Raw genomic sequence first — 144179 nt, forward strand, 5'->3', positions numbered from 1 at the left:
GCAGCTCACTTTTAGGTTTCATTAGCGCTTTAATCGCTTATTTAATTTAAACCTAATTAATTAACATTCAGTGAAGAAGTTACACATGAAAATGCAATGATATACGAGTATATATTTTATTTATTTATTTATTTATTTATTGTTTGTTTGTAAATATTACATAATAAAATTAATGAACTTAAAATGTCCAACTAGGCGATTGCCCGTTTTAGGACATTCCAATATGATAATGTTTTTACATGTAAATTATGGTACATTATAGTGTTGACTATTCTGTTGTTAAAAAAAAATACATATGTATATTCATATTCTAGAATACTTCCAGTTATATCACGACATATTTTACTATTATTTAGCTGACATAATAACTGAATTAACATAACATAAGCTGAATTAATAGATAAAAACAAGAAAATGAATTTGAAAATGAAACTGAATTGAAGAAATTCTGTTGGTAAAGTAATACAAATGTATGTTCTTTTTTTTTTTTTTACTATTGTTTAGCTGATATATTAAAATAAAGAAATATTAATATATAAAAAAAGGAAATGAAAAATAACAAAAAATAAAAAATGAAAGTAAAGAAGGAACTTTTCCTTTAAGGAAGTTTCCTTTAAGGAACAGTTTTTTCTTAAATATATTCATTCTATTTACTGATGTCAAGCTATTGGGAAGGAGATTGTATATCTGTACACCCTCGTGTCCTATGTTTCTTTTACCACTTTCAGTATTTGCTGAATGTGTGTATGGTTTATTATGTTGTCTTTGTAGTATTCATGTACTTGTGATGTTTTTTTTAATAAATGTTGTATTCCTAATGTCTATCAGACAACAGATAAAGAAGATAGGTACTATACCTATACTTAGAGAAAATTATTTAAGTTGTATTTGTCAAAATTAGAACTGATTTGTCGAGAATACAGACTACCCCCTGTAAACAATTCTGCAATGCATTTGTAATTATTATTATATATCTATATGTGGCAACTCAGTGTGAAGAAACAGAAAAGATGTACCAATCAGGAAACATATATAACAAAATCACGAAGAATTGAACAATTTTCGAACTTTCTTTATGTAAAAATACAGTTCCTGTAATGCTAATATAATACCAATATAAGTTAAAATGTAAAGAAGAATAGAATTAAAATTAAAAAAAAAAAAAAACTTTTTCACTTTGTTCCACTTATTTATTATTACCAGGACCGGTTTCATCCTACTACGGACATTTTCAGACTGGTAGTTGAAACTCTTATGCTACTGATTTTATACAAACTTAGGCAGGGGTATACAACATTGTTTATATATAATGAATGATTCTATTTTGTTAATTTGAGGTAGGTATTATGAGTTATTTTTTTAATTTAGGGTACATTACTATTTACAATCAAAAGGGTTGGCCATGGGCAGTCCTATCTCACCAATATTAGCAGAGTTCATGATGGACCACTTAGAAGAAACCATCGAAAAGTTAAAATCATTTAAAAATGTTATTTTCTATCGGAGATATGTAGACGACATTTTGATCATATGGACCGGTACGCAGAGACAACTAGATATCTTCATCAAAGAAATAAATCAAATCAATAAGTCAATTCAATTCACGATGGAGATAGGAGGAGATAAAATCAACTTTTTAGATATAGGAATGAATATAGTTAATAACAAATTAGAATTTTCGATATACAGTATAATTTTAATTCTATTACAATGGAATTCCACCACGAATTAACAGTGCAAAAACTAGACTCAGTAAAGAAGAATGTAAAGAAAAACAAAATTTACAATTTAATTACTGTTTTTTAGCATATTCTCGCATTCAACTCTCCCCAAGACCAGAAGCCAATTGTTTACCTGCATACGCAGAATATTAGTACTCTTTGCCTTCCATGCATCAGGTATGAGATTGAGCAGTTTAGGGCCTAAGTATGAGAATTGTCTCTGTGCTAAAGATGAGGAAGTGGTGGGCGGAACTGTTGGGTTTTTTTTTGCATGTCTTGTATTATGACAGTGGTTTACGGAAGCTAAGTAGTGCCTCTGTTTTTGAGTATGTAAAATGATTTTCCTCATGTATAATTGTCTTACATCAAGAACACGAAACTCTGCGAACAATGAATCGCTGGGGTACCTGAAAGGTTTTTTCAGTATGACTCTTATTAGCGATTTCTGGGATTTAGCTAAGGGATCGAGTATGGTTTTAGCACAACCTCCCCAACCTAAGGAAGCATAGTCTAGTATGGAATTGCACATTGCAAAGTAAATTCGTTTCAAATCATTTAGACATAGAATATTTCTTATTGCTATAAACAGATGTGTAAGTTTCCTGACCTTTGTGGAAGTAAAGGCTATGTGTTTGTCCCATCTCAGAAATTTATCAATGATAATTCCTAGGTATCTTATATTGTCCACACATTCTAAGGTATTGCATTTACATGTAATAGTGTCGTAACAATGGTGTATTCTAATGTTAATAATTTCTTGTGGTTGACCCGCTTGAGTTGAACTGAAGCAGATGAATTTCGTTTTATCCGAATTTAGAGTGAGGAGATTACTATCTAGCAATAATATATATATATAAATATATAAAAATATATATAAAAACACGATATGCATTTTAAGGTAGGTGACTGTGTTTTATCAAAACTAAATTAAATATTTACTCAAACAAAGTGGGAGGAAACATTTATTGGATAACCAACACCTCTGCCATGGGTCACCTCAAGTGGTTCGTTACGTTTGGTAATTTAGCAGGGGTGCTCGGGTTCATGGGTTGAGTGTGTTCAGGATGCGCCAGCTGCGTGGCGAGCTAGATCGGGAGAGGCTGGTTTGAAAAGATCCTTTGACTTCTTAAACTGATTCATCTTGACCCATCGTCTTGCGCCACAGTGGGAGGGATTGATTCATACGCTCGTCACTCCTGGATACATAGATCACTAGATTCCTGCCCATCCTTCATACCTTTTCCCTTCGCAGAACTTACTCCAGGAGAAGACCTTCCACACAGCTTCTCCAAGGATTACATAGACCGCGAGGGAAATAATAAAGTTAAAAAACCTATTTATTGCACTACAGGTTATTTATGAAGTTACACTACAGGGTTGATTATTTTGATATTCTTACCATATGGGAAGATAATAATAATAGTAACAAAAAAAAAAGGTTATTTAAGGAGTAATTAAATATACGTATTTACTAAATTTCTTAACGATAATGCAATCCTTTTTGTCATGCTACGCTATTCTAGAACATCTGTTCTGCTGTATGGTATCTTGAACACATCGTGGTGACGACTACGGCTGAATCAGGCACGAACAAATCGTATCATTCCAAGAGAAATGGGCTATCAACAGTTATGAGTTATGCACCATATTAAAACTAAATATCTATTCCAAGATTTGCATAATGTCTGATATACAGGCTAAATCTATTCGTTGTCAAGTAAGTCCACATTATGTTGCATGAACCTTTAATAAGTTCCAAGCATGGGGTAATATTCAGGCTGTGTTCACGAGGAGTCTATTCACCACTAACATAATCAAGCTTGATGAATTTATTCGTTGCCTCAAGTAAGTCTACGTAAATCCATTAACCTTGAATAAGTTCCAAGCACGGGATTTTATTGAGGATTTGTTTCAACATTTTATTATATTTAATTTCATGTTGAGTCCATTCACCACTAGCATAATCCAGCTTATTTCTAGCTTAATGGCTTCTAGGATGAATCTATTCGTTGCCTCAAGTAAGTCCACGTAAATCCATGAACCTTGAATAAGTTCCAAGCACGGGTTTTTTTCAGGATTTGTCCCAGCGTATTATTATATTTAATTTCGTGTGGAATCCAGCTTATTTCTAGCTTACTGGTTTCTAGGTTGAATCTATTGGTTGCCTCAAGTAAGTCCACAATATGGTGCCTGAACTTCGTATAAGTTTCAAACGCCTGTGTACAACCAGGGGATTTTTTTCTGGATTTGTTCCAGCTTTTTTTATATTTAGTGCTCTTTAGAGTCCATAAAACATTATCACTTACTCCTAGCTTACTGGTTTCTAGACAAAATCAATTCGTTGCCTCAAGGAAGTCCACATAGTGCGTGCACCTCGGATAAGTTTATTTTGCCCAGCAGCGCAACTTTTGGGAATGTTCGATGTTGCTACAACCCCATTTGCTCTGCGTAGTTGTAAATCGTCTACGGTATGACATAATTATCAAATTTCAGTGGCCCCACCTTTTTATTGTTATTATTTTTTATTTCATTGCGGAATAATGTGTTTGTATTTATGTTGTGAGTGAGTGCAATGTGTCAATCACTCGCCACGGAAATATTTTTTGGGAAATTATTCACTGGCCTATTTAGTGATGTAACATAATTGTTCAATAATTTCTCAAGTTGTAAATCACTGATCTAAGACAAACGCAGTCTTGTTTTAACCCACCGTATGCCTGGTAGGGGTCTCACATACCCTTCCTTTCTTTTCCAAGGTAGGGTAGGGTCTCAAAGCAGTGTTGATTGTTTTCTTAGGTTGTAATTGCTTTTAAAGATTTGCACTATCAACAGTGTCTTTGTGACTAACCGCACAGGATATTGAAGAAAACCATAATTCCGAATAATTTTTGATGTTTAATTGACTTGCATTCCGATACGATGTTTTACATACCGTCATAATGATTCTCAACCATATAAAGCATAGTGTACAAGATGTCCTATCACATAATATCGCAAGATGTGTGTACGTATGTATTTATATGTGTATATGCATGTGTATGTATATATATGTATGTATGTGTTCATACGTGTATATATATATATATACACGTATGAACACATACATACATATATATACATACACATGCATATATATATATATATATATATATATATATATATATATATATATATATATATATATATATATATACATTTTCTCTTATTATTTCCTTGTTTTTAACATTTCTTTGTTTTTAACCTTTCTTTGTTTTCTTTGTTTGTTTATTGCTTTTTAACCTTCTTTATCTTTATTGCATGATGTGAACATTGGTTATTGGGTTGTAACCTAATTCTTTTACTTATTTTTTCTCTCTCTCTATGCATGTTATGTTATAAACCTGTTAATGTTCCTAATAAAATAAAATAATAATAAAATAATGAAGTGCGTATGCCAATTTTTTAAGTATTTCATTTGTTCAAAACATTCAATTTTCTTCTGCTAAAAATGTGCCTTTTTTTTTTTTTTTTTTTTTTTTATTAAGGAGAAAAAACAGATACAGATATCAATTGACAAAAATATATACGAAACATCAACTAGAGAATTCACCTGCATCCAAACTATTTCTCACGAATTAACAATATTTTCCAAATAAAAAATTCTAACGAAGCTTAATCACGAATATTATTTTCCAAAATTAAATATTTGAAAAAATGGTTCCCGTGCCAAACAAAATGCGTCATTTTGTTTATGATTGTATTATATATAAAATTTTTCGCGATTATTAAAAAAGCGTTAGAAGAGTTAGAATTAGAGGGTTTTTCTTTGGCATGTAGTGAATAAAAGAGTTGTAATTTCTGAAATTTTAAATATGTATTCATTAGAATATAAAAACGAAAAGATAAAAGAGATATTAGTGAATACAAATATTTATAAATCTTTTGAGTTTTACAGACCCTACCAGGCATAACTAGTGGTTCGATTTCACCGGGCATGCGGAGGGTTAAACGAAATTTTTGATGAAATCCCTTTAACTATAATAATTAATGACCCTTAGAAAGTTGCAAAACTAGACTAGGTTAGTGGTTACTACTGAGTGGGACGATAGACCGGAAAATTCCTCAACCAACTCAATATAGCATATATGCGCCTCGTTAGGAAGAATTAACCCCAATACCAAAGGAATAAAGCCTCGATGCGCCTCGTTAGGAGTGATTAACCCCAATACCAAAGGAATACTCAAGGAATGTAGCATAGATGCGCCTCGTTAGGAAAGATCAACCCCAATACCAAAGGAATACTCTAGGAATATAGCGTAAATGCACCTCGTTAAGAAGGATTAACCCCAATACTAAAGGAATATTCAAGGAATATAGCATAGATACGCCTTGTTAGGAAGGATTAACCCCAATACCAAAGGAATACTCAAGGAATATAGCATATATGCGCCCCTTTAGGAAGGATTAACCCCAATACTAAAGGAATACTCAAGAAATATAGCATATATGCGCCTCGTTAGGAAGAATTAACCCCAATACCAAGGGAATAAAGCATATATGCGCCTCGTTAGGAAGGATTAACCCCAATACCAAAGGAATACTCAAGGAATGTAGCATAGATGCGCCTCGTTAGGAAAGATCAACCCCAATACCAAAGGAATACTCTAGGAATATAGCGTAAATGCACCTCGTTAAGAAGGATTAACCCCAATACTAAAGGAATATTCAAGGAATATAGCATAGATACGCCTTGTTAGGAAGGATTAACCCCAATACCAAAGGAATACTCAAGGAATATAGCATATATGCGCCCCTTTAGGAAGGATTAACCCCAATACTAAAGGAATACTCAAGAAATATAGCATATATGCGCCTCGTTAGGAAGAATTAACCCCAATACCAAGGGAATAAAGCATATATGCGCCTCGTTAGGAAGGATTAACCCCAATACCAAAGGAATACTCAAGGAATGTAGCATAGATGCGCCTCGTTAGGAAAGATCAACCCCAATACCAAAGGAATACTCTAGGAATATAGCGTAAATGCACCTCGTTAAGAAGGATTAACCCCAATACTAAAGGAATATTCAAGGAATATAGCATAGATACGCCTTGTTAGGAAGGATTAACCCCAATACCAAAGGAATACTCAAGGAATATAGCATATATGCGCCTCGTTAGGAAGGATTAACCCCAATACCAAAGGAATACTCAAGGAATATAGCATATATGCGCCTCGTTAGGAAGGATTAACCTCAATACCATAGGAATACTCAAGGAATATAGCATATATGCGCCTCGTTAGGAAGGATTAACCCCAATACCAAAGGAATACTCAAGGAATATAGCATATATGCGCCTCGTTAGGAAGGATTAACCCCAATACCAAAGGAATACTCAAGGAATATAGCATATATGCGCCTCGTTAGGAAGGATTAACCCCAATACCAAAGGAATACTCAAGGAATATAGCATATATGCGCCTCGTTAGGAAGGATTAACCCCAATACCAAAGGAATACTCAAGGAATATAGCATATATGCGCCTCGTTAGGAAGGATTAGCCCCAATACCAAAGGAATACTCAAGAACTAATAAAGAGTTTCTTCAAATAACTTTTTTTCATAAAGGAAGGAATACTTTTTTTCCCAATATTTTTTTACGCAGAAATTACAAATATATTTTCCGAATAAAAAAATACATAGTATAAATTTCTATAACAGCTAAGTTAAGGAAACTAACAAAGGCACTCACTGTGCGTTATATAAACTAATGAAATAAGAATAAAAATAAACTTTTTAAACAAAATAAAACACTAAAACGAATTTAAATGTACTAAATTTCAAAATTAGCTTTAGTGACTAGATATGAGAAGCCAGGTTGGTACCTACTTAGTAACCTTCCTTTCCCTAAGAAAATAATACTAATACTAATCTAACCTAACCCAACCTAACGTAAATTCCAGGATTTTGTAAGACACAATTCGATTTTCCCCAGGTAGTAAGTTTGAACTAATAATTTTTAACAAAAATGGGGGTCCATAAATTAATTTGTAACGATTACAACGTTTTTTAAATAGATAAGATTTCTAAAAATTTTAATATTAAAGGTAATTTTATTATTACAGGTTTTGACAAAATTTGCCCTTGCAACAAAGACGGAAGTGACCATCACTCTTCCCTATAATTTATTTAGCCCATCTAATAGCAAAACAAAAAAGTTTTCTGTAAAAAATCGAGAATAATACAACAAAATACTGCAAGATTTGTTAAAAATATTCATGACACTTCCTTAACATAAGTAAATGCGCTTAGATAAGGGAAAATAACTGTCGTGACAGTGTTTATATTTACTCAAAATAAATACTGGTTGTTTTGGTGAGTAGACAGGCTAACACTTACTATATTTAGTGTTTGATGACACTAATAAATTATTGGACATTTCGTCGTATTTTGATAATTATATATGTTTGGCGGCTAGATCTGGGGTGCCAGATAATTCTCAATTTTCCTTTTCATATCTCCTTTCCTCCCCCTCCACTCTTCATCAGAACATACCCCAATTAAGGATGCCATAATCCCATGGCATCAAGCAGTTAGGAATCTTGTGTGGTATGTTAATGACGAAGATACTAGATAGTATACATAATATTGCAGAGATTGGTTCAACAAACATATAAACTATAGTTAGGGATAGTAATAATAATATTTTTATGTAGCCGTTTTTGTGCAAAATCACCTCAAGGGCGCTGTACAAATATATAATACATTTCTACAATGATCTATGTTATTACTAACAATATATGGAGATAATATACAGTACAATACTTACCTGGTAGGTCACTTGAGATTCACCCTTAATTAAAATCAACTAATTGTTTATTAGCGAAATTTAGATACAGGATTAAGGCCGTAATTGGAAAATTGAATATAACTGGACTTTCTCTCGGGAAAGGTATATTTAATTTAAGGGTATGACAGCTTACAAAGGTAAGTTTTTGGTTTAGACCTGAATTCTGTTGGACTTGTTGTGGATCTTAGTTCCGGAGGGAGTTTATTCCAAGCCTTCGGCCCAGATATTCCGAAAGCGCGATCACCAAGCTTATTATTTGGCTTGCGCTTAGGTTCCATCAGTCTGCCTATAGCTGCTGATGTTGCTGATCTAAGAGTTGACCAGTGTTTTCCGGGACGCATAGTTCAGAGATATAGGGTGGGGCCATTTCATTGATGGATTTAAACACCATCCAGCACAATTTGTACTGGATTTTTTCAGGGCACTTAAAGGTTACGAAGGTGTTCTGAAATGTGCGATTATTTTGAAACCCCGGTTATGAGCCGTGCTGCTGCCTTAAACACTGATTGAAGTTTATCAATTTGATATTTTGGAAGGCTGGTATAAAAATGGTTTCAGTGGTTCCCATCACTTGGGACTCTTATGCGTTGTTCACATAATTTAACATAAAAATTATTTCAATCAAGACACTGTAGAGTTCGTCAGATGATGACAAAAATTTCACATTATTTCTATCGGTCTTCAACATCAACTCTTTACAGAATGTAATTAGTTTATGTCGTGGAAATCATGAAAGTCGTGAAAATATTTTAATTGTTTTGTTAGGGTGTCAGTTGTGCGTGACATTAAAAACATAATAACCTTTGTTTAAGCTAAAAAAAGAAGCAAGTTGTAGGTTTATATACAAATAATAATTGGATATTTTTTTCGTGAAAAATCACCTTAATGACGCTATGTAATAAAATATTAAACTAATGGGATATTTTCACAATTATGAATACTATTAAAAAATTCGTGTGAAAGATTTGAAGTTTATTTTTCTGTCCCAACTGGCTATCTGGTAAGACAGCTGTCACCAGTCACCCGGTGTGACGTCAGTGCCGCCGAATCTAAGAATAAAAATGAACATGTCGTTTTGGCGGCAAATCGAAAATGGCACATTTTAAATGGTTATAGAAAATGATTTCGTCAACAAACAAATGCCTCCAGAATTGTAATTTTTTTCGAGAATGAAAAAAAAGTGATAGACAGATATAAAAGTAAGCATTATTTCGCGATTTGTCTCGATATATAAACATTCTTTATTCAACTCGTATGTAATTTCGCAATTTCGACTGCACCAATTTGTGATGGCCTGAATCCAGTGTACAATACTTTAGTTTGGTACTTCTGGTAGAGATCTAGTGAGTTATTTTAGAGTGATATTAGGGATGGCTAGTTCAACAGAAGTCGGGGATGCCCGAGGAAGACATGCCACGATCAAGCGAATCAGATACTTGAGTGGGGCCATGTCAAGAGCCAAAATAAAAGAAGAGTAAGGTGAATGAGGCAAGGAGTGTGTGTCAAGACCGAGTTGTTTGGCGTTCCGTCCTATCTGCCTACCCCTGCGGGGAAACGGTGTGATGATTAGTTAGTTAGTTAGTTAGAGTGTGGTTACACTATTTACACTGTATATTGACGCACTATTTGTACAACTTACTTGAAGGAAGCTTACTGGTATAAATACATAACACAAAATAGTAATAATAAAATAGGGGCATAACTGTGGTTAAAAGATGGTTAAACAATAATACACTAACAATGAATTTGACCAAAACTAAATACATTGAATTTAGTATTAATCCTTCCTTAAGAAACCCAGAAAATCAAATTAAAATTTGTGCTTGCAACCTGACAAATCCGATAATATGTGATTGCCCTTATTTAGAACAGGTAACTAAAATTAAATACTTAGGTATTATTTTTGATAGCAATTTAAAGTGGAAAGAACATATAACCTCTACAGCAAACAAACTTAGAAAATTCATTTATTTTTTTAGACAAACTCGCAACTTTCTCAACCTAAGCCAGCTCAAAACAATCTACTATGCACTTTATCAATCTTTAATAGAGTATGGTATCATAGCATGGGGAGGAGCAAACGCTGCCGCCATTGATCCAATATCTAAAGCTCAGAAACTTATAATAAAGATTATCCTCAAACTACCAATCACAAGCAGTTCGGATGAAATCTTTAGGAAAATCTGTGTTATGGACATTAGGCAAATTTATGCCAAAAACATACTAACATACCTCTTCAAACACAAAACTACTTTTGACAATATCCAAACTGCTCGTGATACTAGAACAAAAGGACATAATTTCTTACAAATCCCTTTCGCTAAAACAACTTTTGGCCAGAGAAATTTTAGATATTTTGCAACAAGGCTATATAATGCTCTCCCACTAGCCATTAGACTGAACGATTTTTTTCTGAAATATAAAACAGACATCAAATCTTGGATCATCAGCCAAGACAGATCCATGATAAATTTTTTTATAAAAATCCCTACATAAGTATGTACTCCAACTAGATGCTGATTAACAAATGTATCATTTATTATTATTATTTATTATTTTCTATCTTTTTCACAATGTCATTTAATGTAGTGAAATATTTAATGTATCAAAAAATATGTAAACATTTTTAATGTATCAAATACGTCTGTCTCGACACAGGTTTATCCTAGTGAGACAGACATCGAAAAAAAAAACCTGTAAAAGAAACTTTATATTGATAATAAAAAAAAAAAAAAAGCAGTTATAGATAAAAGAGATATATTATATCTCTTTCATATATTTAGACATACGTTCATTAAATTTCATAAGATTACTCCACACCTGAAGAAATCTATCTGCCTAATCTTTTTTGTTTTCATATATATATATATAGTTTATATAAATAAGTTTTAGATATAATTATTGGAAATGATTTTTTAAGGTTTTAATAGCTCACCGCTATCAATGCTGTCTAAAAGAAATATTTTCAGCTCAATTTTTGCCCTAACGATAAATTACCAGGACTTATTAAAAGATTTTTCTTTATTGATTTGCCACGTCATAAAGATACAAAAATTTTTCGTTTAAATACAAAAATAATCGGATTTTCGTGAACACATGTTCTGAAACCATGATAATATTTTTGTAATTTTAAAAAGCTTTTAGGGAAACCTGTTATTTAATTCGAAAGGCCTGCAATCCCGTTTTTAACCGGAATTATCAATAATTTGAATAGATTCTTAATACATTAGCAATAGTAATTTTTTTTATTTATCTCCGTGAAGATAAAGTCTTCAATGTCCGTTAGAACCAAAAAAATGTGAGTTTAAATTCAATTATGCTTAACTGCACTTCTTAGTATATAAATCAAGCACAACCGTAATTATCTAGGTAATCATGATTTGTGTCTGTTATCTGAACAGTAAATTCATCTAAATCATAATTCCGTTTAACCGCTTAATTAAGTGATCTCTTTTTAACGGAATATCATTGCTCATAGAGTGTTTACAAATAAAAATAAGAATATTTATATTGTTGAATGAGAAGATAATACTAACAAATCTAAATGAATCATGAAAAATAAAAAGTCACTGTATAAAGAGGTAACGGTCTTATCAATTTCCAGTATCCTTCCAATCACAGTCCTTCCCAAACATGAAATCACGACCAGCATCCTACAAATTACCCAACAATCAATCCACACTAACATCAAGCTACTTTACAATCAAGACATCCACAGCCACACTACTCGGAATAACAATAAAATCCGCATTCCTCTAATACACACTATGAAATATGGAATAAAATCTCTTACCTACATTGCCTACACACTCTATAACTCTATTCCAGATATGTATGAAAATAGCCAGCGTATGTAAAACATTCAAAGTAAGGCTGTAAAATATATAAAAATCTAAATAAGTAATTCTTGTCGTGTTGTATTTTGTCTTGTTTCTTTCTCTCTCCTTTCCTATTCCCTGTATTTGTAAGTAACTTCTTCTAAATTCCCACCTTGGCTCTGTGCTTATGTGTATATCCCTGTCTGTTTCCTTTTTTGTTTCTTCTTGTTTGTTCTACTTATCCTCCCCTTTTTTATTTGTGTACTGTTTCGTCCGTGATTCTTATAATTTTGATATCACAATACCAATATAAAATTGTACCTATTAATTCCCATCTATGTATTGTAAGTTCTTCCCATCCTACAATGAGTTTTATAACTGATCGAGGTTGCTCTAACAAGAAATAAAAAAAATAAAAAAAACATGGAATCCAACGCAAGTCTTACCGGGAGACTAACTCTAACCAGTCAGCCATTGTGACCTAATTATTACACTATCGAAGTTACAAACATATTATTTAGAATTGTTATAATGCAAAAAGATAGCAGCCAAAATCAAGGGAAGATTAGATGAAAATAATAATGTTAATTCTAAATTTTAAATATGAGATCGATCAAAATAAAATGAAATAATTAGGTCCCAATAACCGAGTGGTTAGATGCTTTTCCCGTTAAGACAGATCTTAGGTTCGATTACCTGTTGAGACCGTTACCTATTTATTACTTTTCTGTGTTTTGTTCTGTTTCATCTTTCGTTAGTATTTTCTTCTTATTCAATGATATATTATATTGATGGGTATAACCTTCAATAAAATGAAAGTTATTGTAGTATAATTTTAAAAGTTATTCCAATACAATCTCCTTACCATCCCCATTACTTTCACCCTTAAAACACACCCCAATTAATGGGAATGTCATAGTCTCACTGGCTCCTGACGGTTGGGAGCAGTTAGGACTCTTGTACATAGTGTAGATTTGACACCAATCTTGATGTACAGCGGTGAGGATATAGCCTGGTGATCAAGAGGATCACATCCCAGCGTGCGCAAGTAAATTTTATTTCATCTTTATTTGTGATGTTTCACAAATAATTCGTATTTGCGGTACGTTTCAGAGTGGAAGATACTCTCAGTATTGCCCTGGTGAAAGACCACCAATGTAAACTTTGCTTTACGTTCATTTTTAAACATTAATCTATTAAATAATTTTTTTTTTTTTCAATAAATAAGAATTAATAATTAACTAATTTTCCTTATACAAATTAATAATATTCCTTTAATACTCTATTCAAAGAAAAACAGCGATCTTACAATACAATATAAAAACCAATTCATTCCATAATGACATTTATTCATAAAGGAACATCATGTATTATATTATTGTTACGGTGCATACACTGTACCGCATGCCGTATGTATCCAGGCAAAGCTAAATAAACAATCGAGCAACGATAAACTTTACAATAAAGTCATAATATATTGCTTTATGCTGGTATTTTATCAGTTAAACTCGTTTGTATTTCTGATGTGAAAGCGAATTTTCCCCGCTGACAGACCGCCATCTTGAATACTTGGGTATCTGTCATAAAAAGGCGCGCATCCAGGCGACCAATCGCAGTCGAGCGTTGAAGTTTGCGCCTAACGGTCCAGCGAATCACACCTCATTCCATTTCCAAAAGTCTCCGGCGGCTAACGTCAGTTCAGTTCGAGTTTTCACAATCAAAAGGTGGTTATTAAGAAATCTTCTCAGCTTTCTCGAGTGCTCGAAAATATATTATTTCCTGTCTTGTATTTGCTTTGTTCTGTGGTTTCCTGCTTTATTTTGTTTTGTGATTTTTATTGTTTTTCTTGTGACTCAGGTAAGTGGAAAGTAAAGATTTCGAAATGTTGTAAACAGGTACCTAAATAGTTGCCTTTCTAAGTGTGGAAAGAAAGAAAAAGAAATTAATGTTTTTTCAATTTTATTTTGACAATGATTGGCAGCTTTTTAAATCATCTATTTGTAATGTTTTACCTCAATGAATTGAATATAACTGTATTTAACTTTCATTTATCTGAATTTTTTAAATGGTTACCAAAATTCACTTGTATTAAGTAGGGTGACCACGTAATACCTAAGATTTTGTTGAATACTTTCATATGTCATATGAGTTTGTCTGATTTGGGAAACGTTTTGTTATTAACGTGTTTATTTGTTTGTATCTACGTAGCGACAAGAAAATTTTGCATTTTTTGTGAAATTCTCGTTTTTTGGCAAAATATCAGTTTTTTTTAAATTGTGTTATTTTGTGAAAAGCTACGGTATTTTTCATCAAAAGCTCGTCAAAACTATTAAACAAAAAATATTTAGGAAATAGCATATGGTATTACTATCATTTTAAAATACCAGAGTACCGCGCGAAAAATCGCGTTATTTTCCCGGAAATTGCGAATTTCGTGATATTTTCGTAAATATGACGAAATTTTTTGGAAAAATTCTTACATGTTGATACTGACCTGTAAGATTTTCTGCTTTAAAAGGTAAATTAATGCCGAACATCTATAAACTCGTCAATTATAACGTACTTTACGTTTACCCTTAAATCAGCCTTGCATTCTTTTCGAATTGACCAGAAGATTAAGAAAGCGATACTTAGATGATTTGGGCATGTAGAGCGGATGAACAATGAAAGGAGTGTAAGGAGAATATAATATGATGCGAATGTGCATGCTAGAAGAAATCGGGATCGTCCAAGGAAGACATTGCACTATCAAGTAAACCAATTACTTGAGTTGGGCCTTTTAAAGAGTCATGATAACTGTATGGTATATATATAAAACAATGTATGAATTAGAATGAAGCAAGGAATGTGTATTAAGACCAAGTGGTTTGACGGTCCATCTTCTCTGCTTACCTCTGCGTGATGGTAAGTCTGCAAGTTAGTTGGTTTTCAGAAACATAAGCAATTTCTTTACATTGTTACAGGACTGCATTAAATTTAATATACAATTATTTTAATGAAACAAAAAATAAAAAAAACCATAAAAAATATCTCTTGTATTTGTAACGATGTAAGAAAGTGAGATAGAATTGAAGAGGGAAATAGTCGAGGGCGTCCAAGGAATATTTGACAGAATTAGGTGAACCACATTATCCAATGTCGACCAGTTCTAAAAAAATTACGAACTAACGAATGTATGCAGATTTAAGATTCGTTATTATTTCTATTTGAATAAAGTATTCAATATAATAATCATAAAAAGGGTAAAAACATTACTGGAGCGGTGTGCTCTGGCGTCATGAAACTCGCCATGATTTGGCATAAAACGTATATTGCGTGAGCTGAAGAGTGAAATATCAATATTTATGAAACAGAAAAAAATATCGATAAAGAGTGTTGGAACTCTGGCAAAACCGATTTGTAACTGCTAGTAATTAATATTTCTGTAAAATCTAGTTTTTCATCGTTGGTATTGAATATTTTATTTTGCGTAAGATTAACTATTCTGGTTTAATTCCTAAACGGAACCTTAGAAGGAACCTACGGCATTTTGTATTAATAATGAATACTTAGAATTATGAAAAGAGATTGTGTAATAAGATGATAATTAGTATTCTTAGTACCTACACTCTTTGTTTTGCACAGAGTTCACGGGTACACGAGAAAAACCCACATGATCGTCCAATTATTGTAAACCATTGTTTGTTGCTTAGTAGAGATGTACGTAATCTGTATGATAATATTATTGACATATTAATCTTAATATTATATAATACATGCATAGTACTTTATTAATATTTAAAATCCACCGAGACACGTGGTACTATATCTGTCACTAAAATACATCTCCTCCAAAAACTCATTGTACTCAGTCAGACATATAAAACAAATAGATTTAGACAGATAACACCAAGCTTTCTCTTTGCATTTAAAAGTTTACCATAGACGTAACGTATAATTTGAAAAATCAAACGGAGAACTGCCAAACAGCTCACCCGTCAAGGTATGTAAATTAAAAAAAATATATTACTACTTAAATTGAAAAAAATGAAGTGACAATAACTTTTACAAAACGTTTGTCAAATAAAGTGTGTTTTTTAGTTAAGGCGATGCCATACGTAATAATGCAAAATCATGTGTTTTTGGTTTGAAAATTTGGTCGCCTAGAAATGTTTCAGATGCTTTAATTAAATACTGCGAGTAGACTACATTTTGGCCTTTGAAATAATCTAGCATTTTTTAGATTACGTTTACCCTTAAGGCGATGCCATACGTAGTAATGCAAAAGCATGTGTTTTTGGTTTGAAAATTTGGTGAAATGTAGAAATGTTTTAGATGCCTTAATTAATTACTGCGAGTAGAATACATCTTGGCCTTTGAAATAATCGAATATTTTTTAGATAAGTCTTTTTATAAGCCTAGAAAAAAATAATGTAAAGGCCTATGAAAACTGCTTTAAAGTTCAAAATCTCCTACTTACGAACCCATTTTCGGTTATGATTTTATTGTACAATGTGGCAAATTAAGTTATTTATAAAATGATCGGAAAACATTTAAATATTTTGCCTGAACATCCACAAAATAAAATAAAAGGCACTTTTTGGCCATGTTTTTTAAGCGGGAATTTAAACCTTATCGCCATCTACGATAAGGGTTGTTATTGATAGCGGCTCAATTTAAAATATTACACGACGTAGTGCATCGCCTTAAGTATAAAGTTCTAAAAAAATATCGGTAAGCGATTTTAAAAACGTTACCCATGTTTGCGTTCAAAAATTTTATGTTTTTAATTGCAACTTTCCGTTTGTAAAATCAACAACATAAACAAAAATTGATTTTAATTAAATTTATTTTCGCACTCCTGGATTTGAACCGGATTCACGGACCTCAGCCACAAAGGTCGTTGATTCGAATAGCAGGCACTTCCCAATCTCGATTTTTCCAATCTCTTTCGCCTTTCCACTCCTTGAAGCCTTACAACATACCCCTATTTCGGATGCCATAGTCCCACTGGCTCTGGACAACTGTACTCTTATGAAGTATTCACACGAAAAAAGAAAACCGTTACTAATTGTTGACACTCATCGTTTAATACATTGAATTAATCTGGGAGTAACCATCCATAAACTATCTAATTAATTACACCTATATTCATAACCGTAGCGTGTAAATTAAAGAATGTTTGTGCAGTGCGATCCATAAACATAAAACTGTGCTAATTAATTCTAGAATCGGATTAAAGTTTCCAACATTTTCCGGCAATGTTTCTCAATTAGAAATTGTACAATCATAATTGGAGTTTCTCCTAAAATATTCATCTTAATCGAGCGGATTTCGAACCTGAGACAGTAATATTGCGTGATGAGCAAACACGCTGACCACTCGACCACGGAGCAATTTCGTGATGTGCTCTAATGTATTCTACAAAACATTAATTAAGAATGGATTAATTTTCGACCGCGTTTTATTGGCAATACACGACAATTTTGAAAATTGGAAAATAAAATCTGTTTGAATGGGAAAGTTTCAGAATAATAATAATAATAATTATTATTTTTTTTTTCATATATTCAATAATATTGTTATTGGGTTTATAAAAACAGTTTATTTTTAAACAAGTTCTGCTGTGTAATTATTATTACGCGTGACAGCTGTTTCGCCCTCTGAAGGCATTATCAAACTGTGGGTAGCCCACTTACAGACGATACATTTCTGTCGAGATGTAAAAATTATCTTGTACCGATATGTGCAACTTTTTAAATTTGCGTTTATAATTATAAGCCATTAAAGAAATCGAATTTTCACAATTTTTGGGACAACTTTGCTACTTATTTATTTGTAAGTTGATGATAACTATTAAAAAATATTTTTGCAATACCTACTTTGTAAATATAATGTAATATAAAATCAATAAAAAAACATAAAAGTAATATTTAATTTACAAACTTTCAGGAGATATCGAGATTTCGGTAATGATTTTATTGTATAATTTGGCAAATTAAGTTATTTATAAAATGATCGTAAAAAAATTAAATATTTATGCCTGAACATCCACAAAATAAAATAAAATGCACTTTTTGGCCATGTTTTTTTCTTGCATAAATCAAAACAGGCGGATGGTGTTAAGCGGGAATTTAAACTAAATACAAAAATTTAAGAAAAACTACAGGCCGCCTCAGAACAGGAAACCCTAGTGAGGAGGACTGAAAAAAATACAAAAAATATACTTATATTATACTTTAAACCTACATAATGTACAAATTTACTATTGATATTAATAAAAAAAAAAAAAAAAAAACCTAATCGCCATCTACGTAAGGGTTGTTATTGATAGCGGCTCAATTTAAAATATAACACGACGTAGTGCATCGCCTTAACTCTAAAGGCATTTTTGCTATGTTCTGTGGGCTAAACAATCGACTAGACTTCAACCGATCTGATTTTGGGCATTGAAGTAAAATGATATAAAATTAACAGCTGTAAGAACTTGCCGATCTCATTAACACAAAATAAACTACATTTATGACAATCTCTCTCTCTCTCTTTCCTCTCTCTTTATAATTATTGGAGTTTTAAATTGTTATATCCAGCTTAGAATAAAAGTATGCGAGATTACTGTAATTATTTTAATCAATTTACGTATCAGTCTGTGCTCCGCATTTTATATGGCGGTGAATAAACTCAATTCCGTTAAGAAATAATAATGCACCAGATGGTACTTACTTTGAAGCAGTAAAATTTTCAATAATTGTTGAAAGATATGTAAAAACAAAGTAACTGGGAGTTTATTATATGCCCGCATACTGATTTGTGTTTAATTCGATCTGGCTTTCAAATTGCAAGCGGTTCTTTACCGTTGTGAAATTATCCACACATTTTGCTTTATCAATGTTAATAATACCCGAGTTTGTAATTATTGCAATGGCAATGCGTCTATTTTCAAACGAAAGCCACGGGAATACGGTACAAAGATCTCTCAGAAACATACAGGTTCTGTAGTGGTCCTTTTAATTATGCCACTTCTGCCACCCAATCTCACCACTAAAGTTTTAGTAGTGGCCCTTCAAATTATCGAAATTCTGCCAACCTTACTACTATACCGACCATAAAAGTGAAAAACGTTTCAAAAGCAATGAATAATAAACAATAAAGTTAATTATTGGTTTTATTTGACATACATAATTACTTCCATATTGTTATCCCATCGCAGTATGCGGGTCTCAAAGAATCTCTCTGTATTTAACGAGCGAGTGGAGTCTTGTATGAGAATGAGACAACTGTTGGTTTATAAACAGTATGCTTGGTTGTTCGGTCTCTTTTTATTACCATCCTGTCATCTAAGATAGTACTTTGCAATTAAGTATAGTCTATTGACTGTATTTGAAGGCGAAACTATAATATCGTTAAAATACATTTGTACTTCAGGGAAGTGTCGTGACTGACTCAGTTCGTATACGAAAAACAAACACCTCGTTGTGGACCCAACCATCAAACTGCCATGAATCTCTCTCCCTCGAAAAACATACCTTATTGCCAGGTGGAGGTCAGAGGGACCTTATCAATATCCTTATCAGTCGAATGGCTAGATAACCTCAGCATCTTACTTTGACCATCTTACTGAGAATCTTAGTAACATCTTGCTAGCGTAAGGTTTATCTAACACCATATTTATCAATGGTAAAACCTCATTACATTGGCCAACGCTTCTGCATGGATGAATAGCTGAAGATTGCTGTATACAACCCACTCGTACTAGCCTAGAAATAGTAGGGCAGCGCGCGATATGTATTTCAGAACACTTCCGCGGTCTCGTTTGGCAATACTACGTGAAATATGATTTGCAATCAATAAATTATTAACGTGAGTCACTGATCATTTTATGTTCTTGGTAAAACGAACATCAATTCAGAGGAGATAAAATTGCATATTTAACAAAATTGCATAATTGTTTTTGTTCAGTTATTCTCTTAGTATGGAATTCCCTTAAGTTCAGGAGTATTCAATAAATGCTTTAGCTAGTCAAAGATAACGAGTACTTTATTACAATGAATCTCTAGCAGGATTCTCTACGTCCATTCTATCAGAGGCTATGAGCAACGAGGGCAACGTGGAAGTGAGCTCCATCCCTAGGGATCGGCTAGCATCGGCTGTCCTCGTAACTATTAGGGTACAACCGACATGCCATCTCTGTCAGATGGTGCAAGTACCGCCATAAATGGAAATCCTTAAAACTACATTAAATGAATAATAATAACACAACTATACAATCTTCGGTCACTAGTGGGCGGTATCTAAACTACAACCAAACAACAACACTGAAATAATATTACAATTAATGCGAGTTTTTAACAACTTCCATTTGCATTACCTTACACTATTTTCGTAATAATTTACGTGTTTTTTGGAAGGTTTGTATGGTTTTTTGCATGTTTTTTTGTAAATTGTACCGTCTTGCCCTATAACGTATTTACGTATTTATAAATATTGCTTAGAATATTTATCCCATGTAGTTTCCCCAAAAGACCTACTTATATTAAAAGAAATATTTTCTTCCTCTCAAATGTTGTAAGAAAATACAATTAAACAACGAAGGCATACGTACATATTCTTATCAATAAAAATCATTCATCTGAGGCTTTCCTGCAAAAAAATATGGTTACAAAAAATTTGATGTTTGACACGGAATTTCGCGACGCGCTTTTTCACAGATAAAATAAACATGTTTACAAGTGACAAAACGACAAACTAGAATAAAATTGAGATACATTATTTCCTTGCTAAGCGAATTTTAGTATTTTAGGAGACTTTTATAAGGTTAAAAGACCATACAATGGAGGCGTACGGTGTACGGTGAGCTACTAGAAAATCTAGCGGATTCCTGAGCACTCTCAGAGATAAATACCAAAAATTCTCTCTCGTCTTATGCGTTACGTGTCTTTCGTTACGAGATCCACGTCACACTATTAAGTAAAGAAAAAAACATTTTTTTAATCAAAATCGTACGTATTAATCAAACAACTGTGAACAAAAATTTTCAAAGAAAAAAAGCATAACGTTTTTTTATCCCGCCAGTCCGTAACCAGTTTTTCGTTTAAAATTTTACTAATTGACGTTCTTTAAAAAACTGAGTGTCTACTATCGTAAATATCATCGAATTGGTGTCAAATCAAATATGAGTAATCGAAACCACTTCATCAAAAATAGTCTTATTGATACCAGCAGATTTTTTTATTGCTAACAAATGACTTAACCTTTCTTGTGAGTTCACTTCTGCTTAATAGACTACGGCAAAGTAGTTGAAAATCACGTCGAGACATGTCATCTAAATGGGATTTTTAAGTCAGAAAATTTCATACTAACAACCATTTTTCCTCTGTGGCAGTCGGCACGCTTTCGTGCCATATCTCTTCTTGTTTCTGTTATCAATGGCATATGGCAATACTTGCGATCTTTGGTGCACAGGCGTCAGGTGGGAATGCTGTTCTCGTTTTTCCGGTATTTCAATCGAAGATGTTTCGAGGAACTACCGTTACTGATCCCTAAACACGCCAAATGCGCTCTCAACATTGTACGTAGTTGACATAAAATTTTTCACACTACACGGAGAAAATGAGTTTTTTAAATTTATTAAGAATTTTCAAGTTATAGGTAATCCGGTTAAAAACGGGATTTCAGGCCGTTTCCTGATATTTTTTTAGTAAATTCGTGATAATATCGGAACACGTGTTCAAACACCTGCGTTAGTATTGATAATATATAATGACACACTTCGAAAATGTTTAGATTTTTATGAAACCTATAAACTCATTCGTTTAGGGCCTGCAATCCCGTTTTTAACCGGATTACGAATAATGAATGAAGAATATTTTTTTCCGTGCAGAAAGGGTCGTTTTTACGACTAGTTCTTGAGCTCGGTTGTAGAAAGATTAGCCAGCCTAATCGAAATATGACATAGGCCCTGAGGGAAAGGGCCCCAGGGCCTTCTGTACCTAGTTGTTGTAAAAATTATAATAATAGAAATACCCATTTCACCTGTGCCTATTATCGATCCAGCACTGTTTCTGACAGCAAATATAATGATGTAAGAACCGCAAGACTATTTTTAGTTTCGCAATAATTGCTTCTTACGAGGAATCAGGTTCGAGTCTCCTAAGAGAAAGTTATTCTTTGTGACCTTGGCTTTATTGTGGTTTTTTTTTTCATAGCCAATGCCAGCTTCTCACTCTCAAACCAGGTCAAACCAAAATGTATCTTTTGTGATAATTTCCAGTTTGGTGGCCATGCACTGGCTTAAAAATCATTAAAATTTGAGCACTCAGACGTTACACGGCCTCCGTGATCAATCGAAGGTCGCAGGTTCAGTTCCCGGCGTGCGCAAGTAAATTTTATTTGATAAATTTGTGATATTGCACAATTTATTAATTAAAAATAATATATAGTTCCAGAATAGAAAATACTATCAGTATCGTCTTGGTTGAATGATAACTTTAGCAGTGTTTCTGACCAGATCGGCACGTTTTATTCTAGGGTTAGCTGTTTTTTCTCGTATTTATTGCAATATTTTTGAACAAGCATATCTTCATTCTTTGTGAATCTAGTGTTGTGTTCATGTTTCAATTGCTTTTTACATTCAGAATCAGATATATGCTGAATCAATAGTTTGTCCCATAGAAGGCCTGCACAGGCAAGATATTTAAGTAAGATTAATTCCATTGATTTGTATAATAGTGTTTTGGATTTACACTAAATCATTTGTTGGCATCGTCTTAGGCTGGCCGCATACATACGTTTTTCGTATTCGATTTCCGAATTCGTTTTCCGTATTCGGACATCCGAATGCACGGAATCAGTAGAAAATACATTAACTGCCGCACACGTTCGTTTTAGTTCCGAACGGAACAAATTCCTTACGCACGTTCCGAATGCGAGCCGGCGCGTTCGGAGAAACCGAATGGAAAAAACCTAATGACGTCATGTGGAACGCAGCTATTGCATACAGTTTGTTTGTGCCGACGCAAACGTACGGAAATTTTCGTTCGTAATTCAGTGTTGCCAACGGATCTTGACCTAATATCGCCGTTTCTCATACATAAGGTAGCGTAAAGTAGCCGAATTTGCTGTTAGGTGGGACATGTTTAAAATTGAAGTTTTTACGTGAACATAAAAATTTCGTGAGGGGGGGGGGGGTGGCTAGAGAATTTCAAAAAAAAAAAAAATTTGTCCCCAGAAAATAAAAAAAATTCATGGGGAGGGTGGCTAGAGAATTTCAAAATTTCATGGGGGGGGGGGGGGTGGCTAGAGAATTTCGGGGGGACATGTTTAAAATTGATGTTTTTGAAGCAGCTTAATTGGCGACCAGTCGCCTTTTAGATTTTTTCGGCGCCGATTCTCGCTCTGAGTAGCCTAAATGGCGATATATCGCCCTTGTTGGCAACACTGGTACTGACGTTTATACATTCCAAATGAAGAAAAACGAACGTTTACGCTAGTCTCACGGAATTCCGAATACGGAAAACGAATTCGGAAATCGAATACGGAAAACGTATGTATGCGGCCAGCCTTAAAACCTTTTAATAATATTTTTTGTTTATTTTTTCTCAATTTAATCTTAAGAGTTCAATGAGCTACCATGCAGGTATAAATGATTCACCTTTGTGATGTTTTTATTTGAGAGGGTATAATATTTACGCTATTTAACAATATAAGAATTTAAGAACATGTAAAGCTTTGTGAAAGTGGGAAAATAATATTCCTATTTCATTAAGAATCTCTAAAAATTATTCGTAATTTGGGTAAAAATGGGATTGCAGGCCCTTAACGAATGCATTGATAGGTTTCCTGATAAACTTTCAGTAAAATACGAATACACGTAAGTCAAAAGCAGGTGCATGAACGCATGTTTCGATATATAAGCAATTTACCAAATTTTTATCAGAAAACGGCCTGCAATCCCGTTTTTAACCGAAATACCAAAAATTTTTAAGAATTTAAAAAAAAATTAGCAATTCTGATTTTTCTTCTTGTTAAATTATTTTTTATCCACTAAGTATAATTTATATAAAAAAAATGATAATTTTTATTTCAATTAGGTACCTTAAAATATACGTCAAACGGGTAGGTTCGTACCCGCCGAACAGATGTTTTCTTCTATGACCTACCTAATTTTGTAAAATCATCTAATTTTTTGGATTGGCAGCAATAATTACACAATGAGTATACATCGCTCACATTTCGAAAAAAATTTATTATTAGATAATTTCGTGGCAGCCTCCGAAGGCATTCGAAATTGGTACAAGGACTCTATTAAAATTCTGTAACCGTTTAATTCTAGATTTTATGCGTATTGCAAAAAAAAACTACACAAAAAGCTAGTTATATTGATTTAATTTATAATATTATCTAAAATGTCGCTTTATGATAATTTTTTTAACAATAAAACAAACATCAAAGTGATATTGGTCGACTACTTTTCGAGTTTTACGATCGCAAACATATGAAGACTGAATTTATATTGAGATTATGGTATTTAAGAGGGTAGAGTATGGAATGTATGGGTTTTATGATTGAGATGTATTGCAGATGTAAGGATCCATAGTGTTATTTGTATGGCAGATGTAAGAATTCGTAGAATTATTTGTATGGCAGATTTAAGGATCCATAGTGTTATTTATATCGCAGATGAAAGGATCTGTAGTGTTATTTGTATGGCAGATGTAAGGATCCGTAGTGTTATTTTTATGGCAGATGTAAGGATCCGTAGTGTTATTTGTATTGCAGATGTAAGGATCCACAGTGTTATTCTTATTGCAGATATAATGATCCATTGTGTTATTTATTTTTTAAGGTATGGAGTTGGATATCGGTTTTTAAGTTATCAGGAAAAAAAATGAAGATTTTAGGAGCTAAGTAGATGAATTGTCTTTGAGTTGAAGTAGTATATAGTTTGAGTATATCTTAGTGTCTGTTATAGCTTTCTTAAAGTGAAATGACACTAAGCTGCCCTACATAAATGCTATATTGTTGTTGTTGTTAGTCTTGGTAAGTTGTATCTATTGTGTTGTAAGAGAGTTTTTTTGTATTTTTACAAGAAATGTGTTAGCATAAATGTACAAATGGAGTTGACGTATTTAATTCTTCAGGCCTCAGGCATATTCTGTCAGAAGATCGGAGTATTTCCGCTTTCCAATAAAATCTAAATAACTTAAATACATGTAAATTGAAAACTGTTTTTGATAGATGATAAAATACGCTTTCAAATTATATTGATAGAAATAAACATATGTTTTTTGAAATGTGTTTAAATGTTAAGTGCTTACCAATGCATAGACCAAAATATTTCTCCTTTATCAGAATTTTTAGTATTTTTAACAACGTTTAGAACGCATTTCTCACCATAAAACACTAAGGGAGATAAAACGATTCCCGTGAGATCATTTGAGTTGTTCTCAAAAGCGAACAATTAGAGGGATTAAGACAATATACTCGATGAAAAGTCAAATGGTGGAGAATCTTGTTATACTCGATAAAGAGTCAAATGGAGGAGTATCTTGTTATACTCGATGAAGAGTCAAATGAAGGAGTATCTTGTTGGTGTTATTAATCTTATTGTAAACTTTTTTCTTCCGGTTAACCAAGACATACAATCTAAAAAAGTACTAATCAAAATACGAATTAAGACGATTATAATTCCAATGTAATTATTTCTTCTTTGAACCAATATTTACTTGTTTCACGTGTTTACTGGAGTAAAAGTTACATAAATTAGATCTTGAATAATAATTGCAATTTCCTGGACATTCTCTTTTACGAAATAATAAGCCAATTAGACAATGGTTCTACCTTAAATTAACTGTATTTTAAAATGTTTTTATATCAGTATTACTCCCTAGATATATTTTAAAGGTGTCTTACTTATTTTTATTGCAATGAAAAAATAAAAAAATCGATAAAAAGTAACTTACTTACTTACTAATATTAAATTATTACTTACTAATAATAAATAATTAACGTAAACAGTATTCATATTTCATAGAAACCATAAAAACGCATCAATAATTCGTGTGTCCGCGTTGATTCTGAGTTAGGTCAGACTGACGAATGACTCTTGGCCGGCATTGGCCTAACTACTGCACAATCATTGTATCTTTGAACGATTCCTTCTAATTCCCCTTTCCGAAATGATGTTTAACTAACTTAAATTACCTACAATTAGTACAAAATTCTATGATTAAATTACTAGTTCCAAAACAGATATTTTTTCACAGACGCGAAACATATCATTATTGTATCGGAACTTGACTGTCTTGCCGGTACAGGCCTTATTATGGCACAAAATATTGATTCAGCATATATCTAACTCTGAATATAAGAGGAAAGTCGAACATGAACATAATACTAGGTTCACAAAAAATGAAGGAATGCTTGTACCAAAACATAACAATAAATACGGACAGCGAACCCTGGAATACAACGTGCCCAAAATATTCAACATGTTACCAAGCAATATAAAAAGATGCGAATTACCTCAGAGATTCAGATATATGCTGAAAACATGGCTACTAAGCAGAGATACTCTGTATTAGTAATACTTTTGATTATGGCAGTGGTTGGTGGTAAATGTGATGGATAAGTTGTATTGTAATAAGTAATAATATTATGAAAATATGTTATATTGTAATTGAACATGAAAATCCTGTTGACAAACTGTTTAATGGGATTGTACTTTGAAGAACAATAAAAAAAATGTTTTTGTTATCACAAACAGTTCTCCAACTCGTCGTAGGAGGAGATTATGAAGAAAAAGTCCTTTGTGTGAAATCAGGGATTTGTTATATACTCCGCTTACTACAATGGTGACTCGATGTATAAGTTTTCTAACAAATAATTATAAGCAATAATTAGTCATCCGAAATACTAATAGATACAAATTGAAAATATCTCCCGAGTAAAAATAAATGCCGCCAACGGGAATTGAACCGTTGCCTTCTGATGTCCGGTCAGGTGCTCTGTATCCACTGAGCTATGTCGGCTTATTTCCAACACGCCAAATGATTCAATATGTACTAGTACCTCAATCAACAATTACTGCTTATTACATTTTTTCACCTGTAAACAACCAAATTTATTTTTGTAGGAAAGGCTTTGTTAGTGCTAAATTTCTCACTAGATGGCGTCGAGCCATATGATATCATTATTTATTGGTGAAATGTTTTTGACTTGTCATTTGTCGGCATTTATTTTTACTCGGGAGATATTTTCAATTTGTATTAGTATTTCGGATGACTAATTATTGCTTATAATTATTTGTTATCCTTTATGCTATGCATAAACCTCGTCTTATAATGGTTAGTTTATCATTATAAAAAAATAATATAAGTTTTTTGTTAAATTTTTTAAGTCAAATCTCTGAGAACGGGTTGTTTCGAAAAATTTGAAGAATTCATTAAATTTCAACGTTCATTTTCGGGTTTTGTGAAAATCCTATTCGAGTTCTGTTATTATATAAATATAGGCTAGCTGCTTGACAGAACTGAAATAATAACAGAACTTGATAAAATCTTTCACAGAACTTGAAAATTAACAAAATTTGAAGATAAGAGATGCTTACTCATTTGATACCAGGTCGCAGTTTGTGAATAAGATATTTAATATTTTATTTTGGTTGACCACGCAAAAACAGGTTTTCCCTATGGAGGACAGTATAATGTGGCAACTTCAGTCTCGAACAAGTTGATTATTCTTTAATTTGGCAATATTATAAGGTCGGTATGTGTCGGATGAGAATTGTGATTTTGATACTTAAATCAGTATAATCAAGGAGTGTCAGTATGCTACATTCTTATGGGAAATAGGTATTACATCGTCTGAAAATTATTTTACACCACAGTATTTTTAACTCGATGATAAAAGGCGAAATTTCATAGCAGCTGTCATGTAGACATAATTGTACCGAAACCGGTCAAAACTAAATTTCAATACCCGAGGTGTACAAAAGTTATGCGAAGTTTTTAATTTGATTATTGATTGTTCATTTAATATTAGATTAACATAAGAAACGGTATTGAGTATTATTAGGGACGTGCAGATTTTGCAATATTTTTTTTTATCAGTAGTACTTTACAACAAAGTGATGTTATTTGACTTTTTATATTTAACACCAAAAAAATTACACTTTTTTTACATAATCAAAAACCATGGAATAAATAATAATACTGGAAGTGCCTTCGATACAAATTTGAATGGATACAATTGATGTTCAATTTAGTCCATTAGCCCAGAGTTACGTCTCACTTACACTCTCCTGACATCGTAGATCTCCATCCTATCTGAGTTTCGAGAACACAGTTTTGTATTGAAAATTCAAGCTTCGATTAGGTAAATATTTGATTTACGAAATACGCCTACAAGGCGCGGTATTATCGAAATTTATTATTAAAAATCGAAACAGTTTCATAGTAACCGTCATCGTAATGTTACATTCAATTCAAAATAACGTTAGATGAAACTGTTACCATGAAAATACTTGTACTGAAAAAGCAATCAAGCTTCCACATAACTCACATAATGCTTGACTCCTTTCGTTGTCTGCGCTCCGTGGACCTGTCTCAGTCTACCTGCGAACTGAGAACCCGTTCAACAGCTCAACAGATCGTGTACAATGTGCCCACAGACCTAACCACTGAAGATATACTCCGGTAGAAGTGTGTCATGTGCCTGTGAGTGTATCCGAAACGAACTCAATTTAATAGAGATGACGAGGCTAAGCTTAATTATTTTTGGTATCCGATACTTGATGGCTACATTGAAGATAAACGCCGAAAACCACACTAATTTAAATAATTATTTTCACGGTATACATAATGCTTTGTTTCGCTTCCCATATGGTCATTGTTTCGAACGGCGTTATGGTGTCCATCATCTAACAGATCAAAAGAATCTCAGAACATTGTCGAGCGTGTAAACTCGGCCATCCGGATAAATCGGCAATTGCCGAGCGCTTAATAATTGAAACCAACCATTACTTTGTATTTGTTCCTGAAATCCTGGCAAGACCCAACATGCAATTGAAATCCACAAAAATATTAATATTAATAGAGACGACAGGGTCAGGAAAAAATGTTTTAGTGAAACACTGGCCCTAAGAGGAGGGCACGATACGGTATCACTTCCATATACTTAAACACACACTTCACCTCATATCTGCTCTAGTGAAGAACACTGTAACGCTATCCAAAACGCTAAAGGAAGAAGAAGCATCACGGCATAATAACCTTAAAAATAATCACAATAATACGGCCGTGCAAATCCTTAATTATATCAAAACATTTCAAGTGTAGATCGAAGTTATTTCATAAAAAGTAAATCTTCTATTGGCTTGTCTGGGGCACAATTTTTGTATCCAAACTGAACAAAATGGTGGTAAATGATTTTCCAGCAATGAAGAGAGTCTCTGGTTAATGGTTATTTTCAGGAGCTTGACGATTCTCAGTATAAACAGGGTATCAAAGATATTAAACGGTGACCGGATAAATCATCACAATGATAATTCATCACATCTTTAAAAAGTTAAATAAAGTCATGGAAAGTGATGAAACAAAAACTTTATTAACTGGGTTAAGTAGGTTAGGTTAGGTTAAGTAAGACATCGCTGGGAAAAGTGTATCGAGCTAAATCGAGACTATGTTGAGAAATAAAGATAGTTTTCTCAAATTTTTGTGTTTTTTTTATTAGGTCGGGTACTTCTGGGACAACCCTTGAAGTTGTCAGTTTTGTTTCAAATAAAAAAAAATATTACATTTCTATGGATTTTTCAGTTCAGTGGATCTAACCAATAATCTCTCCCATACCTACTGAGTAAAGAAGACAGTGCGATACGATTGAAAGTGGACCCAGCTGTCCGGAATTGTGTGAACTTTGAACACGCCGTTTAAAGCATTTTTTTCTGATAATTTTAGACTGTAACTAAGGACCGAAGATTTTGCATGGAACAAACACTTTTATAAGCTGCAGTCATTTTACAGGAAAAAAATGTCACTTAAACTCATATTAGCGAATCATAAAAAAATGTTATAAAATACTAAAAGATACATGAAACACAGAAAATAAAAAGGTAACTCTGATGATCTCTGTCTTACCGAGACAACGACTCTAACCACTCGGCCATTTGTTCATCTCATAATATTTCAAATACAAAATGATTACAAAGCTCTCTTAGAATTTATTTATAACCTAGATAGTGTCTCTGATATGTAACCTATTTTTAAATATATATATGGGACACCTATTGACCTTTTCTGCAAGTCTAGAATAAATACTTAAATTTTAATGCATTAACTTTTGAAGAATTGAGTTGAATTGAAGAAGGAGTTTGATTCGTCTATGGTTAACTGTAGTGCTAAGATCTGAAATTTCCGCGTCCCTTATAAACTAGCCGAAAAATTAATAGGAGTTGTTTAAAGCCACAATAAATAGATTTAAATTAAAGTTTAAACCTTCTACGTTTTGTGGGATCAAAAGTTTTAGTTAAGATTTCAAAGTGTGAGTGATTTTTGCGCAAAAACTAATTAAAGTAAAAAAATATTAAATGTCAAGTTGAGTGACTTTGTCTATGCAATAAAACAAATATTAAATAGTGATTGCCACCATCAATTTTTCATCAAGCATAATTAAAGAGGGGCATTTGTGAACTTACTAAAATAGTGATGTCTAGCACACGTAGCAAAACCCCAATAATTTCGGAAGATAAATTGAACATGGATAAGATTATTGAATACATTGATAAAAAATTTGAAACCCTGAAAAAAGATATATTTACAAAAATTGATTTACAAACTACAGAAACTACAAAAAGTATTGATTTTATCAGTGCTCAATACGATGAGATGTTAAAAAAAATTGAGGTCTCAAATAATTTAAATCGAGCGATTCAAACAGATTTTGAAAATATAAAAAAAGACCAAATGGAAAAAAATATGATTATTAAAAAACTTGAAATCCGACTTTCTGATTTGGAAACGTTATCAAAATCTAATAGTTTGGAAATAGCAGGAATTCCACAACAAAACCGCGAACAACCTGTGGAAATTGTTAAAAAAGTTGCTGCCGCAGCAGGAATCCACCTCTTACACACTGATATAACTGACGTCACGAGAGTCTCAGACAGACGAAATGAAGCCCCTCCTAAACTTCTTGTGACCTTTTCCGATAAAAGAAAAAGAGATTCCCTCCTTGATAAGAAAAAGGAAATAAATTATAATGAAATCAAGGATCTGGCGACATCTCGAATCTTCATCGGGGAAGAATTAAGCCCGTATCATAAAGAAATCCTATGGAAAACAAAACAATTATCAAAAGAAAAAAATTACCAATATGTATGGTACAAACAGGGTAAAGTTATGATACGCAAAAAACAAGATGATAAAATTATCTACATTAAGCACCTTGATGATATGGTGAAAATAATTTAGTGAATAATATGAACAACATTACTTAATCCACTTAATAATTTAAATTGAGAAAATGAATAACGCACTAACAACAAACATACCAAACATATCATCCATAAACAATAATTTTAACATAATGCACCAGAATATTAGAAGTATCAATAAAAACTTTGATGAACTACAAATATTGATGAAAAGCTTAAATTTAAAATGGGATATTATTATTCTTACTGAATGTTGGCTAACTGATAAATACTACCCCCTACAAATTGGGAATTATGTCCCTTACTCTACAATAATGAACAACACAAAAAATGATGGTGTCATCGTATATATTAAAGAAGATATAGAAGCTGATGTCAGAGAGATCTGTATCAATAATGCAAACTGTCTAAGTATATCAATCGGTAATAACACAACAATACTCGCAATTTATAGATCTCCTTCTACACAAAATCTAGAACCATTCCTCAACTCCTTATCTAATCAACTAAGTCTACTAAAAAGAACTAAAGATGTATTTATCATCGGTGATATAAATATTGATATTCTTGAAAATGGCCATCCAAAAAAATTTGATTATATGCAAACACTAGCATACCATGGATATAAAAGCCTAATTGATGAACCAACACGTGTATATAATGAAAGCAAAACTTGCATTGATCATATCTTTTGTAAAACTAATAGAAAAACTCAAGCCATTATTTGTACTACCACACTGACAGACCATTATACAATAATTCTATCTATTACAAAAAAAAATACATATGTAAACCAAAAAAAGAAATCACTCCTAACGAAATCTGAAACAAATTGGGAAAACGTCAAATGCGAGTTAACAGTGAATGACTGGACAAGCCTTCTGGAAAAAGATGATACTGATACTGCTTGGAGTTATTTTATAGAAGTTTTACAGAACATTATCCTATCAAACACCAAAACCATAGAAAAAAAGTTATCTCATAAAAATTTACACATTAAACCTTGGATTAGTCAGAATATTATAAACTCAATCAGAAAAAGAGATGAACTGCACAAAAAAGTCAAAAACAACCCTTATGATATCCTAACACTTCGATTCTACAAAAGATATCGTAATACATGTAAAAATGTAATACGTTATGCTAAAGAAACATTCTATAAAAACAAGATTGATGAATGTAATAATGATTCACGTAAACTCTGGCAGATCATAAATGAAATAACTAATGCTAAAGCCTCACATAATGACAATAGCATTAAGGAATTAAACATTGATGAGATTCCCACATCTTTTACAGAACACCCAGACAAACTTCTTGACTTTATAAACAACTATTTTTGCAATATAGGCTCAAACTAAGCAAATAAAATTAAACAAAATTCAATTAGTACTATCGAAAATACAGTGAGGATTGACGATGTAAATCAAGAAAACAGCCTCAATATTGTCAAGATAACAAGTGATGAAATAAGAAATATTATAGCCTCCCTAAATATAAATACTTCATCGGGAAATGAACTGATATCAAGCAAATCAATTAAATATCTACAAAATGAGTTAATCCACCCACTGACGTATCTTATAAATCTGTCAATATCAAATGGTATTTTTCCTGCTTGTCTTAAAATTGCTACGATCATTCCAATATATAAAAACGGTCCCAAAAATGATGTATCAAACTATCGACCAATTAGTATTTTAACTACACTATCAAAAATATTAGAAAAAGTTATAAAAAAACAAATGCTTACATTTTTGGATTCTAATAAAATATTATCATCTACGCAGTATGGTTTTAGGGAAAACCTGGGTACTGGTGACGCTATAGCTAATGTAACAAATACAATTATTAGAAAATTGGATGAAGGCAAAAAATGCCTAGCAGTTTTCATTGATCTTCAAAAAGCTTTCGATACCATTGACCACGAAATACTGTATTTAAAACTAAAAAAAAATGGAATAACCGAAACAACCCTAAACCTACTTAGAAGTTACTTAACGGGAAGAGAACAATTTGTACAAATTGGTAGAAGAAGGAGCAAAACTCTACCAATTAAGTACGGTGTCCCCCAGGGAAGCGTATTAGGACCTATACTATTTCTAATTTACATAAATGACCTTATGAATCTTCCCATCAAAGGAAACATAATGAGCTTTGCAGATGACACTGTAATTTTATTCCATGAACAAGATTGGACAAGCACATATAAGGAGGCTGAACATGGCCTAACTGTTCTTCAAAACTGGCTTAAAGCAAACTCCCTTACATTAAATGTGAATAAAACCAAATATTTAATTTTCTCCAAAAACAAAAGAGGACAACCAATGAATGAGCATATACTCAAACTACATGAATGTCAAAAAAAATTTCCTCAATGTTCCTGCTCGATTATAACTCAAACCAAAAGCATAAAATATCTTGGTATTGAAATTGACGATAAACTACACTGGGATTCACACATTGATCGAACTTCAAAAAAGTTAACTAAACTCATCTACTTCTTCAAAAAATTACGGAACATTTTGTCAGCTAGGGATTTAAAGAGAGTTTACTATGCTTTATGCCACTCCAAATTGGAATATGGAATAATAGGATGGGGCTCAGCAGTATCAAAACATATAAAACAGCTGAAGGTAACTCAGAATTGCATCATAAAGACCATACTAAAGGTTCCCATAAGGACATCAACAACAGAAATTTTTAAACAATTTGACGTTCCAAGCATACAGAAAATCTATGCCAAAAACATTTTGGTACAACACCTCAAAAATAATTCTCAGGAAAACACCTCACATACTCATAATACCAGAGCCAAACAAACAGAGATACTAACTATACCAAAGTGTAACTCTACCTTTGGACAAAGAAGCTCTGAATTTTTAGCAGTAAAGGTATATAACAAACTCCCACTTAGTATCAAACAAATCAAAACAAAAAACAACTGCATTAAGAACATTAAATCTTGGCTTAAGGAATTACCGGAAAAAGAACTTACTAGCATATTTAAAACATCGTCGTAGAAGTTTCTGGAAACCCTTACCCAAAACATGAAGTCGAACCATAGAAGTCGCTGAAAAATTATTCAAAACCTAGTCCCCCTCAGCACAGGATCTCCTAGTGAGGAGGACTATAAAAATCTATATCAATTAATCATATAAATATATATAATTCTTATAAAAATGTTTAAAAAAATGTAATATAGTAACTAAATAAAAAAAAAAAAAAAAAAAAAAAAGTTAATATCACTAAATTTAAACGAAACGCCAAACAGAACAAGACACAGAAAAATGGTATTAAAAAAATTTAAATCTTTTTATCTGTATGTATAAAATGATTAATTAGTGTTTCTGACTTATTTTCTGTAGCATAAAACTGATATACGATTCAGTAATATTTACTAAAATTTTCACTTTCCTTAAATTGTTAAACAAATATGTTTTATAACCAATTTTTACGAGACTCGATTGGACAATTAATTTAAAAAAATACTGCAATTGACAAATGGGAATAATGATGACATCTGTATTGGTATTGATATTGTTACTATACAATAATGTTACATCTTCTCTATCTATTCTATGGTTTTAAAATAGATTCAAGAGATCTGTCCTAATACAGTCCTTTTCCTTACTTAACATTATAAATTCAAATGTGTGTTTATTGGAGCAATGGAGCAACCGATTAACGTGATTTATATGATTAGATATACTTTAAAGACTACGAAGTGACATAGGCTACTTTTCATCCCGGAAAAACATTTCACTTCCATGGGAAATTTGTCTATCCAGTAATTTTTCCCTAATACCTGGCGTGCAAAGCCGCATAGCACAAATACATTTTAAAAACCTTTGATTTTTTTACTGTAAATTAATGACACACTTTAATAAATATATTTAAATTATATAATATTCTTTACTACATACATTTGCTATGTTTAGTGACCAGATCTAGATAGCCAGACCCTTACTTGTCCACCTCCTCTTCCCAATCTCTTTCCATTCCCCACTACCTTCAGCCCCACAAAATACCTCAATCAGGGATGCCATAGTCACACTGGCTCCAGACGTCTGAGAGCAGTTGGGACTCCTGTGCGGTATTCACATAATTTTTAAATAAATCAAAGACTTATGACCCAAGTTTTAAAGGGGAGTCTAATTTGATTTATTTTCCTCGTTTTATGGGTGTGCTTATGTTACAGTTTTCAATTCTTCTCAGAAATTCAGTTGATGTAAGAAAGTAAATAATTTGTTAAATTGACAAGATATCTAGCATTTTCTTCACTTAAGTCTATCTATTTTTCATCGGTATAGTGCTCTATTTCGTAGTATTGTTCACTGAAAGTTAGCCAGCAAGATGTCAGGCTTCAAATACACAACAGTTTTTTTTTTTATTTCACAAATCTCACTACCTTTCGTGTCGACTTCTAAAAAAGTTTAGACTCTTTGATAAGACCGCCATGTTACTAAACATAGCCAAAGTTAATAGCTGCAACGTTTTCAGTGCTCTATATACATAATTATATATGAAATATCGATCCTTTTAATTCTGCGTAAATACTCTCTCCATTGTCTACGTTCGTAAATGGTTGCCTTAGAATTTCTACAACCTTTTAAGGATAATTAAAAACAAAACGAAGGAATATTCAAGTCACGGTAAATCATATAATTCACGATGAGTTCATTCGTTGCCATATAACAATAATACTTCGACAATACTATGTCGTTGAGTGGTTACTTTACTTGGCTACGAATCCGTAGATCGAGGGTACGAATCCCAATTAAATTATATTTGTTCAATTTGTGTTTGTTACAAAATGTATTAATTTAAATCATATTTACAAAATATGCGGCACGTTCCGGAAACGTAGATAATTTCAATATTACCCTGCTAAAAGACCACCATTCGTAATCAAAACGTTGTTTGAAATGACTTTAGCTGTGTTTGGCGACCAGATCTGAACAGCCAAGCACTTCCCCACCTTCCTCTTACTAGTCTTCTTCCCACTACCTTCAGCCTCTTAAAATAACATAATAATAATAATGATTGGATTATTTGTATAGCGCCGTTTATGTGAGAAAATCAATTGGAGATGCCATAGTCTCACTGGTTCCAGACGGTTGGGAGTAGGGACTTTCGTGCAGTACCTGCTCACATAATGCATAAGATAAATATATTATGCAAAATAAATACTGATTTCTTGTATTTGCACAGATTTGCCTTCAGACTGATTAATAAGGAATTAGTATTCATGGATTACCTATAAGACTTGTCGAACTAACAACAAGTACCTCAAAAGACCCCTACAGTCATATAATAAAAAAATAATACGAACCATGCACCGTGGACGTGTTTGTTGATAACATTCTTGCAAATCAGGCCTTAAAGTTTAAATACAGAACTGTGTTAAATGTGTCATCAGCATTATATGACATTTAAATTCATCCCCACATTCCTTTTCCATATCTCCTCCCCCTCCCCACTACATTACTACTACTACAGGATTTTCCAATAAGAGGTGTTATTTTGAATAGCCCGCTATTTCGGTACATGTTACTTTTGAAGCTGTCATTTTTAACATTTGACAAGTAAAAACTACGCCATTAATAAAAATGGAACGATACACGCTTCGACAACGCATTAAAATTATTAAAATTCACTTGAGTGAATAAAATGCAAATCATCTTGAGTGATGAGGCCCATTCCACCTCGGTGGCTTCGTCAAAAAGCAAAATTATCACATTTAGGGCTCGTAAAACCCAAGAGTTATTGTTGAAAAGCCTCTTTATCTTCAACGTGTGACTGTTTGGTGCGGTTTATGGTCTGGCGGAGTTATTGGACCTTACTTTTTTGAAAATGAGGCTGAAGCAACAGTTACGGCGAATATATTGCACTATCGAGAGATGATTAATAATTTTTTTATGGCTGGAATTGGATGGTATTGATATGAACAACGTTTACTTTCAACAAGACGGCGCTACGTGCCACACAAGCAACGAAACCATTGATCTTTTACGATTGAATATCAAAATAACACCTCTTATTGGAAAACCTTGTACATACGGTTGGAAACAGTTTCACGAAAAAAAAGGATGGCGATATACGATATCAGGCAAGTGTATAAGACAGAGCGCGTGCTGATTGGCTAGAACAAAAAGGTATTATGTCAGTAGCGACATTTTTTTCGGTTCAAATCTGCATGGCAGGTATTTCTAGTATGAATTATCTATACAGTGACTCCAGTCTCCACTAGAATAGGAGAACTATAAGTATAACAGTTGGATGATATTGTGAGGCGGATTAAAGTTTGCTGAAAGGACTTCTCTAATACGTCTCTTGTCCAAAGAAAACCATGCCAATAGTTTATATTACACTTGCAACATTTTCAGAAAATAAATCCGGTTAAACTCGTTAACATACCGCCGATATCTACTGTTGACTGGGTGTTTTATTCAGCTAGGTAAAGGGTGTAGTATATTTATTTAATTACGAATAATATCAACAAATAATCGGCTTATATATAAGGCATTAACTTTCATAAAATATCAAGTTTTGGGTGTTAAGATATAATATCTATAACGCAAACTGTTCCGCTTTCTGACCTTAGCACCAATATTTATTTTATATCTGACTGATAAGTGACTGAGTTGGCATCGCGTTTGGGTCCTACCCTGGCGTCGTGCGTTTAATTAGTCGGTTTGCAAAGTTCTACATCATGACACGAGCAAAATTTCCCGCTTATTGTGGTGGTAGTAGGAGATTTGCAAATATTATTAGGTTATTCGTTTATGTTCGTCTTTCTTTTTTAAAAGAATATCGCTACAAATCCTTCCATCCTTTGTTAAGAAATTAAGTATTTTAAACGAGCAGTCAAATTTAAGGTTTGCGTAAACCGATCTTACAAGATATAACAAAATTAGTAATAAATGTGAATAAAGCAAGGAGCAAGTCAAAACAGAGTTGTGTTGCGTTTTCTCGGCTCATGTCCGATAGTGATGATAGCTTAATTTTCATCGAAAAATATCAATGCTCGGTCAACACCGAAACCTATTATAAGAAATTTCTTAATACTTGGAGAGTTTTAAATTAATTTCTGAAACAGAGACTGCCATGACCTTCCAGTACACTAAATTCAAATTCTGTAAGGTCTTTGCAATAAAATTCGATAAATGGAATATTTCCGAACGTATCCAAAAACTAAAAACTGTTTTTAAAATGTGATGAAATACACTATCAAATTTTAATATTTGCGATCCCCGTGGTCGAGGGGTAAGGCACTCGACTAGCAAGCTTGAGGTCACAGGTTCAAATCCCAGCATGCGCGATTAAAGTTTATTTGATTTATTTGTGTTATTTCGTAATTTATTTATTTAAAATAATATTTAGTATATTTTCGGCAGGTTCCAGAGTGGAAGATACTCTCAGTATCGCTCTGGTGTAAAAATACCATTCTGAATTGAAACATTATTTGACATGGCTTTGGCCGTGTTAGGTGACAAGATCTGAATAGCAAGGTACTTCCCCACCTTTCACCTCCCCATTTCCTCTCCCTACTATCTTTAGTCTCTCAACATACCCCAATTGGGGATGACATAGCCTCACTGGCTCCAGATGGTTGGGAGCAGTTGGGACTCTTATGCGTTTAAACACAAATACAAAAAAAAAATTGAAATTTTTTATTTTTTATTTAAATATAAAAATAAAAAAATGGCTCACGTTACCATTTTCAGCGTAAATAATGAATTAAAAATACTGATAACGAAAAAACACACATTGTATTAGACAAATGTATTATAAACATGGCGTTCACCTCACTTTTTGTAGTTACATATAAAAATAATGAATAAAAAATTCATGAAGTTCACAACAATTTCTATGCGACCATATGAGCTGTTCCCGAAAGCGAAAAAATTAGCCTGACATAAAGCTAACATATATAAAATATTACGAATTTGATTTTTTTGTATAATAATATCCATGTTGGCTCTGATGAACAGACTCGCCCAGAGACGGGAAATTTTTGCGTCACAGCTTTAAATACAAGTTTTATTAAATTAACGAGACAATTAATCTTTATTGACAATGAAATGTTAAATAATTATATGCAAGATGAACTTGTCTTAACTTGTGTATTATTATTATGAGTGCATAATTAATTATGCATTATAATCATCAGATTCTCGTAGGAAATATTCAACAAAATAACTAGCCATATTAGGTAGGTAAACATTTCTCATTGTTACGTTATAAAAGTTGTTAAAAGTATTTTAATAATATTATGTTTTCAACTTGGTCAGTTTCAATATCTCAAAAACCCAAGCGTGTCTGATTTTGGCAAAGAGAGAGATCAATGACTGTCTGGTGCGATTTGATGGGAGCACTCTCCCCAATAAAGACTCCATTGAAATGATTGGAGTCAGTATATCAGACCGGCTCTATAGAAGCCAGTTATTGAATTTGGGAGCCACCTTTGGCTGGAGCCCTACATTCTTGATAAATCTACATGATTCTGTGTAAAGGAGGGCCGTCTGATTGACAATCCAATGTTAAAAAACCGATTTCCATCTCTAATGCACAGACGCACTGTGGGCATGCTGAGTCTGTTCTACAGTTATTTTAATGGAGCCTGCTCTAATGAGTTATCAGCATTGATCCACGGTGCACTTGTGCATGTGTGCGAAACTCGACCTACGCGAGCGGAACACCTGTTCACAGTTGATTTTCACTTCGTGAGAACGGGCGCTTCTTCGACTAGTTTTTGCCTAAGACAGCTCGTACGCGGAACTATCGGCTTCTGTTTTCCTCTTAAATAAATTTCTTTCTACAGCATCTGCCTTAATCCGCCTGACAACACTGCCCAACCGGGTGGCAATGTATGTGTGTGTGTTATAAGGCTATTTTAATGGAGTCTGCTCTAAGATACCTGGTAAACGTGCGTAAAATTTAACGTATATGAACTGAACACCCGTTCAAGTTGATATTAGCTTCATGAGAACGGGTCGCATCTTCGACTCGTTTTTGAGTGAGACGGGTCAAATACCGGCTTCTCTTTTCCTTCTTCATATAATTTGAGACTTTTCAAAGCTTGCATTAATAAATCCATTTCTATAGCCCCTACCATAGCCCGGCTCACACCGGTGCCAAACCGGGTGGCGACATAGATCGCGTGCCTTTACACTGTACAGACAGGGGCGTTCTTGTGAGGTGTCATACAAAAAAATTAAAGACACTTTTTTGTGGTCGTATCTCTCATAATAAAATGATATAATGACAATGAATAACAAATTAAGTCAACGTCTCAAATATCAGATGATTATGATTGAATAATAAACGTTGTAAAAAATGTTAATAGACTCAACGACGTCACAGGTCACAGGTGCGAGGTTTTTTTTATGAAGATGAAACTACAATTTACACAAAACTTATTTCATAATATTCAACTTGGTGACCGCCTCCATAGCGCGACGGTAATATATGTATTTTACTACGAGTCAGAAGATATTGGTTCGATTCCAACGCTTTTTATTGTAATTTTACCGGAAAAACTTTTTCTTTTAACCTTTCAGGCTAATTTGTTCGCTTTTGGAAACAAATCACATGGTCTCATAGAAATTGTTGTATTTCCTTTACTGTCATGGTGAGAAATATGATATAAACGGTGTTAGAAAGATTAAATACACTGTTTATGAAATCAAAGATTTGAAAAAAAAAAAACTTCGTGAACTTTTTATTAATTACTAGCTGTACCCCACCACGCATTGCTGTGACTCTATAATGTATATGTAGATAGAAAAAAAATAGCGCATGTTGTTTACAGTCCAACAGATGGTGCTGAACATACGCGAATTCAAATGTGATATTGTGTCAAAGTTTCATAGCAGTCGAAGAACTTTCAGAGTCTTAAGATTTTGAACAAACGAACATATAAATTTGGATTTGTAAGTGAAACGTTTGTAATTTGTCTAATAATGCGTGTGTTTTAATATTTTATTTCGTAATCAGTAATTTTGGAGGCGGGATTGGGTATCGCCGCCCCGGGAACCATTTATTGGATAACAACATCTCTGCCATTGTTCATTCCATGTTTTGAATGAAAATGAAAATTAAATTCAAAGAAAATTTGGGTTCATTGAACAAGATTAACAAGAACAGGACTAATGCACATCACAGACAACCGAAATTAATACATCATGTATGATTTCATATTTTACGTGACAATTTTTATGGAATTCGCAAGTTTACACAAATTTTTTCGAAAACCTACTACGTTATTATACCTAATTCATCAAAATTAAATGACACAAATAAAAATCTCTTAACTCTTGACAGTCCAAGATAGCGAACAAAACGTCTGTAACCAAGTGGGTCTTCCGACGACCCCATGCATTTTTCTGTCTAATGGGCTTTTAAACTATACAAATCCCAATTATTCAGTCAATTATTAATGGTAACTTATGTATTTGCGCAGAAATACGTAAACTATCAAAATGATATGTCAAATATTTAAGGGGATAGTAATTTTGGGTAGGTACTACCTACTCCCCCACTTGGCTGCGGGATAGTTAATTATTACTATGAATAGAGCAGAAGTCTGTAATTTATATATTTTTTATGAATTATGATTGTTGTCTGGTGTGGTCTGTCTGGGAAAACGTGAAGTTCCAAGTTCCAAAGATCACGACAATTATTTGGACGTAAAAACTACGAAAAACAAGTTACTTATGTGGTTTTATTAACACTTTATTATAAGGCGTAATCATTCAGCACAATCATACATAAACAAAAAATAAGCAAAAAGTATATCGTGTAAATTGTGTTATTTTATGAACACCGACCAGATGCAACGTTCACCTTTAAAATAAATATGAAAATAAATTATTGATGGAATTATAGACAGTCCTGATTTACTCTAATCAACTTCATCATACCATCTAGAACTACTGGGTCCTAAATTCTTTTTAATTGCAACAACAATATCAGGACTGAGTCAGATAGATACTCCCTTGTACCTAGATTGCACTCAGTTGGCAATACTTTGGCAGATATGTTGGATGTGTTCAACTGCACAGAATATAGTTACAAGAAGGTTATAATAACACACCTCAATAATAATGATTGATGTTGTCTTCTGCATGGGTTCTATATAATTGTAAAAGCCCGTATATGTGTATAATTTATATAAATAAATAAAATGTATAACCTAATGAAAAAAACCTTTCTTGGCACCCTGTAGGGTTTCGAACCTGTGACCTAGGTGCCCAATGAAGATGATGCATATCTTAGTACTAATAACAGATAATCGTTATTTCAATCATTACTTGTACCTCTTTACATTGTATCATTAACACCACGTCATACTACAAATGACGCGTCAACGAAACATATCAACTTACGTACTGTGCGAGAAGAATAATGGTACAACGCAAAAATAATAATTGATCATTCACAATAAAAAATTGACACTTTTCTATTTAAAAAAATAGCACGATATCTTTGCACCTTACAGTATTATTGTACATTTCCTTATTGTATTCATTTGTAGGTTTCAAAGTCCATTAAAAATTATAACTTGCGGAAATTAATGTAAAACTGATAATTCAAATCTGCGGTTATTGCCAGATAGAGACCTTGAACTTGCCATGTCTCGTTTTAGTACAAAAACGTTTATTTTTTTAGTTTGGCAAATCTCTGATCACGGTCCATCCATCCTGTTCAATAATGTTTTCACAAGTTTTACGTGAATATGCTATTGGACTACTATTTCATCCTGTACAGTCAGAAAAATTAAAGAAAGAAACATGACCTTTCTTATGATTTTTACATTTCATGCATATATCAGAGTTCCTTAACATTTTCGTGATGGAAATAACTTTTAGGGCAAAAAGTAATAGCGTTGACCTGGAATTTTCAATCACAAATATCCACGCATGTTTCGTGTATATAGATATAAATAGTATCGATGATTTATTAAAAATCTCTTAAAATTATTCGTAATCCGGTTAAAAACGGGATTGCAGGACGTTTATTTCGTGAAATGTGAAAATGTTACGATTTTTATGAACACGTATTCCAACATCGCGATATTACATTCTTCTTTTACTAAAAGTATAACAGTTAATCAATTAATTTGTTAAGGGCCTGTAATCCTGTTTTTAACCGCATTGCAAATAATTTGAAGATATTTTTAATAAATTAGAAATATTAGAATTCGAGATAGTTTTTTCAGCAAAATATTGATTTTTTGCTTTCGAATGATTAAAATCGAAGGTGTTTTTATATTTTTTATTATGTTCATTTGTTATAACAGAATTATGTCATGTATTAACTTCTATGAAAATTTACAAATAATATATTTTGTATTATATTCAAATGAGTTTATACAGAGCGAGGAAGATTTTGCAGGTGTTAAAAATGTCGCCAGAAATTTAAATAAATTAACTTCAACATTGTCAAAAGAATGTTGGTTTTTGTCAGAAAATGCGAATATTTTATCAAACTTAAGAGGAAATACAATTTTACATTCAATTCACGAACTCCAAAACAGGTTCAGATCAAACTGCTGTTTACTAAATTTTAAGAAATCATTAGGAATATTACGGATTCTTTTTTTACTTGGCGTAAATTGACGAATTGAAAACACTCTTCGTCGTATTCTAGAATGTGTTGGGAAAAAGCGAAGGTTATAAATGTTGCAACAATAAACATGAAACAGAAAATCAACAGATAACGTTAGCAACAAGGAATGGAACCCAGGATATCTTTCTTACCGAGACAACCTTATAACCTTTAAAAGTTATACCGATGAAGTAAATACAATGTTTTTATTTTTATTATTCCCAGGTTATAAAACAGGCCAAAGATGACTCTAGTTCAGCCCTCAACCGAGATGTCCTCGATGATCCAGAAGGAGTTGAATGAGAATGTCTCTACCAGGGAATCAGATCTGGCGCACATCAAGGAGTGGCTGGAGAAGCAACCACATCTGCCCAACACCTGGGGTAAGACCAAACCTTACCTTCTCTGCATTCTGTGCTCCTGGTACATCGTAATTTCAGTCATCGCTGCTTACGGTCACGACCATATCGCGAACCGTAGATTTATGTTCGAGTTAAATAAACCACACGAAGTTTCGCAGAATTATCGTGAAAAACGACGTTTATGGTAAATTAATATTAAGTCATGTACGAGTATATACCAAAAAAATCCTAATCACAAGACTTGAACAATTCATCAAATTTCAAAGTTAATATTCAATTTCTGCGAAAGTTCTATTCAAGTTCTGTTATCGTTTAAGTACTGTGAAACAACTGGCCTACTATGGACTAATAAAGAGATCTTGAATAGAACTTTCACAGAACTTGAATAATAACTTTGAAATTTGATGAATTATTCGATTTTTGTGAACGATTGCCCTTAAATTACTGTTATTGCGAACATAACAGTTACAACATTAAGGACGGGTTGTTTCACAAAATTTGAACAATTCATAAATTTCAAAGTCGATTTTCAAGTTTTGTGAAGGTTCTATCCAATTCCTGTTATTATTTCAGTTTGTGAAGCAACTGGCCAATGACGATATAATAATAAAACATGAATAGATCCTTCACAGAACTTAAAAGTCAACTTTGAAATTTCATACCACAAAAGTGCCCAAACAGGCACACCATTTAAGACGCATTATTGCTTTTTTTAGTGAAGTCACTGATTTCCAAAAAAGCGTACCTACTTACATTTATATTTGTCTTGAATTTGTAATTATTTACCTGAAATAATTTTTCTTACTGTCACCAAATAACACAATATCGTTTGCATTTCTGTCCTGATATTTCGTAGAATTCTCTCTGTCGTTTTTTTCGTGTCCAAAAACTAAATTTAAACCAATTGAGACTTTAGACCCATCATTGTGTCTAATATATGTGTATCTTAAAAAATGCTTTTTTTAAGCGTATCACCAAAAAAGACCGAAATATCTGCGTTATGCGAACACAACTAGTTGATTGGCGTTTAGATGGGACGTCGTCTCCAAGATCTATCCAATCCTTTCCATTCTTAGCTTTTCTCACAAACCGAAATGGAGAGAATTAATGTATAGATTGACATTCCACCTTACCTGTGGGTAAACATTGTTTCTCTTTCCCAACTAGAGACGCCACATGATGATATTAAAATTTCAATGATCATCTCACGTTAGTCACGCACCGGGTCTAGCGTAATCCCACTTAAGAGTAAATACTATTGCAGTAAAAAAAACTACATCTGTTTGCTTCTAATGTGCCTTCTAATTATTCTTTCTTTCTTGCAAAGATGATTTTATGGCTCTTTGGAATCAAAGAAAACCTTTGATACCAAAGATCTATAAAATCACTGTAAAACAAAGAATTTTAGGACATGAATTTGTCAGACTATGTTCGTGGCTCCGTACTTTGCTGAAAAATTATGCCAACGTCAGTAGCATGCTTGCTACCGTGTCAACCTTTTCGAAGCATAGAGAACTGAAAACTCATAGGTTACGTAGTATGCATTTTTTATGAAACACATTTTCCCACTCTTCAACTGATGAGGAATGCCTCTATTGAACTCCGTGAAGATTGTCTCAGCAACAATAGAATAAGGTTCCATCGCCCTCTGTTGAGCTCGATCATTTCGTCAGCGGTCTTGGAAAATTCCTCCATCAGTCGTGGTTCGTCAACAAGGTGATTTCCATGAATCCGATTATTTATAGACATCGACTTCAGTACAGAGGACCTTCAGTACCGCATGTAGGACTCGTGCACTGGTATTGGTTTTTTGACCCCCTCAGAATGATTAAAGAAACCAAAGTTTTGAATTATGTGTTGTGTATTGCAGATGATGCCCGCCTGATGACCTTCCTGCGCGGCTGCAAGTTCTCGCTGGAGAAGTGCAAGAGGAAGCTGGACATGTACTTCACCATGAGGACGGCGGTACCCGAGTTCTTCGCAGACAGGGATATGGCTAGGCCCGAGCTGCAGGAAGTCTTCACCGTTCTGTAAGTACATAGACACTTTATTGATTAAGTTGAACATTATATATTAATTAAGGCGTGCTTTCTGTTGCACAGAGACTTCAAAATAATCAAGGAAAAGCAACTATTAACGAAAACATTAGCGGAAGAAGATTTCAGCTTGTCAATGAGCACCATTGGGAATGTGAGAAAATTTGTGACTTTTGCTTAAGTACCACTACAGCAATTTTGCTATTCATAACTTTGATTTTGACTTTTTGAACCTCTCTCTACTCGTATCGTAAAATCTAAAAGAAAATCGCAATAATTGTGTGATGCTAATAAAACAACTGCCATGTCTTTGATGCCTGATCATTGTGTATTAAAATATCAGTTTAAATTACAAGAACGGGCTAGGCTCCTAGCCCCACCCCTACCACAAAACTAAGTAGTAAATTGTACCCTCCCACTGTTTTATGATTGTCAAGTCAATATATGTTTGCCCTGAGGAAGGAACGGTTGTTCCGAAACCGGTCAGCGTTAATAAAATATATTAGTGGTTCTAACAAAGTAATATTGTTTTATTTAAATATAATGGATAGCCACAAAGTTATAACTACTTTCAAAAGTATAAATTACAGTTATTTTTGTTTTGCAGGAACATGCCTCCACTACCCGGTCTAACCCCAGAAGGTCGCAGAGTTGTGATGATGAGAGGTAATTACATGTTGGTATTACTGTATTTAAATGATATCATGTTGTGTGTTAAGTGAGCACTGAGAGCAGAAACACAAGGGTACAATTTTGATCTTTTAGATTATCAAACTTCCAAACTATCTGTTTCCAGGGGCAAACAAAGACGTAGTAACCCCTAACGTGCCCGAAGCCCTGAAGGCAGCCCTCATGATCGGGGACATACGTCTGGCCGAGGAGTCCATCGGTGTGGCAGGAGATGTTTACATTTTGGATGCGTCCGTGGCCACACCCAACCACTTCGCCAAGTTCACGCCAACCATCGTGAAGAAGTTCCTCATCTGCGTACAGGTCAGTCGACTATAGGCAGGAAGATGTTAGTAATCTCACAAAAAACAGAACAAAGACCAAACCACACAGACCGCAGTAACCCTTATTACTGCTTACCAAGCAAATGAACAAATTTGATAAGTTATGGCGTTCCTCGGGAACAATACTGGATCATTTAAAAAAAAAATATATATAATATTTTAAAACAACTCAAATTTTGTGTTTATGACATGAAAATGTTGTTTACCCCACAACAGACAAAAATAAGAAAATATCACACAGATAACAGAAACCCTCTATTCCTACTCTCTAAGCAAACACATTCAATAGTTTTGTCGTGTTGCTCAGGGATAACCGGTTAATTTAAAAAATAATTACTCATAAATAGACAACAGATGAATATGTTGTCAATCTAACAAAGTGCAGAAAGATTACCAAACCGCATGAACCACATAATCCTTTATTCTTATTCACCAAGCAAATTAAATTTCGGCATTCCTCAGGGATGCTAATTGGGTAATTTCTAATTTTATAATTTTAAAAGCAAGTAAAATCTTTACCACGTTATCGATTCTTATCTTAAATTAAATTTAGTATCGTTTTACAGTAAGGACGGGTTGTTTCGGAAAATTTGAACAATTCTTCAAATTTCAACGTTAATTTGCGAGTTCTGTGAAAGATATTTTCTAGTTCTGTTATTATTTCAGTTCTGTCAAGCAACTAGCCTATAGTGATATAATATCAGAACTTGAATAGGACTTTCACAGAACTCGCAAATTAACGTTGAAATTTGATGAATTGTTCAAATTCTCCGAAACAACCGGTCCTAAGTGTAGAGTAAAAATTTTTACAAAATTGTCTTTTTGCAACTTTCACGTTACCAAATTGTTAGGATTGGTTTTTTTCACCAACAATAAAATAATTGGAGAGTTGAAAATGTTGAAGAGTTATATTTGCAAGACTATTTAAAAAAAATGCATATATTTTCTTAGTAAATTATTTGTATTTTAGACAAATTTTATAGGTTAGTGGTGTAACTGGGCGTTAACAGGTTTGACGGGGGATTCTTTTTATTGGTTAGGTCTTGTCCAGACTTTTTAAGTATTTTATAATCCATTATAAAACGCCAGGCCACTCCCGATTTTGAAATAATTTTTGACAAGTGGATCGCCTTAAGTACTAAACGCTATTATTTATTTGCAACCGTTAACAATTTTTGATTTTTTTGTGATAAATGTGTTTCTTTCTTTGTAGGAAGCCTACCCTGTAAAACTGAAGGAGGTGCACGTCATCAACGTGTCTCCTCTCGTAGACACCATCGTCAACTTTGTCAAGCCCTTCATCAAGGAAAAGATCAGGGAAAGGGTAAGCATCATAAAAAAATTAAAAAAATTAACCAATATTCTATTTTCCTAGTTATACTGATATTTAATCGTAGATCCACATTCTGAAATTTTCTTGTATCTACATAATCACATTTGCACGCTGTTAACTTTATATTATTATCTATAAACAGGGACAACTATATAGCGCATATACAAAAAAATCATACCAAACTCCAGAATCTTGATTTAAAAAAGATATTTGTCTACACATTTTTATTTCATTTAAAAGCAATTTAGTTTCTTATTGACAAATATGTATATTTTGTATTCTGCTGTTATCGAAGCCTGCCCTTTTTGCTGACCTATAGACGTCATAGTTCTGTCCAATATTTACTATTTTTAGGCCCCATAGTAGGCGTTCAAAGATGATTTGAAAGGGAGATATGTAAATACCAAGGTTAGATGGAGCGCGCTAATATAATGGTGAAAATATTTAATAATACACGATTCGTTTGAAATAGAGCGAAAATCTCCCGACAAATGCTTTAGTTTTATTAAATAAGAGAACAAAACATGTTTTTCATAATTTTCCGAGCTTAATTTGCGATTTTTTTATATCGGGGGAATTTCATATAATTAACGTTTCGGCATAACAAATGTTTATATATTTTCTTCAAAAATAAAATATATATATTTTTTGAACTTTAAAACTTGAAGATTTAACGAGAAACTTGTTATAAATCTGTAGAAATTGGGTATGCAGAGGCTTAACCCAAATATTTTGGTTAACAGATACGTATTTAGTTCCACAAACTGTTTGACACTAAGTAAAGGTAGAAGTATTTAATATAATTTTGTGTAATTTGTTTCAGATTTTCATCCACAGTGATATTGAAACACTCTACAAGCATGTTCCTAAAGAAATGATGCCTGAGGAATACGGTGGCAATGCCGGATCCATCGTCGATATAAATAGTAAGTTTTCTTTCAAATTTCATATCTATTTACTTTAATTCCCAAGTTCCGAACCTTGGAAACTGTAATACAATCGATTCATGATGCAAACCAAAACAAAACCTTAACCGGGTATGATTTTCCACCGCTAGGTGGCAATAACGCACCTTCAGTTGGTTGTAGTTTACAACCTGACTATAGAATTTTTTACTGTTTCACACAGGTAAATCATTTTTAAAAGACCTTTTGTTTGTACCCTTGTACCTATTAAAGTTATTAGAGCATTGTGGAATAAAATTTAATCGGAATTGATTAACGTCGCTACGCAGCCAGTGTTTTTGGGAATTTTCTTGGCAAAATGGGACTGCGGCCGGGTGCTCCAAACTAGTTCGAAAAACTCTGTTGAATCTTTTGATACTGTCGGTGTGTACAAATACATTTAACAGTGTCCTTTTTAAAATTACATGTAGTAATAACTGTCTGTGTTATTTATTCAGCAACCAACGTTTAAAATAAATTCTTAATCATTGCGCATAATTACTTAGTACGAACGTCTAACGAATGACGGATCGACCGAAAATAATGCTTGGTTAAAGTAAGCATAAGGAACAACATTAATAATAAGTTTTATTCCAGGATGTGGGGAGGCTAGTGCAATCCCACACGTCCCATACAGACTTACGCATCGATTGTACTATAGATATGTGAATATAACGATTATTTTAAATATAAGTAGTAAGTCTGAAAATTCATAAAAATCAACAGTAATTATGTGAATAAAGCAATGTTTAAGACATACAAAGGATCTAAAAATAAACACTAATTACGTGAATACAATGAACTTTACGGGAAACAAGAAAATAGATAAAATAGGGGTAGGTTGATATAGGTACGCTTGGGTTATGGAGTGGTTGGACAGAGAATGAGTGCCAGGTGAACGTGAATGAAAGAAGATGTCAGAGACACATTTAGAAGACATCAATCAGGTGAAAAAAAACTTGAGTCGGAGTCATCCTAAGAATCGGATTAATAGAAAAAGTAGGAATGTGGGCGAAGTAATGAGAAATGTGTTGTTCCAACCCCTAGTGGTTAATAAGTTTTGCTTGATTTAATAAAACACCAAAATCGTTCTATTATCAATTTTATTATTTTTGAGAAGTTGGTTGACTTCAAATTTCATAGTTCCCGTGAGCACTCAGACCATGGGCTCATTGTGTTATTTCCATAGACATATGAATATTAGTAGACCTGCCCTAAGTGATTAAAAGCGTATTATCCCCACTCCCCATACCGGTTCCATTGGAACCGGCTGGGCTGGCGTATGGCCTCAAGTGAAATTTGAAAACGTGACGTCATCATTCTTGTGCGAACTATGGTCGAGGCATCATCGGTTCATTTTACGAAATAACACGGCAAAATGTTGACTTGTACTATGAAAACTTGTAAAAATATATGTGAAAAAGAGAATAAACCCAATTGTCGTATTACATTCCATATATTAGCATTATTTTACTTCATTTTAAGCATATTCACATCGTATAATATAGATCAGTTTTAGAAACATATTATACTATCATATCGAGAAACGTCTGGACGCGAAACACAAAGCTGGTTGGTTGCTGGGAAGTAAATTATGAACATTTATAAAAGTGTCTTAACTAAATACTTAAACGAAATATTCGACTCTGAAAATACAACCGAATTTTTTTGGCGAATTTGGACTTCGCAAATTTGTTCATAACGTGGCGAGTAATTTGCGCTCCCATGTAAAAATGTCTATTCATTCCAAAGCAGATTTTACTTTTAAGAAGTAAATGGTGATATTATAATGCGAGATGCCTATTTACTGTCAGATTGATTTATTGACGAATCACAGTCAGCCTTACGCCCTTCGTTCTTCAACAGTTGATTTTACCCCTCGCCATTATCTTCTCGTCTATTAATTCCTATGTCTGTGGTTATTTCCCATTTCATCTCATTCCTACAGTAACCTGATCCCTTTGTCAAAGTTCACCAGGGTTGTCATTGGATATTTGTTTGACAATGCGTCTTCCCAGGAATCTGAGCCTTGTTACCATCAGGGCGGGGTGTTGACAACATAAGCGAATTAGAGTTTCTTCATCCTATCCACAATTCTTGCATCTATTGGTGATTTCTACTTCCAACAACTACGGTTTCTCTGAGATGGCAGTGTCCCTTTAGTAGTCCTACAAGTTTCCTCAATGAGTTTCTGTCAATCTTGAGTGGTTGCTTGGTTGGTCTACGGTTTGGTCTATTTATGAGTACTTTGAATTGTCTCACTGTCGTGAGTGCTGGAATTTGTTCCATCTTTCAATATGTAGTATGGTGTAGAAAACTGCCACTCCTATGGCTGGCTCGGATCCGCAAGTGGTGCTTCCACCCTTTCCTCGCTAGTCCATTAGCCCGCTCGTTGTCTCCAATACAATGAATCGCCCTAAAAATGCTCTCTTATTTTCCAGATGAATGGAAGAAAAAGCTGGAAAGCTACAGCACCTGGTTCAAGGAGCAGGAAAACGTCAAGGCTGATGAGGCCAGACGTCCAGGAAAGCCCAAGACATACGACGATCTCTTCGGCATGGATGGAAGCTTCAGGCAGCTGGTCATCGACTAGATGTCAACAACCGTCGTCATCTCAGGGATTATAATGCTGAATCTACTGTTGCCTTAAAAAATTATCATACTTTCAAACTTTTCGAAAATTTCAAATTTTTCGAAAATTTGAATCATATTTAACCTTTTTGGGCTTAAAAAATTCTACAAGTAAATAGATTATTTCGGCAAAATTCATCTTCGAAATTAAATTCGAATTTATAGGCTAAGTTGCATTTGCAGCATTATTTGTATCCATTTCATGAGGTGGCGCTGTTAAAGAAATCAATCTCTAGGAAACCAATGAACTCAGCGACATAATAAACATATTATCATTTTCAGACTTGAACAAAAATACTTTTTTGATTTCGAATTTTTTACAGATAACAGATTTCGAAAGCCTACTATATTAACATCTAATTGAGAAAGTATTATCATTGAATTAAGTCATATTATCATCTTCATTTTACGTTTCCTTTTTAAATAAATACCTTATGATGATTGCATGATGCACTTATTGTGATCTTATAAACGATTGTATCTCTAATTTTAATTGTTATTTGTTTATTATTTCTTTAAATAATTTTATATTATTTTAATTCGCACTTTTATATCGTAACGTCTATCGGTAATATCAAATTGTTTGCCTCGTTTTTAAGTTTTGAGTTAGATTGCAAGTCGATTTTTATACGTTAATATCCACTTTTTACTTCAAAATATGTTACACACAAAAATTTCTTTTTTTTTAGGCATAAATTTCAATTTTATTTTAAGTAAATGTTATCGAATTTTGTTTTAGATTTTTTTCTACCTTTCGAATGTCTTGTAAATAAACATATTCTAAACTTATTCTGTGTGTATTATTTTCTCTTTTCATCATATTTTAAATAAACGTTACTGAAGCACTGTTGAATGAGGTTTCATATTTTTTAACCGACACTTTGGTTGTTTCCTACTACCATCATTGTGAGCGGAAAATTTTGATTGTGCATTTATGAAGGACTTGTAGAGGACCTGAACCCAACGCCTTAGACGACTCCGAGCTTCATCAACTAATCGACCACGCATTGCTTAACTTCTATGTCGAATCAATAGCTGATAAGTAATAGTTTTTTCTATTATATCTGGCTTTCACCCTTCAAGGGTGTTCTTAGCCATTATTTAAACTTATGGAGAAATGAAAGGTGAATTTAAATATTAATTTTATTTAAATAGGCAAATTTCAAAATTATAATGAAGTCGAGTTCAGACTTAAAAGATATGAGCTGTTGAATGGAGGGGAGGCAATTTTAGATAAGGCATTGATAGAAGAGAGGATATTTTTTTAGAGAGGGACAGCCAAAAAATATGTGATCCAAAGTTCCCACTTCTACACCACAGAATTTACAATCTGGGGAGTCAAGGACGTGAATTTTATAAAGGTGGGAAGGAACGGAACAATGTTCGATCTTAGTTCAAATAAGTGGATAGATTTCTTTTTTGGAAAAATGGGGGAATTGGGGAGACTAAGTAATAGTTCGAAAAATTTGGTTAAAAAAAAAAAAAAATATATATATATATATATCTAGTAGAACAAATTCAAATTATTATGTGAGGTTTTCTTTCATTAACCATTTTGAGACGTTTATGCAATTTGCTCAGCAAATTTCAAATATCTGCGAACTGTAAAAGAAAAATTAGATGTGAATATAATTTCCTAAAACCCGCAGAAGGTTCTTCATAACATACATCGTTCTTAATAAAATGATTATGGCTAAACTTTTGTTTTTCTTCACGATTTTGAATTCAACCAAATGGTTTTTGATGAGATAAATAGTTAATCACAACCTTTGTTCTTCACGTCTACAGAAACCCTTTATGGTAAACGCTGCCAGTGAATAATTTCTTTATAAAAGATTTTTGGACGTCTTTCCAAGTACGAGTACCTACCTAGTGCGTCAAATGGTTTTATTTGTTTCGATTATTTAAGATGTTCGAAAGATGATTAAATCTGATAAACAATAATTCTTTACGCTTCTGAAAGGGCCAATTACATTTTTTTACGAGGACTATGTAAGGTTTTCATTCTGAGGAAAGCGAATTTCTACTGTAAAATTATCCCCAGAAAGTCTAAAAATCCTTCCTAGAAATCGAGAGTTTTTTTATAATTCAGAGGATTTTGAGGCAAAGTTGCAAAAAATATATATTTGCACTTTTAGAGACAAGCCCAAGAATTAGCAAAATAATATTTCCTCTTTTAGAGACAAGTCTAAAATTAACAAAATAATGTTGGTTCTTTTGGAGACAAGTCTAAGAACTAAAAAAATAATATTTGCTCATATAGAGACAAGTCTAAGAATGAACAAAATAATATTGGCTCTTATAGAGACAAGTATAAGAATTAACAAACTAATATTGGCTCTTATAGAGACAAGTCGAAGAATTAACAAAATAATATTGGCTCTTATAGAGAAGGGTCTAAGAATTAACAAAATCAAATTGAGTTAAATTTAAAAAAAAAGTTAGGAATGAAAACTATAACTCATATTATTTTGTATGAAATATTTGTTTTTATGCCGGTGCTATCTCTATCGAGTTGCTATTCACCCTGGTGCAAAACAACCATTCAAAATAGAAAAGTTGCTTGAAATGGCTATAGCCATGTTTAGTCACCAGATCTGGATAGTCAGGTACTTTCCAATCTTATTGCTTTCTATCTTCTTCACACTTTAGTCTTCTTCTCACCCTCCCACTGCCTTCAGTCTCACCATACTCTAAATGTGGATGCCACAGTATCACTGCCCGGAGGCAGTTTGAACTCTTGTAAGGTGTTCACGAAAATAAACTGTACAATTATACGAAATCTCTAAATACGCTTCTGTCTGTTTGTGCGCTTAGTTCTTCTAAGCTAGCGGATTTTGATAGGACCTACCCTATCATTTATAAAATTTCTTCCGGTAGGTTTATATATATTTAACATACACATTATGTAATGTAGAAAGTAGAGAAAAAATCATTTTTGTAATCAAGTCGTAAAAAAATATTTTCGGCGCTTACATTGCTAACGCTGGCTAAACCTTATGAGGTACATTAAAATAATGTACTACGCAATTTTACATCATTTGTATAGGCAGCTAGTTAAATTATAATGTGAAGAATTATCCTCTTGACTTTCTTCCTTAGACATTTCCTACAACAATACAATCTTTTCCTAACTCTCTCGTCCATCAATGCAAACATATGTTTGTCCTTGTACTTGAAGAGTAGTTTTTGGGGTTCCTCAAGATTCGCTTCCAGTACCACATTTAAAAACAAGTTTAAAAAAAATACAATCATACCTCCTTATTTACCGAGCAAAGAAAGAGAAGTCCCTTTTCAATATTTTGATTTATTGACCCCCTAATCATCAATTTGATAGGAGGCTGTGTTTCAATAAAACTGGATACCGAAATCAATCAAAATCTGCGGTCTGCTTATTATGTAATTATGTTTCGATAGACCCCTGGTTTTTCTTCAAAATAAACAATACAAAATAATTATACCAGTGAATTTCTGAGAACTTGGCTTAGAATAAAAGTTCCCTCAATGTATTTTTGTTTTGTTTTGTAATGAGACAAATTACGCACAAATTACGGAACAAAATACCACAAATTCACATTCTAGTTATATTAGTTAATATTGTACATACATGAATGATTAAAGTGTTTTTTTATAACTTGTTTAAATATTTTTTCCTGCTTACCGTACAAGAGTCCCAAATGCTCCCAACCATCTGGAGTCAGTGAGACTATGACATCGTCAAATACGTATTGTTGTGAAACTGAAGGTTCAAACACGGCTTAAGTCATTTCAAGCTACGTTTGAATAGTAGTCTTACCTAAGGCGATACTGAGAGTATCTTCCACTCTTATTGCAAATATTGGATATTTTTGTAACGGTTTTTGATTTTATCGAACTATTTCTTTTTAGTATATGTATTATTTTTTTTCATTTACGGCATAACGTGCGATATAAATCCAACCACAAATTACCGATTAAAATGATAAATGATATTTGTATTCTTATGGTTACCAATGTATCGATAATCCTTTATTATAAATAAATTTTAGTTTTTATTTTTTTTTTCCCCTTTATTTTTGTTGTATTATTTTGTTCTATTATTTTATACAATTCTTTTATTTTATATAATTATAACTTCACATTTCTCATAAATTTAATTATTTCTTCTAATGCTGTCTTACGTAAAGTCACAAGGAGGAAATCCGTAATTGGTTTTATTTTGGCTATTTCACTTATGTACAATCTGTAAAAATGTAAACTGTTGATTTCCCAAAAAAAAAAAAAAAAAAATAATAAAATGTGCCAAAAAGATAAAATATTTAAAATATTTTTATCAACATAGGACCTATCGTATAATATAAAATTAACTAACTAACTAACCATCACGCCGTTTCCTCGCAGGGGTAGGCAGAGAGGACGGACCGCCAAACAACTCGCTCTTGGCACACACTCCTTGCCTCATTAAATAAAATTAAATGAAATTAAATAAACTAAATTGCTTTAAATACAAAGAAATAAAAATACATTTAAAAAAATTATTCGATAATTATCGAATAATTATAATTCTCCAAAATCGTCGACTACAGAATTACGGCAAAGGAACGAACCACGAATTACAGAAAAGGAACGAATCAACCGCAAGCCGCTTTTCCCGCCATTTGCGGTTGCTTCATTTTTTTTCATTAGTTAAGGTTCAGTTCGGCAGTTCGGTTCGCGGATGTATACGTAGCATAATGTTGTGTAAAATGGTGCATTGCACAAAAATATAGTAGAAGATGGCTAAAGTGTGCTAAAATATCTGTAAAAATATAATACTCCATATTATCGTAGGCTAAAATACTACAAGCGCCATTTGGTTTTACTAAATTGATGAAACAATGAAGAAAATTAAAAAAAAATTACTTTAAAACAATATAATAAACCCAATAACAGTTAATTTAAATAGCGCAGTTTTTTATAGTTGACTTCAAGTGCGTATTACTTACAGTTTGGGAACCATCACTAGAAACAAGTGTTTTCCTCATCAAAAAAAAAACGTCACTTAGCTACCTGTAAATAAACATTAACGATTGGTGAATCGGCCTCACTCCGCGACCACTTCGGTTGACTGTATAAACACGAGCTGCAAAACTCCGCTCATTCGATATTCAAACTCGATACCGGACAGTTGTCGACAAGAACACGAGAAATTAATCGACATTCTGATAAATTGTGTTCGCATTCGTGTTTTATCAGATCAGATGATATTTATGTGTATCTGTCAATTAGTGACAAAACAAACATCAAACAGAAATTTGTACCACCAACATTAAAATAACATTGTAAATATTTGCGATCTTAATTAGTATTCGTAAGTTTTTGTGATTTGTTAATATGAATTATTGACACAATATTGATATTTGTTTATAATATATTAACTCAATATGTTACTAAAATATAATATGCCAATCAAAGTGTTTGTGATATTTTTGTTTAGATAATCAAAACAATTATAAAAAAATACATTTCTTAAGAATATCAGTATTAAAATCTATATACATTAAAATTATTGTATATTCTACAATTTGTATAAATCTTACACAAAAAAATGATTTTATAATCATTTAGTGATACGTTTAAATAAAGTGATTTATATTTAAAAAAAAAAAAAAAAAACAAAATTAAAAAAGCGTAATTTTATTGATTGACAAAAAATAAAACAAAATTCTAACGATTCAAATAATATTAAAATTATTATTATTTTTTGATAGTTTTTAGAAGGTATTGTGACAGTGTAAAATGTGCGGTTGTTGACATAACTTTATTGCTACAAATCCATCAGGAACTGTCAGTGTGACAGTTGAGGGAAAAAACGTGCTGTTCGACGTTCTTTGTTGTTTTGGGTATTTACGTGGATTTTCCCGAGAATACAAGGTAAGAAAAACTAACACAGATCACTCACAGTAACTAATGCTAATTTTGGTCATTTACATAATTTACTAGAAGTATATTCAGAATCTAAAAAAAGGTACGTTACGCTCTCTTCTACAGGTTTTCCAATAAGACGTGATATTTTGATATTCAATCGTAAAAGATCAATGGTTTCGTTGCTTTTGTGGCACGTAGCGCCGTTTTGTTCAAAGTAAACGTTGTTCAGATCAATACCATCCAATTCCGGCCATAAAAAATCATTAATCATCTCTCGATAGCGCAATCCATTCACCATAACTGTTGCTCCTGCATCATTTTCGAAAAAGTACGGTCCAATGACTCTGCCGGACCATAAACCGCACCAAACAGTCACACGTTGAGGATAGAGAGGTTTTTCAACAATAATTCTTGGGTTTTTCAAGCCCCAGATGCGACAATTTTGCTTGTTGACGAAGCCACCGAGGTGGGAATGGGCCTCATCACTCAAGATGATTTGCATTTGATTCACTCAAATGAATTTTAATAATTTCAATGCGTTGTTGAAGCGCGTATTGTTCCATTTTTATTAATGGCTTAGTTTCTACTTGTCAAATGTCAAAAAATGACAGCTTTAAAAGTAACATCTACCGAAATAGCGGAACAAAATAACACCTCTTATTGGAAATCCCTGTAGAATGTGGAGACCGTATATTAATAATTGTAATAAAATAAACCACACACGGTCAGTAAAATAAATACCTACTTATATTTTTGGTAAATATTTACTATTTATACACACTCTAAATACGCATATTTTCCTAAAACAATACACCGTTTTAACAATTACTTTAAGAAAAAAAAAATACCAAAGATAATTTTTTTATATAAATGGCAAACAATCAATTATTACCATTGACGTATATTGATTTAACCAGGAAAAATTGTGTTTATTTTATTTTAATATTTAATTTTTACCGATATTTTTCAAAAAACTTAATTTACCACATTTTACAGTAAAACCATAACCGAAAAATGTATCATAAGTAGGATATTTTGAATTTTAAAGCAGTTTTCATACACATTTTTCTGCGCTCAAAGACTCAAAAAATGGTCGATTGTTTCGAAAGCCAAGATGTTTCCTACTCGCAATCAATCAAATAATCCAAAATATTTCTAAGGCATCAAAATTTCAAACAAAAACACATGATTTTGCATTACTTCGTGGTGATTTGTCTTTAACTTAAAGGGATGCACTACGTAGTAATACAAAATCATGTGTTTTTGGTTTGAAAATTTGGTCGCTTAGAAAAGTTTCAGATGCTTTAATTAAATTCTGCGAGTAGAATACATCTTGGCCTTTGAAATAATCGAGTATTTTTTAGATAAGTCTTTTTATAAGCCCAGAAAAAATAATGTATAAGGCCTATGAAAAGTGTTTTAAAGTTCGAAATCTCCTACTTACGAACCCATTTTCGGTTATGATTTTATAGTATAATGTGGCAAATTAAGTTATTTATAAAATGATCGGAAAAAATTTAAATATTTATGCCTGAACATCCACAAAATAAAATAAAGGGCGCTTTTTGGCCATGTTTTTTTCTTGCATAAATCAAAACAGGCGGATGGTGTTAAGCGGGAATTTAAACCTTATCGCCATCTACGTAAGGGGAGTTTTTGATAACGGCTCGATTTAAAATATTACACGGCGCAGTGCATCGCCTTAATAAATGCCATAAGTCAAAATGACTTAAATTGAAATGTGTTTTCAACTCAAATATTTTATTTTTTTAAATGTATTATTTTGTCATTACATTTGAAGAAGGCTTGGTTTTTTCTGAATCTGGTTTAGTGAAAGCTTTAAAAATAATGCAATACTTACTATATAATATCGAAACAGAATAAATACTATATCGTGTTGTAGACACTTACATTGTATACAAAACTATATCGTATTGTTCAAAGCTATCTACACGAAATTTTTTCATGAAAAAATTATCATAAAATGTTGACTTTTTTTCATTATTGCTCAAATAAAAAAGGTATTATATATTTAATTTTTATGCGGTTTTGAAAATGTTTGTTTAATAAACACACTTTTACAATAATTATTATTTCTCCGCGCTCGGTCAACTGTTCTTTAAATTACATTGATTTTGAATTTAATTTGTATTTGTTAATCTTTAAATAAATAATTGGAACACCTTTCCAAATGAATAACTACTGTTACCAGGCATATACTCTTACTTAGCGATTAGCAAAAGTGCTACGATTACAATCGACAATTTTTATTATTTTTTTTGGTAATTAGGAATTCCTTGTTAAATATATTGTTTTGATTAGATTTTTATCTTAGATTATTACAACAACCCCCCCCCCCCTAAGTTTCGCGGTTTCGCGGCTCAATTTTACAAATGCAAATAATGAAAATAATAAAAAATCTGAACAAAAATTATGAGTCAACATCAAGGAATGAGTTCAGCTTATAAATTCCTGGAATTTGTAGAGGAAATTAAACTGTATATATTATGTAAGAAAAAATAAAGAATTTTGACCTGAATAATTATGCAGTGTAGCAATACATTCCGCAAATGCATATTGTATGCGTTAGTTATATCGGGGTCAGGATGAAATTCGAAGACGGAATTATTACACTTGGACAAATTACGCACGGAGAAAATTACTGCCCGATGGAATTACAAACATAAAAAAGAGTTTTTAATTGGTAGGTTTTAAAATATAGAGTCTTCGGTGGGTATGTGCTAAAAACCATGTATTTATTTACATAATACTAGATGAATAACGTGTATCTAGCGAGGCTGGAGGTTATCCACGGGAAATATACATACCATGGCAGGGTTTTCTATGGGCCTTTTTAAGGAATAAAATTCCATAGTACATTATTTTGATGTATCTCACAAGGTTTTAGCCAGCGTTAGTAATGTAAGCGCCCGAAAATATTTTTTTATGACTTGATTACAAAACATTGACTTTTCTCTACTTTCTGTCGATATAATATTATGTGTTATTAATGAATACACCTTTCGGAAAAAATTCTCTAAATTATCCGTTGCGTGGTTTAGAAGAACTAAGCACATAAACAGACAGACTCAAATAGCTACTTTATTTTAGTATTATAGAGAAGATGTTACGTAAGACAAAAAATCTAATTTTCAATGAAACAATTATGAACATAAAAGTAACAAGATAAAATTAAGAATATTTGTTATTAGCGAAGAAATAATAGCATCTTTGGTAGGTAGACACAAAATTTTGAACTGATGAAAAGAGGAAAAAAAACATTGAAAAAAAAATAGGTTAGGTTAGGTTTTTGGAAAGGTGTAATTATATAATCCGCACACCATCGAGATAGTACATAATATATTCGGGTGAACGAATTTGCGATCACACCAAAAGATGATAATTTTTAATTGTAATGTTGAAAATTCAAATGATATTGAAAAAAATGACAAAATATAATGCGCAGTGGCGGCTCGTGTTTTATTCATGTTGTTTAGTCCAAATTTTTTTTTTAAAATTATATTTTTCGTTTGAAGATTTTTAGGAAATTTCAGTTTGGCTGGATATCCTAAAAATCTTCATAAAACAAAAACGATTTTTCAAAAGAGAAAATAAGCCGCTTTCTGCTACAACAATATCAATAAAGCCATTGTGTTTAATATAAGCATTCTAGTACACCCAATAGTGAAGAGCCGCTAATGATAATGAGGTGGCATTAGATCAATTGGTAGTGTACCAGTACAGGTAAGACTACATGATCTGGGTTCGAGTCCCAGTTGCGAACGTTACTTTTGTTTTATTTTCTGTGTCTGTCAAATATTTTCATTTCAGAATTATTTTTGTTTGACTACAAAAAACGTCTATCGGCCACTTTCCCAGTTAGTACCTTATTCAGTGTTTCGCGAATTGCAACACATCATCGCTTATGATTTATTTGAGAGTTACATTCCGGGCACGTCCCCTGGACATAGCTGCCAGCACCGACGAGATAAATCGATAGAACCTTAATGTGGGCGTGTCCGGGTGCCGTAATATATGTATATATATATATAAATAATTAAGTCATTTTTTCTTTACTTCCTTTTAAACTTTTGAAAATATTTACAAATATCGATATCTTTCTTGATCATATAATCAAGTTTTTTTAAAAATATTTATTGGACGAAATTCTAAGGTCTGTTGACTGGCGGCCACGGTCAAAGCTTAAAGAATAATGTAGCAGATTCATTCACCGCCAAGAGCCAGATAAACGTCACCCCATGAACCCGGGCACCCCTTCTAAGTCAACTAATGAAGCAATCCACTTGGAGTGACCTATGGCAGAGGTGTTGGCTATCCAAAAAATAGTTCCAGGGTGGCTGTACCCATACACGCCTCCCAAATAAGAATATTATTTAACCAAAAATACTGTCTGATAAAATAAACAAATAAAAACTGAATCGGTTATGATAAAATAATCGTTTAAGTTAGGTTAGATTAGAGTAGGTTTTGTTATGATTATGTATTTAATGAATTTTAACCAACTCTTCAACTTCTTGGCTTTTGTGTGTAAGGAGATTTTATCAAAAGGAAACTGTGTATAAACCCGTAGAACGGGTAAGACGTCCTTCCAATTATTGCACCGGAGATGCGGAAGTTTTGTTTGTTTTGTAATGATTTGTGCATGAAAAAAAATACTAAATACATACATTTTTTACAAATAAAACATCACTAAATGACTAAAAATTGACTTACACATATTACGTGTTAATAAGGTTTCCTGTTTTTTTAATGATTATAAATGCATTAAAACACATCTCAAAAAGATTAAATGCAGGTTTTAAATAAAAAAAAACTGTGTAATTATATTATCAGTAATCTCTAAAGTTTGAGAATTATAGGCTGTTTACAAAAGTTGTTGAGTTGTCAAAAAAAACTCCGGCAATATGCGACCACCAGTTGAAAAGGGTTTTAGCAAGAGTGCGGAAGCGTCAACGGAACAATATCTTTCCGGGCACTTCCTACCTATTGCAGAGTAGATGAGGTGAAATGAGGTTTGGTTAGGTTAGATTTAGTTTGTTGTTTGGATGTGCTTTTCTTCACTTTTCATCATGTTCTGTATTGTCACTGTTCTGTTTTGTCATGTACTAAGATCGCACTTCTAGGGATTGTCTGTTCAGTGGCTTAAAATATATTACCTTTAGCTTGTTACCTTGTTGTATATCCTATTGTTAGTGGCTATCTGCGCACGTTGGTCGTGTTCACTGAACTCTGTTCTTCTCGAAAATACGCCATGCGCAATCGCTTCTAAGATCTACAAACATTGCGCAGGTATTACCTCATTACCTGCATTAAAAAAAAAACAAATTCGCCAAATATCAACTAACTATAATCATTACTTAACACCTTTGATGTTATTGCTTTTCTGATAAGTCATGCCTAGCGAGCTTATAATAGTAATAATATATTATGTTATTATTACATTAAGAGGGTTCAAACTGTTCTGTCCCCCTAGCAGGAGTACTTAGATAAAGATTTTATCGACAACGTCGGTAATTTATCATCTTTCTCAAGCTAGACTGCATACACGCCAACGTAGAAGCAATAGTTCCCATCAACTAAAACTACTTAATTATGTTTATTAAAAAAAAGTTTCCACAGAAAATCAAGACGTAAGAACAACGTTTTTTACTATAATACATCTATTTAAAAGGTTTTTTAAACTTGAATTGATTGAAACTTCCTACCCAGGAACTGGAGTCAACACGTTCTTGTGTCCTGTTCAGGGTTGATCTAAGCAAAACGAACTCTAAACAGAATTCTTGCCTGAACAAACTATGCAATTATTACAATAGCGTATTATCGAAGGTTGATATTTTCAGTTGCGAACTTACCAAATACAAGAGGTGACATAAAAGAATATTTATATAATGCTTTTGTCTCTATTGTTTATATCTCTATTATGATTTGATTTATATCTACAACCTCTCTCCATGGCTATAAATGTATTGGTTTGTAAATTTTTCGTTTTATATAATCTTTTGTTTTATATATTTTTTTTAATTAATATTCTTTTCTCACAAATTTAATGTACTTATTCCATATTATGCTGTCTCAATAGAGGTAAAGTCACAAGCAGGAAATCCATAATTGGTTTTATTTTAGCTATACAATACTTACGAAAATGAATATATTAACCCTGTCAAATGCCAATCGGAAAGACCAACATTAATTTCGTATATTACCTGCTGTAATGTCATCAGATTTCAGAGAAATGCGTATATATCCGCTTGTATGTACGTGATTACCACCAAAGTTGTCGATAGAATGCATTGTCGTCGACAACAAGTATATCTGCCGAGTTTCAGTTCGACCGTATGTCGGAAAGTGATTTTATTTCCACTTTCAAAATTTGCATTCATTCATTCATTTATTGACGAAAATAAAAGTGAAATTCAAAAAAATGCAATGTAAACGGATGTTTTTTCGCTATAACGGCTCTCCGCATTAGCAATATTTTTTTTGTAAAAATATTACTCAAATCAAGATTCAACGAATGCCAAAAAAAAAGAAAAACCAAAAATACAATTCTGCTAAACATATCAAAAATGCAAATTTCTTTTTTTTTACATTTTATAATATTTTTTCACTTAATTCCAATAGTTTAAATATTTCGTAATTAAAAACACTGAAATGATTTTAAACGAAATATGCTTATTAGTAACACTAGGCACTTCAGCCTTTGTGCAAATACTTATGAAATGATTGTTAAGACAAATATGCAAATGGCCAAATGTTTAAAAGAAATTCTCGGAATGTTATTAAACGGAATGACGTTCGTGGAATTATTGTCAGTTTGTTGATTATTTACATAATGACAGATGCCACGCGTGAAGGTATATTTACTTTGGATATTAATAGAAAAAATGATAATTATTTTTGATATTCGATACAGTGGAAGATACTCTCAGTATCGCCCAGGTGTCAGAACACCATTCGGAATTGAAACGTCGCTTGAAATAGCTTTAACCATATTTTTTGTAAACAATAAATATATACTAATACAAATGGAAAATATCTCCCGAGTAAAAATAAATGCCGCCAACGTGAATTGAAACTGTGCCTTCTGATGTTCGGTCAGGAGCTCTGTAACCATTGAGCTATGTCGGCTTATTTCCAACCCGCCAAATGATTCAATATGTACTAGTAACTCAATCAATAATTACTGCTTATTATATTTTTTCCACCTGTAAACAACATTTTTGTAGGAAAGGCTTTGTTAGTGCTAAATTTCTCACTAGATGGCGTCAAGACATATTATATCTTCATTTATTGGTGAAAAATTTTTGACTTGTCAAATATTATTATTTTTTAATGATAAACTAATGTTTATAAGACAAGGTATTATGCATAGCATAAAGGATAATAAATAATTATAAGCAATAATTAGTCGCCCAATTGTCTAATAAACATTAGTTTATCGTTAAAAAATAACTTTTTTATTTGTGACCATATCTGAATAACAATGTATTTTCTCACCTTTTTCTTTCTTACATCCTTCCCTTCTACACTACCTTCAGCCTCATAATATACCCTAATTAAGGATACCATAGTGTCACTGGCTCCAGATGGTTAGGAACAGTTGGAAATACATTTTCATAGCAGTATTCACATAAATTTAAAAAAGAAAAAAACGTCTTTTGAGCAGGTCGAATGAATGAACGAAGAAATAAGGAGAATACATGACGCATTTGTGAATGGTAGAATGAGTCGGGGACGCCCGAGAAAGACACGGCACGATCAACTTTACCAAACAAAAATACATTGAAAAATTAGAACAGATTCAAAAAAAAATTTTGGGATACCTACATGTATTTGAGAATGCACGGAGAGTACCCGCGATTCATGCATCACAAAGATTTGCTTGCCGAAACGCGCTACCAAAGTCTCCACTCGAGGAGGAGTGGGGCCCTTGCAGTAGCGGCGTACAAAATTCTTAATAATTTAATAGATAGCCCATACCTTCTGGAATGCTATAAGTTGTTCGTACCGAACAACTACAGCCAGGGACGGCACCATGATCTGCTATGTATCCCACGTGGCAGAACGGACGTACTGGCTCGGCATAGCATGACACGAGGTATGGCGCTGTTAAACAACGCCTCCAAGACTATCGATATTTTTAATAGTAGCGTTGAAGAATTCAAGAGGCATGTCAATGCCAAAAATCACTATTTATAACTTGTTATTTCTATTCTTTTTTCTTTCATTGTTTCGTATCATCTATATGTAGTTAATGTTCCATGTGTATTGTAAATGGACACACAGTCTGTAATACACAAAAAAATAATAATTAAAAAAAAATACTTGAATTCGGCCATGTCAATAGTCAAAATAACATATATAAAAATAAGAAGTGTGTGTATGAGACTAATGAATCGATCCGTCCTCTCTTCTTACCCCTGCAGCGAAATGGCGTGATGGTTAGTTAGTTCTTCTTGTACTCATTGGATTTCTGACGCCTGTCTGTTTTCCGTTCAGTGTCATCAAACATACTAATTTCGGTTATCTATGCTGTGTGTTAGTCCTGCGTGATTTGTTGTTCGATGAACTCAAATTATATTTGAATTTAAATGTCATTTTCAAAATAGCAACTGATTGTTTGAAGAATTCAGACAAAGGAATTTTTACAGAAAAGTTTTTGCTACGTTTAGCAGGGGTGCATGGGTTCATAGGGTGAGGTTTCTCTAGGTCTTGAAGGTTCACGTCGACGCAAAAGAGACTGGCTGAGGGAGACCGTTTGGCTTCTCTAACCGAATTCTCTCGACCAGTGGGAGGAAGGGATGGATTCATACGTACGTCACTCCTGGACAAACTGACCACTAGATTTCCACCAACCCTCATACCTACTTCCTTCCCAGAAAATTCTCTCCTTCCTTTCCCTACAAAGACCCTCCACACAGCATCCTCATATCAGACATAGACCCTGAGGCATTTTTTTCCTCACGGCCTCCTGTATGAGCTAATGTAAAACAAGTGCCAAAAATGTTTTACTAAGATAGTTTTAAATTAAAGAGAAAACACGCATGGCACATACGACTCGTTCGTTATTGACAAATACTTCGTTATTGGTGGCACTTAAGTCTTTATTTAAGATATCTGATTGATTTATTTATTGAATCCATTTATAGAATTAACCATAATGTATACCAACACTTTGTCGAATCCTACAAATTAGAGTAGCGTTGGTAAATTAGTTCCAATGATTTGTCTTATATGTAGTGTTGTGGTAATTTCTTTTTTACTTTATCTTACGTTTTACTAATATTACTTCATATTTAGTTTTTTTAAAATTTTATTTAGTTTTTTTTTTTAAATTATTTCTTAATATTTTCTCATTATACTTGTAATCACAATTTTACAATTGTGTATTTTGTACCTTCTTTACAATGGATTACATCTATTTACTGTCAGTATCTCCTGTATAATACAGATATTCTTATATGTACACTGCATCATGTATCACTTTTATGTAAAAGCCTTTTTAGGCGTATATATAAATAATTATATTTCTATGGGAAATTTCACAATTTTTACGCATTTATTTGATTTTTTTTTGCACGTAGTGCTTTATTTGATTATGGTATTCATTTTTGCAATTTTAACTATCTAATCATACATCTTTCAATGTTTTGGTTCGTGTGACAACATAGAATTACCATATGTTTCACAAGGTAACTAATAACTACGTGTCTGGCATGTGTTATAACCAGGGTATAAATTATTTGTTCCACTAAAAGTCTAGTGGTGAGAGGGATTGTGTATTAGGCAAGTGTTGGTGAATTTTAAATTGATTTGATTAAGTAGAAAAATATCTCAGGCGATTAAAACCTCCCCAGGGCGTTGCATGAATATAAATTGACTCCTAAAAAACTGCAATCGGAATGTTTGTACAGATACCTACTATGTATAGGGTGACTAGAACACGGTGAGAAATATTGAAAATAACTTTATAGAGAAAATCTTCCAGGCAAAATTTATTCAAGTTTTATTTATTCTTATAAATTGGGAACGGTAGCTCCGGAAGAGGCCCGAAAAATGGTAAAAAAATATTACATTTACAAATAGTACATTTTATTGCGTTCGGGTACATTTGATTGCGTTTAGGTACATTTTATTACGTTTGGAAACATTTTATTTCATTTTATTACGTTATGATACATTTTATTACGTTTGGAAACATTTTATTACATTTTGATACATTTTAATACGTTATGATACATTTTATTACGTTTGAATACATTTAATTTCGTTTGTATACATTTTAGTTGACTTGAGTACACATAACCGACCGGTCAGTGACAACGGTAAAGGCGTCGTGAGTTCAATTCCTCTTCTGGCTAAGTCCTCCACAAGATCATGACACAAGCAACATTTTACGTTTAATGTAGTAGTAGGGGGATATTTTAAAATATAGTCAGGTTATTCGTCTTTCTTTTTAAATAAAAAGTGCATTTGAGTACAATAAAGTACATTTGAGTAAATTTGATTACATTTGAGTATGTTTGAGTATATTTTAGTAGATTTGAATACATTTATTTACATTTAAGTTCATATAAGTACGTTTAAGTTCATATATATCATAAATATTTAAGCGCATAAACTATTTTTAAGTACATTTGAGTACGTTGAAGTATATTTTAAGTGCCTTTAAATATTAAATTGAATGTTAGTACATTGAAAGTCAATAGAATAATTTGTAATTTAGCATCATTTACTAGTCATCCTGTATATAAATCCGGGTCTGTACCGCGGTACTCAGATTTGAATATGCGATAGCGATATTTGGTTTTATCGCAGATGATTTTTTACATTTAATTATTCTAGTTCCTTATCGATAAATGACAATTGCGAGAAATCTCTGTCTAATTTTTTATAAATTCGAATTATTAGTATCGATTTTATTTTATTGATTTTGCTCTAACCGTGTTCAGTGATCAGATCTGAATTACCAGGTACTCTCCAACCTTCCTCTTTCCAATCTCCAATTCCTACAATTAAAATCAGTGCAACATTATTTAAGTCAATATAATTTCAGTCACGGTTACAACTGTATTAACGAATCGTTTTTGTGAATTCATTTACGAAGTCCAAAATTAATTTTTTTAGAAATACATTGCATTACATTAATTATTAAATTGGATTTTTAGAAATACATTAAATTACATTAATTATTAAACTGGATTTTTAGAAATACATTACATTACATTTATTATTAAACTGGATTTTTAGAAATACATTAAATTACATTAATTATTAAACTGGATTTTTAGAAATTCATTACATTACATTTATTATTAAACTGGATTTTTAGAAATACATTACATTACATTAATTATTAAACTGGATTTTTAGAAATCCATTACATTACATTAATTATTAAACTGGATTTTTAGAAATCCATTACATTACATTAATTATTAAACTGGATTTTTAGAAATACATTAAATTACATTAATTATTAAACTGGATTTTTAAAGTAATATTAGCAGACACGCAACGAAAAAAAATCCCATGGCGATTATTTCCTTGAATGAGACTATTAAAATTGAATTTTTGTTAACTAACTAACAAACTAACCATCACGCCGTTTCTCCACAGGAGTAGGCAGAGAGGACGGACCGCCAAACAACTCGCTCTTGGACACACTTCTTACCTCATTCACATTCATACATCGTCTCATACATACTCTTCTATTATTCTGACTCTTAACATGGCCCGACTCGAGTATCTGATTCACTTGATCGTGCCATGTCTTCCCCGGTCCTCCCCGACTTCTGCTACCATTCGCATTTGCATCATATATCCTCCTTACACTCCTATCTTTTCTCATTCGCTCTACATGCCCAAACAATCTAAGCGTCCCTTTCTTAATCTTACTCATACGTCAGCATTGCACTCTTTGCGGATCTCCACATTTCTTACACGATCAAACATGGTTTTACCACACATACGCCTCAGGGATCTCATGTCAACAGCATTTAATCTACTTTCATCCTTTCTTTGCCAGTTCCATGCCTCACTTCCATACATCAAGGTAGGTACCAACACTCCGTTGTGGACTGCTAACTTCGCTTCTTTGGACAATTTTTTTGCTGGCGCCAACTGCGTTCAGTCCTCCATTAACGGAATTACCTGCATTTACCGTTTGATTCGTCCATCGATACAATTATTATACGTCAACCGATTCGTCCATCCATAAAATTATTGATTGTAGGCTTAGTATGTAATAGTAAGTCTATAAATCATCCAAAATCAGGTTGCGTCAAAGGGTTTGAATGACGTTTTGAAACGGCAAGTACTGCCCACGCAATAAGTCATTATTATTTCTAAGGAAATCGTTGTTGGATGCGTTTCGTAGAACGCATGTTAATTATTCGCCACTATCTAATTGTAAGTCATTTCCAACGGGAATACCACTTTGCTCTGTGGTTGAGCGTTGTGCCCAACTATTATAATGTCAACCTTATAAAGACAGAAGGGAGTAACACGGTGATTTACCTAAAATCAATTTTAATATTATTCAAACAATTTAAAAAAAAATTATGTGACTATCCCAACTGCTCCCAACAATCTGGAGCAGTGAGATAACAACATTCGCAATTTTAGTATGTTGTCAGACTAAAGACAGTTGGAGGGGAAGAAGATGGAGTATAGGAAGGTAAAGAAACACTAGACTATTCAGATCTGGTCACCAAACACAGTTAAACCATGTTAAGCAACTTTTCTATTCGGAATGGTAATATTTAAGTTACCAGGGCGATACTGAAAGTTTATACCACTCTGGAACGTGCTGAAAATATACTATATCCAATGAATCAATTATGATAATAATACACTTTAATAATTTACTAAAGGTAAATAAATTAGAGGTTAACAATTCGGCCCCTTAGAGTCAAAAAAACGTAACTCAATTTTTTATCGATTCTGAGTTATGGATGGTAAAATGAATTACTATTTTATATTTAAAAGATGGTTCAGAAGCACAAAATACCATCCTTTAACTAAATGAGAAGACATTATTAATATGTTTCGTTTGTTTAAAAGTATACAACACTGATTAATTGAGAACTATGTTTTCTTGCTCTCCTGTAAAGTAGAGAAAAATGAGGTACGTTTTTTTGACCCTAAGGGGCCGAATTATAATATGCATATTATAAACAATTTTTTATTATTTGAATCGTAACTTAACCACGTAGGCTGTAACTCCTACACAAATTGATTAACAAAATCGTAATGCGAATATTGAACCAAAAATTTAAACGTGGGATTGAAAAAAAACAAATGTAATATGAAATACGAACAATTATTGAAATATGAACAATTACCAAAGAGGAAAATGTAATTTGAAATAAGAATAATTATTAAAGTAGAAAATATAATTAGAAATACGAACAATTATTGAAGAAGAAAACATAATTTGAAATACGAACATTGTAAAAGAAAATATTATTTGAAATACAAACAATTATTAGTTTGGTTTTTTTAATTACTTATTACAAATGGATGTCGGTTATTCCCCCGGCCTCTTAACCGATGTGTAATTAAATAAAATAACTTAAACGAAATGACATAATTATGACGGAAGTCGGCGGTTTTCTTAATTGATAAACCAATTAAAGTAACCGCTGATCCGGCTTCCGCATACTAGTTACAGGTCTCTTCGAGACTGGTTAAAACATAAACCTGTACTTAATTTGTAGAAGTACACAAACAAAACTTTAACTAAAACACCTCAGTATTAGTTCTCCTAGTGAGGTGTTCACAAAACACTATATACAACATTTATAATGTAAACTTACAGCCCTACGTGGTGAATATTGTATACAATTGATAAACAACTGTGTATGAAAAAACCTTACTACTCGAAACTGCCAAAAAATAGTTCAAGGAAATATATACACATTGATTATACATCCAAAGGGAATTGTTCATATGTTATTTGTCTTTTAAATCTGTGTATTTCAAATGTGCTCTATGTTTATTCTTTTAGAAGATGTCGTAAAAATAAATGCAATTTTATTAACTAGATAAAATAACCATTTGGATTTTTGTATTTGAAATAAATATCGACATTAATATTTATAAATAGAAATATTTTAATTTCAAACACGAAAAATGTTGACAAATCGTTTTACTTAAACCGTAGAAACAAAAACAGATCACAAAACAAAAAAAAACATATAGCTATATTTAAGGAATTTACAATAAAAAAGTTAATTCACTATATATCTCGTTCACACAAACACAAACATTGAAATTGATTTTAATTCCCAGAAAAACAGCAAAAAAACTGACATTTTTAACACATTGTTTGCACATCTTAAAACGTTCATTTCTTGGTTACGTGGAAAAACGTCGCTTTCATGAAATTTTTATAATATTTATACTGTAAAATTCATTTTGGAATTTACATGTTAGTGGTCACCGCATAATCCCACTTTTTGATTTAACGAAACTACAATTTACAACACGCCAATATTGTATATGTATACGAAAATCACGGGATATTTCAATTCCAACTTCGAAAAATACACTTTAAATATTTTTCTGTGAAAATATTATATCGTAAGTAGATATAATATCATAGATAGGTTCCTACTTTATAGTTTGTTTTAATCCTTCACACAATCAGTTCTAATTTTGAAAATGACAATTTGAAACCATTGAACCAGATTTCACGGGGACAAATTTCACATGGACAAACAACCTGAATTAGTATGTTTGATAACTAGCGCAGACCCGTGAAAAATCACGGGATATTTTAATTCCAAATTTTAAAAAGTTAATTTAAAAAAAAAATCATAATTCTTTAGGTTCCAATTTTGAAATTTACCAGATTTCACGCAAGAGATTTTAGGCAGGACTCACTAACGCACATCACAGACAACTGAAATTATTATTATTTTTCATGATTATCATTATTATGTAAAGATTATACTGGTATGTAGTATACTGCAGAAACGCGCACAGTGAAACGAAAGTTTTTCTCGGAAATGCGCTAAAATTGTTTAGAACATCTTGCTGCTGCATTTAACAGATTGTTAAATTTATTTAAATTATTTAATACATAAACATTTATCGTAATTTTATGTCCGGCCTTGTGTATGTTTTGTTTGTTAGTAGTGTGATGTACTTGGAAGCTGTTGAGATTTTGTGACGGTGTAATACAATGTGATGAACATTGTGGATATTATGAGTAAATCAACCGTTAATGATATCTAGGAAGATGAAAAGTCCGCGTTTTTTTTTCGGCGAAATTCGCGTTATTTTTGGCGAAAATCGCCTTGTTTTTTTTTGCGATATTCGAGTATATATTTTTGAGAAAACCGCTGTTATTTTTCACTGTATTTCGAAAAAAGATGATTTTTATTACCTTTTGGGTGTATTTGTAGAAGAAAAAGTGGTTGATTTTTTATTTTTTAATTAAATTCGCGAAAAAATCGCGTTATTGCAAACGCGAAATTTTCAGGTCTCTAGTAATATCATAGTATTTTTAATACTATTCCAAAGAGGTATACATTTTCTGATATATTTAATAAAATTATATAATCGTTAATGCAGCAATTTGCATTATTTTTTTCCACGTGGATTTGAATGGAAACCGATGTCGCTACTGTACATTCTGGTTCTATCCCATTTAGTACGCCCTCTGATTCTTTTACACTACCTATGTTGTAAAATTGAGTTTTTTTGTATTTTTCTTTATTAGGTACATGCATCTGGAATTCATTTAATGTAGTAAAGTCACTTTTAAACCACATCAACATAGCTAAAGCTACTTCCAGCAACACGTTTATTATAAACGGTGGTCAGTCACCGGAGGGATAGATTATGAAAGAATGCGCTATTTCCGATCATTAAATGCAATTATAGTAATGTACAAGCAATTAAATCGAAGCGGTCACATGTCCAAGGATCAACGGTAACAAATTATTATAAGCATTAATTACTCGCCTGAAATATCTATACAAATTGAAAATATCTCCCGATTAAAAATAAATGTCGCCGACGGGAATTGAACCCAAACCTTCTGATGTCCGGTCAGGTGCTCTGAACCACTGAGCTACGTTGGCTCGTTCCCAACCCTTGTACTATGTACAAGTACTTCAATCGACAATTTTCTGCTTATTATATTTTTTTCACCTGTAAGCAACCAAATTTATTTGAATCAAATAAATTTTAACAAATTTTACTGAAAGTTGTAGAATTTTTATGATAAATCCAAGATTGTCATTTAATTGAATTGTTTTGTGACAATTTGTTGCATGAGTGCGAAATGGTAGATACTATTTGTTGTATCTCCGGGCTTTTGTCACACACTCTCTTTATCAAAAAAAACTCCGGCTTCAATAAAACTGTTTGGTATTGAAACAGTTTTGGATAATATCTACCATTTTTCACATCATATACCTAATATCCATTTCCTTAATTAAAAACAGCCTTACCCACATTTGAAAAGAAAAAGATGATTTGTTGCATTGTAAATTGTCGCAAATACAACATTCGAATTCGTGTCGTGTAGCAAGAAGGTGCAAGTTCATCGAGAACCCTACTGCCCGGATTCATGGGAATTCAAGGTAGGCTGTTTCCTTCATTCCACTCTTTCCCGTTATTTTTCAAAACCAATTGAATAAGCTTTACATTGTCGTGTTTTTTGTGGATTTGTTTTACAGTTCAGTTACGTGTAATAGAGCAATTGTACTTTTAATGTGATAGATCGACAATGGCTCCGATATTTTAATTATCAGGCAGTTGGAATAATCTGGATCTCGACCTTGAGTTTCTCACCTTATTTATTATACTATTATTCTAGACAGCTAAAGCCATCTTTCAGTAACCTAATAGACTGATCTGTTGTCATCAATGGGTGAGATCATACACTAATAACAATGATATTAAACTCTTATTTTCCGATTTTTTTGGCAGATTCCCCCTTTTGAACTCGGTTGACATTTGGGGGTTATTTTACAACAGGTTCGCGAGATCGATTGTCGGCCTCTGTGTTTCATCCCTCCTACAGCACGGGTCTCTTCAAGGCCAATGTTTACTCGTTCCTCTCCTAAAAAAACCCTCCACACAGCATCCCCAAAGATGACATAGGCTCAGAGGGAAATTATTTTCCTCAGGGTCGCCTGTATGAAGTTAATGTAAAGAAAAACAGTTTTCAAATTAACAGTCAAAAAATAACAGTATCGAAAAAAGTGTAACATGTATCTTATTATAAGATGTTAACTGTTTCATTTAGACATTTATAGATGTGGTAATATATGTTGGCCTCCGTGGTCGAGGGGTAAGGCTCTCGACTAGCATACCGGAGGTCGCGGTTTCAAATCCCGGCGTGCGTAGGTAAATTTTCCCTGATTAATTTGTGATATTTCACAGTTTACTTACTTCAAATAATATAAAGTATATTTGCGGCATGTTCCAGAGTGAAAGATACTCTCAGTTTTGCCTTGGTATAAGACCAACATTCAGAATTTAAACGTTGCTTGTAATGGCTTTGACCTACCTTGCATTTCCCCATGTCCTTCCCCTGCCGACTACCTTCAGCCTCACAACATACCCTAATTGGGAACACCATAGTCTCACTGGCTCCAGACGATTAGGGGCAATTTTGGACTCGCATAAAATTTAAAAAAAACATGAAGGAACGTTCTACCTGTTACAAGGCTTATAAAATACTTGATTATTATTGATGTTTGATAAAAAAATAACTAATAAAAGTAATGAATACACAAATATTATTTGTGTGAAAGATTGACATTTTTCTTATTTAATTCCTACCCAATACCAGACTGTGCATATAAAACCAACCGCTATAATATAAACACTTTAAATACTAGGAAACAATCACTTTTGAATTTCTTTAGAAAATGTGGTTCGTAATAAAAATTTACCACCAAGTGTAAATATAATTAATTATTTATTTCATAGTACTGAAGCACACGTACAGAGTGTGGAACATATGGGTGCATTATTGATTGCTTTATTGGATACATTATACCATATATGCTTGAGATGACCTGTATAAATAAAATTGTAATTGGAATACTATTAATACAAAATTTTTGACTGTCCACTTAGGAATATTTTCGCGTTTTAGTATTTCTTAAAAACAATCATCTAGCCATATTATACACAAAGTACAGCGTCGGGCTGCGTGAATTAAATTTAAAACAAATCTACGATTTGATACCGAGGTTGATGAAAATTTGCACACTTAACCTTCAAACAAGAGGACGGTCACTGTCTACGTGAGCTTTCAAAGAACCACCCACAATTCCATTTTCTCTTCCCATAAAACCGAAAGTTGATGCTTCTTGATGAAATTTTACACATTTTGCGTTTAAAATACAAGAAAAATTTCTGTATTTTTTATGTGAATACCGCACAAGAGTCCCAAACGCTCCCAATTGTCGGGAGCCAGTGAGACTATTGAATCCCCGATTGGGTTATTTTGTGAAGCTGTAGGTAATAGGGAGGGGAAGAAGATGTGGATGAGGAAGGTGAGGAGTACCTGGCTATTCAGACCTGGACACCAAACACGGCTAAAGCCATTTTAAGCACCTTTTCAATTCTGAATGGTGGTCTCACACCAGGATGATTCTGAAAATATCTTCCACTCTGGAAAGTACCACAAAGATACTATATATTATTTTAAATTAATAAATTATGAAACGGCACAAATTAAAAATATAAATTTTACTTGCGCACGCCGGGATTTAAACCCGCTACCTTCGTATTGCTAGTGGAGAGTTTACATGTGATTTAGAAAAACCTGCGTAAAATCCGGGCCACTGTATAAAAAATGTATAAAATTCAGATGCGTGTTTAAGGAATCCAAAAAACTTAATACTTCTTCTCGTTTTAGTCTTTTAAAATAAAATCGTATTATATCAGAGGAATTCCCTATGGCATCATAATAAAGTACTCGTGCGTAGGTACGATTTATAGTAACATAATCAAATGATAAATTCTTACGTCGTGTTAGTACAATTACAATAACCAAATTTCCCCATAACCTGTTTTATTTTACAGGGAATTCCTCGCCAATAGATTCGTTGGTTTGATGTTTTTTTTTAAATTAACGATTTCGTCCGATCTAATAAAATTGGAAATCTACATAATTGGTCATCCGGTCAAAACTGAATAACTAATCATTGAGAGTTATTTTAAGATGTTGTCCGTTTGTAAAGCTTATATTATAACATATGTAGAAACGATCCAAACATGCGATGGTAGCCTTAAAAAATTACATTTATTTATATATACGCCTAAAAAGGCTTTCACATAGAAGTGATACATGATGCAGTGTACACTGTACATAGAGAATATCTGTATTATTCAGGAGATACTGAAGAAGAAGGTTCAAAATACACAATTGTAAAATTGTGATAACAAGTATAATGAGAAAATGTTGAGAAATATTTAAAAAAAATATATGAAGCATTATTAGTAAAACGTAAGAGTAATATAAAGTAAAAAAGAAATTACAACAACACTACATATAAGACAAATCATTAAAACTAATTTACCAACGCTACTCTAATTTGTAGGATTTGATCTAAGTGTTGGTATAGATTATGCTTAATTCTATAAATGGTGTCAATAAATAAATCAATAGCACCCCCATACTTGTTGCCCAGATCATTGGTCAGTGAGTGTGTCTGATAGTTGGTCGTGTATGTGTTGCAGAAGAATGTTATATTTTGTCTTGTATTCCTAGTCGGCACATGGAATTTAACAGTTTAAATTCCATGTGCCGATATAGTTTAATAGTGGCAAGGATGGCTGGACTATCAATTAAATTGTTAATGACTGTGTAACACAACCAGGTCTGAAATAATTCTCCTGTCAGACAGTGTTATTAGATGCAATTGATTCATCAAACTGACATAATTAATGTAATCAATAGGAATTCCGAGCTTAAAATTTACGTACCTAAGAAATTTGTGCTTAACTCTTTGTATATTGATAATAGAAACAGGAGAGAAGGGCCATGAATGGTTATATTTTAAAATGTCGCCAACGTGGTGGTCATTTTTCACTCAGTGTACACGAATAATACTAGTAGTGTTCACTCGTACCTCAATTACTTCAAAATATTCTATTTTTCCTCTAATCCTATCCCACTGAATGCCTCCTTTCGTTCTCTAGAAATGCCTTCCATGTATAGATCTATAATTAGAGGTGCTACTGCTTACTATATCTCTTCGAAACCTGTTCCACTATTAGAACGCGATAAGCGGTGCGCGTAGACCGGAATCTGTAGTTTTAGTTCGAGCGTTGGGAGAGTTGGGGGTCAGTTGGAGGTCAAAAAGCGAAACCAATTTTTTCGCTTCATATCTCATCTAAGTATAATACATAAATGTTTCCATGTAGATATACATGGAAACCGATGCCGCCACTGACTTCGTATTTTTTGCTTTATTTTATTTATTAAACTTAAACTAGATCCACTCCATGCGGCCTGATATAAACATAGAGGTACAAATTCTTATATTTTATTTTACAATTTGATTATTTCTAATACTTAAGTACATACATTAATTTTAATTTTTAATTACACTAAGAACTATGCTACCCATTTGGATGCCTTTATAGAAAACAATTTTGCGTTTTTGGTTTTGTTCAATCTTTTTAGTCTAATATTTTCATTCAGCCTTGTATGGTGTGTGTGGAAGTCTTTATTGTAATGTTGTTTGTCTCTAAACTATGTTGGTATTAAATTGTAAAAAAACTTTCTAGATAGAAGCATTTTGTGAAACACTTAATTGGCTAAGCATTTTGTGAAACACATAATTGGCTAAGCATTTTGTGAAACACTTAATTGGCTAAGCATTATGTGAAACACTTAATTGGCTAAGCATTTTCTTCATTAATTTATATTTATTGCACTTTAAAATTTGACTCGTTGCCCTATTTTAGATTATTCCCGTGTTTACATTAACAAGATAGAGAAAATTAGAACAGCCCAGCGTATAGACATACGTTGGAAAACAATAATTGTTTTTAAATTAGTAAACTTGTTTTTTCATCGAAAGTTTTCCTAAATCTTCCAGAAAAAGACACCTCCTTTTTGGCAATAAAATCGGCATTTTCTTAAAGAGATACTTAGAGAAATATATAACGTATTTTGCACGTTCTCTGTCTCTCTTATACTGCCTAACATCGTATATTGCCATCCTATCTGATCGAAATGAAAATTTCATGATGATAATGAAAAGAATTTCTGTATTTGAAATTTAAGCAAAGAACGATCAGATTTTTGGGTTACGAAACACACATATTTTGAATTTACGAGTCCTTTTTTATTCTACGTCCTACCCCAAATAATTCGCTTTCTCCTGTGTCCATGATGAATGCGTACTTTTCACTTTCTGGCACCGAAGCAAGCGTGTGACGCGTTACCATCACCTCCACAGCTGAGTTGCTAGTTGTCAAGCCACGTACGTCAGTTCTTGAGAAAGGCCGTTGCTGGGTTCTGTCTACAACCTAGACTCCCACGGTGAATATTAATCTGATACCATCGATGATTCAATGATGAATTAGCTATCGAAGATACCTTTCAAAGTTGTGATGGCCATCAAAATTAACCTAATCTTGATTGAACTTCCCCTACTTTTTATCTATGCCAGAGACAGCATCCCTCACACGGTACCTTAGTAAGGTAGCAAAAGATTAAGGTAGAAAAGAAGTATGAAGATTGCATTAATAACATTGAGCGAATACAAAAAAAAATTCTACGTTTTATAAATTTTAAAATCAATATCCCACTAGAAGACTTACAATATCATTTCTTATTAAATACTCTAAAAATACACACATTGGAAGAAAGGCGTAAAATAAACGACTTTTTTATTCAAGCTTCTAAACTCTAAATTCGACTGTTGCGAATTTCTGCAACTCATAAACTTAGGAATACCTACAATAACAACACGACAAAATACATTATTCCACTGCAACACACATAAGCGCAATTACATTGCGAACTCCCCAATACAACGGTTTCACACTATGGGAAACCAATACTTAGGTGATGTCGATATATTTAATATTAACTTTACGAATTTTGTGGATTACGTAAGACTTATTTCAACACTATTCCTAAATGAAAGTTAAATTTTTGTAAACCAGTCAAATCCCTTGTTATTTTTAATTTAATATTATTTTTTAATGTAATTTTATTTTTATTATTTCTTTCTTATGTTTCAAAACTGTTATTACATTAAATATACATTAAAATTATACCACCTACATGTAAAAGCCCTCTGGGCGTTAAATAAATGAATAAATAAATAGATTACAAAAATCAAAGCCAACAATATTCTGCTTCCTCTACTCAAAAAAAGTACAAAAAGGCCAACTCGTCCCATAGTAAAAAACCGGAGCAAAGCAAATTGGCCAGGTAAATTTTCCAACATTTGGAATACTGCCTTTGGACAAAGAGTCTTTGAATTTTTAGCAGAAAGTTATATATCAATCTCTTTCTTTGCTTCGCTTGAGTATAATTGAAATTAAATTTGTAGAAAAATAAAAGCGTAAACTACTAAAAATTAAAGTGTATGAACGCATATAAGAAACAACTTTAAAGAAATACAATATTATGGCTAAGGTTTTCTGCGACAGTTTCAATTGATTATTTTTTCTTTCTTGTAAAATTATTCTGAAAATAAATATAATCTACTTATCGGCTGAAATCGAGTGTGTTTTTCAAGCGATTTTTATTACCAATTACCTACATTCGTGGTGATATTAGGCATAATCAGAATATACACATTTTTACACGCTTGTATATTTCTACGCTTTTTGGCCATTGATAATCTCTAATGGTCTTTAGCTTTAACTTCAGAACGTTTGCAAATGATAGAAATATTTTGTTATTTTTTAATGAAAAACTAATGTTTATAAGAAAAGGTTTTATGCATAGCATAAAGGATAACAAATAATTATAAGAAATAATTAGTTGCATGAAATACCAATCAAAATTGAAAATAACACCCTGCATTTCCAACCCGCCAAATGATTCAATATGTACTAGTGCCTCAATCAACAATTACTGCTTATTATGTTTTTTCCACCTGTAAACAACCAGTTTTATTTTTGTAGGAAAGGCTTTGTTAGTGCTAAATTTCTTACTAGATGGCGTCGAGACATATTATATCTTCATTTATTGCTAAAATATTTTTGACTTGTCATATATTATTATTTTTTAATGATAAACTAATGTTTATTAGACAAGGTTTTATGTATAGCATAAAGGATAACAAATAATTGTATCGATATTTCAGGCGACTAATTATTGCTTATAATTATTTGAACCATTATGTAGTGGCTATTCTTGCAAAGCTTTTAAAAGGGTAAATGGAAGTTACGCTGATCAGATTATTTGAAAGCTGATCTAATCCTCAACGGTTTTTAAATCTTGAGAATACATCATCACGTCGGCGATAATAATGCGAACTGCTGAAAATTGCATATTTTGCATACCTCACACCGCATCAGCAGAGGTCCACTAATAAGAATATATTTCAGTTATTGCCTTTTGTATACACACGAATACGCACGTCTGATTTATATAGTGGATTCTTGGTTCTGGTGATGGGCACAGGACACTGGACTCTGGACACTTGTACTCGGGGCATTAGAAACACAATCACGCCTGCAATCTGCAGTGGAAGGAGCGAAAAATGTTGACCGTGAAATATTTAGAATTATTTGTGTTCTTTGACGGTGTCATGTGCTCTTGTCAGTTTTAGATTTCTATGGTGAAGAACTACATATCAAAATATTTTAAGGCGGTTTGTTCCGCAGTATCCTAATTATGTTCTGTTAGTATTCAAGTACCGTGAAACAGCCAGCTCATGATAAATAATATTTGAACAGAACTTTGAAAATAGGGAGGCGGGTATGGATACCGCTGCCCCGGGAACTATTTATTGGTGCCAGATTCATGGGGTGAGTTTTGTTCAGGTCTTTATGGCGGATACGTCTGCGGGCAGGCCGGATTGGTGGAGATACTCTGACATCTTCAGGTTGACACCTCCAACTCTCTCGACTCAACGCCTTGCACCACATTGAGAGGGATGAATTCATTACACTCGAATCCTACTCGCCCCTCGTACCCTTTTCTTTAAGAGAAATTCTTCTCCTTCCTTTATTTAAAAAGACTCCACAAATCATCCCCAAAGATGAAATAGGCTCCGAGGGATTTTTTTTCTTCTTCAGGACCTCCTGTATTGAGTTAATGTATATTTAAAAAAAATCACAATCTCATCAAACATTTTCAGACTTTTCTATGCATAATGTGTTATTTTTCGTATGGACAGCAATATTTTAATTTTTTATTCTAATCATTGAGGCGATGCACTACGTAGTAATTTAAAATCATGTGTTTTTGGTTTGAAAATTCGGTCGCCTAAAAATTTTTCATAAATATATATATATATATATATATATTTTTTTTTTTAAAGAAAGACAAACATTCCCGTGTTACGAATAACCTGACAATATTCGAAAATCTCCTACTACCATCACAGTAACCTGAAAATGTTGCTTGTGTTGTGGTGGATGACTTAGCCAGCCGAGAAATTGAACACACTACGCCTGTGTGGGACCCAAGCACGATGTCAACTCGGCCACCGACCGGATTTATACCTGAACATCCACAAAATAAAATAAAAGGCACTTTTTGGCCATATTTTTTTCTTGGATAAATCAAAACAGGTGGATGGTGTGAAGCGGGAATTTAAGTCTTATCGCCATCTACGGAAGGTGTGTTATTGATAGCGGCTCGATTCAAAATATTACACGACGTAGTCTCGGATCGGCACCGCCTCGTCTCATTTTGTCCCGAGGCTAGGCGATCCCGTTACGATGCTGAAGTGCATAGCAGTATGAAGTTGCATACAAATAATTCTGAACAGCTCGAGTTGAGGCAATACTGATCTGGTGGCTGGTTGATATGTCGAGGTGAGGCAATACTGATCTGGTGCCGTGGTGATATGTCGAGTTGAGGCAATACTGATCTGGTGGCTGGGTGATATGTCGAGGTGAGGCAATACTGATCTGGTGGCTGGGTGATATGTCGAGGTGAGGCAATACTGATCTGGTGCCGTCGTGATTGTCGAGTTGAGGCAATACTGATCTGATGCCGGGGTGATATGTCGAGGTGAGGCAATACGGATCTGGTGCCAGGGTGACATGGCGAGTTAGAAAAAAAACTTTTCTTTTTTAATAAAAATTGTAACAAAAAGATCTTGAAAGAAGGTACCTACCTATCAATAAACATAATATTGAGAAAATTGAGTTTGAAGGTTTGCAAACCTGGATTAGATTAGATTTTGTGATATAAACATATTTTTTTAGTTCCGTATTAAAGTATCGGTATCTTTTTACAGTATCTGGATATTTTTATAGTATCTGTATCTTTATGTAGTATCTGTATCTTTTTATAGTATTTGTATATTTTGTTGGATAAATTTGTGTTAATTCACAATTTATGAATTAAAAATATTTTGTAGTATACTTACGGAACGTTCCAGAGTGGAAGATACTCTCAGTATCGCCCTGGTGTCATCTGGTGGATCACCATTCAGAATTGAAACGGCGCTTGAAATTGTCGTGTTTGTTGACTAGTTTTGAATGGCCAGGTATTCTCCCACCTTCATCTTCCCCACTACCTTCAGCCACACGCCATACCCCAATTGGGAATTCCATAGTCTCACTGGTTCCAGACGGTTGTGAACAGTTGGGTGCGTCTCTTGCGATATTCACATTAAAAAAAACATACACATACAATATTTAGCCATGGACTTTCATTTAGCTTAAGGATACGCATTATTAGGAGATTATAAGGAGATACAATGTCTGTGCCCTTAAAAATATTGCCTGGATAATTTACAATGTGTTTGTATTTATCTTTGGAACCGAGAACGGACATAAAAAAGCATATTAAAATTGGATAATGATAAATTGTACCACTAATTTTCTTACACTTACTCAATCTGTAAAAAAATATACAATTTTTAATTGTCTTTAAAAAATATTTTTCCAAATTGTGTACCTGATATATTGTACCCTTAATTTCCTCACGCTTACTTAATCTGTAAAAAGAAATATTATTTTAATTATCTTTAAAAACACACTTTTCTAATTTTTTTACCTATGTTAATATTATGTTTGTATTTTTTTTTTTTTATTTTTTTTTTATTTGGTACATTATTTTGTTACAATTTATGTTTTCCAGTAATGTAGGCCTCACTGGGTGGCTTGCCCGTGCTGAGGCCTTCATTTTATAATATGAAAATCTTATCTACATATTACATTTAAAGAGAAGATAGTAAATTTGAAAAGAAAATAATAAATTTAAAATTAAAAATAAAAATACATAATAATACATTTAAAATTAAAAAAATAATACAATGAAAATAATCTTGTGTGTTTGTGAGTGATGTGTGTTTATGTTGGTTTTGTGTGTTACGTGTAGGTTTTATTTTTATTTTATGCTATGACATTTAGGTAATATAACTAAAGGTAAATACTCCTCCCATAAACACGAGCTCCTGGAGCTCAACTTATGGAGTAGTAGAATAATATCGAAAAAAATATATATAGGTAAGTCTGCATATTGTTATCATTTGTAATGTTAAATAATTAACAAGTAATAAATAAAAAAATAATAATAATATAACTTCGATACATTTCAGTACTTTGCACTAAAATTGAAGATACAATGTTTTGTATGTCCCAATTTGAAATGCAGATTTATTTTGTGGCCATTATTTGAATTAATTCTAAAACGTCATTGTATTTTTATCTGTGGTCAAAATACACATTAACTGGTCAAACACACCTAATATAAAATATCCATATACATACTTATAATAAGAATATAATACAATATACCCTTCTCACATACCCAATATAAATACATTTAAAACCTACTCCACTGTAAAGTCATCAATTTGTTACTCAAAAGCGCCGTCGGTTTATTAAACTACAAATCGAAGTCAATAATAATGGTAAAGATTGCGTAAGTTTGAGTGTCTGTAATAATTTAAATAACACCTGGAAACGTAAATAATAACACATAAATTCAAGTAATCTATTCTGCGGGAAAGATTAAACAGTTTTTCAATCGATATTTTTACAGGGTGAATGGTATTTGATGAGACATGTTGAAGGACATAATCGAGACATGTATACAAAAATTTAATAACACGGCCAAAGAGCTTTTCATACATATTTTCTTAAAAAAACTAAAATCTGAAAGGTTCAGATAATTGCACGATTATTGGTATCGCCCAGATTAATAACCACTTTTCAGAACCAAAACTTTGGCATTTTCGATTTAAGTGATTTTATCTAAATAGCAGTGTAAAATAGTTAACATTATTTTTTCTCTTTTTCTTTCCTTGACCACTCTCTTCAACAACACAATACACACCAAATCTTAATTTATTAGCCCCACTGGCTGCGGGCAGTTGGGAATCTTGTTCAATTTAAAAATACAGTGTTATTACATCTCAAATGGTTAGGCGGACAACTAACAACTGAAGAAGTCACCTTCGACATCGATCTTCTGCAGCGATACGGAAAACTCATTCTGTAATGGTAAAAAATACATTTTTAAAAAGGTTTTTTTAAAAGTTTTTTGCTCATTAGTCTTCATAAAAAATATTACTACATGGGTGATGTAACGTACCTGTACCGCTAGAATTCTGTGTTGAGAGCAGGTGCGGTTTACAGTAATAAATAAATAAATAAATATTTTAATCAAAATGAAACAATCGGAATTTACAACAAAAACGGAGTTTACACACATTCCGAGTTTACAACCCAATCGGAGTATACAATCCAATCGGAGTTTACAACACAATCGGAGTTTACAACACAATCGGAGTTTTCAACACAATCGGAGTTTTCAACACAGTATTACCTGAGTCATATCATGAAGCGCATTGTTTAGCTTTGTTGTAAATTATCTAAATTGTGAAAAAGGTGAAAAAAAAAATGTAACAAGCAGTAATTGTTGAATGAAACACTAGTATATTTTGAATTATTTCGCGGATAAGAGATAAGCCGCCATAGCTCAGTGGTCAGAGCTGTCGACCGGAAATCGAAGGGACACGGGTTCGAGTCCCGTTGGCGTCATGTATCTTTTATCAGGAGATTTTTCAATGTGGATGAGTGTTTCAGGCGAATAATTATTGCTTGTAAAATAATTGTTATCTAAATTGTATTTGGCCATACTTTGTTTTAGCGAAAAGCTTAGGTAAAAGATTGTGCCTTTTGGAACTAGTACATCACTATCTAGATCATAGAATCGCGTATTAACGCCACGTTGACATGATGTCCATTTTTTTAATATTTATCAGATATCTTGTTTATTATTACTTCAATTTTATTATTTTTACCATCATATTCCGAGCACCATACATGAATCAGACTATCATTACATCTGAAGTATCGGAATGTTATTATGATGCATTGAAAGGATCAAGACATCTAGAGCAATTTATTTTTTTCTTCTTCTGGTTTTATGGCCAATGAATATTGGCGTTATGCAATAGGTACACTTTGAACAGAATACGAACTATAATCATCGAATTCTTGTGATGCAATTACGAGATTTCCGAGAAATATTACTGCATTGAGATTAATGTTATTTATTATCAATTGATTATGATTGTATAGACAATTCACGATTGAATTGCTTTCAATACGATAGAGCTAACATTATAGAGGGTTTTCCAATAAGAGGTGTTATTTTGAATAGCCCGCTATTTCGGTATATGTTACTTTTAAAGCTATCATTTTTGACATTTGACAAGTATAAACTACGCCATTAATAAAAATGGAACGATACACGCTTCAACAACGCATTGAAATTATTTAAATTCACTTGAGTGAATCAAATGCAAATCATCTTGAGTGATGAGGCCCATTTCCACCTCGGTGGCTTCGTCAAAAAGCAAAATTGTCGCATCTGGGGCTCGGAAAACCCAAGAGTTATTGTTGAAAGGCCTCTCTATTCTCAACGTGCGACTGTTTGGTGCAGTTTATGGTCCGGCGGAGTCATCGGACCTTACTTTTTCGAAAATGAGGTTGGAGCAACAGCTACGGTGAATGGATTGCGCTATCGAGAGATGATTAATGATTTTTTATGGCCGGAAATTAGATGGTATTGATCTGGACAACGTTTAATTTCAACAAAACGGCGCTACGTGCCACCCAAGCAACGAAACCATTGATGTTTTACGATTGAATATCAAAATAACACCTCTTATTGGAAAATCCTGTATTTTAATTACACCCAGTGGCTACTATTTATGTAACGGTACTGTCTGCAAGAATCTCGTAAGCATTCTGGCTATAGGACCATTGTGCCATCTCCTGTGCTTCTCCTTATTCCTTTGATCCTGGCTCAGTTTTTTTATCAGGATCCCAATTTATCTGAACATTCTTCCAAACAAAGCGGTATATTAGCACTATAAGTGGATTTTTACAGTTGAAATGGAAAACTATATTCCAGAAAAAGAAAAAGTAGAAAAGTGGTTTATGCGTTACCTTAATATGAGAGAATATAAGTACTATCCATCCCAGTATCCATCCGTTTTCTTAAGAGGATTATATTATATATGCCTAACAAGTATATTTGTGAAAGGTCCCATGCACTTTTTTGAAGTGAAACTTCTTTAGGCGCGTAATGGATTTTCGTGGACGGAGTAAAACCGAGTCAGGATCGACACGAAAATGCGGGTACCCCCACCACCGCTCACCGTTCACCGTTCACTGTTTTCAGTAAAAGCAACAAATCATTAGCATGCGCATAAAAGTTTTTATGTGTTTTATTTAAGTACTTTTTTACTCGGTAGTATAATTTTGTTTGGCGCATGCCTTAGCTGTGGTACAGACGTGGACAGGGCTTTCCTGTACCGTCCGTCCGCAGTTCAGTCTGGTTTGGTCGTCCGTCGAGAGCGCTCGCGTCGCGCGCTTTGCCGTTCCATTCGTATTCCAGTATATAAATATTGTTTACTGTCGAGGAAGTTGTTATAAACTTTAAAAAATATGTTTAAAATGCCGTGTAAATATACGTGTTGTGCGTTCAGCTTGCTGCTGCTGGTTTTAGTGAGTAGTGCTGCCTCCAAAAATGTGGATAATTCCGATAGAACCTTCGAGGAAAGCAATTGCAGTAAGGTGAGACAGTTCCTCGAGACCAGGAACATCTCGGCTGTACCGGCTCGAGGCGCAGACGACAAAGGTAAGAAACCAACAGAACCCACATTCATAAATTGTGGTTCATACGGTTTGGTACAGAATTTCAGTGTTAAAAATGAGTAGTGACGAGATATTTAATTGTAATATTGTTATTTATGTAATATTGTATACTTGTGAATAAATTGAAAATTTTTGGAACTATACATTAATCGAACGTCATTCATCTATAAGAAAATATTAGAAAAAGCAAATCCATGCTTCGTCGTTGAATTATTTAACCTCTAATTTTCAAACTAACCTAAGAGAGAAAATAGAGATGATGAAATGAAAATAGAGAGAGAGGAATACTAGAAGTTTCACTTCTGTCTTGCGTAGGCTTGACACACCCACTTTTTTTATTAAAGCGAGGACTTCTGCCAATCAACAAACTGAACTGCTCAACGATTCTGCATTGACCATCGATATTTTCAACGTCACTCGCAGACATTTCAGCAACAATCTTTTGATGTATGTCACAAAATAGTAAGACTGTCCCCATGAACTTTTATACTTACATGTACCTCAAATTTGTGATTTTTCGTAATATATTGATGCATAACCGATTTATGGAGAGCATGAATAAATAAATAAATGAATGAACTAAACTACTGAATCAAATATCACACACCACAAAAACAGAGTCACAAGTAATACATAATAAAATTAGCCCAACAAGTGATACATGGTTTTGATCAATATCTCATTTCTTGTTTTGCTTGCCTCTCCCAGCTGCTAATAACGTCTTATGAGTTGGCAATTATGTCAGCCCTCATTACGATATTGGACAAGCTATTAATTGAGATCATACGAAATATTCTAAGGCGTTCTAAGTTTTAAAATGTGTGTTCCAGTAATTTTGTTGTTCTACAACACTATTTTAAATTATATTAATATTTTTAAATGGTCTGACAGAAGGATTATCACTTGGGACGGGTTGTTTCACGGAATTTGAACAATTCATCAAATTTCAAAGTTAATTTTCAAGTCCTGTGAGGTTTCTATTCAAGTTCTGTTATTATTTCAGATTTGTGAAGCCCCTTGCCAATAATTATATAATTTTTTAATTAAATCCAGAACTACTTATTTCGAACTAAACACGATTGTTGTCTCAAATTGTCAGACAGGAGAATTTTCACTGACTTGGTATTTCTACATAAAATTCTAAATGATTTAGTTGATAGTCCGGTATTCCTAGAATTGATAAGCTTGCGGAATCCACAACGTAATACTAGAAGCCGGGATTTATTTCAGTGCAGAGATTCTGGGACTAACTACCAAATGTATTCCCCATTATGCCGAATAAGTAGACATCTTCAATTTATTACCAAATAAATACTAGATTTTTATCAAGGCAGTTCAGTTTCCTATAATACGGTATAATATTTACTATGTATTCCTATGAAAAATCCGGTACAAAGGGCGTTAAGCGCTAATAATTTAATAAATAAATAATATGTTGATAATAGTCCTGTTAGCATCTTCAGAGTATTATATTATCTGCTTTGAGTTGTTGTCTTGTTTGTATGGGGCTATTACCTTCTATAAGTTCTTTAGTGTCTCTTGATTAATTAGATAAATATACTTATACAAAATTATACATAATCGTTTCGCAATTTATATTAACAAACTCCGCCGCTAATTGTATGCCTGACTTTATATACTCATACATATAAATAAACACGTAAAGATACGTTTGTTTCAACAATTTAAGACATTCTCATGAAATATTCTACTTTCACTTTGCCAGAAGAGGTTGATAGCGGGGGCAATTAACTTCTTCTGCTGGTAGCATTTCAAACTCTCTACGTGACATCTCATCTTTATTACTGGCCACGTTTTTGCCTTGGAGTCTATTATAGAGATAAACTAAAATAAGCTTGTTGTGAGCGGGTCTGTATTCCCAAAGTAAGCACGCTTTTTTAACATCTTTATTTATTTTATTGTAATGTTTACATGTTTGTGTAAGAGTTAGCAGATGTAAATGATTAATCTCAATTATACACGTAATTCCAATAGCAATACTTCTACCCGCCGCTGGTTGACGGAGTGGACGCCTCGGTAGTATTCGGCTATCTCCGTAAACCGAACCAGCACCATCTATCGGAATTCATCAACACTATATTTATTTTATTAATGTACACAACAGTCATTAAAAAAATTACAAAATCTAGCATAAGAATAAACACCAATAAATACACCGCGAACGTAAATATAAAACAATATTTATTTAAAACAACAACAACAAAAACAAGAGACAATGAAGTTTGAGTCAAGTGAAGTCAAGTTACAACAAGAGATTCCACAAATTTTGTAAAGTTCTGGGGGTTATCGCTTAGGGTCTATCGTCGGTAATCTTATATGAATAGGAATCTTACCCACAGCAATCAAAGTAGTGATTAGCGGTTACATTTTTCAATTTGGTTGTTATCAAAGACAATAATTATCTTTGGTTTTTATTAAATTCGTAGAATTATGAACCAATAAACAAAACTACACTCACGGCGCCTTCATTAAAAACAAGGAAGGGAACTAAATATATTATTAGGTACTTTAAATTGCACTACACTTATGTTTTGTTTCTGAAAAATCCCAAATTAGATGTTAGTAGGTTTTTTAAATTATATTTGTATGTAAATACCGTGCAAGTCAGCAACTGTCCAGAGCCAGTAAGACTAAGGGATTCCTAGTAATTATTATGGTGTGCTGCGAGGCTAATGGAATGGGGGATGGGAAGTAATGAGAAAGGCTTACATAAACAAGGCTAAAATATCTTTTACCAGGGCAATAATGCTAAGAGTTCTAATATGCATTTACGATATTCGGAAATTCGTAGTGATACTAACGGGAAATTGGTTAATTATATTGCATAACATTTTTATGATTTCAGCTTTCGTTTTTGAGTAAATGAGTCCGAAGTTGGAATTCTTAGACTGGCCGCATACATACGTTTTTCGTATTCGATTTCCGAATTCGTTTTCCGTATTCGGACATCCGAATGCACGGAATCAGTAGAAAATACATTAACTGCCGCACACGTTCGTTTTAGTTCCGAACGGAACAAATTCCTTACGCACGTTTCGAATGCGAGCCGACGCGTTCGGAGAAAACGAATGGAAAAAACCTAATAACGTCATGTGGAACGCAGCTATTGCATACAGTTTGTTTGTGCCGACGCAAACGTACGGAACTTTCCGTTCGTAATTCAGTGTTGCCAACGGATCTTGACCTAATATCGCCGTTTCTCATACATAAGGTAGCGTAAAGTAGCCGAATTTGCTGTTAGGTGGGACATGTTTAAATTGATGTTTTTACGTGAAAATAAAAATTTCGTGGGGGGGGGGGGGCTAGAGAATTTCAAAAAAATATAAAATTTGTCCCCAGAAAAATAAATTTCATGGGGGGGGGGGGGGTGGCTAGAGAATTTCGGGACATGTTTAAAATTGATGTTTTTGAAGTAGCTTAATTGGCGACCAGTCGCCTTTTAGATTTTTTCGGCGCCGATTCTCGCTCTGAGTAGCCTAAATGGCGATATATCGCCCTTGTTGGCAACACTGGTACTGACGTTTATACATTCCGAATGAAGAAAAACGAACGTTTGCGCTAGTCTCACGGAATTCCGAATACGGAAAACGAATTCGAAAATCGAATACGGAAAACGTATGTATGCGGCCAGCCTAAAGGTCAACTTGAAACAAATCGGTCGCTAGGGGGTTATTAGCAGTTGTTTAATGACATTTAAAATGCACTGAACCGTAGAACCTTTAGTTACCGAATTTAAAATATAAATATTTAAAAAATATATTCTAAATGCTCAGATTGAAAAAATAAGTATTTTAAGGTTCTTATCAAAATGAAACAATATTAAAATGAGTACTGTTAATGTATTGAAAATCTCTCCAAATTATTGATAATCCGGTAAAAAATCAATTGCAGGCCGTTTCCTGATACACTACAAGTACATTCCTAACATATCACAACACGTGTTCGTGCACCTGCACTCAATAATATACAATGAAGAAATGCGGACATTTTATGATTTTTATGAACACTTTTTCCGACATTGTAATATACGATCGTGTTTTACTAAAAGTTTATTAGAAAAACTCAATTCATCCGTAAATGGCCTGCAATCCTGTTTTTCACTGGATTACGAATAATTTGAAGAGATTCTTTATAAGTTAGCAATATTCAATATCATTAATTTTTCTCGGTTCAGATTCACCAGTTTTCCGTTTGTACTATGAGTTTCCGTACACCGTGTATAGAATATTTGTAACATTTATTAATTAAATAGCTAAACCTCGCCACGCATTGCTGTGGCTCAGTCTGAGGAACAACAGCGCCTGTTGCTTTTAAGTCCAACTGATGGCGCTGATTTCCAAATGACGTGAAATATTTCTTAGCCACAAAATGTATTTGCACAAACAGGTATTCGAACCCTGGATCTCAAGATGCAGAGAGAAGGACCTTAACCGCTTGGTCATGGAGGTAATAGTCAATGGGGTGGTAGTGGATTTAGAATTATTGTCAATTTTTTTATAATTTAGAAAAAACGTTAATTGAGAAACTGTAATTTTTAAGATAATCTGCGTTAAATATGTCGTCTGCCAGAAATTCTCACTCAAATATGAAAGTTTTTCTCAGAAGTCATTTAAGTCCCATGATAAGTTATTGTAACTGTTCGGCCAAAGCGAAGGCCGCTTTACCCAATTGAGTGCGATTTTACATTTTAGAGAGACTACGTGAAGAAAATCCTTAAATAATTCCTCAGAAATGACCCAGAACTGTGGATTTGGATTCAGTCGTAAAGATGTCCACCAGGGACCCAGAATACACTAAGAGATTGAATAAAATTAACCGTTTTACATTTTTTTAAATTCTTTGTTGGTTCTTATAGCTTCAGATATCATTAACCGCTTGTATACCACATAGATATTCTTCTTACTTATAAACGTGGTGCAAATATTACGCAGCGCGTATGAACAGACGAAGAAAGCTTGAGCTAAACCACGAATTATGGGAAAGGAACGAAAAAATGTTGCTTCGTTCCTTACCTATCATTGTTCTGTTTATATGCAGCATAAGATTGGATAGTGAAAAACCTAATCTAATTTTTGTTTTGTTTTTTTTTTCAATGTGAAATTTATTTAGCACAAATTTTATACTTTAAATTTGAAACCCACTTGACACGTGTAACTCCAGTATATGTAATTTAAACTCACTGATCATCACGCCGTTTCACTGCAGGGGTTGGTAGAGAGGAGAAACCGCCAAACAACTCGGTCTTGGCACACAATCCTTGCCTCATTCACATTTATACATCGTGTTTCTCTTCTGTTATTCTTGACTCTTTAGATTACCCGTCTCAAGTGTCTGGTTCCCTTGATCCTGCTATGTCTCAAGTGTCTGGTTCCCTTGATCCTGCTATGTCCCTCTCAGACGTCCCCGACTTCTTCTATCATTAATATTCGCGTCACACATACTCCTTATGCAACTTTTAAGTTTATTCACTCTACATGCCAAAACCATCTAAACGTCCCTTTCCTAATCTTACCCATTACGCTTACATGGTGTAGTTTAGGTAGTTATAAAACTCTCCACGTGAAATTTCATCTATTTATATTACCGTCTGACTCTGTGTGTAAAGCCTGTGACCACACTATAAGCGCGCTATATTCTCTTGGCTTCGCCTATTTCAGCATATCTCTCGCCATGCATTCTCAGTGGGATTGTATGGCAAGCGATATGCTGTAATAGGCATAATATAGCGTAATCTGTCATTCCCATAATTCTGGCAGTGATGTTGTTGAAGTATTAACCATGAGTTAATATTTATTTTATCTTTGCAGATGGATCATTGGTCAACAAACAAACCATCCCTCACCCTTCTCCATTATATCACAACCTTTCTTCTCCTCTCAATCCTCACCACCCACCCCTCCTCAGTTAACTCTGCAATCCTCCCTCTCGGATCATCACAGTCAGCGGAGAGGAGCTCCGAGGGGATGATGATGTCCTCGGGGCCAGCCTGGAGCAAATACAACTACTCGGAGGCCTTGAGACTGTCCCTGCTGTTCTACGAAGCCCAGAGGTCTGGCAAACTACCTGAGGATAACAGGATACCCTGGAGGGGAGATTCAGCACTTGACGACAAGGGAATCGACGGAGAAGACCTTTCTGGAGGATATTATGATGGTAAGAAATGGTATAGGGATGGTTTTTTTCACCTAATGCAAGTTTTTCCATTGCCTACAAATATACTTAAATATAATACTACCTTTGGATAAAGGTATTCGGAATTTATTCATTTATTTATCTTTCTTTAAATTTGAACAAAGCTTACTTGATGACATTTACACTAACGGAAAAATTAATTTTAAAATTACTATTTTTAAATAAAAATAATTTTCATAATACATGGTTTTATGCACAGCACGAAGGATAACTATTATAGCTTAATGATTGGAGCAGCTGACCTGTAATCAGAAGGCTGCGAGTTCAATTCCCGTCGGCGGCATGTATTCTTTCTCGGGAGATTTTTTCAATTTGTACAGATATTTCAGGCGAATAATTATTGCTATCGAACATGACTATTCATAATTCTCAAAATTATTCTGACATCAAAATGCTCGATACTGACAAAAAACACATAACGTATATTTAGTTATAACAATATATGAACACAATAAATGGACAGAGTATATTGCCCAAACTTTTAAATGAATAAGTAAACTCAATAACGTTTTTCTCAAATTAAGAAATATCCGTCAAAAACCTGTGCTAAAGAAGATTTAAAATGCATTATTATTGAGTTTTAAATCTGTAATTTTTTAATGAGAGTGGGATTGTGTTGTGGAGTTTACTACCATAGTGTAAGAAGCTTTTTTGTTCAAATGTTTTATTCGTAGAGTTGCTTGTTGGATTCTTTTTCGACCCTGACATCAAGTTTTTCTAATATGCATGTTAGTTATTATTTCTTATGTTTTGTGTTTATGTAAAGAAGTATTGTTTTAGAATTTTTTAAATAACACGATGTTAAGATCGTTGGAGATTTCTCGCACTCCTCGTGCTGTGAAAAGCTTTACGATTATTTAATTATGTAATGAAAGCAGATATTAACGTTCCGTCGAACACCATATTAAAAGAGAAGTGCTAATTATTGGTTGGAAAGGTGACGGAGTAATGAGTTGTTGGACTGTACGTCATAATATTGAATGCCCATCATGAATCACAACTCCGAGCTCAATAGACACTCTGGAATTCGCAAATATGCTTGGCATACCAGATTCATCTATCAAATATTGATTTCAATCCGCGCAAAGCTTTGATATTTGTTAAACATGTTTGAAAAAAGAAACACTATTTCACTTGTTTATTTATTGATTAGACTGGAATTGTAAATATTTACAAACTAGTTACTCCCCGCCTGGGTCATGTCATTACGTAAAGTGAAATTGATTTACTATTATTTTTATTCATTTATTCACGCCTTGAAGGCTTTTAAATCGTTGTAGGTAAGTTGTAGGTACGTAACATAAAAAAACTGAGTATGAACAATATAAGCAGGTACAATACAATTTATCATATAAAGTTCCATTGTACAAAGGATTTCAAGAATTTTACATAATAACAAGAGTAGAAAATAAGTACTTAAGGTACTATGAAAGTACAGGGTGCGCCAGAGAAACTTACTTATTTGAAAGTTTAATAAAAACAAAAGCACTGTAGTTATTGTTGTAATTCTTTTTTTTATTTAAAAATGCAATGTACCAAGTTTTTTTTCATACTGTCTTAAAAATTACATCTTTTAAATGGCGACCCTCATCGCGCATACACTGGTTAAGTCGTTTTATAATAAAAGTCGGCATAAAAAAAAATCACATGGAGTCAAATTCGGAGAGCGCGCCGGCCATGGGAGATCGCTTCGGAGAGAGATGAGGCGTTTGGGGAAATGTTGTCGCAGCAAATTCATTGAGTTTCGTGCTGTGTGTGCTGTGGCTCCATCCTGCTGAAACCACACGTCCCTAACGTTCATTTCTTCGAGGCTTGGAATAAAAAATTCCTCAATCATGCTTCTGTAACGAGCTGCATTCGACCGTTACAAAAGAAGCTCTCGACGGCGAAGGCCCGCTACTCTCTAAACCACAGCATAATGGCAATTGACGAAAATGGGAAACAAACTTGGGGACGTCCCCCTCCAGATGCGCCCCCTCCCGCCCCTCTACCTGCCCAACTCAACGGTCGGGAATTTTTTCAAATAAGTAAGTTTCTCTGGCGCACCCTGTACTTAGAGAGAAATGTGTAGTAACTTTGTTGACATTTTTAAAAATAAACATGAACAGTTTGTTGTAAATATTTTTGTATTTAACACACATTTATTATGCCCAAATGGATGTTTCGCATATTGATACAGCGATAAAAATATGAAAGATATAAAAATGTATCGAAGGTTGTGCAGTGGAGTTTGATAAGTATTTTATAGTAATCCCTTACTATAGTGGTAATAAATATAATCTAAACTGTTAGAAAGATAAGACACCACGCTTTATATTCAAGTCTTACTAAGAAGCTAACCATATGAAACCACAGATTCCGACCGCAATTTGAGAAAAAATGATGTTTTCATATGAAACGACAAAAAAGTGAGATGACGATAATACTTATAATACATTTAACTAAAAAAAATGCTCAGTGATTTCAGTTCCGTGTTTAGACGAAGAAACGTAGTTTTTTTTTAATGTTTGCATGCAAAATTTTAATACTTTAAAAAGTATATGTTTAATTCTAATAACAAAATTACGAGTCTATTTTATCACCTTTCAAATAATGTTATTATTTTTTTAGATTCGTTCATAAATATTCGATTTATTTGGATTTTATTGCAAAGTTGAAATACACACAAATTCTTAAAACTTCTGACAGTGTTTCCAAGAAATATAAGTACAATATATCAGAGACCTAAGAGATTAAAAAAAATACTTTTCGTTTTTACCATCGTTACACAAAATTACTTCCAAATAAATGATCCAATTTAATACAATTGTTCTTTTTTTCAACAGCTGCCGACTATGTGAAATTCGTGTGGACACAAGCGGGCACAACAACAATCCTGGCCTGGGGCCTAATCGAAGGGGCTCGGGGCTACAAGGGCGCAGGCCTGCTGGATCAGGGACTATCCTGCCTCCAATGGGCCACCGACTTCTTGATTAAGTGCCACGTCGCGCCTGATGAACTCTATGGCCAGGTCTGTAAATCAATTGATATACATTTTTAGTGTGCATTAGACTGTCTCGGAGAGAGTAGACAAAGTCGCTTATGCCTGTTAATTATAATCGTTTCTTTTAATCCTTCAGGCATCTGGCATACTGACTGTTATATTTCTTAAAGATGCTTTGTTCACATTAACGCCACACAGTCTAAGTCATCTTTGGGGATGCTATGTGGGTTTTTTTTATTAAGGAATGGAAGGAGAGGACGTTATGAGGGATTGGTAGAAATATTGGGTACTGGAGTGACGGACGTACGAATCTATCCCTTCCGCTGCGGTGCAAGACGCCAGGTCAAGAGAGACCAATTGGAGAGGTCAAAGGGTCTTCCCAAACCAGCCTCTCCCGATCTGGCATGCTACGCAGTTGGTGATGAACCCAGTCACGCCTGCTAAGTCACCAAACGTAGCGAACCACTTGGGGTGACATATAGCAGAGGTATTGGTTGTCCAATAAATGGTTACCGGGGTGGCGGTACCCATACCCGCCTCCCAAATTGTAAAAAGCTTGCTGTCAGAAAGTCAGCAAATTTGAAAATTAAAATACGAAATACGAAAGGTGATGAAATACGCTGAAAAATTTTATTATTTTAAAATAAAAAAAATAATTTTCCGAAATACAACAATATTAAAATTTTGAAATCCAACATAAAAAAGTTTAAAAAATGGTTCACCTTACGTATTCTCGTCTCACTATTTTATTAGACAAATGTATTACAAACATAACTGCCACCTCACTTTTTGTCGTTTCATTTAAAAAAAAAAATTAATAAAAAAATTCACAATGTTTGAAAATTTTTCTCAATTTTTGGTTTCATAGAAGTGAATTATATTATTTTTTGTAGTTTACTTCTATATTTGGATTTAAAGCTTGGTGTTTTCTTTTTCTAACACCGCGACCGTTTAGTTCACATTTCCAACTATGACGGTAAGAAAGATACAAAGATTTCTATGCGACCATATGAGCTGTTCCCAAATCCGAACAAATTAGCCTGAGGAGTTAATATTTGAATATCTTCCCTTCAAACCATATTCAGTAGTCTTTTTCTTAACTCTTTGAACGCTTACTGAGGAGCCTTAAGTGCAACAATTCAACAGTATCCACTTAACTTCGTGAAAATTTAGGTCTGCCATTCTATCGCACGTAGCTCCTGATTATCATACCTCAATCATCACGATCGGTTAGTTGAACTACGTTTATATACAACCTACCCGCTCGTATAGATCACGTTTAATAAGAACTGCATAATATACGCTATTAAATAATAATAACACGGTACCTACCTGATCGTTAAATAAGTAGATAGTTCGTAGATGTGGGTCATTGCTCCCAAGGTCGACAAGCAATCATTTTAATAACCATCTTAGAATTTCAAGCAATTCTTAAAGCAATGTTCTTCCGACCGCAGAATAAATTACCTGTTATCAACTGATAATTGATACGTGTACAGTTTTACGTATCTCGTATCGACGAAGATTCCCAGAATTATTTATTTCATCTCTAAAAAATAATATACAACACATCTATTTCATTTAAATACCGCTATAGTGTACCATATCTCTCAGTAAAATTATCATAGACAACGAAGAAATAGGGAAAGCAGAGGAAATCAAATACTTGGGCATTATAATAGACAATCGACTCAAATTTAACTCAAAATAAGAAAATGGCAAAAAAGGTAAATTTTTTAAGAAGAATAAAAAATAAAATAGATGTTAAATACAAGTAAATTAGTTTATAATAGTATAGTAGCATATTATTTAAATTACTGCCCTAGTATCTTTTCTTGTGCAATCAAACACATATAAAGAAATAGCAAATAATTCAAAATTGAGGCATGCGAGCAGTATTAAATTCTAGTAGGTATTCTAAGACAATTATTATTCAGAAAAAAACTAGGAATGTGTGAGAGACAGTGTGAGACAGCGAATAATTTACGATACCCCAATATTTATATTTAAGTTTCAAAATAAGATGCTCCCGAAATAAATGTTTAATAATGTTAATTTTAATTTAGCAATACATGGCTACCCCGCGAGAAACTGTGGAGATTTTAGTCTTCCAAAAACAAATTTGTCGGGAACCCAAAATAATCTCTATTTTAAAGGATTTAACATTTTTAATGAGCTACTGACAGATGTTAAAGAAGCTAAAACGCCTTGCTGCTTTTCGTGGGTTAAGCCTAAATGCTATATAAAATAAGTTTAAGATGTATTGTAAAGTGTCCTTTATCTCATAGAAACAAGTTTTTGAAATGGTTCATACTACATATAAAAATGTATTTTTATAACTAAATAAATACATACATTTTTTTTAAATCAGTAGTACTATGGCATACCTGCCCAGCTGGGACATGTGTTAGGCTGAAGGGTGTAGGGAGGGGGATTGTTTGTTCAGTACCTGTCTATTCAGGACTTGCTTTTGAAATTTCAAGCAATCTCAAGAAAATAATAAATTGTTCGGCAATTTTAGAAAAGCCAAACATATTGATGTATTTGACTCCTTAATCATTTGATTTTTTCGATACCCATCTAAGAGAATCGTGGTGCAGCAAATCTGTATAGTCAGACTTTTTCGACAATCTTTTTAAAATGGTGTGAAACGAGTGTGTTTGACAATGACTAAAGAAAAAACCGGTGTTTATTTACTTTTGAAATCTGACCACGTTCCAAAGAGACAAGTTTACAGAAGCATAGGTGTTACTACAGTCTGCTAAGACTTTCCAATGTGAGAATACTCGCGATAATGGTCAAAATCATTATTTATGAAATACTCTTCAGACAAGTCCGAAGATGAGAACCAGAATTCTGGACCGTAATAGCGTAAGGGTATTGAATATTTTTTTACTACCTGACGTGTACCAGGCGTTCCTGGGGGTTATGCTTAGGCCTATAAACAGCCTACAGAAAAATCCGTCGCGTACTTTTCTATCAATATATATATATTATTAGAATATATATATAGTAACCCTCTCAAAAGCTATTGCGTAGTTTAGAAGAACTAATCGCACAAACAGACAGACGCGGATATCGAATTTCTTTTATACTATTTAGAGAAGAGATGAAGATGTTGAGAAAATTCTTAGAAGCCATTTATCACGAAATGGTGTTTTTGTCATTTATCTTCGGATTCAATGGAAGTAAATAATGGCTCTTCTAAGGGACTCATTATTCACGATTATTACATAATTTATGAAGAATTTTTTACTATGACGCATATGCTGTGTCCTATACATTTTAACAAGTGGAAAATCTGCACGCTACGACCATATAAAGTGTCGAAGATTTTACTACCAGGTTTTTGGGTGCAGACGCAGTGTTCTGGATCCAAAATCATTCCTCAGTTTCCCGACTTGATACAAGTAAATATAAAAATAAACTCCTGCGATTTGCAACCGTTCGGGCATTGATTTATTGATTTTTGATCCAAGATCTATGGGCCTCTTTAAATTTTATACAGATTAGTAAACTTTTACTTTGCCATTATTAAAAATATCTATGCGTATCTTGAGATTATTAACGTTTGTAACTATTTTCAATCATGCGGGTATAATATTGCCTGTTAACTAACGAGATACGCAACAAGATTTTTTTAAAGAATGACGTAAGAATAAATCGTCATTCATCTCATTATTAAACTAGTCTTCAGTTCTTCAGAAAATCTTTTAAGTATGTCAAGAGTGCAACAAAATAAATATGTAATGAGACTTTATTGAAATACCAGTCTTTGTACGTGGGATCATCAAACAGAACAAATGTTTTAAGAAAATTGTAAAGTTTATCCACAAATATGCAATATTTAACAGCTCCAGAAGAAAAATTTCTTCTAAAACATTTGGATTGTAGGACTTAGAATAAAAATACTTTATCAAGAAATGAAAAATAATCATTCACACCTACTTTATAATTAAATTAACTAACTGATTGATCATCAACACTTGATCTCGCATAGGTCGGTAGAGAGAACAGAACGCCGCACACACTGACCACGTTATTTAATGTACCTGCGCGCTCCACATGCTCTTCTGCCCTATTCAAAGTGAATCAATGCAAAACAAACTGTGAACAAAATTAAAAGCATTGAACGGTAAATTTAATTATTACAATAACGTGATTTTAGAAGTGGACATTTTCAATTCCGAGCTGAAGAAATAAAAATAGTCCGTACAAGGGTTTTTTTGCGTGTCACGAGTTCTTTTCTAATAGTATTTATGAATTTAATTTGTTTCATGTACATTTCATCTTTTTTTTAAAATTATAATTATGTGTTTTGTTTTTTTACTTCTGTTAATTTCTTAACACAAGGAGGAAATCTATAATTTTGTTTTTATAATGCAAAAATGTCAAAATTGATTAAATTATTTTTTTTTTATTTCGCTAAGATGGGTAATAAATAAATATTTTCATTTTCAAAATAAAGTTTTCTTGTTTTAGATTGGAGATTTCAGCATCGATAAGAATTATTGGGGAAGGCCAGAGCAGATGAACATGTCACGACCTGCTTATAAATTGGATACGTCAAAACCAGGTATGCTGTAAAATCCATATTACATCTTATCAATTAGAAGGTAGCCATCAATTTAAATTTTAAAAAACTTAATATATATTGTATTTTGTTGGATGATTTTCTCAACGTGGTGTGCTAACTTCTTTTCATTGAACCAAAATTTTGGATAGCTTTGCAGGGTCCAGCGTCAGACCAAATAATATACTTATGTCATCAGCTAGCCTTTCAATCAATACTCTTCTTGAGTTCTTGCACAGCTTCTCTTTCATTAGGTATTTATTGGTTACATGAAAAAATCTGGTTGACGTTCATGGAATAAAGGAAACTTTTACGTTTATGGAACATGTTTCCCATACAAATGGTGCCCCAAACAATAAAACATATAACCCTTACAATGCTCAAAACAAGGCTTTCTAGAACATTGGATTATCCCTAAGGTCTTTGGCATATTCTGTTAGAAAGTCAGAGCATTTTCGCTTTGCAATAAAGTCCAAATAAATGGAATATTTCTGGAAAATTATAAACTATTCTTGAAAGGTAATGAAATACGCTTTCAAATTTTATTATTAGGTGATCATGTTAATTATTCTATATTAAAATCTTGGATTTGAATATAAAGGGTAGTATTTTCTCTTTCTAACACCGTTTAGTTAAAGTTTCTCACCATGACACTAAGGGAAACACAATGATTTCTATGATACCATAAGAACTGTCCCCAAAAGTGAACAAATTAGCGTGAGGGTTCAATAACCCCGTGTAGAAGATCTCACTCCTTTTGTTTATTAAAATGGAAGAGATTGATTTTTAATCGGAGGGATCAATATAGAGATGGGATAGGATGGCGTCTTCCCTACACACCCGCCCCTGCAGTGTGAAACTGGTCGTACAGCAAAGCGCTAGTCGATCAAGAGGGTGCCAACACTTTAAAAAACATCAGAAAATAGGAATGGCTCTGACTGTCTCGATATTGCCTCCAATTGCAGAAAGGCGTGTATGGCCTTTAACATGATTTATTTATTTAACTTTTATTTCTTGATTATTGTTGTACTAAACTATTTTGTATATCAAATGTTTGTAAAAGCCATTATGGGCGTGGAATATCTATATAATAATATTCATTTTAACCGATGATCAATATATATAATGATTGTCTTTCCAGCATCCGACGTCGCCGGGGAAGTATCTGCGGCTTTGGCAGCAGCCTCGATGGCCTTTAGGCTCCACGGAGATTCAGTGTACGCGGATCTCTGCCTCCGCCACGCCACAGAACTTTACCATTTCGCCAACAAACATCGAGGTCTATACCATCTGTCCATGAAAGATATTCTTCAGTTCCATGAGTGAGTTGTAATCATCGATTTTCTATTACATTTTGATGGCAAAGATGAATTATCATTATAAATCTACTGAACAAATAGTCGAATAAGTGGAGTACGGGATAGCAAAGCCACACTCCAAACCAAGGCCAACCAAAGTACTAATTAAGATTTTTAAATGTCACGTGATCAAGTCAGTGCCATCAATGACAGCTTGAAAATAACGGTGATTGTTGTTGATTTACCGCAAGCTTATTAAATTATCAGAGTGATTAGACTATTTTTAACAGTACTTAGAACTGACTTTAACTTGGCGTTCGCGCGCCCAGGCCTGCACTTCAGTCGGTCATTCAACTTATAGGTTCCCGATGGGAACCATGAAAAATCATAAAAAGGGAAATATTTGAGGAAGGTCTATGTCTAATGCGGGCAGCTAAAGCTTTTGAAGAAGACGTCTTTAGAGTGTTTTTAATAAACTGGATGGTGATTGTCTTGGTAACTTTGATCTTCAATGGATAATAATAAAATTTAACCTGGCTCAATAAATACCGTACATATAAAATTTAAACTTGCTTCATTTACTTTTCAGATCCTCTTGCTATGGGGATGAACTCGCTTGGGCAGCAGCTTGGCTTTACAAAGCAACCAACAACTCATTTTATTTGGATGAAGCGGAAAACCACTACAATGTCTTTAGACTAAAGGTAAAAACCACTTTACTTAATCTTCAATACACCAACATTTTGCAATCTCAAATAATAAATTTGTCTTGACATATTATTACATTATTTTACACATTAAACATCAGAGTGTTTTACACATTAAACAACAAAAAAAACGCTGCACCTAACTCACCAATTTCCCATGTTCTCCAAATATTCAATAATATTTGTCCCAACTCAATTTTCGACATATTTTTGACTCCCAACCGTCATATTACTAGTAACTTAAGCAATGCGCACTCACCAATACACAACACAATTCAGACATTGAGGTAAACACACCCACACACACCCTAGCACACCCTCACACACACACACACACACACACACACACACCCTCACATACACACACACTCACACACACACACACACACACACACACACACACAAACAATCAATACACATACAGACACAAATACATACATACACCTATACCCTAATCTTATAACGTTTATCATTATTTCAAATCATTTTCTAGCATGTACCTACCACACTCTCAAAATATTTCAAAGATACAATTGTGTCAATACCGGTCCTTTTACGTTTTAATCATGTACTGTTTGTTTCTAAAATAAATAAAATTGAAATGGGTAAACTTATACAACTGGTGTCTTTTCAGGAAAGACCAAATGAATTTTCCACCGGACACCGAGTAGCGGGGGTTCAAGTCCTTTTAGCAGAGGCGACAGGAAGAGCAGAATTCAAGAAACAGGCCGAGCAGTTCTGCGATTACCAAGCCAATGATCAGAAGAGGTCTCCCAAGGGACTGCTGTGCATTGAGAGATTCGGAGCATTGGAGCATGCGGCTAATGTGGCTTTCTTGTGTTTACAGGTAATTTAATTACAATACACTTGTTATTTTGTCAGCCAACAAAATAAAATCCAGCCATTATTCGTGTATTTAATCCCCTCCATTCAACATCTCATCTCTTCTAAGTCTTAATTCGGCTACAATTTTCCATATACTTTTGAAAATTTTCAAAATAATAAAAATGTTACCTTTCTCCATATTTTTAAATAATGGTCTAGAATACTTTTAAATGGTGACAGCCAGAAATTTTTTAAAAAAATGTGTATTTAAGCAGACATTATACATACGAAAAAGTGCATCCTGGAGCAGCTAATCGTTCTTATCCCCACAGGCTGAGTTCATCTGGCTCGATATGAGCAAACAATTAGCTGTGTCCTACGGCGTACCTCAAGGCAGCGTAATAGGTCCACTTTTATTTCTTATAAACCTACCTGTGGACCTCATTAATCCCGTCTCGGAATGAATGAAGCGGGCATTCGTGTACTAAATGTTTTGGTGGTCAATAAACTCTGACTCTAGACTCTTTACGACCCCATAGGGTACAATGGCTCTGGGAGCACCTTATCTTATTGATGGAGGATCAGAGTTTACGAGGCAGTCTAGGCTGACTCTTATTGGGGTCGTATATGAGATGGACATTTCTCACGTAAGCCGATTCCCACTTAAGTTTCCAGTCATCTTCTGGAGTGTGGGATTTCTTAAGGTGCCTCTCTCCCTCCATCTGTAAAGGTTTTCAGGACCTTAGGCGGAATGCGAAGTGAGAAGGTATTGCGTTTTATTTTTTATTGAGGACTGTACTTATAAGTTGTTTTTGTGGCTACAGGTGGCAAACCTTGGAATAGCAGCAGAAACCAGTCGAGTGATGGCGAAGCAGCAAGTAGATTATGTGCTGGGAGACGGAGGAAGGAGTTTCATGGTTGGGTTTGGTGAGAACCCTCCCACACAACCTCACCATGCTGCAAGGTATTCCTCACTTTACTCTTGCCTTATTTAGTAATAATTTGTTATTAGTTTAATTAAATAATTTCAAATTAATTATCTTAATCCTAGTACCGTGTTGCCGGTACCGTCATTTGAACGCTGGGGAAATTCCACCTAGCGTCACTTTTTTATCGTTATCCATCAAAACTCTCTTATTGGGATAATTTATTTTCAAAATTGGAACTGATTAGTATAAATCATATCAGACAAGCGATAAAGTAGGCAATTTTTATTTTATTAATTTGTAATTCTTTATTTCAAATGTTTGACATATCTAAATCTGATGTGCTAACTGTGTTAATTCAATAGTTTTCTCACTAATTACTTGTCAACAAAAAATAAATGTGTTTTAAAGAAAATTGACAATATTTTATTTTGGTAGGCAATTCTGAAATTACTTGTCAACAAAAAATAAATGTGTTTTAAAGAAAATTGACAATATTTTATTTTGGTAGGCAATTCTGATGAAACTATTTTTAAAAAATACCTCCAGCTTCACAAATCCTACAATAATGATTATTATGTCATTTCTTCACGGGTTTGCGCTAGTTCTTTCATATAGTTGTACAATGTTATTGGGGGGGTCGGCTTTATGTTAACCCCTATCTGTAATGTATAATATAATTAAAATCTAATAATGATTATCGCTTTCCAGTTCTTGTCCAGACCTCCCTGCACCTTGTGGCTGGGAACGTCTCCACTCAACAGAGGCCAACCCCCAGGTCTTGTATGGTGCCCTGGTATCTGGTCCAGACGAGAACGACGTCTTCATCGACACCAGGGCGGAATTTGTCTTCACCGAAGTTAACATGAACTTCAATGCCGGTTTTCAGGGCGCCCTGGCCATGCTGCTGGACATCCAGAATGGAAATGGCACAAACATCGGTAACGATGTTTGATGATTTTTGTGTGTTTTATGCCAGCCCTGGCGGTTGAAGTTTTGTTCGAATCGCTAAAGAGATAAACGGTAAATATAAAAAAAATACATCGTAACAGTTGCATTGCAACGGGGATCATCTATTTCAGTCGCTGGAGAAGCTAAATAATGCATTTTAATAGTTATTTGATTAAAATTAAAATTGGTTTTATTCATTTGGCGGCCATCTTTTGCTCATTATGATTGATGTGTCCCTATATGAAAATTGTATTCTGTACGTTTTTTTTAAACTTTTATTTAATCCAAACTAAAAACCCAAGAACCTCAAATAGGTTCTTAGTTGGGTTTCATTAAAAAAGAGAAAAAAACTAACCTATGAACCAACATCATCTATGTGGTGTCTCCGGGGTAATATATAAATAAAACTCCGGCTTTAACAAAATACTTGGACTTTTAATGTGATAGATTGATAATGAGCTCTGATAGCGTCATTAGCAGGTGGTTGGAATAATATGGATCCTGACCTTGAGGTTCCCACTTTATTGATCGTACACTCGGTCCTTGCAATACTCGATAGCTAAACGCCATCTATGCATAATATAATAGAGAAATCTAGTGACATCTATGTTGAGCTCGTACATTTATATCAAGGAAATTAGAATATATAAAAACGTGGCTTAAACCAAGGACGTTAAATTATCCATTTGTTATTAATAAATTTATTAATTTGAACGAAATGACTAGTAAAATGCATTATTGTGTTTCTCCTAACACTAAAATAGTTTCTTCAAATTGTAATTAATCTGATGCGAAGTGTTTTTTAAAATAATTATAATTACCAGATCAACCAATAGAAGTGTGTTATGGGCGTGTCCAAGGGCCAAAATTTAAAAAATTCTAACTTGTGGGTAAACTGAACATTTGAAAATGTCGAAATTCTTGAAATTAAAATCAACTTCATATGCCTGTCAAAAATTCTTCGATACAAATCACACCTTCAGGAATTGTTGGTTCAATGGTTCAAATACATTTATTTTATATTTATGACTCGAAATTATTTATGATCATTGGATCATCACTATTATTTAACGTTTAAATAATTTTACGTTTACTTGTAAAATATTATTCTGTGGACAACAAACGATATATTTTTTCGAATTTTGTTGATTTCAATCACATTATTTACGTTTGATTTTCAACGTTCGTGATCATTATTTTATAATTTAACAATTTTTGTGGTTTATATTATATAAGTAATTTAATTAGGTACCTACCTACTTTTACCTAAGTTTTTCTGACCAATTTACAATGGGAACCTACAGTCCAAAAATGCTTCAGAAAAATCAGATTTACGTTCAATGTTTATTATTGTTTTTGTACGTAAATCACATGTTAAATTTTGTTTATTTCAAAAGAACTCTCAAATCAAGATCACTATCATTGAAAAAATATATATTTAGAACAGATAAGTGCAGTAAGAAAAATTTAATTCCTTAAAAAAATTGTCACTTCTTCGGTAGATTTGTATGTTTGTCGAATTGACGAGATATCGCCTCAGGTTTGTAAATATTTGTGTACAAATGCATTACTATTACGTAAAATAAATATTTTAAAATATAGACAGGTTTTCTATAAAAATGTGTATTGATTGTGTGGTTAAGAATGTTATGTGTAATTGCAATAATTATGTGTTTAAAAATATAAGAGAGATAATTTTGCCTCCGTCTGCAAAACTGACGATGTACTTAATATCCAGATTCAAATTATTAAATATATACCTATATTTGAATTTCGATTTTGTTTTCGATAATTAATTAATGCAATGCAAATCTTTGAAGTAGAAATTAACCCACTTTCCGACTTCCGATTCAGCTGAAACTCCACAAATAGAATCTATGTCGATGACAATGCATTCTGTCAACTTTTTGTGGCTGTCATGCATGCTTACGTGGACATATACGCATTTTTCTTAAATTGGATTACAGCAGTTAATAAATGAAATAAATGTTGGTCCTACACATAATCAGGAGGGAGTTTCAATCCTCAGTTAAACCAAAAAAAAAATTATTAATTAAAAATGAAAGTAATAAAAAAAAGATTGATTCTTTTTCATGCTTTTATTTTTGCTTGAAATTGGTTCGCATTGAAAACTTTGATTTGACAATATTTACTTTACGAATACATGTCATAAGGGCTCCGCGCATTCCCAATTTCTACCAAATTATAACAAGTGAAACTTTAACTCCTTAATTTTTTAAGTTCCAAAAAAATAAGTTATTTTTGAAGATTATATTTATACATTTGTTATGCCAAAACGTTAATTATATGAAATTCCCTCGATAGAAAAAAATCGCAAAGTAAGCTCCGGACATTATTAAACACACGCTTTGTTCTGTTATTTAATATGCTATAGGCATGAAAAAAATAAAGTGTATGTTTAAATGCAACTAAAGCAATTTTCGAGAGATTTTTGCTCTATTTCAAAAAAGTCGTGTTTTATTAAATATTTTCACAATTTTCGCTTAATTGATTTTTTTAAATATTAGCGCGCTCCCTCTAACATTCGTATTTAAATATCTCCCTTTCAAACCATCTTTGAACGCTTACCACGGGGCCTTAAGGCGAAGCTTAGTGCCAAATCACTATTTGATTAATCTTTATAACGAATGGTGTATATTATGAATACCAAAAAATATGATTTAGATAAATTGAAGGTTTTCCTATCGCTTCGCTTGAGTAGAATACAAATAAAAAAATAAATTACTCAATAAAATGTAAACTTCTAAAAAATATTTTTTTTCAATAGAAATTTATGAAAGCATAAAGGAAACCACTTTTGAATAATACAGTATTACAGCTAAGATTATCTGTGACAGTTTCACTTGACTAACTTTTTTATTTTCTTATAAAATTATTTACAAAATAAATAAAAACAAGTTTTGTGATTGAAATCGAACTTTTCTAGACTCCGCTTGTCAAGCGATTGTAATGCCTATTACCTATAATATAAGGTACCTATACCAAGATTATACACATTTTTGGCTTATAGCTTCCTCTTTAGGCAGATTCCAAGATATAGTAAGTTTAAAGCGCTGTTCTTTTACGCTTTTGTCGATAGCTGCAGTGGATAAAAATAACGAACTTCTGTAGTTTATGCTTTACGCTTGGTGTGTGACAAAAATGAACAAAGGGATTATTAATAATAAGCTTAAGTGCCATTTTAGATTGTCTTTGTTTTTGAAACAAAGTCCTCGTAAGATATATGGCACATGGTCGGTTTTGGAGACGCAGGCGTGTGTAGATATAAGAACCTATTAGAACCGATTCGGAAATAATCATTTTCTTTGCCATATTTGTTTTGCCATTTTTGTGCTTGTACATATTGCTTTGATGTTATTATTACAAATAAAATAAAATAAATACATGTTTCGTGTGCTTTTTATTTATTAATAGTTTAATTGCTCAACTTTAATACCTTATAAAGTAAGTAAGAATTATTAACTTTTTACGCATCTGCCATAGGTCACTCCAAGTGGTTCGCCACGTTTGTTGATTTAGCAGGGGTGCCCGGGTTCATCGGGTGACGTGTATTCGTGATGCGCCTGCCACCAGCTGCGTGGCGTGCCAGATCGGGAGAAGCTGGTTTTGGGAGACCCTTTGATCTCACCAACTGGTCTTTCAACCCATCGCTGTGCGGCGCAGTGGGAGGGATATTTTATTTATTTATTAACGCCCTTTTTCGTGGCTTTTACATGAGAATATTAAGAAATATACATTATTTATTGTACATAACTGAATTGCTTCATTAACAACATTTTATATTTCTTTAAAGATAAATTGAAGATCCACTGACTTGGTATAATTGTTTCCCCCTATTAGTATTCTGGGCAAGTAGGAATACATACATATGGTAGTTAGTCCCAGAATTTCTGCACTAAAATAAATCCTGACTTCTAGTATTACGTTGTGGAATCCGCAAGCTTATCGATTCTAGCAATACCGGACTATCAACTAAATCATTTAGAATTTTATATAGAAATATCAAGTCAGTGAAAATTCTGCTGTGTGACAATTTGAGACAACAATTGTGTTTAGTTCAACATAATTGCTGGAAAACCCATTTTAAAATTTATCAAACGTAAAAAATTGTTTAGTATTCTTTCAACAGCTTGTACATGTATATTATAATGTGGTTTCCATTCAGGAGAATTGTACTCAAGTTGACTTCTGAAATAGGCAAAATATAACAATTTAATACACTTTATATTGTTAAAATTTCTGGTTAGCCTATAATATATCCCAACATTTTTAAGCCCTTATTAGAGATTTCTGTTATGTGGTTAAGGCGATGCACTACGTAGTAATTTAAACTCATGTGTTTTTGGTTTGAAAATTGGGTCGCCTAGAAATGTTTCAGATGCTTTAATTAAATACTGCGAGTAGAATACATCCTGGCATTTGAAATAATCGAGTACTTTTTAGATAAATCTTTTTATAAGCCCAGAAAAAAATAATGTATAGGCCTATGAAAACTGCTTTAAAGTTCGAAATCTCCTACTTACGAACCCATTTTTGATTATAGTTTTATTGCATTATGTGGCAAATTAAGTTATTTATAAAATGATCTGAAAAAATTTAAATATTTATGCCTGAACATCCACAAAATAAAATAATAGGCAATTTTTGGCCATGTTTTTTTTCTTGCATAAATCAAAACAGGTGGATGGTGTGAAGCGGGAATTTAAGCCTTATCGCCATCTACGTAAGGTGTGTTATTTATAGCGACTCGATTAAAAATATTACACGACGTCGTCCATCGCCTTAAATATATTCATACGTCCGTCCTTTCTGGACACACTGATCTCAGAATATCCTCTCCTTCCTTTCCTTAAAAATACCCTCCACACCGCATATACAAAGACGACACGCGTTTGTTATGTGTGCACAAAATTTTCCTTCTTATAAGTGCCTAAGGTACCTACGACTAATATAATATGAGATTTTGCATAGCATTGAATTGAAACTCAAATGAGTAAAATATTAGAAGATTGCTGAAAGTATGAATAACCTACAAATATAATTTTCCGAATCACTAGCTATTTTTTCTTGGCCAGATGATATAGATAAGAGATGGCATATAGGATTTGATCAAAGTGCCAAAATGAGATATTTTTGTGAATTTTTTTCTACGTGCCATCTTTTCAGAAAATAGATAAGAATAATTATTGCTACAAAACACTTGAGGCTGTCAACAAAACGACTTGAACTTATTATACATGTAAAGCATTTCGAAAATATTTTGAAAATAAAAAATAGATTTTTATAGAAAGATATAGAATGCATTTACTTATCAATTCATTTGGAAAATAATAAACAATTTTGGAAAATTACAACTGAAATTTTGACTAAATTTTAGATTTTGCAAGATTTTTAACATTTGTGTATCGATCGGGGTTTTTTTATATCTATTTAATACAGTGAAATCAATAAATACTTTCTATTTTATCGTTAGGATATTTAATCTATACGACGGTTTATCAATAGCCAAATCATAAGGCTTTTTGAAAGGAAAACTTGAATTTTGAATAAAATAATAAAATGGTGTTGTTTTCAATATGAGATATCAAACAACGTTAAAGCACCACAGGCGGAAAAAAAATCCATGTTTGATCATTTTTACATTTGTATATCATTCTTATATATGTCACAATTGGACATGAAAGCACCACAGGCTAAACACAAATCAAGCTATCGTTTTTATCATCCTCATGGACATCCAAATACTTAGGTAAATACTCTGTGATTATTCGGATATTACAATGAGATGTATTCCGCAAAAAGGAAAGCGCAGTCAGGATTTTTTCTTTTTATATTATGTGCTTGCATAAATAAACTTTTCTGTTACGTTTTTTGTAGCAAGTAAAGAAGAAAATAATTGGATTCAACATAAATTCTTTAGTGAGGCACGCGTGCTACTGATTTTCCACCCCTGATAAAGATATTAATGATCAATTGTTTAAGATTGAGCTTCATTTATATTACGAAGCACGGTGAAGTAAGAAAACGAAGCCTTTAGAACCTGGAAAAATAATAAGAGCCATTATTTCGATTGTGATTCAAAGTTGCGATTGAGTACATAAGTTGAATAAATAATTAGTTATAAGCCATGATAATTAGTAATATTCCTAGGTTATTGCAACATAAATTCAACAATGTAGACTAAAGAACAGGCCTGGGCGCACGATCTGATGTTGTCATTAAACAAATTTCACTGTACCTAAAATAATGTAATCACTCTGTTTATAAAATAAGATTGCGGTAAAACAACACACAAATCATCAGTAACAACAACCGCCACCATTTGAAAACTGTAATTTCTCGATGGCACTGACTGGATCACGTGACACTTCAAAATCCATCGCGTGCCAAGGCTTGTAGTAGTCCGCTTTGCAATTCGACTTATGACGTCAAGCAGTAAAACTTATTTCAGATAATTAAATCAAATATGGGCATGTTTTTAACCGTGAGTGAAATAATGAAAAAGTTGTCGTGAAAGGTGCTAATTAATCTGGTACCATTACATCAATAATAGAGTATTTTTCAAGCACTAGAATTATAGCTACTCGGAGCCAATTTATTGGCTGTAATAAAAAATTGTCACGTATTTCGTAAAGCCTTACTACCAATAATAAGAAGTTAGCGCCATCTATAAAAATATGTCAGCATGAAAATAAGGTTTTACGGGCAGTAAACCTGTTATTTCATTTCACTAACAAGAATGATTTTACATTCTGCTTTCGTGGTTTACCGTGAAGTTTCAAAGATGGCGTTACAAAATTAAGTCTCACTACTATTGTTGAGTACCTCACACAAGATGCACTAAAAATTTAATGTCCCATTCAAAAAATTTAAATGTCCCGCCACCTCACAAAATACATATATCTCAACTATTTTTTCTTTGAATTACTACAAAAGAGGTGGTGAGGTGGTGAAGTGGTGAGGTGGTGAGGTGGTGAGGTGGTGAGGTGGTGAGGTGGTGAGGTGGTGAGGTGGTGAGGTGGTGAGGTGGTGAGGTGGTGAGGTTGTGAGGTAGTGAGGTGGTGAGGTGGCGGGGTTGATTATGATTTGAATTACATATCGTGCATGCGACATTTTTGTACCAGAGCCGTGAGGTGGTGATGTAGTTGGTGCATTGCAAGAAGGAAGTACCATAATATAAACAGGACTTTGCAAAGCTCATTAAATAAATGAAAAGGTCAAAGCAAATGGCAATAACACCTCACCCCAATCATATTCTCCAAGTTGAGAATGTAGAAACTTCCCCCGGTGAACGACACAGGCTTGGAAGCCCTCAAGATGAGGGGGACTAGATTCTTAAAGGTCTTCTGATCAACGACGTGCCAGGGTCCACTGCAGGCCACTTGAGCAACTCTTGCACTCTGAAATTATAATACAAGTTGTACCCATTATAAAATCGTTGAGGATTTTTAAAGGTTATATCCATCAGCCTTTTTGATACTTCTCCTTTTCCAGAATAATACAGGGTTTTACAATAAAAGGTGTTATTTTGATATTCAATCGTAAAAGATCAATGGTTTCGTTGCTTGTGTGACACGTAGCGCCGTTTTGTTGAAAGCAAACCTTGTCCAGATAAATACCATCCAGTTCCGGCCATAAAAAATCATTAATCATTTCTCAATAGCGCAATCCATTCACCGTAACTATTGCTCCAGCCTCATTTTCGAAATAGTAAGGTCCAATGACTCCACCGGACCATAAATCGCACCAAATAGTCACACGTTGAGGATAGAAAGGCTTTTCAACAATAACCCTTGGGTTTTCCGAGTCCCAGATGCGACATTTTTGCTTGTTGACGAAGCCACCGAGGTGGAAATGGGCCTCATCACTCAAGATGATTTTTCGATGGAATTCTAATAATTAATAATAGAGAATTTTAATAATTTCAATGCGTTGTTGTGTATCGTTCCATTTTTATTTCTGGCGTAGTTTTTACTTGTCAAATGTCAAAAAATAACAGCTTCAAAATTTTTAAAAATTTACCAAAATAGCGGGTTATTCAAAATAACACCTCTTATTGGAAAACCCTGTATAATGATATTGTAGTCAAAATAATGGATTTCATACATTTTATTTTGCCCCTTTGACTCCTCAATTACTTATTTGCTAGTTGAGAGCGGCTTTGAGCCGTTGTGCGACATAATTTTGACATAACCATTTACAGAGATATGAATTAAACTAACCCTAATTCTTACTTCGTTTCCAAAATAACAAAGCAAAAACAAATCCCAGAATGTCAGAGTCCCGTATTCCAGAATTGTTATCTGAAAACTCTGCAAAAAAAACAACAAAAAATTAGTTAATGTTTTTTTTCCTATATATTCTTAAAGATAATATCAACAAATTGTTAATTTGGTGCAATGAATACCGACTTTATTTAAATATCTCATAATGTCAAGTAGACAGATTTTTTCTAATAAAATATCCAGTGGTGTTTAATTATAACATTGATATATATTCAATACTCTTCAGACATAAAATCTTTAAGAAGACCTTACAAACTGGGATTTATAACTAGGTGAGCTAGAAATTTCGACAATATTAAGTTTATTAAACTGTTATATTTTGTACATTTTCTAAGTTTAAAAATGGGTATTTCAACATTAAACACACTCAATTAAATTAACTGACTTACATTGTCTGACTTTTTCTACGATGTGTAAGAATTATCATTTTTAAAGTGGTGAGAATTTTAGGTCTAGAAGTCAAAAATATTAAATAAATATATGAACGTACTTTTTGGTGTTTCTTTGTATAGTTTTGAGAGTTAGTCATAGATGGCAGTGCTTGCACTGTCGGGTGAGGGACCCGAATCGGTTCCCGAATGGTTCCGACTGCACCCGAAGGGTAGCCGATTGATAAGCAGGGAGCTCATTTGTATTTCTTACAAATTTATTTATTATTAATTTATTTATTACAGAATAACTTATAGACTCAAACAGAGCAGTGTATGTAGTACGACTTTAATTGTAATTATTTACGATAGTAAGTGTATAGTAATCTTGATCGAATCAAACATTATTGAAGACTCCCATACTTAAGTAGATATATTTAATACCAAGTAATAATATTTATACTAGTAATCACAGACATTACACTTTCCGAACAGCCCTCCTATATTAGTGGATACGTACTATAACACGAAATACCTTGTACATGATTAAATTGAATATTTAAAAAAATTAACTGTAATTTTTGACTGATTAGATTATATTAAGTTGGATTTTTTTAGAATTTTTACATACCACACTGAAGGAATACATCACAAAGCAGGCCAGTAGAGTAATCTGGAACATCTTGACCATTGATATGGGGCTGCAGAATCTTTCAAAGCTCTGGCAGTAGTCCAAGATCTCCTGGTGGTGGTGCACGCAGTCCTCTATCACTTTCGTCACTTCCATTCTGTACTCGTCATATGCATCTGGTGGTTAACATTATAACTACAGTTCAACACATCTATCATTGATGGTGGTGAACGATCTCTAAATTTTGATTCACTTATTTACTAATTTAATAAAGAGACAAACATTGAAGATTCACCCACCCTGTCCCACCCCGGTATAGGTGACTTAATGTCACCCCTTCGGAGCTCTCGTAAGAATCTAATTTTTTTTGTGAACGAATCTACATAATATGAAAAAGAATTTAAGAACCTTCAATGTCCCCGCATACAGCGTTAGGGGGCGGTATGCGACCGCTTACAGGTAAATAACAACAAATATAAACTATAAAAAAATAGTACAGCAGAACAGAGAAGACGTGTAACAGATCACCTGTAAGCATAAGATAAAGAAAGAAAAGAAATGTGGTTCAGCGCCTCACAGCTGGCAGTCCAGTGGGGGGAATTAGTGGTGGTTGGGAAGACTGAAACGGGTCCGGATGCTGCGCCCCTAAGCCGACCGACCCGGTGGTGCCCCGAAGAAGTGTGTGGGATGGTAGGGATTATACCCTAAAGACCCTAGGGAAGAAAAGCGTCGGGTAGTCGGAGGCAGGGCGGAAGGCACCAAGACTCGCATAGACGTCCCTCTGACCACCGTCCCTCCTCCGGGGTGGCGCAGATGTTTGGTGAGGTCCCACGACAGTAGAACTTCAGTAAAAGCGGTCGCGGGGACAAAGGCCCTTGATTCAACCCCGTAATGGGGGAAAAGAAAAAAACAACACAAAACAAACAACTGAGTTCAGTAATCACCTGAAATACATTGCTGTAACTGAGGAAAAAGAAACGAAAGGTAATACAATACATAACTAAAAAAGTAAGAAAGTAAAACGGGAAAAAAAAAAGAAAGTGTAAACCATGTTAGGCATATAATAAAAATTTACAACAGTAGAATATTCAAACAGGAAAGAAGTAGCCGGATTGACTTTTAAAGCTGGCAACTAATAAGAGACAAAAACGGTTAGTGGCATAGTTAGAAATAAATCAGAACGAAAACATTTTCCTGAAAACAAGAAATTCAAAGAAAAAGAAAAAAAGTAAATCAGAGAAAAAGACAAAGAAAAAATAATTAAAAGTCCTGAAAACAGGGAAAGCATATAAGAACAAAAGAAAAAAAACAGTAGAGAAAGGAAAATGTAAAAATGTAAAACGTAAAAGAAAATGTAAAGCATGATAATAGTCCTGAAAACAGGGAAAGTATATAACTATAAAAGAGAAAAACAATGGAGAAAAAGTAAACGAGAAGCAAAAAGAAATAGAGAAAAAAAAGTATAAAACATGTTTGTATAAGTAGAAAAGTAAAGAATGTCCGTAGAAGAGGTCATACAGGGGGCAGTACACTTGGGTATCTGAGTCTGCAATTAATCAGCGACTCTAAGCTCGGACCATCTCTCGACCCAAATTCTTGTAAACTTCCTCAGGCACTCTAAATTCAAGTTTGTTAGCGACAAGATCGGTGTTCCACACCGGTCTCATGATGACATCCAAACCATCGAGCATTTCCTCTTTTGCATCCATCATGATCTCACAGTGCCACAGAATGTGCTCAGCCGACTGGTACGTGTTCCTACAGGTACAATTTGGATGGTTAGACAGGGCGAGACAAACAGTCCCGTATTACAAATAACCTGACAATATTTGAAATCTAATAATAAGCGGAAAATATTGCTTGTATTATGATGGAGGACTTTGCCAGCCGAGGAATTAAACATACTACGCCTGGGTGGGATTCAAGACGCTTACACCAAAACTAGACATCAAAACCTAAGAAAATCGATGATAATAGCTTGTAATCATTTCTACATTCTCACAATATACTAACATATAATCATTTCTACATTTTCTTTATTTTTTATTTTTTATAGTGAATACCTCACAAGAGTCCCAACTGCTCCCGTCTGGAGCCAGTGAGACTATGGCATCCCCAATTGGGGGATGTTGTGAGGCTGAAGGTAAGTGGGGAAGGGAAAGAGGAAGGTGGGGAAGTACCTGACTATTCAGATCTAGTCACTAAACACGGCTAAAGCCATTTGGAGCAACGTTTTAATTCTGAATGGTGGTCTTACACCAGGGCGATACTGGTAGTATCTTCCACTCTGGAACGTGCCGCAAATATACTATATATTATTTTAATTAATTAATTGTGAAATAACACAAATTAATCAAATAAAATTTATTTGCGCACGCCGGGTTCGAACCCGCGACCTTCGGAATGGCAGTCCAATGCGTGACCACTGGACTATGCCGGCTGTCAAAGAGATAGAGATAGAGGAAGACCCCGCATTCTGACTGAAATTAGGTATATAGTTATATTTCGTATTCTAAATATTAATAAATAACTACTGAATTTGGCTGAAGCGGTTTTTTATAACACATCCGAAAAATAAATAAACGTCGAAAATTCAACGGAATCTTTTACGGAAGGAAGGTTCTAGAATGTTCTGAAGCGCATCACGCAGGCAAATAATTCGATCTCGATGTAAAGGTTGCTGGAACTGTACTGTGGATTTCCTTCCCGCTGTCGCTCATTACTTCACTCCCTGCAGCTCAGAAGGGAGGGGTATGCCGCTACCCACTTATTCAGACTGCTGCGAGGCTATATTGAGAACTCAGCCATTTTGGAGCGCGTGAGTCTCTATGTTCCAGATGACTATCTTAGACAACGTCATCATAGATTATTCTATCTTCCTGCCTGCAGAACTAACCTGCCAATGGTTCTCCCGGTAGGGAGTAGTATATTGCTCCTGAACCAAATCTCCTCCGAGATTGATATATTTGGCGTCAGTGAGGAGAGATTTGGAAGGGAAATTCTTCTGATTCTTGAAAGAGTCTCTCCACATTGACGAGATCTTTCACCAATGCCTGAAATTTTTTTGGAAATTCCACATATCTTGAAATTTCTTTTTTTAATACGCCTATATACCTAATTTCTTATATGCATTAAACCCTTATTTGTAATTTTGTAAGAAATTAATAAATAAATATTATTATTATTATTAAATATTATGATTATTATATAGGTGAAAAATCAAACGTTCTCGAATATTCCAGTTGCCACAGTAACAAATAATAAAAACTAAAAGAAAATCCAAGAAGCTTGTCTGGCAAAGGCCAAAACTTCTAGAATGACGTCCGACTCGAGTAGTGGTGTAACACTACAGGTACATTTAAAAAAAAGTTGTTCATTTTATGCTCAATCAACAAAACAATGAAAGTGAATAATATCGTTATGTAATGTATTTATGTGTACTGTATTATTTATTTATAGTTTAATAAGTGAAAATGTAATTTTCTTTTATCTAAAATAAAAAACATAATAAAAAATAAAAATAAAATTAAAATTAACTTCTTCTTTATGTGCCGTATCAGGTCCCCCCGACGTTGGCGATCACTCTAGAAAATGTTTCTTTGTCTTGCGCTGCTCGGAATAGCTTCTCCACACTTCTAATGCCGGTCCACTCTCGTATATTTCGCAGCCAAGACATTTGTCTCCTACCAGGCCCTCTGCGACTCTCTATCTTGCCTTTCAATATTAACGGGAGCAAGTGATACTTCTCCCCTCGAAGTACATGACCCAGATATGAAATTTTCCTGATTTTTATTAATCTAAGCAGTTCTCTCTCTGCTCTAGCCCGCCTGAGAATTTCTGTGTTGGTGATCATGTCGGTCCATGGGACTTTGAGTATTCTCCGGCGAAGCCACATTTTAAAAGCCTCTAACCTGTTCATGGTATTTACTTTCAAGGTCCATGTTTCACATCCATACAACAAGACCGACCACACATAACATTTTAGCATTCTCTGCCTTAGTTTTAAGCTGATATTATCATTGCAGAAGAGGGATTTCATTTTAATGAACGCTGTTCTTGCTGCTTCAATTCTGCACCTAACCTCTAAATCTGGGTCAAGAGTCTCCGTGAGAATACTGCTGAGGTATCTAAATCTTTCGACCTTTTCGACATTGCAACCATTTAACTGTATCACTGATTCAGAGTGATCTAGTCGTCCAAATGTCATCCATTTTGTTTTATTGACGTTGATTGTTAGGCCCAGTTGCTCACCAGCATTATTAACAAGATTTAATAGGTCTTGGAGGTCATCGATACAGTCAGCTAGTAATACAGTATCATCTGCGTATCTTATGTTATTAATGACAACTCCGTTGATCTTAAGACCCTTCTCAGTATTAACTAACCAAGTTTAATTTTATGAGTTATTCGCACTAAGCACTTTAAAAGTAAAATTAAAACTCTATTTTTAAAGGTTAGCAGATACACAATAGTCTGTGGGAAGCGGTCTTTCTTCGGCGCCTTTCCTTGGAGTACTGTATGCTTTAGCTCCGAGGACCCATCAATTTGTGCACGCGAGGTAGGAGAAGTAATCACATCAGCAATGGATTGCTATATTCCCTTCTCCGTCAAATCCTCTGGACCGGGCACAATACCGTGGTTTGACCATCGCTGTGCTGAAGCTGTCAGACTCAAAAATACGGCTTTTAATAAACTCCGGAAGATTAGCTCCATGAATAACCTTTCGGAATACCGAAAACGGGCAAGGGATTGTAAGAGAGTTCTAAATAGAGCTAAGAGCGATCACGACCAGAGAATTGCGAAAAAGCTGGCTGACTGCCCCACAGGTAGCCGTGCTTTCTGGTCACTCGCTAGCTCGATCGGAAGAAATTTCTGCAGAACCACTTTCCCACCTCTGACCAAGCCTGATGGTCGGCTGGCTAACTCGGCCCGCGAGAAAGCTGAATTATTAGGCAAAATTTTCGCGGAAAACTCAACTCTTCAAGATAACGGAGAGACTCCCCCTTCCATTCCGCACTGTGGTTTTCAAATGGAGGAACCGAAGATCCGGAACAGAGAGGTTCTCCGAGTCTTGAACTAGCTGAAAGTCGACAAAGCCAGTGGGCCGGACGGAATACCTGCCTTGGTCCTCAAGAGGTGTTCTGCAGAAATGACTCCAGTGCTCGCGAAATTATTTAGGCTCTCTCTCAAAAGTGGAAAGGTGCCAGATCTTTGGAAAAAGGCAATCGTCCACCCAATCCCAAAAAGGGGGACCGCTCCAACCCTTCTAACTACCGCCCCATAACCATCACTTCCATACTTTCAAAGGTATTAGAAAGAGTGGTTAACAACAAATTGCTCACATATCTCGAGAATAACAATATCCTAAGCGATCGGCAATATGGATTTCGTCAAAACCGATCGTGTGGCAATCTACTCGGATATGTGACGCATATTTGAGGGCGGTACATGGAACGTTTTGGTGAAACTCAAACCGTTGAGTTGGATATCTCCAAAGCCTTTGACAGAGTCTGGCACCGGGCGCTTATCGGGAAGTTACCATCGTATGGGATCCACCCAACCCTGCATAGTTGGATTGCGGACTTTCTGAGGGGAAGAACAATTCAAACCGTGGTTGACGGCTCTTCTTCCTCACCGCACCAAATCAATGCGGGGGTGCCACAAGGATCTGTGCTGTCTCCGACGCTGTTTTTATTGCACATCAACGAACTCGTTGAATGTGCACCAATTCACTGCTACGCTGATGACAGCACCGTTCACGAGGGTTATCTTTTTGACAGGCCCCCTTCCACTTATGATGTCCGAACAGCTCGGGAAGTTTTGAAGCAAAAAATTGACCACCACCTCGAGATGGTTCGTGCCTGGGGTAAGGCCAACTTGGTCAGTTTCAACGTCTCAAAAACCCAAGCGTGTCTGATTTCGGCAAAGAGGGAGATCAATGACTGTCTGGTGCAATTTGATGGGAGCACTCTCCTCAATAAAGACTCCATTGAAATGCTTGGAGTTACTATATCAGACCAGCTCAAGTATCGGGGATCCATAGAAGCCCGAGTAAATCAGGCCTCCAAAAAGTTGGGCGTCTTGTACAGGGCTAGGAGATTCTTCAACAGTGACCAGCTGCTGACCCTGTACAAGTCTCAAATCCGCCCAACTATTGAATTTGGGAGCCACCTTTGGGCTGGTGCCCCAAAATACTTAATAAACCTGCTTGAATCTGTGCAAAGGAGAGCGATTCGTCTGATTGACAATCCGTTATTAACAGACCGATTGCCTTCTCTAATGCATAGACGCAATGTAGGCATGCTGTGTCTGTTTTACAGGTATTTCAATGGAGCCTGCTCCAAAGAGCTAGCAGCATTGATTCCTGATGCACTGGTGCACGTGCGCGAAACTCGACGGACACGAACTGAACACCCGCTCACGGTTGACGTTGGCTTCATGAGAATGGGCCGTTTTTACGACTCGTTTTTGTGTAAGCCGGCTCGTATGTGGAACAAGCTACCGGCATCTGTTTTTCCTCCCTCCTATAATCCGAGCCTCTTCAAGGCCCGCATTAACAAATCCCTTCCTACAGCCCCTACCTTATTCCGCCTCACAACGCCGCCCAACCGGGTGGTGTCATAGTTCCCCTGTCTGTACACTGCACAGGCAGGGACACTCTTGTGAGGTGTCACAAAAAAAAAAAAGCGACCTTTATTAGATTTAATCAATTCTTCTCTCCAATCGGAGGTTGGCTATTATAAGAGAAATCTTCATACTGCACTAAATTTAGGAGGCAAGTATGGGTACCGCCGCACCGGGAACCATTTATTGGATAACCAACACCTCTTCATTGATGGCCCCAACAGGTTCGCTACGTTTTGTGACTTAGCAGGGGTGCCCGGTTGTCCGGGTTTCGGCCGCGGATGCGTCTGCCTAGCAAGACACTCTCGGAACATCGCTTTTCACATCAGTGGAAGGGATGGATTCATACATCCGTCACACTTGGACACACTGCCCCCAAATTCATACGCACCCCTCATATCTTTTTCCTTCCCAGACATTCCTTTCCTAAAAAGTTCCTCCACACAACATCCCCAAAGATGACATAAGCCCTAAACTGAATTATTTTCCTCAGGACCTCCTGTGTGCACTGGCAATATCTTGTTTGTCGCTACACTGGGATGCATGCGCGTTCCAGCGACCCAGCAGTGCATTTTGAACGCCCTTGGCGGTACATCATTTTGTCTCGAGCGACTTGAAATGCAACACTAAATTCCTATAAAACAACCTCTCGCGTTTTCCAAAACGTTTTGATAAGGTAGACGATACATTACGCTGTACTCATCAAGGTTCAGCCTATTTTAGCATATCGCTTGCCATGCGCTACCAATGGGAATGTATGGAAAGCGATATGCTGAAATTGGCCAAGCTACGAAAATATAGCGCGCTTATAGCGTGGTCTGTCCCAGACTTCAATCAATTTGTAAATATTGTGTGTTGAATGAAGTTAATTTAAAAACATATATAACGCATTCTTTGCACTAAGGGTTATTCACCACGTTTTATCATTTTAAAATGCCTAAACTTACCAGTTTTATTTACATTTATGTCAGCAACACCTCTTTCTTCTTTGAACGACACCATTCTGTCAATCCTTCGATCACCATTAACCTTTCTCGTACTCAATTCTTCTTTGAGGTCAGTCTTGTAGAGATGAGCATCATCTATTAAAGGATCCAAGAATCTTTGCATGTTAATCTCAAGCCTGGGGTCTAGGATCTTTGGTTTGCCTCTTACGTATTGGTTGTACTCGTCTTCTGGAAGGGTGCAGCGGTTCACCCCCTCTAGAGAATATCCAGCCAGCTCTATAAGGGATGAAGTGGGATATCCCCTGTGACGAAGGGCTGTATAACGGAGATTACGAAGGCTGCAGCAGAGAATGTCGAATTGACCACAGATGAGAACGCATTCGGAGAGAAAAAAGATACCTAGAATGAAGTTTCACTTTCAAAAGAGCAGAATTACGTACCTACATATGATCTTATATTTTTTACGAGGAAATTATTTCATTTCTGTATTTGATATGTGTATTTCTTTTGTTTAAATTTCTTAAGGTTAATTCTCAGGGGAAATTTCACTGATACTGTAAAATTTTGAAATTTTTTCATAAATATTTACGCGCGAACAAAAATGAAATATAGATTATCTAAAAACAACAGATTTGGACTTGTTGCTGTTAATTTTTTACTCCAAATAATGTCGGAAATCAATGTTTAAAGTCAGTTAAGTATGTCTCCTAAAACCCTGTATAATTAAATTTACCGAAATTTGCATACACCATTGCTGTCATTATCTGTCCATAGAACTGAAAGAAGTAGGCGATCTCGTAGTATGGTGTCCTCTGAACGTCCATGGGGTACCATAGTTTAAGAGGAAGCATTCTGACCCCATCCACGGCTAAAAATACAACATTATAAAATACACAGATTATAATAACAATCAATGAAAATAATCTATACGTGTTTGACTATGATCGTGGCTACAGGCTTTGCTGAAGAATTATGTTGACGTAGCCGTATTATATATCGTGTCATAGAATCTAGTCAAAATTTCATCGCCCTTTGTTGGACTTGTAGTGGTACGCCACTACTTCATTTGAACGGAATTCCAGAAGTTTCGATTTTTTCCAAACAAGATTCTTGGATGTTCTTTTATTATTTTTCATTTTTGTTTGGCAAATTCTACATAGTAACCAAATTGTTCTAGAATCTTCTTTTACTTATAAAAGCGGAAGCGTGAAGGAACTCACTAGTATTCCGTCTCCAAACCGTCAGCCAAGTTGACTTAAATATCGCCAGCATTTTATTGTAAATAATAAACGAGATTTTTTTATTTGTACACTAAGATAACCACAGTGGTGACCTACGACGTGAGTTAATTTTTTTTTTAAGTGTTATTGTTTACTTCAGTTATTGTAAAAAATGTCTCTCCTGCCCGGCGCTACGACAACATCAACGACAAGTTACGGAGGTTACGTGCTTAATACTATGGAGAAAATGGTGCTACAGTTACAAGAAGAAATAAACACCCTACGATGGGAGTTAACAACTCTGCGCGCCCAAGAACGCCCATCCAGGACTACCAGTCCTCGTTGGCGGCAACATCGTTCGCGCAGTCGTTCCAGGGGTCGTCATGTAGAAGGCAAATGCTGGTACCACTGGAAGTTTGATACCAAGGCGCGCTCCTGCATCAAACCCTGCAATTTTGAGGGAAACGCCCCGGGCTTACACTGATGGCAACCAGCACCAGCAGCCCGGCGCAATTAAGTCGCCTTTTCGTAACGGACTGGGTAACTCGCATCCAGTTTCTCGTGGACACCGGCGCTGACCTCTGTGTTTACCCACAACGCCTAGTCCAAGGTCGTCCAACCAAGCAGTCTTACGAATTGGCGGCCGCAAACGGAAGCACCATCGCGACGTATGGCAGCCTGACGCTCAACCTGGACTTAGGCCTGCGTCGTGATTTCACTTGGAGTTTCGTCATTGCTGACGTCTCCAGGCCCATCATAGGAGCGGATTTTTTGGCACGATTCGAGCTCCTGGTTGATGTTCATGATAGGTGATTGCTGGATCAGGTGACGAACCTGACAACTACAGGCAGGCGTAGTAACAACATGACCGCTTCCATTAAGACTGTCACAAGGACATCCTCCTACCACAAACTGTTGCAACAATATCCGGACCTTACGCGCCCTGACGGCGCCATGAAGGAAGTTCGCCATACTACCCTTCATCACATTAGGACTACTCCAGGTCCTCCAGTCGCAGAACGTCCCCGCCGTCTCGCCCCTGCCAAGCTCAAACGGGCCAAGAAGGAGTTTGAGACCATGGTCCGATTAGGAATTGCCCGGCCTTCTGAGAGCTGTTGGGCATCCCCACTTCACATGGTCCCTAAGAAAGACGACCAATGGCGACCATGCGGTGATTACCGCGGATTGAACGCCAGGACCATACCTGACCGGTACCCAGTACGTCACATTCAAGATTTCGCCCAGTCGCTGAGGGATACCAAGATATTCTCCACAATAGACCTGGTACGAGCTTACAACCAGTTTCCTGTAGCTCCTGAAGACATCCCGAAGACAGCCATATCCACGCCGTTTGGACTCTTCGAGTTTCCAGTCATGTCCTTTGGCCTCCGTAACGCAGCCCAGACGTTCCAACGTTTCATCGATGAGGTCACCAGAGGATTGGACTTTTGTTACGCTTATATCGACGACATCCTCATTGCCTCATCATCAGAAGAGGAACACATGAACCACCTCAAGACCTTGCTCCAGCGCTTGCAAGAATATTGGGTGGTCGTCAACGCCAGCAAATGTCATTTTGGTTTGCCTGAAGTCAAATTCTTGGGGTACCTGGTGTCTGGTGAAGGCACTACACCCCTGCCAGAGAAAGTCAACGCAATCAAAAATTACAGTCGGCCTGAAACGGTGAAAGATCTACGACGCTTTTTGGGAGCTCTCAATTTTTATAGGAGGTTCATCCCCAGTGCAGCAGAGACGCAAGCACCGCTCAATGATTTCCTCACCGGAAAACAGAAAGGCAAGCAACCCATATCCTGGACAGCAGCGACCATGGAAGCCTTTGACAAGTGCAAGGAAGCCCTTGCTCAGGCGACCTTACTAGCTCATCCAAAGTGCGAAGCCCCCCTATCCATAGTCAGCGACGCTTCTGACACCACAGCTGGCGCCGCACTCCAGCAGCTCATCGCAGGTCACTGGGAACTGCTGGGTTTCTTTTCAAAGAAATTTAGTGCGGCTGAACGAAAATACGGCGCTTACGACAGAGAACTCCTGGCCATCTACCTCGCTGTGAAACACTTCAGACATATGGTAGAGGGCAGTACGTTCACCATATTCACGGACCACAAACCCATCACTTTTGCCTTTCAACAGAAGGCTGATAAATGCTCCCCAAGGCAGTTCAGACACCTTGACTTCATTAGCCAGTTTACCACGGACATTCGCCACGTAGCAGGCAAGGACAACATCGTCGCAGATTCCCTCTCCAGGGTCGAGACAGTCGACGCTCCCCTGGACTACGCAGCACTGGCAGCTGATCAGGTGGACGACGCGGAACTAGAGCAATGCTTAAAGGGAAGTTTTAGTCTACAACTCAAGAAAGTGCGCATTCCCGACATAAACACGGAAATGTACTGTGATATTTCTTCAAATACAGCGAGACCTTTCGTCACGAAAAAGTTTCGGCTCGCAGCATTCAATGCAGTCCATCAGCTGGCTCACCCAGGCGTCAAGGCAACGGTCAAACTCATAACTGAACGTTATGTCTGGCCGGCCATTAAGGCAGACGCAAGGGAATTTGCACGCAACTGCCTACAGTGCCAACGCAGCAAATTGTCACGCCACGTGTCGGCACCCCTAGGAACGTTTCCCAGACCATCAGCCAGATTCGAGCATGTGCACATAGACATCATCATCATGCCCTCATCTGAAGGATGCCGATACTGCCTCACCTGCGTGGATAGGTTTACAAGATGGCCAGAGGCTTTCCCGATTAGGGATCAGGAAACAGCAACTGTGGCGCGTGCTTTCTACCAGGGGTGGATTACTAGGTTCGGTACTCCGCTCCGAGTTACTACCGACCAAGTAAGACAGTTTGAGTCGAGGCTGTTCAGGGAGTTAAACTGCCTGGCAGGTACGACTCAGATACGTACCACGGCTTACCACCCTGCGGCTAACGGCATGGTTGAGAGGCTACACCGCCAGCTTAAGGCAGCGATCAAATGCCATCAGAATGACCGCTGAACTGAGGTGCTTCCCACAGTTAGTATTCTCTTCAACCCTTCTTAAAACCATCAATAAGCAAAATCTGACTCAGCTTTTCTTTCTATCGCGGCCCTCAACCGTGCCGCTGGAAGCGGAGTAGTGGTACGCCACTACTTCATTTGAACGGAATTCCAGAAGTTTCGATTTTTTTCCAAACAAGATTTTTGGATGTTCTTTTATTATTTTTCATTTTTGTTTGGCAAATTCTACATAGTAACCAAATTGTTCTAGAATCTTCTTTAACTTATAAAAGCGGCAGCGTGAAGGAACTCACTAGTATTCCGTCTCCAAACCGCCAGCCAAGTTGACTTAAATATCGCCAGCATTTTATTGTGAATAATAAACGAGATTTTTTATTTGTACACTAAGATAACCACAGACTCTATCGCTTCCTCAGCTATTTTGGGAAATTAAGAAGTCTGTTGATGTCATTAACCATATTGTATAGCGTGTTATAGAATAAAGTCAAAATTTCATCGCCCTCTGTTGAACTCGATCACTTCTTGGTAAATTCCCCCATCCAGGTGATAGACCGCCACCGGTTGCCACCTGTTGAATTCTGCAAATAATCAGCGTATTTGTGGACACTGGCTTCTTGAGTTTGATGAATTCGGTACAGCTCCTTATAAATGTAGCAAAACTCGTTTACTGACCTCCTCAATGCACAAATTACTGTCTCATAGTTACTATCCGGCTTGACTTGAATTCAAAAAAGTTATTTCTCTTTTGAGCATTTGAAAAGTATGTAATAAAACAACATGGCTTCTTGTCTTATTTTTGAAAACTTTTCAAAAAAATTAACACATAATATTGCGATACTACCGACTTTCCGTTCGACCTTTGAGTCGCAGCCAAGCGAATGAAATTGACTATCTGTTCAAGAAAGAATTTCTGTGTTTAAGAATGTTTGATCAATTTCACCACAAGAAAGGAACACATCCGAGCACACTTATACGTGCACCGCACACTTATATCGCTTTGTCTCTTGAGTGATAAAACAGATTTCTAATATTTCAACTATTTGTTAAAAATTACGAGGCGATGTTTGAACACGACCAGCAATATCTTTTGAAACATGGGTAGTTCCTTTTAACACATTATTAAAATAAATCTTATGTACGAGTACCTGGTGTAAAAATAGGAAGCACTGCCCAGTGAGCTGCCCCTATGATGCAGGCTCCGGTGAAGATGGCGCTCAGGATGCGGGCCCAGCGGAAGGAAGCCTTCATATTAAGCACCGTCAATCCGTGCGCGGACCGGAACCGAAAAGTGTTGTTGAGCCTCTCCAGGAGGACGTGCAGATCTTTCCAATAGCACTGAGGAAGAAAGATAAATCAACAAAATACATGAGACAAGTACCATAGTGCAACGGAGTAATGAGGTAACAAGATACCAGACAATCTAAAAATCTTAAAATACTTGGTTTGAATATAATTCATAACTCTATTGATAAGCCATTCACCTAGAAATGATATGGATTATACAAGATACCAAATTGCAGAACATGTGTTCTTGCACAGCATAAAAAGAGCATGATAAGAGGATTTTTTAAAACATTAGACATGTTTAATTGCTCCTTTTTGCTTACCCATCTTCCCATGTGTTAAGGCGATACACTACGTAGTAATTCAAAATCATGTGTTTTAGGTTAGAAAATTTAGTCGCCTAAAAATGTTTCAGATGCTTTAATTAAATACTGCAAGTAGAATACATCTTGGCCTTTGAAATAATCGAGTATTTTTTAGATAAGTCTTTTTATAAGCCCAGAAAAAATAATGTATAAGGTCTATGAAAACTGCTTTAATGTTCAAAATCTCCTACTAATGGTTATGATGTTATTATATAATTTGGAAAATTAAGTTATTTACAAAATGATCGAAAAAAAAATGTATGCCTTAACATCCACAAAATAAAATAAAAGGCACTTTTTGGCCATGTTTTTTTCTTGCATAAATCAAAACGGGCGGATGGTGTTAAGCGGGAATTTAAACCTTATCGTCATCTACGTAAGGGGTGTTATTGATAACGGCTCGATTTAAAATATTACACGACGTAGTGCATTGCCTTAAGAACTAATAATGAATCTTATACTATAAATCAATAATTATTAATCTGTCATATTATTTGATTTTATTTTTTTGCTATACACCAAGATTGGATGGCGGGTTTCGGTACCGCCGCCCCAAGATCCATGCATCGGATAACCATCAACTCCGCCATAGGTCACTCCAAGTGATTCGCTATATTTGGTGACGTAACAGAATTGCTCAGGTTTATGAGTGAGGTTTATCCAAGACTTGACGATGGATGCACCTGTCCACCAACTGCGTGGTGGGCTGGTTCGGGGGGGGGGGGAGGTTATTAGAGACATTTTGACCTCTCCATCAGGACTTGACCAACCATCAACCCATCACCTTGCACGACAGCTAAACAACCTACTAAGCCCCAGATTCCTACCCATCCCTCATACATCTTTCCTTTCCAGAACTTACTTTTCTTCATATTCCCGAAAAGACACAGTATCCTTACAGAATTCCCAAAGATGACTGGTGTCGCGAAGCTGCGACTCCACTATATATTTTAGAGGTGGTGTGATATGCCACACGCCCAAAGGACCAGTCCCAAACTACTCCGAATGATAGGTATGGGACGATATATGCATCCGACAAACTTGATGGACAGTGCAATAATCAAAGGTATAAATCTGGGCTTCTGGAGCACAAGATAAGCCCAGATTGGAATGCAGGAAAGATGGACTCACCCGTTGATGACTATCACACGTCTCCAGGAGTATTAGTTGATTTCACTTCACAAAATATATGTATATTCGCCCTGTCTGATATTAATTATCACTCCGAACTCTGATAAGCAACTGACACCACTTGTCAGATTTCACATGTGTCGCAACAATATTTTTAATATGGTGACATTTTGGGATGGGTAAAAGGGTAGGTAGGACATTTGCAGGATTTGGTATTGACATTACACTTGTCCTTTAAGCCTGTGGATGCATACCTAACAATCCCATATATATTGCGCGAACATTCTCCCGGCGTTGAAAGTACCTTCCGAAATTTTAAGTACTTTCAAATAAAGTAAAAAGTTAAATGTAAAACGAAAGATGAAATATAAATATTCTTATCAATACGCTATTAATATTGCAAAGTTAAAACGAAAATTTATAAAATAATGAAATAAAGAAATAATAATTATTGTGTAGGCAAAGGACACAATTTTACGACTGGTCGTTTAAAGTTCCCGGAAGGGGTCCTTACGCGTGCGACACGAACCACTCCGTCTTTACCAGGGAACACCTCCTCAACAACGCCCACCGGCCAATAAAGTGGAGGCGCATCCTCTTGATGCACCAATGCTATGGTACCTACTAGAATGTTATTCGCGGGACTATTCCATTTTTTTCTCATCTGCAGAGAGTGAAGATACTCTATATGCCACTTCTTCCAATAAGATTGAACGAGGTGGTCCAAAAGCTCTTTCCTTTTCAGTAGACTAATGCGTTCATTAGTCAAATCATAAGCAGGTAGATGCTGAATCGGGGTAGACATCAGAAAATGAGCCGGAGTAAGAGCTTCTGGATAATGAGAACTGCTTAGTAAACATAATGGCCGTGAATTAAGTACAGCCTCTATTTGTGTCAGAACTGTGAGAAGCTCTTCATAACATAAAAGTTGAGTACCCACAACCCTATATAGATGCGATTTAATGCATTTAATATTTGACTCCCATAATCCTCCAAAGTGAGGAGCGCGGGGTGGAATCGTCTTCCATTCAATTCTCCGAATGTTAAATTCATTGCGAAGAACTTCTTTAGTTGAATTTGCCTCTAAAAAATTATATAAGTCATCCAGACAATTCTTTGCGCCTATGAAATTTGTCGCATTGTCACTGTACATACACGAAACCGGTCCGCGTCTGGATAGAAAACGCTTAAATGCGTTTAAAAAATTGTCCGTGCTTAGTTCTGATACCACTTCCATATGTATAGCCTTCGTTGTTAAACAAATAAATAGACATATATATGCCTTTTGACTTTTTACCCCACGACGCCTAGAAAGGGTTATATTTATTGGTCCGGCAAAATCTACACCCGTATGTGTAAATGCCTTTGCTTCCTGAACTCTAGCTGTAGGTAAATCTGCCATTAGCGGTATAATATTGGAAGGTGCAGTTTTAAAACAGAAATTACAAGCATGTACTCTTTTGCGTATTAGATTTCTCCCCGATAAGATCCAATAACGCTGTCTAATTATTGACATAAGGAGATGTGCACCAGTATGACAATTCACACGATGGTGAAAGTCTTTAATTATTTATTTATTTATTTATTTAACGCCCAGAGGGCTTTTACATGTGGGTGGTACAAATTTAATGACAGTTTTGAAACATAAGAAAGAAAAGAAAGAAAAAATAAAAATAAAATTACATAAGTATATGCGAGAAACAAAATTAAAAATATCAAGAACATAAATTAAAAAATACAGCGATTTGACTGGTTTACAAAAATATAACTTCCATTTAGGAATAGTATTGAAATAAGTCTTTTACATAATCCACAAAATTCGCAAAGTTAATGTTAAATATATCGACATCACCTAAGTATTGGTTTCCCATAGTGTGAAACCGTTGTATTGGGGAGTTCGCAATGTAATTTCGCTTATGTGTGTTGCAGTGGAATAGTGTATTTTGTCGTGTTGTTATTGTAGGTATTCGTAAGTTTATGAGTTGCAGAAGTTCGCAACAGTCGAATTTAGAGTTTAGAATCTTGAATAAAAAAGTTAAATCGTTTATTTTACGCCTGTCTTCCAATGTGTGTATTTTTAGAGTGTTTAATAAGAAATGATATTGTAAGTCTTCTAGTGGGATATTTAATTTAAAATTTATAAAACGCAGAATTTTTTTTTGTATTCGCTCAATGTTATTAATGTGAATTTTGTAAGAGGGAGACCAAACTACTGAGTTGTATTCAATTATGCTTCTAACTAGAGATATGTATAACAGTTTAATGGCTTGTATGGAGTTAAAGTTTTTAGTTGTTCTTAATACGAAGCCTAGTGTTTTCATGCCTTTGTTTACAATTTGGTGGATATGATTGGCGAAACTTAGTTTTTCATCCAAAATAATTCCGAGATCTCTCATTTCCGTGACTCTTTCTAAAGCTGTATTGTTAATGGAATATTCAAATAAAACAGGATTTTTATTTCTGCAGAAAGTCAGGGTTTTGCATTTGTCTACATTTAAAAACAGATTATTTAGTACGCACCAATCTTTAAACTTATTAATATTTGATTGTAGTATTTGGCAATGATTTACATCAGTTATTTTTTTGTATAGCTTGATGTCATCAGCAAAGAGCAATACCTCGACATCGTCGAAGCAATTTGTTATATCGTTAATGAAAATGAGAAACAAAACGGGACCAAGGTGACTACCTTGCGGTAGGCCACTGGTCGCACAGAAAGCTTTCGATAGCAAAGATTTTATTTTAACAAATAGTTTACGATTAGTTAAATAGCTAGTAAACCATTTTAGCATGTTGTCTCTTACTCCTAGGGCAAATAGTTTTCGGGTTAGTAGTTTATGGGATACTTTGTCGAATGCTTTTGAAAAGTCTGTATATATGCAGTCGACTTGTTTATTTTTTGCAAAAGATTCTAATATAAAGTTTTGAAATATTGTTACGTTAGTTGCGGTTAATCTACCTTTGATAAAACCGTGTTGTTTTTGGTCGATTAGTTTTATTAATTTGGTATAGATTTCATCAAGGACCATTGATTCAAAAAGCTTAGAAAGTACTGACTGTATACAAATGGGGCGATAATTGGTTATGTCAGTGTCGTCTCCTTTTTTGAGGATAGGTGTAATGAAGCTCGACTTCCAGCGGCTTGGAAAATATCCAAGGAACAAGAGGCGGTTGAATAGTACTGTAAGCGGTTTAGATAATGCATTGGAGCATTTTTTAAGGAATATTGGTGGAATGTTGTCTGGGTCAGCAGATTTTTCAGTGTCTAAGGAAAGTAATTTCTGTTCGCAAGATTTTTGTGTGATATGGCAATTTGTTAAGTGTGTAGTATTACTAAATTTTTATTCGGGTATTTTATCATCGGGGGTTTCGTCATCGTATACGTTTTTGAAGAAATCTGAAAAAAGGTTTACAATGTCTTGTGTATTGTTTGCACTGATTCCATTCATTTGCATTATTGGTGGGTAATCCGTGTTTTCATTGTTTATTTTTTTTAGAAATTTCCAGAGATTTTTGGATTTAAAAACATTATTCTCGATGGTAGTTATGTACATTTTGTAGCAATGTTTAGAAAGATCTTTACATTTTTTCCTAGTTTCCCTAAAGTTTATATAATCAGCTATGGATTTGCTTTGTTTGAATTTTTTGTGTTGTCTTTTTTTTTGCTGAAGAGAGGCAGTTAGCTCCGATGAGAACCAAACTGGGTAAGGATACTTTTTCGGCGTGTAAAAAGGTACATAGGATTTAATAGTGTTAGAAAATGTAAAATAAAGTATGTCTAAAGATTTATCAATATTTTTATCACACAAAAAAGACCAGTCTATATTTGAGAGATGGCAGTTAATTGAGTCAAAGTCTGCTCGTTTAAAGTTCAGAGTTTTTTGTTTAGGTTTGGCATCGTTATCACGGGGTATGTTTAATTTCGTGTATAGGGGAGGATGGTGAGGTGATTGTCGGCAGGTAGGAGCGGATCATTAGATAGTTCTACAGATATTTTAGGGATGTTTGATAGTACCAAGTCTAGTAAGCGATCGTTATTATTATAGATGAAATTGTGCTGGTACAGGTTTAAAAAATTTGCTGTGTCCAAGATTTCTCGTGCCCGGTCATTTTCGCTTTCGTTTGTGATGTAGCCGCTGTCGTTGGATTCCCATTTTAGATTTGGAAGGTTGTAGTCTCCAAGAATAACAAGTTTTGAGTTTGGATATTTTGACAAGAGATGTTCAACGTCTTCACAATGGTTTCTGTATGTTTGAATATCGGAGAGTGGTGGTAGGTAGGTGGTTCCAATAATAATTTTTTCCATTCCAGTAGAGATTTGCACAAATAAATGTTCAATGTTGTTGTTTTTCGTCGGTAACTTCTTAGATGAGTACTTTCGTTTAATTGCTATTAAAACACCTCCACCTCTTGACTTCGAACTTGATCTGGCATTTCTGTCACAACGAAAAATTTTGTAGTTAGCAAGTCCAAGTTCAGATGATTTTATTGCAGAGTCAAGCCAGGTTTCCGTAAGTGCATATACGTCATGATGATGGGACGGAAGGGCTGCGTGTATATCGTCTAGTTTTGTTAGTAGTCCACGGATGTTTTGGTAGTATATTTTCAGTTTAGTTATACTCGGTTTTTTGGATGGATGTTGACTATTTTAGGTGACGAATTTATATACTTTATAGTTATGTCCGTTTCTCCATTGGCTTTACGTTTTTCAAGTTCTCTCCGTAAGTCCATTAGGTGCTTTTGCTGTGCTGGGGTCGAGTCAGAGTAAATGCGTACATTATTCTTTAAGAGATGTTTTTTTCCTTGTAGTATTCTAGCTGTCTGGGAGTCTTCAAACTGGATTTTAATTGGTCTTGGCTTGTTATTATTACTATTACCAAATCGGTAAACTTGAATAATTTTATTTTTTGCAGGTATATCTATATTGGAAATTATTTCCGTTACTGCAGTTTGGTCATCCAAGATTTTGTCAGTAGCTGTTACCTTTGCACTTTCAGGTACATTGCACAAAATTATATTTTTCGACCTCTCCGTAATTTCGTTCATTTCGTGGATTACCTCACAGATATTAATATTGTTTTAAGATGGAATAATTTTTTGAATATCTTTGTATGCCCGCAGTTCTCCTTCCAAGGCACCAGTTTTGGCAGCTACCGCTGCCGACATGCTGCCAATTGCTGCTAAGATATTATATCGACAATATGATCCTGTCTTGGCAAAAGTACTGGATGTTTGTTTTCAAAAGGTATATTCGCGTTTGTTAATCTACCACCTATACGTAACAAGCCATTATGATCTAGGAACGGGTTTAGTTTTCGGATTGAAGGTGAGCATAATTTATCCCTCTGTATTAATTGTATATCGGCACTAAAATACCTATTCTGTAAAGCTTTTAATATATTCATTTCAGCAATGTTTAATTCCGTGGAATTTATAACTGTTGAGCGTGATAACTTTCGCATAAATCGTAAAATATATACCACAATTCTCAGCAGTTTTGGCCATGAGGAAATTTTTAAAGCGAGATTATATATCGGAGAATTTTCCTCTATTGACGTTATTGTAAATGTATGCGATTTTTTCAATTCCAAAGTATTCTCCTCCTCTCGTGAGGGGGAAAATCTTTCGACAGGCCACTCGGATACTGGATTCGCAGCCCAGGGCGGACCGTGCCACCAAAGAGAATGATCGACCAGCTGAGCAGGCAGTAGTCCTCGTGATAAACAATCACTAGGATTGGTAACGCCATCTATGTGATAAAAATGTTTCGCGGGTAAATTTTCCTGAATTTCACTAACTCGATTAGCTACAAAAGTTTGCCACCGGTGAGGGGACGAGTGAATCCAAGAAAGTGCTATTTTTGAATCTGAAAAAGCAAATATATCGTTTATCGAAACGCGATTTCTATAAGTATCTATAATAGATCTAACGAGTCTAGATAAAATAAGCACAGCGCATAATTCCAATCGAGCGAGCGACACTGTTTTCAGAGGGGCCACCTTGGATTTAGAACATATCAAATTCATTGTAGTGTTGCCACCCTTATCCGTGACATGAAGATATATTACACAACCGTATGCTTTCATACTCGCATCTGCGAAGGCGATAATATTTATCGTGCAGTCCTCCTTTACTCCCAAATACCGAGGTAAATTTAAATTAGAAAGCATCGGTAATTCTTCCTTGAATTTGACAAATCTATTAACAATACTTTGGGGTAGTTCCTCGTCCCATCCTACTTTCTCTAACCACAGCTCTTGTAAAAGTAATTTGGCATATAAAATTACCGGAGCAACCAAACCTAATAATCGAATAAACGAGCTATTGTGGAAAGAATTGATCTTTTACATATAGTTTTTTCCTCCGTCGGACATATCATAAATCGAAAACAATCAGATATCGGATCCCATTTTAATCCTAAAATGCTACATTTATCCGAAAAATCCATTGTCGCGCGGTGCGACTCTGGTAATTGGGCCAGTAAATGAGGAGAATTACTCGACCATTTGACTAATTCAAATCCTCCACACTTGAACATCGCCATTAAATCTGTAGCCAAAGTGATGCCTTCACTTATAGTATTTACAGAATATACAAAATCGTCCATATATAAATCATTAATTGCAACTTCCGCCGCTTTCGGATAACGATTTCTTTCATCGCTCGCTAGCTGCCGTATAGTTCGCATTGCTAGAAATGGTGAACAGTTCAAACCAAACGCGAGTGAATTAAATTGATAAACTCCAATTTGTTCATCTTCGTGAAATCTATAAAGAATTTTTTGATATTTACGATGGCTTTCCGTTACCATTATACGTAGATACATTTGCTTAACATCTGCGGTTAATGCTACAGCGAATAAGCGAAATTTAATTAAAAGTGTAAATAAATTAGATTGCAAATTTGGACCTGTATACAAAGTATCATTAAGTGACAACCCTGAACTGGTCTTTGTACTTGCATCTAATACAACACGAGTTTTTGTTGTTGATTTATCTTTACGAATTACTGCGTGATGAGGAATGAAATATCCCTCATCAATATTAGATGAAGACGGAACTTCAACCCTCATATATCCCTTTTACAGATATTCAGAAACTACTTCATTATAACTGCAATGCAATTCTGGCGAAGTATTAAATTTCCGTTCTAAATATTCATATCGACGCTGCGCGACACGGCGCGAATCACCTAAATTATTAGGATCTATCTTAAACGGTAAAGATACAATAAACTTTCCCGATTCATCCCGTTGGACTGACTCGAGGTACATTTTCTCACATTCTGCATCTTCAGCACTCATCAACGACTTAATAGGCATGTCTTCCATCGTCCAAAACTTGGATAACGCATTATATAAATCTACATTGGTTATGGGGCCGAACGTCCACGAAATCTCCGGCGTACACGTAGGTATTTCACCCATTACAATATACCCGAATACTGTCTGTATAGCCGGTGGTGCAATCGTATTATGTTTAGATAAAACCTTATTCCCCAGCAGAATATATGGAAATAATTGTGCACCTAATAAGATATCAACATCGGATGGAACGTTCCAGGATTCATCCGCTAAGTTTAAACCCACTAAATGCTCACATGACTTTGTGTCAACATGTTGTGTAGGAAGCTTATCAGTTATTTTATCGACAACTAATAGACTAATTTTATAAGTATCTTCTGAAACGCGGGATTTAATTTTTAACGCAACGTGTCCCAATATTGGTGTCTCTACTGAACCAACACTTTTAACTACTGAATTATTTAAAGGAATTATTTTAAGATTTAATTCATTACAAGTGTTTAAACTGATTAAATTTTGTTGCGAGGCGCAATCAATTAAACACCTTACGGTTACTTGATTATTTTTATTGTCATAAGCAAATAACTGCGCGGTTGACAGTAGTACATTCGTAGCTATATTACCCGCAGAAAAATTATTATAATGTTTATTATTACGCGCTATTAATGTAATGGCTTCGTTTTTCGATTGACTTTTATTATCCACCGTGCTCTCAAAATGCAGAGCGGTGTGATGTCGTTTTTTACAAATTCTACAATCCGATTTAGATGGACATTTCACAGTTTTATGTTTATCGCTTAAGCAGTTTACACATAAATTATTTAATTTCACAAACTGAAAGCGAGCATTTGGTCTTAATTCGTTAAATTGTTCACATTTAAACAATTCAACATGATCAGAATGATTACATTTCCTGCACCTATTACGATTATTATTACTTGACTTCGGTTCGACCACAGCGAATGAATGCGTAACTTTGTTTTTATTATTAACAACTTTATTATCATTTTGCCCAGTTCGTTCTAGGATTTTGACATGCGACCGAATGTATTATATTAAATCGGTATATGTAGGTATAGCTTTCTCCCGTATAGACATTTCGAAATTTTGCACCAACTGTATATCTAATTTTTTCAGTGCAACATGTAATATTATAAAATCGGTTAGGTCATCAAAACCTAATTCCTTGAGTGCAGCTATGGAAGACGCAAACCTTTCAATAAAATTATTTAACTCATTTGGGTTACTAGGTGCCAATAATTTTAAATTCAAAATATTGTTCAGATAAAAGGTACCTAGCACGCGTTTGTCCTGATATTTCTTTTCGAGAGCTTCCCAAATTAAAAAATAATTTTGTTCGTTCGGAAGTATTCCCGCAAAAACTGATAACGCCTTTCCTTGGAGTTTCCCTATCAGATATTGCATCTTTTGCGACGTATTCAAATTTTGATTTGAGTGAATGTTTAATTTAAAAGCTTCATAAAATATCGACCAATTCTCTTGATTACCATCGAACGATGGCATCTCGATCGGTGGGAGTTTAATTAATGGTGAATTATTTAACTTCTGTCGATCACGTGATGAATCTTGCTTTGCTATAATGCTTTCGCGCATAGAAACTACAAAACAGTACTTATTTTCGAATTTACTCCATAAATCGAAATTCATATTGTAATTTGAATCCTTTTTCAACTGAAGTGTATGAAATTCAGCACAAAATGTGTTAAATTGTGCATAATATGTAGCTATATTAACCGTTTGTTTAAGAAAATCCTCCGAACTTCTCGTCTCCCTGTCCGCAATACTTTTCGCTTTCTCGTATAATTCATTAACACGATTATGCATCAAATTAATCTTCGATTCTACTTACTTGATTTTAATATCCTGAGTACTATCGCTAGTCGCCATGATTAATTGTATGTAGGAATATAAACACAACAATAATTACAAATGCAACCTAGTACATACAAATTAACAAAGTATAAAGAGGAAATAATATTTGTTTATAACTTTAAATATGTTAATTTTAAATACCCCGTTGGTAATCAATTGACCGGTCAGTGGTTGAGTGGGCATAGCGCTTGGGTCTCACCCGAGCGTCGCGTGTTCGATTCCTCGGCTGGCTAAGTCCTCCATCACAACACAAGCAACATTTTCGGCTTTCTGTGGTGGTAGTAGGAGATTTTCAAACATTGTTGGGTTATTCGTAACCCGGGAATGTTTGTCTTTCTTTTAAAATTAATAATAATCTCATAAGGTTTAGACAGCGTTAGGAATGTAGTGCCCGAAAATATAATTTTTCGACCTGATTATAAAACATCAACTTTTTTCTACTTTCCATAAAAATAATATGCATAAATATGCAAAAAAAAAAAAAAAAAAAATCCGGCTCGAAAGAACCAAAAATGGTGTCGCGAAGCTGCGACTCCACTATATATTTTAGAGGTGGTGTGATATGCCACACGCCCAAAGGACCAGTCCCAAACTACTCCGAATGATAGGTATGGGACGATATATGCATCCGACAAACCCGATGGACAGTGCAATAATCAAAGGTATAAATCTGGGCTTCTGGGGCACAAGATAAGCCCAGATTGGAATGCAGGAAAGATGGACTCACCCGTTGATGACTATCACACGTCTCCAGGAGTATTAGTTGATTTCACTTCACAAAATATATGTATATTCGCCCTGTCTGATATTAATTATCACTCCGAACTCTGATAAGCAACTGACACCACTTGTCAGATTTCACATGTGTCGCAACAATATTTTTAATATGGTGACATTTTGGGATGGGTAAAAGGGTAGGTAGGACATTTGCAGGATTTGGTATTGACATTACACTTGTCCTTTAAGCCTGTGGATGCATACCTAACAATCCCATATATATTGCGCGAACAATGACCTAGGTCTTGAGGGAAATTATTTTTCTCTGGGCCTAAAGAAAACCAACAAAAACAAAATTTCCATTTGATTATTTAAGATTCTTTTTATCTTTGGTCTGTCTGTTTGTGCTCTTAGCTCTTATAAACTACGTAACGGATTTTGACAGGGTTTTCGCTATCATTTAGAGGATTTCTTCCGAAAAGTTTATATATATAATTAAGGTATATTGTATTTATATAAAAAGCAGAGAAAAGTCGAGTAACGCTGGGTTCACGTTAGCTAGTTTTAGTATATAAAAATTCAACCAACTTATATTTATGCTTGTGAAACTCAAAAAGGAGTCTACCGATATCGCTGAAAATATCGAAGCTTGTTCTTTTTAATTATAAGAGTGTTAAGAGAATTTGAACGGTAGAAGTATTCGGGGACGCCCGAAGAATACTTAGCGCAATATTTCTGCTCCGGAGTGAGGTACAGAGTCGAAAAAAAGTCGATGTAATGTAGTTTTTTAACAGTAACAGTAATAATATTTTAACAGTAGTGAATGATGGAAGAAGTTAGAGACGTCCGAGAAAGACATTATCAATAGCGAAGCATTGTGGGGTCCACTAGTAATTTATAAAAGATGCGCAACGAGGGATTTGAACCTGCTTTCTAACACTTTCTTTCCAAACATTCACCAAATTCGATGTTCCTTATTCCAGTATTCAAGTACGCCAAAAATATTGATGAAAAAATTAGTTACACGTCAAATTATAATACTTTACATCTAAAATTCACCAAAAAAGATTAGTAGAAAAACAATGGAATGGTGGTATGTGGGGAGACTGAATTTGTTTAAATTGTAAAGAACTAATTATTTTTATAAGCAATAATTGTTCGCCTGAAACACTCATCCACATTGAAAAAATCTCCTGATAAAAAATACATGACGCCAACGGGACTCGAACCCGTGTCCATTCGATTTCCGGTCGAAAGCTCTGACCACTGAGCTATGGGGGCTTATTTCTTACCCGAGAAAATATTCAATATATGCTAGTGTTTCATTCAACAATTACTGCTTTTTACATTTTTTCACCTGAGAACAACCAACTTTATTTTTATATGAGAAAGGCATTGTAAGTGCTAAATCTCTCACTAGATGGCGTTGATACAAATTGTATACATTTTTTAGGTGAAATACTTGGACTTGTCAAATATTAATTATTTTTTTTTTGATAAATTAATGTTTTAAAGACAAGATTTTATTTATTTATTTATTTATTTATTTATTGTAAGAAACAAACAGCAATTTTATACAGGATAATTTATACAAGAGGTTAAATATGAGGTAAGCCAAAATAGTTTCTTATGCTAATGTTGGTTAATGTGATATAATACAAAATTGTAATTGGTTATAACCATTAACTGAAAATGAAATTAACAAAAAAATCATATAAATATATTAGAAGGAAGAAGGAATAGGAAAGGGCAAGAGGCAGAGGAAGATGGGATGGGGACAGGAGACGCTCATGTTGTACCTTTTCTATTACTGTACATTAATTTAATTAATATTTGTGGTCGTGCGCTTGACTTCGTTTCGGTATTTCACAAGAGTATTATTAAGAATATCGATATTGTTAAATTGCGTGTTATATTGCGCGCATATACGGGGGATTGGAGAATTTTTTCTAAGGTTGGTTCTGCACGCGGGCAAATGAAAAAAATGGTTTTGTCTGGTTGGCCTTGTAGGTATGCGAATTCTTAAATAATTTACGAGTTCTGGAGAGTCCAGGCCGTTATTCAGAATTTTGTATAAAAATATTTTATCAGATATTAATCTACGTGTTTGAAGTGGAGTAAAGTTGTGAAATTTTAAGGATTCGGTGTTATTTGCAAAGAGTAATTTAAATTTATAATTTATGTGTTTAAAAAATTTGTTTTGCACACTTTCGATTCTGTCAATATGGCATTGGTAGAACGGTGCCCAAATTAGTGTGCCGTATTCTAAGTGGGGGCGGATATACGTGGTGTAAATGGAATACATGGTTTTAATATTGCAAAAAGGTTTAATATGCGAATTATAAATCCCAACATTTTATTGGCTTTGTTGATTACTTCGTTAATGTGTTTGATAAAATTTAGTTTTACATCCAGTACTACCCCAAGGTCACGGATTGATTCTATTTCATTGATATGTGTATCATGAAAGTTATAATTAAAATAAATTTTATTTTTGTTGCGCGTAAAAGATAATTTGTTGCACTTAGAAATGTTTATGATTAATTTGTTTAATTTACAGTATGCAAAAAGACGATTTAGGTCTTCTTGAAGTTTTATGCAGTCATTGATAGATTTGATTACTAAGTATATTTTTTTGTCATCTGCATATGCAAGGTAGTTAGCATGTAAAAAACATTTATAAATATCAAATATATATACATTAAACAGTAATGGTCCCAGATGGGAACCCTGCGGTACGCCAGAGGGCACAGTTAAGAAACTAGACTTAGTTCCCTCAACTGATACGCACTGTAGTCTTTTCTGCAGATATGAAGTTAGCCACCGAAGTAAGTCGCCATGGATTCCTAATTGGTGTAATGGTGGTTAACTTTATCGAAAGCTTTCGAGTAATCTGTGTAGATAACATCTACTTGGTGTCCATTATCCATATTGCTTGTTAAGTATTCAGTAAAGTTGACTAAGTTTGTTATTA

The 144179-nt window shown here is 34.2% G+C and overlaps 3 protein-coding genes across 4 annotated transcripts; 2 read left to right on the forward strand and 1 right to left on the reverse strand.

Annotated features, from left to right (window-relative positions):
* The first annotated feature begins 13986 nt into the window (after positions 1–13986).
* LOC149413374 (alpha-tocopherol transfer protein-like) lies at positions 13987–53375 on the forward strand. Of its 2 annotated transcripts, none has more exons than XM_089645474.1 (8): positions 13987–14092; positions 44617–44774; positions 46624–46783; positions 47397–47455; positions 47586–47782; positions 49016–49126; positions 49959–50061; positions 52521–53374. In XM_089645474.1, exons 2-8 carry the CDS (start codon positions 44636–44638, stop codon positions 52670–52672), a joined length of 921 nt encoding a protein of 306 aa, XP_089501600.1. In that variant the 5' UTR covers positions 13987–14092; positions 44617–44635; the 3' UTR covers positions 52673–53374. The 2 variants fall into 2 exon arrangements, with proteins under 2 accessions (XP_089501600.1, XP_089501601.1); XM_089645475.1 differs by lacking the exon at positions 13987–14092 and adding an exon at positions 14093–14225 and having other exon boundaries at positions 52521–53375.
* A 4469-nt stretch (positions 53376–57844) lies between these two features.
* Positions 57845–110910, forward strand: LOC149413375 (uncharacterized). Its single transcript, XM_089645623.1, has 10 exons — positions 57845–58039; positions 58440–58602; positions 94749–95094; positions 97959–98143; positions 102599–102692; positions 103831–104011; positions 104577–104691; positions 105329–105541; positions 106344–106483; positions 107157–110910. Exons 3-10 carry the CDS (start codon positions 94749–94751, stop codon positions 107398–107400), a joined length of 1518 nt encoding a protein of 505 aa, XP_089501749.1. The 5' UTR covers positions 57845–58039; positions 58440–58602; the 3' UTR covers positions 107401–110910.
* A 2484-nt stretch (positions 110911–113394) lies between these two features.
* Positions 113395–125847, reverse strand: LOC149413376 (putative odorant receptor 85e). The gene is made up of 6 exons (XM_089645458.1): positions 125826–125847; positions 125006–125140; positions 124273–124671; positions 116702–116877; positions 114662–114817; positions 113395–113457 (listed from the first exon to the last, which is right to left on the reverse strand). Exons 1-6 carry the CDS (start codon positions 125845–125847, stop codon positions 113395–113397), a joined length of 951 nt encoding a protein of 316 aa, XP_089501584.1.
* Between the last annotated feature and the right edge of the window lie 18332 nt (positions 125848–144179).

Source organism: Hesperophylax consimilis, chromosome 22 (genome assembly GCF_061612785.1).
Source record: "Hesperophylax consimilis isolate HC1 chromosome 22, BYU_Hcon_1.0, whole genome shotgun sequence".
In the NCBI taxonomy this organism is placed as follows: Eukaryota; Metazoa; Arthropoda; class Insecta; order Trichoptera; family Limnephilidae; genus Hesperophylax; species Hesperophylax consimilis.

What these genes read in the sequence shown, in the direction of transcription:
- LOC149413375 (XM_089645623.1), top strand. Translation starts at nt 94,749, where the DNA reads ATGGATCATTGGTCAACAAACAAACCATCCCTCACCCTTCTCCATTAT. An exon ending in CTGATGAACTCTATGGCCAG is followed by an intron (nt 98,144 to 102,598) that starts GTCTGTAAATCA and finishes TTCTTGTTTTAG; the next exon opens with ATTGGAGATTTCAGCATCGA. An exon ending in TGGCTTTCTTGTGTTTACAG is followed by an intron (nt 105,542 to 106,343) that starts GTAATTTAATTA and finishes TTGTGGCTACAG; the next exon opens with GTGGCAAACCTTGGAATAGC.
- LOC149413376 (XM_089645458.1), bottom strand. Translation starts at nt 125,847, where the DNA reads ATGTTGCCGCCAACGAGGACTG. An exon ending in CATAAATGTAAATAAAACTG is followed by an intron (nt 116,878 to 124,272) that starts GTAAGTTTAGGC and finishes GTTAACCACCAG; the next exon opens with ATGCATATGACGAGTACAGA. An exon ending in ACTTGGAGAATATGATTGGG is followed by an intron (nt 113,458 to 114,661) that starts GTGAGGTGTTAT and finishes TTATTTTTCCAG; the next exon opens with GTTCTAAAGGCTTCGTTTTC.
- LOC149413374 (XM_089645474.1), top strand. Translation starts at nt 44,636, where the DNA reads ATGACTCTAGTTCAGCCCTCAACCGAGATGTCCTCGATGATCCAGAAG. An exon ending in ACATCTGCCCAACACCTGGG is followed by an intron (nt 44,775 to 46,623) that starts GTAAGACCAAAC and finishes TGTGTATTGCAG; the next exon opens with ATGATGCCCGCCTGATGACC. An exon ending in CAGAGTTGTGATGATGAGAG is followed by an intron (nt 47,456 to 47,585) that starts GTAATTACATGT and finishes ATCTGTTTCCAG; the next exon opens with GGGCAAACAAAGACGTAGTA.